Below are 144,179 nucleotides of genomic sequence, written 5' to 3' on the forward strand. Positions count from 1 at the left end.
AAAAAAAGAGCACTCGGGCCAGAGAGAACAAAAAGAGAGAAAAGGGGGAAGGAAAATAGAGAAAGAACAATCACTGCGCAGAAGAAAAACGCAAAGAAATCAAGGGAGGAAATCGGGAAAGAAAAGGAACCGGGAAACAGAAAGGAAAGCAAGGAAACCGAGTAGCTTATTCGCTTTAGGAAGGTAATCTTGCATGGTTCTATTTCTCTGTTGTTCCCTTGGTATTACTTCCACATATTCCCGTTTGCTTGGTTGAAGAATACGTATATTGTGATGTGTTTTTCTGTGATGATTTGCTCCAAACTCTGTATTTCTCTAATTTCATTTCGGTCATACATCCCTGTTTCAAGTCTGATTTTATTCAGACTCTATATCTGTATTACAAGTCTGTTATTACTTGGTATTACTGGGTATTGCTCTGTATTACAAGTCCGGTATTTCATCTTTACTGTTCTACTTCAAATCTGGTATTACAAGTCCGGTATTACTCTGTTTTTGTTTATGAATGGTGTATGTGTATATGTGTATACTATGGTATATATCTGTGTGTTTGTGTACAGGTTTTGGTTCGGATATGTTTATGTCATATGTATGTATAGGTGTATATTGTGGTATATATCTATATGTGTTTGTATACAGGTTTTTGGTTCGGATCGATGTGTATATGTTATATGTATATATAGGTGTATATCGTGGTATGTATATTTATATGTGTTTGTGCACAAGTATTGGTTCGGAGGTGTATATTTTTTATATGTTTATATGCGTATATTTGCGAATGTATACATAATATGATTGTGTATTGTATATATGTTTATACAGGTATGTGAATTTTTAAATATGGATTTAACTTGATATTATGTTTGGACATCCATTTGACCCATTTTGTGTTTGTTTGTTGGGCTTGGACCGGGCTTGGGACCATTTGGGCCGGAGGATATACTTAGAAGATTTGGACCGATTTGAGCAATGGGCCCCATGGGCAATATTTCAATTGTTGTATAATATTTGTATTTCTCATTTTATATTTGTCTTTTGTACATAATTGCAAAGTGTAAGCCTTTGTAATAGGGTAGAAAAATAGTGGATGTAAAATAGAAAATGCATACATGATATTCTAGGATGCTAGAAGCATATAAAAATTAAGAATTAATTTTGTGAATGATGATTGCATTAGAATGCATGCTTAGGACTTTGATTTCTCACACTATGCCATGATGCTTAGATGTATACTAGGATTGTTTGAATGCAATGAAGATAAATGCAACGCGTTAGTCATTAGAATTAATCCAAGCCGTCTCACTTTAATAAACACACCAAGATTAATTTACGGAACCTTTATGTTTTGTTTAAATACCAAGGAGCCTTCAAGATATTGGGGTTCCATTGGCATTCATCCAGAACATTTGGATTTCGTGGACCCGGAAAGCAAATATGTTTTTAGGGATTAGGAGAATTTATTTAAGGACCCAAAGGGGGGTTTAAAGATATTTGGCCCGTCCGATGGGCCTTAAATGGATTCTTTCTTTTCTCATGAAGAGCATAATTGTGAGTAAGACTTGAATTGAATCTTTTTCATTGATTGTGGGCCTTTTTGGTGCATCAACCAAGTTCCCAAAAATCTCTTCTTCAAAACCATCAAAACCCATTCCAATGTTCCTATCTAAATAGCCTGTTTTCCAAATCATCCAAAACATCAAAACCTACTCCGATATGGACTTTTTCACCCAAGACCAAGTAAAACATTTTCGGCCAAGCCGGGAATGGCCGTAGTGATTCCGTGCATCTTTTTATCCAGAACCACTTCAAGTGGAATTTTTTTAAATGTTTTTGGCCAAGCCGGGAATGGCCGTAGTGATCCCGTGCACCCTTTTTCCTTCTTTTTATCAAAACCCATAAAAATAAGATTTTTAAAATCAAATCTTGGTCTAGCATTAATGGAACATTTCCACCCATTTGATAATACATGATTTTCCGGGCATATGGAAAACTCATTAAAACATTTGGGACATACAATCATTTCTCAAAACAAAGTAGAGCCAAATAGGAAAACATTTTTGAAGGTAACCGTTTTCGGGAGTTGTGGGGTGCCTAACACCTTCCCCATGCTCAATAGACCCCCTTACCCATTTTTCTCGTAGACCAAAATGGATGTCCAATTGCATTCTAAAAATCAATTGGTGGCGACTTCATTGTTTTTATGTCGGTTGCTTCAAATATGATTAGCAAACTCAAGGGCCTCACCACTAGGTGGTGGGAAGGTAGGTAGGGCCAGCAAATCCACAGGGGTGCGGGGCTTAAGACCTGCAACAATTTCAAAAGGAGCGCTCCCAGTAGAGCGGTTAACTGAGTTATTAAACACAAATTCAGCTTGTGCAGGAATTAAATCCCAAGAGGAAACATGGTCTACTACCAAGCAACGTAGTAGGTTACCAATACTACGATTCGTAACCTCCGTTTGGCCATCCGTTTGTGGATGGAAAGCGCTAGAGTATTGGAGTTTGGTACCCAATTTCAGCCAAAGAGTCTTCCAAAAATAGGACATGAACTTCACATCCTGATCAGTAGTAATGGATTTAGGCAACCCGTGAAGGCGGACCACTTCTTTGAAGAATAGGGAGGCAATATGCGAAGCATCATACGTCTTTGCACATGGCAAGAAATGTGCCATTTTGGAGAAACGATCAACGACCACCAATATAGAGTCATGGAGTCGCACCGTGCGAGGAAGTCCTAGAATAAAATCCATGGAGATATCATCCCATGGTTGTTGTGGAATAGGTAAGGGAGTGTATAGTCCACTGTTGGCCTTAGTTCCCTTTTGTAATTGACAGACTCGGCATCTTTGTATGAGACGAGAGACGTCACGACGAAGTTGAGGCCAAACGAATCTGCCTGTGACCAGCGCAAGTGTTTTGTCACGGCCTAAGTGACCAGCTAGGCCACCAGCGTGTAGTTCGGTAATTGAAAACTCACGTAGAGAACCCTGTGGCAAATAGAGACGGTTGTGCCGAAACAAATAGCCATCCTATAAAAGAAAAACAGAAGACACATTATCCTGGGATGCCCCGTTAGAAAGAGATGACCATATAGAAGAAAAATCTGGATCAGAAGCGTATTGGTCACGAATTGTCTCAAACCCAGTGGAAGCAATAGCAAAAGTAGCTAATAGGTGGACACGCCTACTCAAGGCATCTGCAATTTTATTTTCTAGACCCGATTTATGCTTCAAAACAAATGAAAATTGTTGAAGGAAATCCACCCACCGTGCTTGCTTAGGACTCAAGGTTTTTTGAGTAGTGATATATTTCAACGAGTCATGGTCAGTGAATAAGATAAATTCCTTGTGCAGTAAGTAGGGTCTCCAATGCCTAAGAGTTTGGACAAGTGCATAAAACTCAAGTTCATAAGTAGAATACTGTTTGCGAGTGTCGGATAATTTTTCACTATAGAAGGCAATGGGATGTCCTTCTTGACTTAGAACGCCACCAATACCCATGATGGAAGCATCACACGCAACTTCAAAGGCTTTGGCGAAGTCAGGTAATCGAAGGACCGGGGCAGTAGTCAACCGATTCTTGATAAAGGTAAAAGCCTTTGCTGCCGCTGGAGTCCAAGGGAAAACTTGCCTTTGAGGCAGTCAGTAATGGGGGCAGTGATAACATTGAAGTCTCGAATGAAATGTCGGTAGAAAGATGCAAGCCCATGGAAGCTTCATGCCTCTGTGAAGGTAGTAGGGGAAGGCCAAGAGAAGTTAGCCTGAGTTTTTGCTAGGTCCACTTCCAGGCCTGCCTGCGAAATAATAAATCCAAGAAAGTCAATTTTAGATTGTAAAAATGAGCATTTTTTTTGTGAACAAAAAAAGAGTGAGTGCGTAGAGTTGAGAAAACCAATCGAAGATGGTGCATATGCTCGTCCTGGTTACGGCTATAGATCAATAAGTCATCAAAATACACCACCAGGAATTTGCCCAAGAAGGGTTTGAAGGTTTGCGTCATGACACGCATGAATGTGCTAGGAGCGTTGGTTAAGCCAAACGGCATAACCATCCATTCGAATAATCCATCCTTCGTGCAAAAGGCTGTTTTCCACTCATCGCCGGGCTTGATATGAATTTGATGATAGCCGCTGCGGAGGTCCATTTTAGAGAAAACCGAGGCACCAGAAAGTTGATCAAGTAGGCCGTCCAAGTGAGGAATAGGAAATCGGTATTTGACGGTAATCCGATTGATAGCCCTGCTATCAACACACAATCGCCACGACCTATCTTTCTTTAGAATAAGTATGGTCGGTACAACACAAGGGGAGAGACTTTCCCGGATAAATCCTTTGGACAGGAGTTGAGACACTTGAGAACACATCTCAGAATGTTCCCCTGGTGTTAAACGATAAGCTGGAAGGTTGGGCAGTGATGAACTCGGTAGTATATCAATGGTATGCTGCACATCACGCAAGGGAGGCAACTGATCTGGAAAATCATCGGGCATCAAATCAGGGAACTCAGACAGGAGATCAATGACTGATGCTACAGGAAGTGTATGTGTGGATGCAGCCGGTTTAAGTAACAACAAGAACATCATTGGTGTATTAGGAGAAACTTCAACCAAGCAAGAAAGAGTAAGGACTTCCGAAAATGCCGTCGGCGTGATAGCAGGACGTGGGATGGGTCTGAAAGGATTGAGGGTGAAACGCCTGCCTTTGTAGATGAAAGAGTAAGAATTACGGAACCCATCATACAAAGCTTTGCGATCATAAAGCCACGGCCGGCCGAATAACATTTGGCACACGGACATGGGAACAATATCACACCAAACTTCATCAACAAAGGTCGGTCCTAAGGAAAAATGAACCCGACACCGAGCTTCTATCGGTTTGGAGGTAGCATCAACCCAGCTGATACGGTAAGGCCGAGGATGAGGTTCTTTGGCAAGGCCCAGGTTATCCACGACAACGCTTGCTATGGCATTCATGCCACTACCATTATCAATCACCGTATCTAAGGCCTTGCTCCCAACTTCAAAACGAGTATGAAAGATGGACGTGCGAAGCCAATAATCTGCATCCGTTGTAGAAGATTCACCCATAAGAATGGGTTGGATGATACAACTAGGCAATTGGGACGCCTCTAAGGTTTCCTCTTCAGGAATTGGTTGTTCCAACTCAGTAGAACTTTTCAGGGAGTAATCGACCGTTGTAGTTGTGTCCCCTTCGCAGATAAGGCCGGGCTTGGTACTCTTACTGGGACAGATGACAGCATAATGGCCCTTGCCTCCACAGTTAAAACAGTTCACAGCAGTATTCTCGCCTCCACGGCGGCGATTGTCGCTAGAGGAAGGCGGGATTGAGGACCCGGATGGTGTTGGGGAACCTGTAAAAGACGCAGTGGAGTTAATGTTAAAATTGGAATGGACATTATTACCTTTGGGATGTGGGATAGAGGCTGATGACGTTGTCAACCATGGGCGCTATTGATGAGCAAGATGGGCTTCCATACGAAGGGCAGCCTGATATGCCGCATCAACGGAGGCCAATGTCATCGCGAGCAATTCATACTGAATATCCTCTCTTAACCCAGCGATGTAGCGAGCAATGGCCTGGCGTTCAGGCTCAATGATTTGACTGCGAATGGTGAGTTCTTGCCAACGACCAGTATATAGAGTCACCGAAAGGGTTCCTTGCTTAAAACCCCATAATTCCCGAAGTAAAGCATCCACATAATCGGTAGGCATATATTTTCCTTTTAGGCGAAATTTCATCTCCACCCAATCAGAAAGGGGAGGTCTACCCAGACGTTGAGCTTGCTCCTCAATACTGAGCCACCAAATACGAGCACTACCCTTCAATTTCATAATTGCATAATCCACCTTGCACTCATGCAGCATTTTGTACCAACGAAAGTAATCATCCACAGAGATTAACCAATCGTGGAAAGAGGTGGGGTTAAGGTCACCCCAAAATTCAGGCACATCAGTCCGAACTAAGCGTTTGACATCATCAACAGGGTCGGTCCGCCGTTGAGGAAGGGCTGGCTCAGGTGGGCCAGTGGTACGTGTCCCATTTCTGTACGACGGAGGAGTGCAGATCTCAGGAGGTACAACACGGCTACTGCTTGCGCCGAAAGTAGGATCTGGCTCCGTGGGTCAAGTAGCACTACTGGCTGGTAAGACCTGTTGGCAAACCAGATCTAGACGTTGAGAAACAGTGTGCACATGATCTCCCAATGCTTTGAGTTGTTGCGTAAGTGCGGGGATATCGTCGTCCCTCGCGGTGGTGGACATCGTAGAGTAGTTAAGACCACTTCGAGTGTACATAAAGGAGACACCAGTGAAGGTGTCGTTCTGGCTTCGATACCACTTGGTGCAGTCCCCGTGGAAACTTGACTTCTGAACACACAAGGAAAGAACAGACGTGAGAGATACCAACAACTAGCTCCACGTGATCATGTGAAGAACATAAACCACTGAGGAAATTCTTTACTAAATAGGCTTCAATACAAGCCACTAAGAACCAAGAACTACAAATACTAAACAGAGCTTTTTCTTCCAAAATAATCTACCTCTGCAGAAACCAGAAAGAGAACTTAAATACAAGGGATATGAAGGCAACAACTATAAACACTAAAGCCAGAAAAGACTAGACTACAGAGAGTACAAAAGGACAAAAGTCTTCAGCTAGAAAACCAGCTTTAAACATGTCAGTTTGGTTGAGTTTTGTCCACGGCACTACTTGGTTGAGTATGGTCCACATCACTTGTAGCTGCATCAACGTCTCTGGCTGTTTCTTGTTGGCCTCGAAGAAATATTGCGATTGCATCGTATAAGCCACACCCATTTTGAGTGATGTTGTTGATGCCATGATGATGATGTGTGTGAGATAATTAGAGAATACTGAAATGGTGGAGAGATATGAGATAGTTATGAGTGATTGTAGTATGGTCTCATATCATCAATCATCATCAATTCAATTTATATATATAAAATGGAGGCCTCAAGGATGTCTCCCCTTGAATTGTGGAGAATAGCTAAAAGAGGGGTAAAAAACTTCCCCTTAATTATAGGAAAATCATCAATACTAATAATAAAGACCCACCAAAAATTAAATAAAAATAATATTAAAGATGTTAAAAAATTAAATAATCATAATATTAAAGATGTTAATTATTGGAAAATCAATGCTATTTCAATGATAACCCATTAAATGTACATAAATACTATTAGGAACAACAAAAAGTGATAAAAGATGCGTAATAATGAAAAGTAACGGTCAAACACTAATTAAATGTGCATAAATACTAATAGGAACAACAAAAAGTGATTAAAAAAGGTAAAATAATGGAAAGTTACGGCTAAGCAATTGAACAATCATAATCATATAATTAAGATAAGTGTATTACAAAATACTAAAGTGCTTTAGAAGCTGCCACATTTGCTTCCGTATGGCTCAAACTCTTGCCACATGTAAAAAAATTAAATTAAATTAAATTGAAGTTGTATTAAGAAACGCTTTCAATCATCATGTCTTTTTCATCTCATGTGATCAACCATATGTTACAATTCAATAATGTCATGTTATATATAGCAGCGTTATTATCTTGCTACTGAATGTACTCGCATTATAATTAAAATCTTTGTTAAGTGAATTGCACTTCAAACTTTATCACTTTTAAAAACCTTTTAAAATCTTTTAAAATATTTTAAAAGGTATTGTAGTTATTTGTTTATCTTACAATTATCTCCATTTTTTATAATTCAAGCTCTGTTGTTTATCATGGCAACAAAGTATCGAAAAATTATCAAAAATATTTATTTTTCAAATTAATTATGGGTCGCACGAAGCGCGAACATGCAAATTAGTTTATAAAGGTAATGAGAGTATTAAGTGTGGACCAAAATGTTCTAAAAACTAGTCGTTTTTGAATGTTGGTAAGAGTATTTTGGTCTTTCTTTTGGTGTTTTGATTTATTATAAAAAACATAAATATCCTTCAAACTAGTCGTTTTCTGTTATAGGGGCATTTCAAACATTTTATCTTTTCAAATTTAAATTTAGACTAGGCCCGATTGGGGGTTCGAATTTTAAGTGTGCAAGTCCCGCTAAGTTCCAACATAAACCAAGCCTGAGTTATAATTTTAAGTGGGGTAACTTTAGTCACACCCCTAAATTTACTAAAAACGCCCAACTTAAGTTGACCATCCCTTATAAAAATCAATTGACGAGATATCTTTAGTAAATATAAGGGTGTGACTAAAGTTTTCCTTTTAAGTATGCAAGTCCACAAAGCTCCGACATAAACCAAGCCTGGGTCTGAATTTTAAGTGTGCAAGTCCACGAAGCTCCAACATAAACCAAGCCCATGTTAAGTGCGCAAGTCCAGTTCAGCGCTCATGGGCCTTTCAAGTTGGGCTCCAAATATCTCTGGGCTCTTTATATCTTCACTTAATTGGATTCAAAATCTCATAGATCATAGATGGGACTATTTTGTAAATAAATTTGTTTTGGTCCAATTATTGTCTGCTTCGAACAACTAATAATAAACAAACATATGGGCTTTATGTATAAAAAAAAAAAAACATACGGACCCCCAATGTTGCATCCAAGCCCGTGGTCCTAGCTGTCCACAGGGTTGTCTTTCCAATTTTTATTACAAACTTGGTTGTCGTTTTATTTTCCATTTGTCATAAAATATCTTCCATAAATCTAACATCATATAATTACAAGATTTACAATTAAAAAAATAAAAATTAACAGTATTCTAACCACATATCGATTATTTTTTTAAAAATATGACTGAGAAATATATTTCACATTGAGATCGAATTTTAAACACATATATGTTTAATTAAATTGATTGTCAATTGAATCACTTCTCGTCAGTCCCTCCGATATTTTTTTATCCTTGAAGTTTTGTATTAAAAAATAAATTTATTTATTTTCTACTGAAAAATAATTTAAAATAATTTAATAGTATAGTTTATTACATTAACCGTTACAGTTTGAGCTTTTACTGACATTTTTAGGTGATCTTCCTCTCTCGAGATCTACCGTTCCCCGATAAAACTTTTCCGAGATAATCCTGATTAATTCACCTACTCCTCAAAATCTCATGGCGGGCCCCACTGCCTCCGTCTTCTCTCCTCTATATTTTTGCAGTTTCAATTTTGATTAAACTCTTTTTCTTTTCCTCTTCCTCTGCCGTCTGTCAAGCACAGATATTGCTGATAAGAAAATAACTACTGTGTTTTTTTTTTAATTCTTCTTTATTTTCCTGTGAACGGGATTCGATTCGATTCCATCTCTGAATTCTGAACTCGCAAACCCGCGAGAAATCATCTGCGGCTACTCTGGTCTCGCCATCGATTATATCGAAACAAACAATTAGGTTGTCACAGAGGACTTGAGCAGGTTAGATTTTATGCTTCTCTACTTTTATTTTGCATATAGAAACCCTAGGTCAGTGGTACTGATGTGGCTGATTGATCGAATTTAGTTGACTAATTGATTTGTAGTTCCAAGACGAAGCTTAATATTTTTGGATGTGATACTCTTTTGCCATCAGATGAATCGGAGAATTTTGGAGTTTTGATTGACAGATTCTGTTCGTTAATTTAGATATTTGGTGGTCTCTATTTGCCATAGCAAATGTGGAATTGTTAAAATTGAGTTTCTCGTGAACTTATTTCAATTTATGTGATAGTTTGGCTAGAAGTCCTGATTTGGGACTTAAGAGCGTTTTGCATTTGTTTCTGTAGCTGGGAGACTGGTTGAAATGCTTTTGCAGGAGTGTCGTTAATGTTTCCGTTACAAGGCAATTTTTGGCTCCGAGGAAGGGGTCATTGAGTAATTCCTGGTAGCACTCATTAAGTAGATTGGGGTGCCTAGTGCTAGCAATTATTTATTTATCAAGAACAAAGACCATGAAGCAATCTTCAGGTAAAAAATTAAAAATTATCTACGAGAAATCTGGTGGTGTTTATAGGAGGTGGTTTTCTTTGCAGTATGATTTGCTCCATATTACCTACATGTATTATATTAATTCATTGAACCTTCAGTCTCAGTTGTATAAAATTTTGATCAGCTGAGGTTTGCAGTTAGATCACAATGCTATAGTTTTTCTGCCCGACTTCAATGTCTGAAATTTTGGTAAAGCGGTGACAAGATGTGAGAGGTTAAGTTCTTTGAAAATTATGAAATTGCTTGCACTCGGTTTATTAACTTTTTAGTTGCATGGATTGTCATATTATTCACATTTAAGTGTATTTGATTCTCCTGGTTTTCCTGTTGAACTCTTTGTGATTACTGATATTTTACTGTCACGTCACTGTTCCATAGGAAAGCATTCTCATTCTTGTTTCGCAAAATTTTCTAAATCATGTGCATTTTTTCCAAATCATGATTACTGTTGTGTTTTTTCCTCCAGGTTTCCCTCTCAGCTACCCTTAATTCAGCCTTGTTGGCTTCACAGCCAATACTTTACTAGGCAGATTTCTATCAACTTTTGTTGTCCTCAGTAGAAAGATCTGGGGATTTTTTTTTTAAAAATTTGGAGTCATATTGGAGTGGTCTTTTCTTTGGTTGAACTTGGTGGAGCTGAGCCTCTAGACCCACTTGTATTTGTGGGCTTGTACCTCATCTAATGGCCCATGGAAATATTGGATAGTTCTAGTAAAATCTACTTGGCATTGAGTTAAATTATTGCTTCCCTTTTAAGATAATAACTCTGCTGTATGCTGAGAATGAAACCACAGTTTCGTTGATTTGTTGCTGTTGAAGAAGGAGAAGATGCTACCATACCAGAAGAAACCTCACATCAATATGATGTTCATGTCTACATGCAGTTTTTATGCTACCACTGTAACATTTAGGAGCAAAGTAGGTGTTAATGCTTTGTAAACGAAAATTATGGATCATATTTTGGAGAAAAAATACCCGGTCTGTGCAGAAGAGTATAAGTTATATGAAGAAGTCGGTGAAGGTGTCAGCGCCATCGTGTACAGGGCTCTTTGCATTCCACTTAATGAGATAGTTGCTATTAAGGCTCTTGATCTGGAAAAGTGCAATAATGATTTGGTAAGTGCCCTGCACTGTGAATTTCACTTTAGAAACTCTTTAATTTATATTGTATGGATATGTGCTAGCATTTTTTTTTATGAATGATATTGATTTTAATATTAGTTATTCTTACCATATGGGAGGATTTAGGATTTGAACCTTCAACTTGTTTGAAATCCTAAGGAGTGGTTACCACTAGGCCAATAGCTCCTTGTTTATGGATAAATGCTAGCTTATTGTTGCTTCATGTTTGTGGTTATTTTTTCGGCATGTACTTGCATTTATTTTCTTCACATTTAGGGATCCCTAGATATGTGTTTTAGCTAGTATTTTTACTACCAATAGCCTGGAAATATGGAAGAAATGATGTTAACAATAAATAATCTGGAAGTGCTTTTAGAATGGAATGCTGTTTTGCATGTGTAGAACTGCCTGAGTACAGCTTTCCCTACTTCCCTTTGTTTTTCTAAGAGCCGGGTTGAAACTTATTAGCATTTTCATTGCAACAACATTGAATATTGCCCTTATTTTTAAGCAGAAATAGGTTTATGAAGTTCAGTCCTCTAGTCCTCTTACATGGTAATGGTTTTTCTTCTTCTTATTATCATTTTAAGTGGAAAGAGAGGTTTATTAAGGTACCTCAGGTGTAGGGGTCACAACAGAAAGTACAAGGAGCATAAGCTAATGGCCTCAATGAGATTGCTACAATGCAGAGATGACCAAAATGTGCTACAAGCAGGCCAATTTTTAATAAAAAATTCAAAAGAGGACTCTTTGGAGTTAAATATCCTGCGATATCTCTCCTTCCAAATTAACCACATGATGGATGCAGCCTTCATCTGGAAAATCTTCATTTTAATCTTATCTCGAGTTAGAGAACTTCAGGAAAGCATTCTGAAGCACCTTGCGAGGGCTCACCCAATTGAAGTCCATGAGATTTATTGCAGAGCTCCAGTAACTCCTTGACCAAGGACAGAGAAGCAAAAGATAGCTTATGGACTTTGGTTTTCTTTACAGAGCATCTGTTAACTAGAAGGAATCCTATATTCTGAAGATTATCCCAAGTCAGAATTTAGACTACACAGCTTCCCAGCAAAAGAAAGCTACTCTAGGAGGAGCTGTTGATTTCTGGATATAGGAATTGAGAATTTCCAAGATGGAAGTTCACCTTAAGGAGCTCCCTGTAGTAAGATTTTACATTAAATACCTTATCTTTTGGAGAGTTGTTTGGCAAATTCTATCCACAAGAGTAGGATTAACACTAGAATTGTAGAAGATGCTCCAGAACTGCAAGAATGAATCAACCTCCGAGTCTTGTTATGTTGAAAGTTTGTGGTTCCAAGAGAACCAGCAGAGGAAGGCCCATACCAGTCACTAGCATGGTTCTTCTTAATCTAATCTTGGTTTTCATTCCACAAAAATATTTTTCTTTGTTTCCATTGGATATAACTTTTTAAGGTTATGTTTCTTTTGTCCCTCAACGTTTGCTTATTTTCTTGCGAATGCTTGGTTTAAAACTTTTGTAAAACCTCTTCGAGTTTTTGTTATGAAATATTGTATGCCAGTATACAGAATGATTTATCTTAGGAATAATGCAGGATGGCATCCGAAGGGAGGTACAAACAATGAACTTGACTGATCATCCAAATCTTTTAAGGGCTTACTGCTCTTTTACTACTGGACACAATCTTTGGGTTGTGATGCCATACATGGCTGGGGGGTCATGCCTTCATATAATGAAATCTTCATATCAAGAAGGTTTTGAAGAGCCTGTTATTGCTACATTGTTGCGCGAGACTCTCAAAGCTCTGGTTTATCTACATGCCCAAGGACATATCCACAGAGATGTTAAGGTCCATCATTTGCTTTTTGTGGTTACTCTTGAGTTCACGGTGATCCATAGTGTTTCTTTTTGTCTAACATTCTAATATGAAAAAGAAAAACGATAGACATTGAAAATGGGTTTATCTTTTTGTTCAACATCTTTAGGATGCACTTTACTTCCTTGTCACTGGTGCTGCAATTTTAGTGAAATGGCTCTAAGAAAATGTATTTATCGTTTTGTTCTACATCTTTAGGATATGCTTTGCTTCCCTGTCACAAGTTCTGCTACTCTAATCCAATATGCTTTTTGTTCTTTCATTTCTTTGGGATCATACAGCTGTTATGCTCATGACTTTTCTTAAATTTTCTGTTACAGGCTGGGAATATTCTACTTGATACTAATGGCGCAGTCAAGTTAGCTGACTTTGGAGTTTCTGCTTGCATGTTTGATACTGGAGAGAGGCAACGCTCCAGAAATACATTTGTGGGAACTCCTTGCTGGTATACTTGAGCTTGGAATTATCTGTAATATTCCATGATTTGAATTTTGAATCTTACTGCGATTGGGATTTTTATCATAATACCTGTATGTGCTAAGAAATTTCATTTTTGTGTAAACTTCCCCCCAGGATGGCACCTGAAGTGATGCAGCAATTGCATGGATATGACTTTAAGTGAGTAGCTTGCCTATCTGATCTGTGTTCCTCTTTTTTATTTTATTCCTACTTTTGCTTCAGTAATCCGAAAATGTTGAAAAAGTCCTCTTGATGTGTTAACAGAGCAGATATTTGGTCATTTGGAATAACTGCCCTTGAACTTGCTCATGGCCATGCTCCTTTTTCTAAGTATCCACCAATGAAAGTAAATTTCTCAATTTTTAGCATTCATTGCATGCCTGATTTACCATATCTGTGCAAATGGGATAATGATTCTGGATTCTCATTTCTATTACCTGTTGTGCTAGTTCAGACTTAATGTTTTGTCCTCTTGTGCTTCAGGTTCTTCTTATGACCTTACAAAATGCACCTCCTGGGCTTGACTATGAACGAGACAAGAGATTTTCAAAGGTTTATGTTGTTCATTTGAAAAAGAGAAATAAAAATCTAGTAATTACCTGATTATTTATCCTTAGTGTTCTTTTTTTTTTTTTTCCCTTTTTTTTTCTTGGGGGTCAGTCATTCAAAGAACTGGTAGCTACTTGCTTAGTGAAGGATCCGAAGAAACGTCCAACCGCAGAAAAGCTGTTGAAGCACCATTTCTTCAAAAATGCACGCTCCAACGAATTTGTAGCTCTTTCCATTCTTGATGGCCTCGCTCCTTTGGGGGAGCGTTTTAGGTTGCTGAAGGTCTCTTGATCATCGTTTGTTTTGCACGTTGTAATCTTGGCTCTGAGGTATGAATTCATGTTTATTTCTTATCCTGTATTTTATGTTTCAGGCAAGAGAGGCTGATCTGCTTGGGCAGAATAAGGCACTCTATGAAGACAAGGAACATTTGTCACAGGTGAGAGTTGCCACTCTTTCAGAAGGCAAATGACACTGCATCTTGCACTTCCTTGTGTCTTGTGATTAAACAACAGTCTTACTTTGTGCTGTGAATTAAGTGATGCAATCCTAGATGTAAAAATTGAGATAAGTGATAAAGAAGTGGAGAACTCAAAGAAATTAAACAAGAACTTCATAACATACATCAACCATAATCCTGACAGAACAAACTCTCTGGTTAGTAGCCAAGTAACTTATCATGTGAACGACAGCAACACTCAAATAGGCCATTAGAAAAGACACTGAGGGAGCAAGGGGAAAGATAAGGAAAGCAAGAGAAAGGAGAAAGATGTGAGAGGGGAAGCAGCACCAGATAGAAGCGCAACAAACTAGCAAGGGCCAGCAGTAGGTGAAAAAAATAGGGAAAGAAGAAATATGAACCAGCTGTAAGGTGGTTTAGGAAGGTTGTGACCAAGAAATAGATCAACACAGCAATAGATGGTGAAAAGATAAGAAATAAGGTAGAGCAAGCAAGAAACTGTAAAGAGAACAAGAAAAGGTGGAGAAAGAGAGGTGATGAAGGCTGCAGAAGAGAAGGCGGCTAGCAGGAAAATATTTCTGGAAAACTCAGCAATTTTCCAGCCCTAAAAATAAAGTTTTGAAGCAGCTTTTATATATGGGGAGGGGTCTAACTTTAGTTCCCCCATCATAGGTGTCACAATCTAAGTGGCTGCACTAAACTTACTTGAAACCAAGACACTTGTCCTAAACAAGATGTAGACAACCCCCACATCATAGGTACAATATAAATCAGTAGCTTGGTCAACAAAGTAAAATACACACATAAAACAAAATGAAGACCAATAATGGAAGCCTATCTAAGCTACATCATTGAGAGTCCAAAGTTAATGCATTTGTGGCATTGTGTTGAGATTTTTAATTTACTGTTAATGAAGTTGGAAGCTAATTAACACATTTGCTCTGCTTAGAGGGCAATCTCTCCCTTTATATGAGGTTAGTTTTGCAATGAGAAATAAGTCTTACCTTTGTTGTGCTTTGGAATAACATTCACGTATCTAAGTATGCCGTCCAATGTTTTTAGGGCCAAAATTGGCATTTTATTTTTGAACAAAATTCGTATGTGAAATAATTACCTCAGTTGACAATTTCTTGACAAAGGAACTTTTGGAGTTTTAATTTGTGAAAATAGTTGTTTCATATATTTTGAACGGTTTTCCAGTTTCAGCCTAAGTTTGTGTGAAGTCGGTGGGAGGCTTTTTATATATTTGAAATTGAATATTTTGGTCTATTATAGAGGCTTTTGGAAGTAAGTTCTGTCCTTTTGGAAAATCCGATGAAAGTCGAAGTAATTTCTAGTAATCTTAAGATATGTTCTTTGTCTTGTATAATTTATGCGCTTCAGGTGGCATCCTTTTTGTGCCTTTTGATTGTTTTTTTTTTTTTTACCATTTAAGAGAGTCATCATCACTACCAATTCAGTTTAGTGGAAATTTATCTTCATTAGTAGAGTAGCTTCTATTTCATTTTCCATTTTTTTATTGGCCTGTTTTTGATGCATTTATAACTTACTGGTTGCCTTGCAGCAAGAGTACATAAGAGGTGTCAGTGCCTGGAATTTTAACCTTGAGGATCTGAAAAGTCAGGCTGCCCTTGTAAGTAGTTTTAGTTTTTTTGCCATTTCAAGCCCTTCTAGTAAAATGTGAAATTACTTAGATATGGATTTTTCATTGGCAACCTTTTACCTTAGGTAAGCAAATTGTTTTGTGCAGATTCAAGATTATGATGAATCGTCAAATGCAGAGAATCCCGGTGTAAGTAGGAAGCAAGAGGACAGCTGTAATGCTGTGTTTCCCACAGAGAGGTTGCCCAAGGAAATGGCTAATTCAAATATTACCTCTAGTGAAGAGGTCATATTATCTGCACTAAATGACTTCCTTAAGATTTGTTTTTCTGTTAGTTCCCAGATCTTCTCTCGAAGCTCTGGAATACATTTGTTTTTCCAGTTTTTTGACATCTATCTTTCAATTGTTTCAGGAAGGTTTCAGTGATCTGCCTGATTTGAAGAGTACACTTGCCTCATTTCCCATTAAACCTCTTCAAGCACTAAAGTATGGCTGTGTGTTTTTTTCCTGTCGGTTCCTTTACTTCCCCTTTTATATGTGGCTTTCATGTTTTCCTTGTGTATGCCTCCATTTGATATTGAGATTAGCTGCCCCTGTGGCATTGTATTTTTGAAATGGCTCCCGAGTGTTGTAAGGTTCAAGGAGATTTATTGCATTTGTTATATGGAAGTTGTTAAGATTAGTTACTTCGGCAATCAACCCAATAACTTAACTTGTTAGGTTGGGAGTTGGGACGTTTCTTTTCATTTATACCATATTCTAACACTCCCATCACATGTGGGCTAGACAATCCGACGGCCCAACACGTGCATAACAAACGAGGCTCAACACTAAGCGCAACAACAAACACGCACAAAGGCCAACACTTGGGGCAACAATAAATGGGGGTTTAAAGTGCAGTAGTTAGGGTTTGAACCCAAGGATCTCCCGACTCCGATACCATGTTAAGATTAGTTACTTTGCCATTCAACCCAATAAGTTAACTTGTTAGGTTGGGACGTTTCACATCATTTATACCATATTCTAACAGAAGTAATAGGTTTAATTTCTGTACTCCATTTATTTTATCTATTGTTATTTACTATTTTATGCAAGTGTATAAAATGTTGAAAATCATGCATCTGTTAAGCTTTTGCAATTTAGATCTTTAGTCAATCGTGAAACACGGTATTTTGATGCAGAGGTTGCTTTGATGTTGGCGAGGATGAAGTTGGTGGAACTAGTCCAAGTTGGAAGGATACTGCCCTCTTGGATTCCGAACTGGTTCAAAAGTTGTCGCCAAATTTCATGGGCCAAGAATGTGAAAGATATGAGGGCAGCCATCCAACACGAATTAACTCCATACCACGTCATGTCGCTTCCGAGCCTAAGAAGTTTTTTAGTGGTTCACTAATACCAGATAATGCCTTTTCTCCAAGAAAGGTCATTCGTGACGGAGACAGGTCAGCTTTGTTTTCAATGAAGTGGCATGCACAAGAACACAACGAGTGTTCACCTTAATTGGCTCTCAGTATTTAAGACGTGCATTGGACTTCCTCTTTCTTGCTTTCAAATTGGAAGAAACTTTATTAAGGCTCTCACCAAGAAAATAAGATTTTATTGTTGATCTTGTAAAACCCTAAATTTCAGCTTTCTATGATTGTAGGTTAGCAGATTTTGATGCAAATCTTGATTTATGGTTGAGTGAAAATTCTCATATAGTTTTATATAGGTTTTTATGTCTTAAATCTGTAGCTGCATAACTCTATGTTTTACTTTTCATCAATTTTTGCCTTTACATGGATGAAGGGTATTTTCACTTTCGTTTGCTCCCATGAAACTTTCTTATTTTGTTTTGTCACTCATCTCCTTTGGGTAATGTCCATTTAAAACTCTCATCTGCTAATCGTATCTCGTAACATATGCTGCTTGAAGTCATGTGATGACTAATAGGGACTTGCTGAGTTTTAGAATATTTACATCAGTAGCCATCCAATGGATTTGCATCTGTATGACAACAAATAGTGGTATCTATGGTTATCTTTTAGGATTGGTTGAGCGATCCTTCTGACAAGAATGTGCTGGGGTTGCTTGCGTCCTCAACATGATACCCCAAGATTATTATTCTTTAATAGAAAGTGTAATTCAAGGCGGCATGCAATTTGAGTATTTATTTAAGATATTTGATATTCCTTGGACTGTTCAATATGAATATGAATGTGTGATAAGACGGTCAGTTAATTCAATTTTTTTTTTAAAAAAAGTAGACAACGAGAATGTCGATGAACTTCTCCTTGATCAAAGCAATTCTGCAAGCATAAATATTTTTGGTTGTTGAATCAGTATAGCTAGAAACTAATTCAAGCTTTGCAGGTTGATGCTTTTGCTTGAAGTAGGATTGCTGATTAGGCGTTGCCAATAGTAATAGATGTTCATCTTGCAATAAACTTCCTATAAATCCTGATGGTTGATATACGAATCCTGAAATGCGAGCATATGAGCTTTAACATTTGATTTTATATATTGATGTCATATGGTGGTGAACTGAAATAGTTTGGGAACTATAGAAAATACTCTTCCTAATGTATATTCATCCTGTATTTCCTCCATCTTTAACTTGCTGGTGTGATGTGCAGCAGCAGTTCTATCTTGTAGCTAAAATGTTGCCAATTGCTTTTGCAATCTCAATGTGTCTGAGTGGGAGACATTCTATGTAATTATCTTTACTAACTTGGGTATTTTTCACATTCTGAAGGGATATTCTACAACCAAAATATCAATCAGAGCGAAACTATAGTGGTCCATTGTTCCGCCAGAAAAGAGAGAGCAATAATCTTTCTTCCGGTATAATTGTAGTAGACTTCTCGCATTTACTCTGTTTATACTATCCAGTTTTATGCTCTGTAAAAGCTTTTTTTACATCTGTATGTGCGGCAGAGGACACATCAGAAGGAGCTGTGGTCCAACACAAGGGACGCTTTAAGGTCACTTCAGCAGATCTCAGCCCCAAGGTACATCTGCATTAATATGATATTCTAAGTTCAACCCAATAAGTTTTAAAGCGTGATGGTAATTTATGCATTTGATGTCATATCTTGGTGAAAATTTTACAGGCACTATGTTTAAGAATTCCCATGTGAGATTGCAGTTGTGCACACGTTTTTAACATCTCAGAATGAAGAGAACGTGCACTAGTGAATTCATTTTTAGTTAGTTTTTTGGTCCTTAATGCACAAGCAGAGTGCTTGCATAAGGCGATATGTAGTCCTTTCTACGTAATTTCCAAGATTTAAAAGGAAAAAATATTTGTAAATTTACAGTTCTTCTAGTAATGGTTATCAGCAAGATCATGCAAATATAAAGACCTTTGTTTAAAATCCTGTTGCTTTAAGTCAAAATGTTGTCGGAATCCACTCTGAGTGAAATTAATTAAGGCAAAAGAAACATCAGGATGAGGCTCATTTGCTGCCATGTTTCAGTGACATGTTAGGCTAGTGTCATAAAGATGACAAAACATAGGTGGTATGCAGTATGCCTATTGAAGTTTTGACCTATATTGAATCAGCTTTAGTTAAATGGTGCTTCCAAATGTTCCTTGTGGTCCAAATTGCTGTTAGTTTCTTTTTCAGACTGGTGTATGCATTTTCAAGATTTAACCTTTGGATATCATGTGGGTTGAAGTTTATGGCTTGAATGACATGGTTTTCATTCTTCAACGAGGTTTCCAGTATATCACTCCCACCCCCCTCCCGGCCGCCACTCAAACCCCTTTTTCCCCCCTCCCTATTTCTAGATTTACTAGCATTTTTATTAGGATGGACGAAGGATGATGTATTGACGTCTCAGTTTATGAATTTTCTGTAAAATACAATTTTTCAGTCTCACAAATTTATTATCTTATTTGTGAATACTTGTTCAAAATTTTGTGCATTTGCTTAATATTTGGCCTTTTGAAGCATATGGATGCAACTTAGAGATTTATCCCTTAGGCAATGGCTTTGTAACCATTGCCTTTATTTTGTACCGTTCAGGGTTCGGCAAACTCTTACTTTAACCCTGTTTGTGGAGGTTTGACTAGCCCAACAAATGTTCCTGCTGCCTCACTTCTTTCATCTCTGCAGAATATTTTGCAGCAAAACAACATGCAGAGGGTATTTTTTCTGTTTACATTTTCAGTCCCATATACAATATTTGTTATGTTTTAAAAACTTTCTCGTTGACAGGAAGAGATTATTAAATTGATCAAGTATGTGGAGCACACTTCCGGTATGGCTTTTTTTATTTGTTTAGTCTATTAGTGTGGTCATTTTGATCATTGCCTTTGAATTTTGTATTGGTGATTTTATGGGATTAAATTGTTTTGTCAAATAGGCAAGCGGGTGGACTCTGCTGAGACAGGGTGTAATGACGTTTTGCAGGTATATGGTTCTTTCTTCTTCTTTTTTGCAACCCTTAATGATTACCTCTTCTCATTTAAGCATAATGGAATTCTTATTAGGTGTTGCTAGCTGTCATCTGTTACTGATGATTGATTCAACATTGTTCGGTTAGAGGCAGCAATAGTCTATCTGCCATTTTTGTACATGTGCAGTGCCATGCTTTGTAGTAACCCAGAGATTTTTTAAAAAAAAATTTATAAATATAAAAAGTAATAAACTCATGATGATGACTCATTACTGGTACGAGATTGCCCAATTTAAGACTATGGGAACTTTTATGTAATGTAATACCAATATGGTCGGTAGATTGTTTTTCTTCTAAAATAATCTGGAAATTTTGTTTGGCCCAAGGTTTAGTGTCTTCTAAACCTTTATTATGAAAGGCAGCAACCTGGGGACTTCCTTTAGAAAAGAGAAACATAGAGTTATGACTTGCAATCTTATCTACAAGGAGAAACTACACATCTCATAATTTGTCACTAAGATTGGTAGGGAAGCTAGATGACTTTATGGCTTTATTCGCTAAAAAATATAGATTAAAAAGAGAACCAGTGGAATATAAGGCTTTGTGTATGCAGGTACTGGCTTTAATCATAGTGAGGCGAGTCTTATCTGCTTTATGATAAATCCTGGTTATCTACTGGGTATATTGATGTGTTAAAATAGGCAAAAAAAACTTTTCTTTCCTCATGATCCATTAAGTTTGATGCTTGAGCAGTGTAGGAGTAATCCTTTTATTTTTGTGATGTTTGTGGGAACTTTCCGTTTGAGCTTACGAGAAGAATATTAGTTGCTTTGTTTTACTTGGTTGCACTTCATACATACCCTTCCACAATACTATTTAATGTAATAATTGTGGCAATTCAAAGCTGGTAGAGTCGCGCTCATACACGCTCAGCACCCAAGGCCCAATCGACACCCACCCATATGGGCCGGCTGTACCCAAGGCCTCCCAGCCCATACTAGAAAACCTTGGGTACTAAGGGAGGCCCATACCTCCCCTTATAATCAACACCTTAGCTCCCACATCTTTCGATGTGGGACAATCCTATTAATACCCTCCCCTTCAAGACCAACGCCCACGTTGGTCGAGCATCATGGCCGGCCCCTCCGCAGGGCCTTTGCCCCCGTGGGTCGAGCACCATGGCCGGCCACTCCGCAGGTGCGGCCCCAAGTTGAAAGCACGACAAGATCGTACGCTTCGATACCATTGATAGAGTAGCGCCCATACACGCTCAGCACCCAAGGCCCAACCGACACCCACCCATATGCGCTTCGATACCATTGATAGAGTAGCGCCCATACACGCTCAGCACCTAAGGCCCAACCGACACCCACCCATATGGGCCGGCTGTACCCAAGGCCTCCCAGCTCATACTAGAAAACCTTGGGTACTAAGGGAGGCCCATACCTCCCCTTATAAACACCACCTTAGCTCCTACATCTTTCGATGTGGGACAATCCTATCAAAAGTCATGAGGGATATGTTTGATCTGGTTTATGTCCGATACATGACTCCCTATGTGAATGTCAGTCATTTCCAATGAAGGCAAAAACCTCAAATTGGAGCATGCAAATCTGCTTGCTAGAAGAAGTAATTTATTTTGGTGTATAGGTAGGAATCCTTATTATCGGTGATCCATGGATGGTAATCTAATGACAAATTTTGGAAGGACTACCTGTCGTAGCCTAGATTTTGATCTGAGTCTTGCCTTATCTTTCTTGGGTTAAATGCCTGAAAATTTTATTTTACTGAGCCCATTGCATTAATGCATGAAATAATATCGACTCAGATAGGTGATTATGTATGCTTCACTCGCATGGTCAAGTTCTTTAGTATCTCCTGTCTACTCTTTTCCGTTTCAAAACCTCGATAAGTCAGCTAAAGAGTAAAGAATTGATATGAGGAATTGTTTGTCGTTTTATTAAATGATTTAGATATTGCAGATGCAGGCATCTCCAAACTCTACCAGAGAGAGAGAGCTGCAGGCACAGGTCATTAATCTCCAACAAAGGTACATAATTGAATCAAATTTCATTAATTGCAGAACTATCACTATCTTAAATTTGTCTCCATCTTCAGTGTTGGAAGCCTAGTTGAGGAATTGCAGAGGCAGAAGATGAAAAATGCTCAGGTGTGCATCCATTTTACTTTGAATGAATTTGTTTACTAAACATTTTCCTTCTTTTTTATCATTCTCAATCTTTTGGACTCTCGGAGATGTGCCTATTTTTAGCATTCAACAATTTGACACCAAGAAGCCTGACTATTCAGATTATTTATACAAGTGACAATCTGATTTCAATGTGTAATCATAACATGGATAGGCTTGTCCATCATTGAAAGCATCGGAACTACTCTTTTGCTTTTGGGGGGGGGGGGGGGGGGATAAGTAATTTATAGGAAGTTAATTGTGAAAGACTCTGGCTTAATAGTTTTTGTTTGTCCCAAAATTCATTTCTTTGAACAGTATATGGGTGTGTCCCATTTGAGTTTTAGCTACAAACTCTCTGGCTTGGCAAATATGGCAATACCAACACGTTTAAGTGTTTATTTGAATTTAGAGGACGTCATTAGTCCAAGTGGTTAGCACTTAGCACTTCATCATCCTGCTCTCAAGCCGGAGGTTCAATTCCCCTTATCCCCAAGAAAAGAATAATCAAACAATAAAGTGTTATTTAAATTTTAAATAACAGAGATGTGTTTGTGTATCTAATAAATTTATTCAATTTAACAGTTCTTCTGTAAGTTCATCTATTTTATGGAGCAATTAGTCTAGAATGAAGTTGAATACTGGAGCAATGTTCGGGGTTAATAATGGTATTAACGTAAAGATCGTCTTATGCACCATCTATGTAGCTTTCTTTATGAGAGAGAACGTCTTGAGATGCTACCCTGAACAAGGTAGCCCATGGTAAGGGAATCTAGAACCAGCCGTAAACTCAAATGTCTCGGGTTTGAATCTCACTTTATGCATCTTAGATTTAAAATGGTACTAGTGGTTTGCAGATGACTGCTAGTATCACAATATCTGGGGCATACATTGTTTAGTTGGGTCCAATCTTGCCCTATCTTGGAAATGCTCATATTTTCCGGGTAAAAAAAACATTTATTTGAGGTGTCCTCATAATGTTGGATTTTCTTTAAATAAATAGTGTCCACAACAATAAAGAATCACAGTAGATCTTTGAAGTCCATGACAATGGACGCATAGTTGACATTTGTGGTGTCTATTATATTGGTTGTTTAATTGAACTTGTATTTTTCAATGCCAGTGTGATCGTATGGTTTTCTTATTTTTAATCTATTACTCTGTCAATTGCCTTAAATTTTTCTGTGGTTTTCGAACAATTATGTAAATTTAGGGTTTAGATATTATTTCAGACATTTTTTTAGTAAAACCAATGGAATAAGATCTTGATTCTTGAGCCATAGATATATCTTAAATTCATTGAAGATAGTGTTCAGCATTTTTTTTGTTGATTTTTACTCTATATGCTTCTCTTTCTGTTTCTTCTCTTGCAACTATTGGAATGATCATAAATGGTAAAATAGGTATAGTTGCAAGTGAATTCCTTCCATTACCTTCCAATGTTGTTCTTGTTTCTTCGGATCTTCTTTTAGGTACATGCTTCATCACTGCACCTTCGTACTCAGTGTTTATTATATGTCACTATGCTATGGCAACCTTTTTTTTTATCGTATGTATCTGCCAATTAAGAAGTCTGCCAAAATTTTCACGCGTTTGTTGTATGAAGAATGGGTATCTTATTGCACCCCTTCTTTGTGTTGCAGTTAGAAAGGCAACTGAATGCTATGCTAGTGAAGGAGTAAAAATGAAAAGATGTCAAGATTACAGGATGAATTTCACCAGTGGCCAGTTTCATGAAGGTCTGCCAGATAATTGTGAGGTTTAGGGGCATATAGCGATTTGTATTCTTAGTTGTACCATATATGGGAACATGGGTGTGGGCGTCCCCAAATTTTGAGATGCTAAGCCCTTAAGCCTCACATCTTTGTGACATGTAATTTATTGACTGGATCATTTATTGTAATTATAGTAACACTCATCTCTCCCCCTCTCTCTGTGATGTGATTGTGTCCACGCACTATCCCTACAATATTGTCAACTCATCAGCTTCTAGCACTTCAGTTTTTGCTTATGTGAATGCCGACACAGGTGGTCTCTTGATGGCTTTAGGTTTATATGGTCAATAAACTAGGGACTCTAGTTGTATTGTAATTTGTAATAGCTCATATGCACAGCAATGCACGTAGGTTGTTGAAGAGCCCGTTTATGTTCATCTACGGCTAATCATGTAATGCAACTCTTTATTTTTTTTGAATTATGGAATATGGAATGCTAACTTCAAGTCCCAAAGTATGGTAAGCGCGGAGCTTATATTGAAGTTAGTTTAAAAGAGAATGAAAGTTACATAAAAAAATTATAGCTGGACACTAACATAAGTTGTGAAAAGCCTAAAAAATTTAAGTTGGTTTAAAAGAGAAATAAAAATTATTAAAAAAAATGAAGACTGTATAAATCATGGTAGTTGGTTATTTTACGATTTGATTTTATTTTTTATATAATTTTATTTTTATTATAAGTATTTTTCTATTAATTTTAAATTTAATTTTAAATTTAAACTTATAATTACAAGATAATTTTATATAAATATATAAATATTTGATATTTAAAAAGTTTAAAATATTATATATAATATTATCTTAATAAAATAAAAAGAAGAAGCGAAAGAAAAAGAAAAAGCAAACAAACAAAACTCTAAGCTTATTTTTTAAAAGTTTATTAGAGGTGACAAAACTTTATCCGGTCCGAATGATCGAATTTGTCCGATCCGAATTAAATCAAGTTTGGACGTAAGTTGTATATCTTGTCCAATTTAAAACCTCCAAACACATCGGTTTACTTGTCTGGACCATAACTCGAATTAGTTTATTGTCCAGACTTAAATCAATCTAAGTTTGGTCAATTATATACGTTCAAAATCCAATCCAGGTTAAGATCTGGACATGTAAATATTTCGTAAACATGTGATGTTATCTAACTTGGAATCAACTTGAATCGATTTTTTTGCCACCCTTAGTAGCAAGATTATTCCTCTAGATGAAAAACCCAAGCCTCTTGGACAACCTCCAAGTTTTCTAACCAAGTTTCGATCACACCTCTCAAGAAATCTCATTCTTGTTGACTCAAGAATTAATCTCACAAAGCTCCTTTTCACTCTATTTTACTCTCTCAGGAAAGTTCAGAGAAAACCTATAACTCACACTAGTACTTTCGAACTTACAACTGATATTAAAAGACCAGACTGCGTCACTTGTCCAAACAACAACTAGTCTTGGCTGGACAATTTTTTTGTTTGTCTGGGGAGGGCCACATATTAGGACCACAGGTGGGCCTATCAGAACATCAATGTCTCTGTCTATAGTGATCAATCGACTATCTACAGTGATCAAGCGGCTAATTTCTATCTTTGTCTGAAGCCTCGCATGTCTTTCCATTGCTTATACTCTTAGCTCCTCCAACATTGTAGTGATTGGCTTTTCTCTTATAGGCAATATCTTTGCATTGAAACTTTCTGACATGGTCACGATATCATCATTCTTGCTAAATGTTGAGAATGCAACCCTAGTCCATAGAAATGACGTAATATTGTCCAAGTACTTCTAGGCATCTAGATCAAGCTCTCCAATTTTTGCATGTTTGCCTGAAAATTTGGAAGTGTGGTAGCCTTTGCGCACTCGTAGACTAGCTTCCTATATTGAGCTCGTGGCCATTTTTTTTACTAAAATTGACATAAATATGCCTCACACAAAATCTATATTCTATCCCTTGTATTTCTTTAGAGAGTACCTCGATTGCATACATAAGACCCTACAAACATATTTTACCTGTCATATATAACAAAATGTGCAAAGATAAAACATAAATCATAAACAACGGAATGAGCAAAGTAATTGACATACCTTTTATCTATCAAATATAAACATCATTTTCTATGCCCAAATGCCCATATATCCAATAGCAACTTCTTGAGAAACCATCCCATGAATCTCCATAGGCTTTCAATGTCAGATTTAGCTTGGCATTTCAGCTTCTCATTCCTAACAAAATAAATTTGGTATCCACCTTCAATTGCACAAGTTCTAACCGCATTATTAAGCTCTTTCAGAGTGGAGAATTTCATGCCAAGTTCAAAATTTCTCTTATCTCCATTCTGATTGTACTTTGGATTTCCCCAGAACGTTTCTAACTTCACCATCACTGTCATCCTCATACAACAGAATGTCTTCGTTGTTAGACCCATATACCAATTTCAAATATTATCAAAAATTCACACCCTTATACATGTCAACAATATTGTCAACTTTGGTTTGTCCGATTCCCATGGATACATCGGGTCCGCACAACTTTGTTTCTCTCAAGCCCAACTACTAAAGACCAAAACCACAAACTCACTGGGTCAAAGCCCAACTCACTAGGCTTGGGAAAAGGCCTTGTTGCAGATGGGAGGTGGGCTTTGGTCTTATAAACCACTTGCTAGGGAATTGCCCCACCGATGTGGTATTCAACTCATAACACTCTCCCGCACTTGTGGGCTGGGTTATGTCAGACCCAACAAGTGGAGTAAAGGCTACATCCAATAGGACCGAATTGCTCCAATACCACGTCAGAAATTCACCCCCCATACATGTCAACAATATTGTCCGCTTTGGGTTGTTCGGTTCTCTTGGATACATCGGGTCTGCACGGCTTTGTTTCTCCCAATCTCAGCTACTGAAGGCCGAAGCCACAAACTCATTGGGTCAAAGCCCAACTACTAATGAGACAAAACCCAATTCACTAGGCTTGAAAAAATGCCTTGTTACATATAGGAGGTGAACTTTGGTCTTATAAACCATTCGGTTGGGCAATGCCCCACCGATATGGTATTCAATTCATAACAAATATGCATCTTCAACATCATTTTCTACACATACATCCTCCTCAAAAGGAACATCCACAAAGTCATCATTAACATCAGTTTCATCATCACCCCTCTTCATCACACCCCACTTGATCAGCCACGTTGTTAGCACATTCTTGATCAGCACCCCCTCCATAGTTCTATCATTTTGTTCAACACCCTCCATAGTTTGCTCCAAACTAGACATATATGAATCTAACATCTCATCATCTAAAGTCACTACACCACTAAAACCATAATTTTTGCCTACCATTTTCAGCTTATTATTTGACGTAGTCAAGGGTCTCCTTGGTACAAATTTCATTTTGTCCGTAAAACCTAATTGAAAAATGGAATGAACAACAACCATTAATACATTTTCAAAGAATCAGAAAGCATAATCGAAGAATCGAAAACTTCAAGAATAGAAAAATAAGCAAAATGGAAAAATTGAGAAGATAATGGAATTTAGGGCTTTCAAAGTTTTTCAATGACTACATTTTCGTCTCATTCAGAACGAATCACTCACAAAAATAAATAAAAAAGTTACAATTCATAACAAAAGGCATCAAATGAGAGCGATTCCACCATAATCAAAAACTTACCTAGAATAGCATAGATGATGCATTGATGGCTCGAATCGCAGAGATGCTCTTCAAGAACTAAGGTTCATTTGCGAGAAAGTATAGATGTTTGTGAGGGTTGTGTTGCATTTGCAGAAAATTATTTTTAGATATTTTAGGTCGTTAGCCACATATGATACACTGTTTTCCACATAAGCAATATTTAACATTAATTTCGAAATTGACAAATTATGTCCAGGTAATCAAATCGGCACAAATTAAACTTTCAGTGATTAAATTGACATAACTTAATGATCAAGGACAAAATTAGTACACGATTTATCTTTCAGTGATCACGAGTTCTATTAAACCCAAAATCAACAAATTTTGATAATGAATTGACTACTAAATTGAGAACATTCCATCTCGTCGCTTCGACAAATTTGTGAAGGGTAGCACAAGCAAATTCCGATAGAAAATTGACTGTAATTGGACTTTATCGAAATCTATTGGTCAAAATTTGGAACTGAATCCGATAATGAATTGACTGGAATTGGACTTGTCCCAAAAACTTATTTGTGGAAATTTGAAACATTTGGTAATGTAATTGAAAAGTTTTTCATTCCATTAATCTGATTGCAAAGCCTCCTAAAAATAACAGTAATTTACACTCTTTTTTTTCCAAAATGGATTGGATTTTAAACACAGTTTGAACTTTGAACGTGTCAGCACGTGAGTCTCACGTGCATGAACATATGATGTTTGCAGAGAAGTGGTGGAAAATTAAAGACCGAGAAGAAAGAGACAATTTCCTTCCTATACTCGCTGTCATTGGGACTCTTGAAAGAATCATGCACGCCCCCCCACCTGATTCCCCTCTCTGGCTGTCTTTTTTTTTATATAACTATTTTAAAAAATAAATACCTATAATATATATATATATATATATATATATATAGAGAGAGAGAGAGAGAGAGAGTATAGAGTATAGAGTCTCCCCTGACTTTATTGCATAAATAATTAAATATAATATTATAGAAATTTGCGATTTGGTTTATATTATTAATTAAGAAAACCCCTAGGTTTACGAGTAACTAGAAAATAAAATAGAATAAAGGGTCAGTGAGTGAGTAGAGAGGGTAGAGTGTGTTGTACTAGCTTCTACATAAACAAGAGTTTCACTATCTGGCACAACCATTTCAGATCTGATCTTAACTCCTCTTTGCTTTCTCTTCATCATTTTGTGCTCATCTCTCAACTATTTCTCTTATACGATTGTCAACAACAATCCCTTCATGATCATCAGGTGACTTTCTTTTTCTTCATCAATTTGAAATCACTATTAGTTCTTGCATTGCATTTGCAGATGTAAATGTTGAAAGTTCTTGCCTTTAATTTCTGGGTTCATTTGCCTAATTTGCATAGGTTACATTATTGTTGTATATATATATATATATACACATTTGCATTTTGGGGCTAAATTTGGTTTTCCCCAATAACTCATGCCAATAATTCAAAATAAACCCACTTGTAACATCAACTTTACCTTGTTTGACATAATCATGGGAATCCTTACAAAGTTAATAAATCAATAACAAAAAAAAAGAAGAAGATTTTAAACATAAAATGTTCCATATCGTTTGGAGAGTGTCAAGTGATGTGGTTTACAAACATGCATGAACCCACTCCAATCACTTGAGGGTTTTTTAAAGAACAAAGTCATGCGGTTCTTGGGTCCGAAACAAACAATATCTCAATTGTATTGGACTGAATCTTTCTTTCATCATCTCCTTCTACTTCTCACTACTTTTATTTGTTTCTTCTCATAACTTTTTTTCTTATTTAGTTTTGAATTGATGCTTTGATTTCTTTACTCAAACTAGTCTCTGCCCCACATGAATTTTATTTAACACCTAGATTCTTAATCTCTTTTATGCTATTTTATTTCACTAACAATAGTTTATTTCTCTTTTTTATCACTTTTTTTTTCTTATTCAATGCGGCCCATATAGTTGGGCCACTACTACTATTCTTGGACCCATGTGGGTCAATATAATATATATGAAAACAAATTGGACCATGATTCCTTTGTCATTAGAATACTATATCTTCATCATTTTCTTTCTCTCTTCAAACTAAAAATGTCTTATGAAAATCTCAGTTGGATTTTGAATCAGTAAAATGTTTCCTAGAAATGCAACAGTAGATATTTTTTTCCATTCCAAATCACAAGATAGATTACAGTCAATGCTGAGGAGATTTTCACTAGTTTAAATTAAGCAAACATTAATTACCAGTACCTGGCACATGCATTGTGTGTGTCCTATTTGATCTAGTAATAGAAAAGCTGGTGTGTTTGTATTCTTTTGACAATCCAATGGCCTTTGAAGGGATTTGAAAGAGGAGGAGTAGGTGCAAGAATTGTATGAAAGCCCAATTAGGTATGAGACATGAAGTGTTTGATTTACTTATGTTTGTGAAAGAAAACATTCAAGGAAACTGTTTCATCAACTTGGTCTCTGTCTTAGGATGGTCTGGTCTCACTCAAATTCCACACTTGGTCACTTGACCTTTTCTTCTCTCTACATCTTTAGCACTGCTGAAATTACCCTCTTGCCCTCCCACTTAGGGGTGGCAAAACTCTGTCCGATCCGGATAATTGAAGTTGTCCGATCCAAATTAAATCAAGTTCGGACATAAGTTATATGTCCAAAATCTGGGTCCAAATACAAAATTTTTGTTCTGTTTAAAACTGGGTTGGGGTCCAAACACATAAATCTTGATTGATTTACTTGTCCGGACCCTAACTCAGATTAGGTTATTGTTCGATTTACTCGTTCGGATTTAAATCAATCCGGGTTTAAATAATTAAGTGCGTTCGAAATCCAATCCGGATTAGAGTCCGAACATGTAAATATTTTATAAACACGTGTTGTTGTTGTTGTTATGTTGTTCGACCCATAACTAATGTTTTTTTTGCGACCCCAACTCCCACCATCAAAGCGAGAAGCCCATTATTGTCTTTTCTCCACTCTCCTTTTTAGTTTTTTCCAACTCATTTACTACAAAGCGAGTCGTGGATGGTTAGTGACAGTTACAAGTACCCAAGCTCACCGAAAAGGAGGAACCAAAGTTGGCTAGTCTCAATTTCATTGGTCATTGTTGGTTTCCAACAACAAGCGTCGCGTGAGGGTTGATTGCATCTCCAAACTCTGTAAATAGACCATTTTGCCCCTTTTGCACTTCCAGTCTTCCACAGATGCATATACATATACATATACATAATGCATGAAAATGAAACCAGAGAGAAAACTTTTACTGTAGACAATCAGAGAGTTTTTTTTTGGTGGGAGTTGAAAATTTTTGATGTTTTTTGTTTGGCAGGTCATAACCGTACGTTTGTATATGATCGGATCTGATGGAGGAGAAAACATCTGGAGCTGGGCCCGAGTCTTCTTCAAGTTCCTCATCAAGGGGTGGTGGTGGTGGTGGGCCCACAGGGAAGAAGAGCAGGTACGCCGTTGATGATATTGATCAAGGAGGGGATCCGATCGAGTGTTCAGGTAAGCATTGCCGATCATGCACTGCAGGGTTTATAGCCGATTGTGTGGCTCTCTGTTGCTGTCCCTGCGCTCTGTGGAACATTCTTGGTCTGGCGTTCGTTAAAGTACCGTTGATGGTCGGGAGGAAGTGTTTGGGGAGAGGGAAAAGGAGGAGGAAAAGAAAATGCAAGAAAAAAGAGAGTGACGATGATGGTGTTGTAGTGGAGAGGGAGTGTAATTTGGCGAGAAATGCAGGGGCAGAATTGGGAATTAGTGAATTCGAATTTTGTGGGTTCGTTGATGGAGGAGGAGGAGCAGAAGAGGAAAAGGGGCGTCTGAGTGCAAAGTCTGAAGCAGAGAGGGTATGGATGGAATTGTATCAGGTTGGTCATTTGGGTTTTGGTAGAGTATCAATTTCAGGATAATTAATTAAATTAATTATCTTGGTTATACAAATTTTAATTTTACACTAAAATGCCCCCAATATGGTATGTGTTGTAACTTGTGTTAATATTAGTCCAAAATTAAATTAAGCTTTGATCAAATCAATTTCATTTTATTTTTTTTTAATTTTCTCTGAAGGTCAAAATTATGTCCTCAATTTCATTTGAATATTTTAATATACTTTTTTAAACCTTATTTAACTTTATTACAAATATTTGTTCGTTAAAGCAAACTTTAATTCACCAGAAACGTCTGCATGGACACAATAATTCGTATCAGAAAAAGAAAGTCTGCATGGACAGCAGGCAACGTGCTGCCAATAAAGCTGGGAAACATAACAATTTCATTCCACTTTCTTTTTTTTTTAAACAGAAAAAAAGATATTCGAATCCTAATCACTAGGTGATAAACCTTATGTTTACCACTATAATTATTGGTTCGGGTGTAATTTTCTTTCATTTTTATCTACTCACATGCCCAGCTAGTGAAATTATAACTGGCATATTAAACGAACTGGGCTAGGATCTGAAGAAGCCCAACTTGGATTGGGTTGTAGGCCATGTTGAATTATTTTTGAACATAAAGCCCACAAGAGAAACCATTGCAAATGCTTATCAAAACAAAAAGAGAAACCATTGTAAAATTCATTTGGATGGTTAGTTATGATGCTTTCAGTTGTCAGGTTGGAAATATGAATAACCACATGTATCAATTTTTCCCTGTTATAGCTATCGAAGCACCCCTTATACGGGCTGTGGTTAGAGTAACTCTCTTTACCAGGACTCTTTTCGGTCTTCTAATACTGTGAATTTGGGACGAAAAATATGATGTTTTAGGTTTGTCACAAGTACAAGGACCAGTAAAACATACTATCCTTCCATCATTATTGACCACAAAAACCAGCATTCTAACAAAAAAAAAAACACAGCATTCTATAAAGACACATCGAGGAACATGTAGTCACCAACAAAAATGTGGCAAAATAGCTGCTGTTAACTGTCGTTAAAAACCAGTAAATGTGGTGTAATGCGCCTGCAGGAAGCTAGAGAGTGAAAGGGTTCAGAAAAAAAGGACTGCCAATGAATCTGACGGAAAAGATCCAGAGTTGAGGCATTTTCCGGCTTGGCTTTCGCTTTCTGCTGCGCTTCCTCGACGTATTCTTTTGACAGTTACAAGTAGAAATGCCACACCCAGATCAAATATAGGTACAAGGAATTAAAAGAAAGGAAATAAAGTAAGAGTTGCTTCCTGCCAAAACAATTCTAAAAAACACAGATTTAAGCTCGATCAATTTACTTACATTGCACCCTCAAACCATGTAAGAAACCATTGTAATTCCTTTTCTTCAACCCCTATGAAACCATTGTAATTCGTTCATATATGTAACTCACTAGTCCAGGAAGAGTATAATTTATCTCTGAGGGATAAGCATATGCAACTTGATATAGAAGCTGCAAGACAAAACTAACCTATTCATATGACAGAAACACCTAAATAATCACATACCCTAACTCAACTCAAGTCCAACAAATCATTTCTTCGACTGCACAAGGATGGATATTTATAATAGGGAAAACTAAATTGACTCTGTAAAATGATCCAAAAGCCCTGATATTAGAATTTCAAATGCCCAAGCTATGATGATGAAGACCCCTCCATTGTGCTCACCTTCTCCACGAGGCCTTTAATCTCACCCTCCAATCTGGATTTGGTCTCCTGATATGATCTTTCATCTGACTTCTCCAGTATTGAGGTCATCAACTGAAGTTTCTGCCTGATATAATTCAACCGCGACCCCTCCTTAACTGATGACTGTGGAGCTGCTGGCTTGTCCTGGGTCTTGACCCCCTTTTTGGGTGGAGGAGAAATTTTTGGACTTGGTATCTCCATGAGTTCCTTGGCCCTAGATGCCGAAGAGAGATAGCGAAGCCGGAAAGTGACCCTTGAAGATCTAAAAGGACTGATCAATTGAGAACTATTGAATGCTGCTTCTCCATCTGAGGTCCTCACAAAAACAATCCTGGCACAGAAATTCTGGTAAAACATATCCGTTTCATTTTCACTCAGAACCCCATACTCGCTATATATGTTGATAAGATCATTCTTGGAAGGTATAGAAGACCCAGGGCCAAATGTCACAAAAAGGGCAGCCCCTGAATCCTCCACACAGGGTTTCTCACCAGTTCTCGTATCTGCTAAATTGGAAGATTGTTTGTCCCCATCAGAATCCTTCTCTTTTGTATTCAACTCTGCTTCATGAGCACCTTCCTCATCCACATCAGGCAAGAGATAGCATAGCTGGAATGTGCTTGTGTCAGCTCCAAAGGGACTGACCAACTGAGAACTTTTGAGGGCGGTTTCAGCATCAGAGGCGTTCACAAAGACAACCCGACAGCAAAAATCATCACGCATCACATCAGTTAACTCTTTATTCAGGGCCCCAAAGTTGCTATATATCCTAATAAGGTCATTTTTTGATGGTAATGAGGATCCTTGGCCAAATGTTACAAACAGAACAACACTGGAAGCTTTCACATCACTTTCCTTCTCATTCCTCTCAACATCTGCTAAGCCGGCTGCTGTTTTGTTCCTAGGCTTAGATTTTGCGTCTTCAATCCTTTTGATCTTCTTATGCTGGGATTCATTTTCAGAGGAACATAGATAATTTGCATTTAGGTATTTTTCAGATATATCAGGCCCACTGTCTTGAGCTGTTCTCTTCATACCTAGTTGAAGATTGTTGTAATCATGGTGGTTGAATCCATCATGATAAACTGAGCTTCTGAACGCATAAAAGAATTGGTAAACCATGTCCAAGTCTTGAGAGTTATTTTCCTTTAGATATTGAAGACAAAGAGCAACGGTTTGGATTCCGGATAGAACTTCGCTAGCAGATATGTTCAAACTCCTTGGATCAATAACATTGCACTGATCATGATTCGATGACTGAGGACTTGTAACATCACTGTCTTTTAACAGTTTTCCCTGATTATCACCAGTACACTTCATAATGGGGGAGAACCCGATAAGATGGCTAGCCGCTCTATTCATTTGTTCACCCACTCGTTCCTCTTCCGAGGCTTTCAAGGAATCTGCTTCTTTGCCTTTCTTTCTTTGCCCCTGATTAAGATTTGTGTAAGGAAAGGATAGATATTTGCTCTTCTTTCTTTCCCTTGGTGAAGATGCCATCTCAATTTCTTCCTTGGCCCTGGCATGATCATTTCCAACACCTAAATAACCACTTGTAGAGATTTGATTGGCATCAGTTTCTTCTTTACTCCCACCACCGTCATTTTTAGATCTGGATTTCTTCTTCCTTCCAGTCGACAAAGAAGGATTTCCAGTTCCCTCATTGCTTACACTACCATCATGATCAACGTTAGACACTTTGCTCTCTGTAGCTAAAAGAGATTCTGAAAGCCTTCTAGCTTTCCTCTTCCTCCTTCGCACAGAAGCTGAATTATTGGCATCATCACCATCAACCCCATCGGTGTCTTTCCTCTTATTCATCTTGGATGTTGATGCCGGTTTGTCGGAGTCTGTTTTCACTTTTGTCAATTCTCTTACTTCATCTTCAGCCTCGACATTCATGCCTATGATTTCAGCTATACTTTTCTGCTTCCTTTTATGATAAAGCCGACCCTCTGTAACCCCTGAGCACTTTTGCAACAAGGATTGGTTGATTTGACCAAATCTAGGGCCTCCAGACAAGGCAAGCCAGTCTTCTTCGACAGGCCCAGGGATGCGCACTTGCAATCCCCTGTCATTAATCATGTCGACTTCTGAATTCTTCGTCTTATCTTCAAGGCCAGAAATTAGCTGCGGTTCACGAAAAACTGGACATTGGCAAAACCCTTTATCACCATAAAAAGCAGAGACCCAACTTTTAAAGACAGTGAACTCAAGCATACTTTTCGCATCACCAATCCGTGCAATTAATTTCAAGTGTGTAAGAAATTCTGCTGGTTCAAGAAAATCAGTTATAAACTTCTCAATGCCACCTTCAGGCACAAAAACTCCTTCTTTGATTCCAGAAGTCACTGCCAACGGTCTATCAAGGGCCCCTGAATACCCTTCTTTCATAAAAGAAGCAAGCTTCAACTCCACAAGCTGGCCAATTTCATCCAGTGCTGCCTCCACAGCATGAATAAAGTTCCTAGAGCTACTATGCCTTGATATCTTCTCAAATCCCTCATCAAAGGGCTTCAACTGAGAGGGCTTACACCATGCAAATGTGCCATCTCCAAAGTACGCCACCAAAATCTTGTTCCTCCGTTTCATCTTCAATGCATAATCCGACGCCTCAGATGGATCATATACCCGCCCAGGCCACCAAGGATGGCTTCTAATTTTTCCCCATACAAAATCACCCACTTTAAATTTGTACCCACCACCATCATCATCATCATCGCTGTTGTCAATCATTTCCTCTCCATCTTCATCATCGCCCTCACTCATCTCCCCAAAATTCTCTTTTGCATTGAAATAATCATCACACTCCTCTCTTTCACCACAATCTTTGCTCTCTTCTACACCAATTTGTGCCCCAGAAGCAACAATCGGAACGCCGCCCTCTCCAGGCAAACCATCACCAGTTACTTTATGCTCATCAATCTTGTCCATAGCACAACCACTTTCACCACCACGTCCAACTTCTTCTTGAGTTTCTCGCATCTTCAACAAAGACGACACTCCATTCATCTCAGAATCTTCCGAATATCCACCAGCTGGAACGTCCTCCTTTCCATTAACAAAAACCCTAACTCCATTTTCTTGAGTAATTTCACGGAAAGTACAAGAGTCAGAAATAGAGGTCCCTGAAGCTTCTTTAAGGGGCTTAGAGTCTGCGTTATGACATTTCGGAGCAACAGAACCACTACGGGTTCCGGTTTTCGGTAGGTTTCCAACTTCCTCCATTTTCTGGGAAAAACTCTCTCGAGAAAATAAACCACTCTGTATATTTCACAAAAAAAAAAAGATCAATAAAGTAAAGACGAATAAACATCAAAACCAACACTATGAAAGAATTCTGTCATAAGCCTAACTAGAAAATCGGTTTACTAGTCATAGGTTAGTCAATCGTATAAAGCACTTTGCCTTCTTCCACTTGGCTTGGGATGTATGACAAATTCTCGCTATCGTGAAGAGCACTCAAGAGGTAAAGATAAAAGAACATAATAAACAAACCAAAAAAGAAATCCAGTATAAGAATTTCATAAAAAGGAAGATCAAGAAATTTGGAGTTACAGAAGAGGCAGAAATTTAAATACACCTTGAACAAGACGAAGCGTGAGGTCTAGGGTTTTCGATCTTCTGCTTCTGCTATGAAAATAATTATGTACGTCGTTTCATTTCTTCCCTTCCCGACAACAGAGAGAAAGAGGAAACGATTTTCGCAAGATCGAATTGAAATATCGAGACAAATATACGAAAATATCGTATTAGGAGCCGCGAGAATTTTGAGGTTCATTTGTTGCTCGACTAATTAGGCGGTGAATCGGATAATTCTCCAAGATTATTTGGACTTTTTTATTTTTCGTTTGTCGTTTCCGATTTTATCTGGCTGTCAGTGTGGCGTCCACGTATTGTTGGCAGAATTGTGTACGCTTTGGATTTTTTTGTATCGAGTACCGTGCACCGGATCAAGGGCTCAGAGAGGGTAAATCGTAAATGCGCTTACATTTCGAAATGCAAAGTGTAGGTTGTGTTTGGTATCACTTCTAAAAATTTTGAAAATGAAAATAAAAAGCAAAAATATAAAATATAAAACATAAAATTGAAACTTGTTTGGGTGAACACTTAAAACTGAAAACAAAAATTGAAAATAGAAAACATAAAACTGAAGAAAAAAAAAAGTGTGTTTATGTTTTTATTTTCATAGTTATGGAATATATCCACACCACTATATTTTTTAAAACTGCAGCCTTTGTCGTATCTCGTCATTGAAAATATCAGTAGAAAAAAAAAAGATAAGAAATAAAACAATAACTCAAAGTATATTTGATCATTGTCTTCATATCTCTATGCAATTTGTAATATGAAATCTTAAAGAAAGTGTAATCTATAATAAATGTAATTAGTTCTGTTTTCAAAACTTTTAAAAACCTTTTTTTTCTTATTTTCAAAAATTTTGAAAACCTGTTTTTGGTTTTCATAAAAACCAAAACAAAAAATACAACCAAATAATATTTTTTTGTTTTTATTTTCTATTTTTTGAAAACTAAAAAAAAAAAACAAAAATGATACCAAACAAATCCGTAACTTTCTTTATAGTATTAACATGTGTGTTTAAACGTTACGATAAGGAAATAAGAAACCACACCGTTAAATGCCGACAAAGATTTTTTTTTTCTTTCTTTTCGTGTAAATTAATTCTTTCGACGTCCACATCCAAAAGCGGTGCTGCTATTAATTAATCATATAGTTATTTTCAGCACATATTATAATTTTTATAGAATCATATGATATATGGGTTTTCAGGTGTCTTTACTTATTATTAATTTATTATCATGTTTGAAAGAAATTCTCAATGTTGTTTGGGATTCGGGGAAGTTCAGAGCCTTGGAAACCCCGACCTTTTGCACTTTTGTTGTATTAAAAAACTTTTGAAAAAAATTTGTAAAGGTATAGTATTTTACAATCCAATTGTATATTTTTTTATTATAAATAAAAATCAAATTATCAAGATCGAAAATCAAAAAAAAATTTTGTTTATAATCCGACAGTTTAAAATTACCATACCATTTTATATTAAATTTTGATTATTGTTGAATTCATCGTTCTAAATACTACATATTTATGATTTTTTTAAAAAATTTGATGCACCAAAATGGTGGGCTATGTTTTTCAACATTGGACCTCCCCAAACCCAATCATGTTGTTTATTTTAAATAGGGGTGTAAAAAATCGATCCAAATTGCAATCCGAACCGAAAATCAAATCAAAAGTTTTTGTTTGGTTTTGTTTTTCGGTTGCCTTTTCAAGATTATAAATAATTTTCGGTTTGTCGTTCGGTTTTGAAAATGAAAATTCGGTGTCAAGAGGAAAACCGAAAATATTATAAATGTGTTATGTATTTGTATTATATATATATATATATTCTGGTCTTTCTTATTTAAAACAAACTTTAGCCTTTAGCTTTGGTTGTTTACAGCTATACATCTTTATCTATACAGAAGTCTAGAATACTCCACCTCTTTTACTCTCTCCATCTAGGCTCTGTTTCGTAGAGCAGAGAGATTGATTTTTAATTCTAACGGAAATACTATAGAAAAAAGCTGAGTTTAAAGTTGTGAGGTGTTTTGTGAACTAAAAACGACACTAGCAGAAAAGCTGTTGAATTAAAGTATTATAATATTATATTTATAAATTTTATATTAAATTTGTTAGTAAATTTAATGAAATAAATATATTTTCTATTTATATTATTTTTAGGTATACATTATTAAATATTTTTATATAAAAATTAAGATATTTATCTGTATTATAATTACTAATTTAGAAGTATAATTATTAATTTAAAAGTATATTTTATTTGTATTTTTAAATTTTAATTATTTTATTTCAATATTAAATTTACTGTTATAATAATTATAAATGCATAAATATAATTAATTTATAATTTTTATTAAAATATAATTATATTTGAATCATTAAACACAATTTTTATATTAAAAATCTATTAGGTATACTATTAAATAATGTTACAACTTTAATTTTAGGTGGGTCCCATGAGTAAAATAATAATACTTTATATAAAAAGTGTGGAACCCACACTTTAAAAAAAACTTAAAAAATAAAAGCTGCAATTTTTTTGCGTGGAACCCATGTCAAAATGCTACAGCAATAAAAATCGCTGCAAAAGAAGCTGCCTAAGGGAGCTTCTTTTGCGACAACAAATCCGCTGGTGAAACTTACATGTTTGACATGACGGAGCCGCCCTACCAAACAGGCGACTAATCTTGACTTGTCTCTCTCCCTAGCTCCTCCTCACTCTCTCTTAGTCTCTCTACCTCTCTCCCTAACCTTCACCTCTCTCTATCTAATCTTGACCTGCCTCTCTCCCTAGCCTCCACGGCTCCACCTCTCTTAGTCTCTCTAATCTGATCATGTTTTACAATTGCAGTGCAACTCTCGAGATTAGCACTCAAGAACTCTGTATCCCAATTTTCGTATTTATGCTTCTGATAAAGCAACCCTTTGAGTTTGTGTTTTTGATATGATGATATTAAATAGAGACATGAGCCCTACCTGCGATTTCCCCTTCTTCATCTGTCGCTGGACACGAGTTTCACTTTCACACGACCCACGATTTGGTTCTAATGATGATGACACATGGATCGACCACTCATTCGATTTGGCTTTGGTTCACATACCTCTTACTCGCATCAGTGAGGCCGTGAGAGGCCAAACCCTGAAGGGGCCTGAGAAAGCATGTCTTGTTTTGCATTATTTGTTGAAAAGTACATGTATTTCAGTGTGAACAGAAAGACCGAAACCGAATTTTTGGGTTCGGTTTGCACATGTAAAACGGTCTGGTCCGATTTGCTTAAATATGAAACCGAAAATATTCGGTTTGACTAAAACCGGACTGAACCCGAATGAAACCATCGAACTTCCATCCCTAATTTCAAATTTGGTTTGAGTTACAAGCTTCTTATTTTTTGAAAAAGGAGACCCAATAGATAGTATTGTTTGGCATCTCGCTTATTAGTGGATCTCATAGCAACATGCACAAAGTTGAAGGCCCAATGAAAACTTCAATTGCGAGAAAAATTTATGGGTTACGGATTATGACAACTATAAGAAAAAGGGTGGGTGAGCAGTGATGTGAATGCCAACTAAGGATCTTGTAGGCCGTAACAGGATAAAAGTTTAACCAAGAGACGATTCAAAATGCAAAGGCGAACCTATAATAGACTATGACTATGGATGTCGTATGAGGATCTAGGGCTTGAGGCTGAAAGGTTTATACTAGAGTAAGGTCTTCGTCATCTTGTAAAATCGAGCCAAGATATTTAGTGTATATGGAAATGTTAAATTCTAAATTCTAAATTCTATCCTATCCTATCGAAGGCCCAAACTCTCATCTTTATTAATCTTAGTGTATATATTTTGTTAGGCTGCAATCCAATTGTCGAAATGGGCCGAACCATAAGGCCCATGTCCAATAACTAACGGATACTGGAATGGATAAGTGTCATTGTCTTCAACCTAATTTATAGCTGATTACAAGCCCAAAATTAAAACTCTTAACACAAATGTACAAGACATCTGCCTCACATGTTTGTCTTCCTATATATGCGACCTTACAAACCCTAATTAGAGTTTTAGACTTATTGGACATTTTTTTAAAAGGATTTCCCCCACTATTTCTTTGAATAACTGCAATCCCTTCGTTCCACATGAACCAAGATGTATTATCATGTTCAAAGATGACCTTTTTTTTTTTTGTTGGAGGTTTAATTACCATAGGCCCTGACTAGTACCCATAAATTGTTTCTTTAAATGAAGTAAAAAAAATGTTGTGGGTTATTTGTGAAATTTTTTTATTTGGATCGTCTTACTCTCGTCACCATATAGAGTAAATTTAAACAAACTTAAAGTTTGAGTGTCGCAACTAAAGATTCATTCACAGCTAACTCATCCAATACACTATTTCAGTTAGCCCAACCTCTCTACTAAGAATCCATGAATAAAAAAAAAAAACTTAATTTCTTTCAAGATATATGATGAATACGCCTATGATTCCATATGTCCTAAGTGAACAAGACACTTGAAAGGCGAAAGTCATCATAAAAACATTCTTTTTTTTAATACCATTATCGTTCATATATCTATATAACATAGTTTATATAGAAACTTGAGAGGGCAAATCTTGGAGGCCAAGAAAGCTTGGATTGATATACAACAAAGCACAAATACATAATATGATATGAATATATGTCATGGTTTTTTTTTCTTAAATGGGATGGGGATTCAAACCTTAGTCAATCAAGATGATACACACTATTCTTACCACTCCAACTAGTGATACAGGTCAATATATGTCATGTTACAATGTAAATAAATATTTATCTCCTAAATATGGATCCGAGTTATCATAAAAGCAATATATGATAATGATCTCTTGCTAGAAGAAAAAAAAAAAAAAGGAGAGTGAGTAGTGTACATATATATATGACAACACTTGGTTAAGGAAACTATTCATCATTCATTTTCCGAGAGTTGCACACAAGTGCACATGCATACACAAAAAAAACAAACACAATCACGAAAAGTAACTAACGAACTCTCATTTACGCGTCAACTTTGCATTTCCTTGCTGTTCAAGATAATGTAGTCCCATGCATACTCCCATCACACAATATTACACAACAACAAAAGTCGTCATTTCATTAATCAATCAAATCCCTTGTCGGCATCGGTCTATGCAATAGCCCACAAACTATGCAGACCAAGTATGCACATTAAAAATTCATATATGAACTCATGTCTCTGGTTGGATTTGGATTTGAACCCTGATGGGAGGGAGAACAAGACTCCTTACCATTAGGTGCTCTTAATATTTATGTAATAATCAATTCTCGCAGAGCAAGTCGAATATAAGCTAAAGTTAGATATATCATAATCGATTTATATACTTGGAAATACTACGATTAAATTATAACCCGTAGAGCTTCAAGCCTTTTTGGTTCACATAGAGCCATAAGTTCTTTGAAAATATCGATTTATAAAATACACATGCACTGGCTGGTTGAGCAAAGATATTTCCACGTTTTATGTGTGCATTCATGGCCTACCCATCACATGTTCTTTCCTTATCTTTCACGTGACAACTATATATCCCTCGTGCTTAGTTTCAAGTTTTATGATATCACACATGAAACACGTGCATAAATAACATGTGGAACAAATTGAATCTCCTATACATAGGGTTTGTGTGAATGACTTGACCACCATTGAAAGGCCGTAATCGATCGACATCCTATATTAATATCTTGCAGAAGGAGCTAGAAAATAATCATCTCTCACACTATTCTTTTGAATAAGACTTTTGAGTTGCTAAAGTTAAAGAGTTGGTACACCATAAATGGTAACTCCAATGACGTCACAATACCTAATTTGTGTTTCTCTAGAAAAATATCAACACTGTCGATGAAACCGAAAAAAAAAAAAAAAAAAAACACCCTACTAGCTTATATATGACGATGACGATGATGATGATGATGGTGGTGGTGTTAAGATGGGGTGGAGAAAAATCATGATGTGATGACATGTTACAAGTGGTTATATATATATATATATGTGTGTGTGTGTGTGTGAGTTTATTAATTGTTATAATTAAATAAATGTTTTCTAGTTTTCTAATTAATGTTGCATGTGAAGGCTTCCATAAGTTGAATGCAAGAGTTAGGCTCAAGTCGGCCTTCAATTTTGCATGAGCATGCACATTTTTGGATACTAAATAGAAAAGCCAGTATGGAATAAGCCAAGAATAGCCATTGTTGCCTTTCTACGTGTTGGCTTTCGATACGGCGAGTTTGGTAATCCATGGATTATTATCAAATAAGGAGTGATAATCATTAATTATATGATCAACTAACTTGTACTATTCACATGCATGTCTTCATGTGCAATATTATCCCAGCATTAAATAAAAGAAGCAGAGAAAATAAAAATCAGCGATGACTTTTCCTTTTTTTCATTTTGGCGTATCGGTGGTTAGAAATGACACACAATCTATGTCCCTTTTCCTTCTCCATTTGAACTTGCTTTAATTTTCTCCTTCATTTGTCATGAAACCTCCTTAAATTAATACTGTCTTAGTCGTTTTATTTTCCATGGTCAATGGAGCCGTAATAAAAAGTTTAAAAAACTCTCACGTATGGTTTATGAGGATTTGAGGGTTCTATAATTCCCTAGACTCTACAATTCAAATCTAATTATGGAGAAAAAGTTATATAAGTTTTTTTTTTTAAAAAACAATAATGTTGTGTAATGTGGCACACCTCCTAAACTATTGGATTCAATTTGCAAATTGTATAATTTTAAATGAATTACGGAGCTCTCAGATCCGGTTTAGGGTTAGTGTTAATTTTACTAGGTTAATTAAGATACATATTTCTGTAAGAAGCATTTTTTTTATTGTAATAATCAAAGACAACAAAACCCAAATTTAAAACTAATTATACATAACCCAAATTATACATAGTATATAAGTAGGTATATATATTATATATATATATATATATATATAAACAAACCTAATTATATAGCAATATCAATCCAGATTATATATAAGTAATAATATATATTTAATCACCATTAAGTAACTGCATTGACCAGAGATCCTCCATGCTCCAGTAGTTGTCATTAACATTGGAGTCATGAAGATGCAAAGTAGTAGTATTAGTATTAGGCCCTTGATGAAAAGCCTCCACCACATGATTAATCTGATGATGATAAGATGGTGGAGAGTAGCAGGTCTCCATTGTATTATCTGCTGTGCTGCCAGAGACTTGGCTTGTGCTTGCTTGATGATTCATCATCTCCATTGCATCTACTCCAACTTGAAAATTCTGATCAGCTTGCTTGATGTGTTTCTGGATCCTAGTCCTCCAGTAATTCTTTATCTCATTATCAGTCCTTCCTGGTAGATGCTTCGCAATCTTCGACCATCTGTATTCAATAATATTATTCAATGCATCATATATATATATCCTTAATAATATATATGCATGCGAAATGAAAAGAAATATATGAAAATCACTATTTATAAATTAATTTAGTTTTACAATGAATTAATACTTAGTAGTGAATTTTTTTTTGTCATCCGCAATCTTATGAATCCCAGTGTTTTTTGTTCCAAGTTTCCCAAATGCTGAGATAGACACACAAGGTTTCATATGGATCATATGGGATGGGGGTCCATGATGTCACATGGATTATGCGTGTTCATCTCATTGTTTAGGATAGTCGAGACAAAAAACACTGAGATCTGAAAAGGCGGAGTCAACATATATGAGAGAGATCAAACAAAAAAAAAAAGGTCATCAAGTTGTCCCAGATGGCATCTGTCGTTTTTCTAAAAGAAGAAAACACTTTCAATCGTGACCGATCGAATTGGTTTTCAACTAAAAATGGAAACTTGTGTTACCCATTTTAATTTGTTTGGATTGTATTTCACAACGTGACTAATTATTAGATATATATAGCTTTCAACGCAGGCTGTGAATTTGACACATGCTAGGAGAAGTGATCTTGTGGTGGTTTTTTAATGAAACTAAAACAAGTTGAAGCTTTGTACCTCGGACAAAAGTACTACATGACAATATGGAGCTTCAAACGAAAAGGCAGAAGAAAAATTAAGAGAGAGAATTCACTTCCAAGACTTTTTGAACTACTTCACTACAAAACAAAAAAAAATAAAATCATCCTACATTTATGGCTTCGGTGCCAACTTATTGGAGGTGATATATATATATGTAAACAAAACTATAAAATGTGAATCAATTTTGTGAACTTACTTTTTAATTGTAGGTGCGGTGAGTCTTACAGTAAATGTGTAATCTCCACTTTTGTGCTGGTTTATTACAATTATTGAATTTCGTGTTCACACTTGATATATATATATATATATATATAAAGGTTTCATATATAACAATTAAAGATTAAAAAATTAACATGAAGTGATGAACTAATCAATGATGCATGAACTTACCTGAGGACTTGCGTGATCTTCAATATATTCATGGAAATTAGGAGCAATTAAAATTAATTATTATCACACATACACTAATCTTTATTAGTATACATAAAAAAAATTAATTGATTAGTTATATCTCCTCTTTCCTACAGAAAATTTGGTTTGGAATTTTTCCCCGTTTAGAACATGGAGGATCGATTGTTCCACATGCATGGAAATGAATTTAATTAAAGGAAGACAAGAAGAAAAGGCATGCTCCTTTTGATATAGATCATACAAAAAAATTGGAACCACATACAAGAGAAAATTCAGGAAAAAAATAATTCGAAAAGCAATCAAATCATATGGATTTTTTCTAGCCATGAAATTTGAAGAACAGATCAAGAAAATTAATTTCTTGATGGAGAATTTACAAGGCCCACAAAATCCCATGTGCACATAAGATTTGTACTTGAGCATGAGTTCTTCATGGTGCTCTCTATATAACTCTCTTTGTACTTCAAAGAAAATTTTCCTTTAGATTTATAGGAAAAAAAAAAAAAGCTTACCTATTCCCCCACTTGGCATGCAATTCCATGATCAAGAGTTGTTCCTCCGGAGTAATATTTCCTCTCCTCACATCGGGGCGTAAATAGTTCAGCCACCGGAGCCGGCAACTTTTCCCGGTACGTTTAAGCCCTAATAACAAGGTATGTACAAAATTAATACACACATAACATTGTAATTAATTAATTTGGTTATGTATATATATATACATGATCACTACTAGGGTTTCATGGGAGAAAAAACAAACAGCTAAAAAATATAAAGAAATTAATAGTACCAGCAGCTTTAGCTAGAGAATTCCAAACACCTTCACCATGGTTAGCTATGTAGTTAATAAGAATCAAGTCTTCTTCCATGGTCCATGGTCCCTTTCTCACTTCTGCATCTTGAGAGTTGCATGGTTTCTTATCCATTTCTTCTAGAGAGAGAGAAAGAGAGAGAAAAGAAGAAGAAGAAGAAGAAGAAGAAGAGAGAGAGAGAGAGAGAGAGAGAGAGAGAGAGAGAGAGGGTGGAGAAGTGTATAATGAAAATAATGAGGTTAGCTCTTGGTTTTATATAGGGTTTTTAAGATAGTTTATGGAGTCTAATTAAGGTATTAATTAATCAATATTAACATGAAACACCTTTTTCTTACCTAATTATTGTCAATTGAATTACAATGACATGCATGTATATATATGATCAACTCTATTGCATGTTACCATGCATGACCACACAGCTTTATTTCATTTTTGTCTTAGTCATATACCATCTTCGTAGCTATACACTTTAGTATTGTTTTCAAAAATAAATTTATATTGTATTTTTCTTTTTATATATGTCTTGGAATACTATATAATAAACACACACATGCACTCGTCACCTTATATTATAAATAATATTAATATTATCATTATTATACACATTTACTTTATTTCCTCAGCTTTTTTTCCCCCTTATCGGAGGGCATATTGAAACAATAATGTGTGTATTTATGTGTGTATTTGTACGATAATATTCTCGTGACTAGAAGCAGCATATACATACATATATATATATATATTTATATATCCCAACGTACAGTTTTTTTTTCCTCAAAAAAAAAAAACGTACAGTTTTTATATAAAAGATTTTAATGATCCTGTGTAGCAGTACTTTTGAACGAAAAGAATTATAGTTGAACAAGCATATATAAAATATCACCAAGTAACAACGATAGTTGCACAAACAAGAAAGCATATGTATTCAATACTTATATGTGTAGCACGAATTAAAGAGATTGACTTGCATGAATTGTTCCTTCTCAGAAGAAAAAAGAAGGGAAACGTCAATTTTGATGATTGATAGACAAATCAAATCAAATCAGTAATATATATAGAGAGAGAGAGAAATTCTCTAGTGAGGACTTAAAATGCAGCCCACTTTTTAAGAGCGTTGAAAAGTGAAATGATAAGTGAGATTCAATGGTTTGGATCCCATTTGCTTACAAAAATAACAGGGATTCTCTAATTCGTATTTAAAGCGCTTACTTTTAAGTCCGCACTAGAGAATAGTACATCTTTGTTTGAGTTTGGTTGAATTGTAGTTTTGATGATATTGCAATTTCAATTTGGTTTCCATATTGAGTACAACGTCTCAAATGCATGATCTCATTACCAAGATAGTTATTAATAGAACTCCTCCATAATGAAGGAATCAGAATATATATGTATTAGTTTAAAATCATAGACACCTCGCATAACGTACGTTTGACATTAATTTGGAAACTCCATTTGTTTAAATATTGTCTTGAGATTAATTACCCGAAGAATTCAGGATCTCCCAATAACTATGGGATGGGAGGGGCTCCAATTCCTTCCCAAAAATCATGTAAATCATGATTTTTCTATTTGAAAATGATGTATTAGAATTTAAGAGTTAGAAATTAGTGTTTAGGGTTTAGGGTTTATAATTTAGAGCTTAATTTTTAGTTTTTAGGGTTTAGAGTTTAAGATTTAAGGTTTATGGTTTAAATTTTAGTATTTAGTATTTTGTTTTCAAAATCTGTTATAATATAACTTTATGAACACCAAAATATTTAATTACACATTTTAATTCATGATTTAACATAATATTAGTAGAGAATTGGAGCTCTCCCTACCCAGTAAGTATTTACTATTTGTTATGCGTATGCATGAGACAAATGCTAATTATCGCCTATGGGTATATATATATATATTCAATGTCTTTTATCTTTTGTTTTGAGTAGTTCGTGGCCCTACGAATTATTGTATTAATAAATATTTACCAAGCTCACCAAAGACGTATGAACCTTAATTTAATTGTAATAAGATGTTTGTACGATTACAAGAGGGATCATATTGCAGTCTTGATTCTCTGCTTTTCATTCATGATCCATCTACATAGGCTCACCTTATTTTGGGGTAAAACTCCTTCATAGGGTATACTTTTATTCTCTTTTTTTTAACGACACTATACAAGTTTGTCATTTAAACATTCGATATGAGTCTAAATTCGGGCCGTCAGACCCGTTCACGGAAAACTTTTTCATCTAACGATAGAGTAAGTTGGGCAAAAGTTCAACGTATGACCATAAGGGTCAAGGGTGAGAATCTAACACATCCGAATCCATACAATTTGACCGCGAAACGATTCACCACTAGGCTAGCTATCACCCAAGCGTTTGTACGTGTATATGTATTCTTCCCTTTCCATATAAATTCCCATTGATGAGGAGTGCTTACAGCTACAACCATATATATATTTAGCTTGGATTTCCCTGTTCATGATTGTCAAGTCTTAAAATAGACATAAACGACAAAACCAATAATGTGGATTTCATAGCAAAAAGGGTGATAAACAAAATACATAGTACTGGAAATAGTAAGACAACACAATTAGCGTTAACAAGTCATATGATTTGATATTAAGTATATTGTTTAAGTTAGGCTTGCAACGTACTTGTGATCCACACAAAATCTAATAATACAAGGACAATAAAAGACAAAATGGCATCTATTGGACCCATGATCCTTGGTTTAGACTTAAAAACCCACCATAATCAATCTCATCTAATCTAATAATGACTAATTCCTAACAGAATCCAATCAAACTCTTTCATAACCACTCATTAATCTTAATTATTCAAATTTTCTTCCTTAATTTTCACATCCACTAATTAAGCTAGAAGCTAGATTGGTCACTTCATTCAAAAGTTGTATTGATTACATTCCCAATCTTGGTAAAACCCATGTTATACTCCCTTTCTTTCAGTGCAGCCTTTTAAACTCCTACTTGCAATCTGATCTTCATTTTTTGGTTATAAAGTGAATTATGTAAAGATAAGTCCAAAGAAAGCTCATTCATACTATATATGTATATATACACAGAAAGTCTCTTATGCGGTGTCGTTGGTCGGAGGTGGTCGTCTTGGGAGGTGATTTAGGAGTTCGATTGAGAGGAGGCCAAGCGATGGAGGTGGGAACTCGATATGCATTTTGCGAGGTTATTAAGTGATAGAATATAAATCGTAGGATTCATCCAACGGTTATTAAATGATACCGTAATTTCATACTGTAATTTGATAGAAATTTTCCATATATATGTATATATGTATTGAACTTTTATGAGAAACAATTGAATTATTGAAATGTTAAGGGGGTTCCAAGAAAGCATTAGCATGTGATCACAAATAATTATTGATAACTTCAAGTCTAAAGAAGATTCAGGCAAGCAATATCAATCACATATAATGTTGTGGCTATTTCATTTTTTGATGTTCTTGTTTAGGCTGTCTTCAACTACACAAAAAGTATCAAGACAACCCCATATTTATGAATTAATTGATGTTTTTGCTTCCTTTGTAATGTGAACTTTATGACAATAATGTCCTGAAAAATGCCGTAATTTCTAAGGATAATCATAGGGCTCCATGATTTGGTACTCTGGCCTTTCTCCAGCAAGTTTTGACTAATTGAGTTATGCACATCACAGAAGTAATCACATGGAAAGCTTCTGATGATAACCAATAGACTAAGCACTTGATTAATGCATTGATTATTGCTGTCTGCTGTCATCTTCTGTGCAGTTGTATATCCATAATCAATGTAGAAAAGCTAAGGAAAGTTAATTCGGAAGAGTCAGGGTATTATTGGCACAACAGCATGGAGGGATTTGCGAAATGGTTGCAGATGTGAGGTTTAGAATTAGTTGGTAAATCTTTTTGGAACCAAACTGTACAGACTTAAGAGGTTCTAAGTTTGATTCTCAAAAAGGACAATACCTTTATGGCTACACGTTGATATCTGATCTAACTTACCATGTCGTTGGATGAAAATAATTGTGTGCACAAACCTAACAACTTGAGTTTAGACGCGTATCAGACGTCCAAATGACGGTACAAGGTATGGTGTCATTCTATTTTATAAAAAAAAAGAGGTGAGAGTTGGGGTTTAATTGATTATTATGTTGATTAAGCTTATGAAGGAGCAAGGGTTGGTCAATTGGCCTACTTTTGACCTGCCTGTGCTCTTTAAGTTGCATGAGGTGCAACTTGCAAGGTTCGATTGGATCAATCAAGCAATCCATCTTCAGAGAAGTCACTACAGAGTAATATTGAGGAGCCTGAGCAAAAATCTCTTCCTTTTGCTTTATATTATAGCCTAATTAGGGTGCCAGATGAGAAAATAGCCTGAGAGAATGATTAATGCTGATCCGGTGCCCGTTCAAACAGGTTTGTACATTTCATTGGAGTTCTGCTCATGGTAAAAGTATTGAGCTATAGCATATAACACTCATATTATGCGTGGAAGTGAATATAAACAACTACTGTGCTATTACAATAGTCGCTGGAGAAGATGAGGAACTACCCTCTAGTCCTCTGTAGTATTGCTGATGCTGCAAAATCTAATGCAAGCACCAGAATCCTCAACTACCTCATGCCTGAAAAGTGGATCAATCGGTGGGTCAATAAAGAGAGAATTCCGTATAAAAACCAAAGAACGCTAAATAATCATAGATTCAGCAGGAAGCACCAATTGCATAACTTGCTATTGTTGAAGAGTTTTTATTTTAATTCATTTTAATGGCATATCCTCATGTACTTGCCTTGCTAGCAATGTTGTTGGAAAGCCAATCCAACCCCTCATAAAGACCCTCCCCAGAAGTAGCACATGCGCTCTGTATGTACCTGAAAGTCCATCACAATATGCATTAGGGAAACTTGAGTGACACTAATTCATTTTCATCTTAATATTTTTTGTTTGAATCAATTTTCCCAAATTAAATATGTTTGTCATCCATACCACTATGTAATCTCAAAACTCTCCATACTGCTCGTAATGTTTCACCTGTAATATTGCTACCCATATGTATGTAAACAAGTAAATGTACTTACCAGTGGCGTTGACGAAGAGAATGGAGACCAAGCTTGTCAGTTATTTCTGCAGCATTCATTGCATTGGGAAGGTCTTGTTTATTGGCAAATACAAGCAAAACAGCCTCCCTCAGTTCATCCTGTAGCCAGATTAACATTGGTTTAATTCATTGGTGTGCCAAAGAAATGGATGATGCGGATGGACAGAGAAGCAGATCTTAGAGCCAGCAGTAAACGTAATGCAAAATGCTTGCAGAGAAAGAAAACAGAACTTCAAAGAAGCTTAGCCGCTTTCAAGGGGTGGTTATCTACTCAGAGTATTAAACTAATATCAAAATATACAGCTTGAAGGCAAAAAGGTGAGCATAAGCTTTTTCTTTGTAATGCAAAGCATAAGAGTTGACCAGAGCTCAAACAAAATCACACCGCATAACCAGGATGTCGGCCAAAATTATAATATAAGCGCAACCTTAGTGAATTGTAACTACTAGTCGTCAAATCCCCAATGAAGTAGATGATTAGAACCGTTAAACATCAAAATCGCTGCTATGAAGGGAACAATGTCATTGAATTACGCACAAGGTCTATTCAAGTAACTGTAAATCAATCAAAGGATAATCAAATATGAGAGCACTGGAATAAAATCAACCAAAGTCAACATTTGGAAAAAGTATGTTTGCAATATGCAGCTGCATTAAAACTTGTCACAGTGCATAAGTGCAACGTAAAAGCATTTGTTGTGAGTAGGCAAAATCAAAGTTAGATTTGGTAGATCCTGCGGAGAAAATCAAAGTGAAACTATAAGATATCATGCAAGAAGTGAGGTACAATGGATTAACACCAGCTAAAGAAAAGCATTGAAGTTCCCAACAACACAATTTTATAATAAACAGACGTAAAACTAGAATCTATAACAGTATAACATATGTAGACATTTCTATGTTAAGCTAGAATGGGATGCATATGTATTGGAGCATAAACATAAAGTTTCTACAAAGAGAAGATAAGAAGAAAGGAAAGGAGACAAATCTAATGGAAGCACACCTCATTCAACATCCTATGTAGTTCATCCCTTGCCTCAATAACGCGATCCCTGTCGTTGCTATCGACCACAAAGATAAGACCCTGAGTGTTCTGGAAATAATGCCTCCACAAAGGACGGATCTGTATTTAAAATAAATCACATAGGTCACTCAACAATACATACAAAACTTCAATTAAAGAAGGAAAAAAGTAACAGGGGAATCAACGACCTTGTCATCAATCCTGACCTAGATAGGTCCATTATTGTATTTTTTTAAAGTAAAACTGACCCAACAAAACGGTGTAACTTATTTTGCAATGCTGTGACCTTCAGTTGGGATGAATATGCATTACACAGAATTTTCTCTCTCATGTCTGGTTTCCTAAAATGTTTCTGACTTGACAAGCATGTCATACACATTCTTACACCAGTTTGCAAATACAGAACACCACTACCAGTCTTCCCGTGAAAGCATGCACCCATACGAACAAGCCAATTGTTGATTCCAACCATTCACTTGCACTTCCATGCAGAATATATCGTCAAGTGATACCTTTAAATTTTACTTCAGCAGTCACCCAATAATTCATAATGCTTGAAAAGCACAAAATTAACGCTTTTTATTTACAATAACTTATTCATTACAATCTTATTCATTAGAACGGTTTTGAGCAAGGTAGTCAAAATCGAGATTTTACCTAAAATCGAAAAAGGGACTGTAAAATCAGAATCGTAAAATTGTATCGTAAAATCAGAATCTTAAATCGTATCGTAAGATCTTACGATTTTACAAAATCTGTAGAATTGAGTATAATTATCAATAATATAATGTAAAAACAAGATGCTACGCTAAGTCGGTGACTCGGTCTGAGCCCTACAATTGGACCCTTAAGTCCTAGAATTGGGCATAAAAGCTAAAAGCACAAGATGCTTAGATATATTGTTATTCAGATGGGCCTACTAAGGCCGAAAGGCCTGAAACCCACAAGACAAACACGTACTCTTCCTTTCCCTCTACTTCACTTAGATCAAACAGATCCTGAGGTCTCACTCTCACTCCTCGATCTGCTTCTCTCTTTTCTCTATTATGTTTGATTGAGATGGTCTCAAGTCTGATACAACAAGCAGATGTATCAATCCCTGAATCTCCCCATCCCTAGCGTCCAATCTCAATTGCGAAAGATGGAGCCAGACTTGAGAAACAAAGACCTGTTCCATGATCCGTGCTGTGGTACTTCCAATTGGGACATCTCGTTCTTCACGAAGCACCAGGAGTCTCCATTCGCGAACTAGCATTGGGCTGCAGGATCGCTCCGCTTCAACTTCTCGTTTGGCAGAGCTCCTCCCTGCCCCTGCGAGGACTTACAGTTCAACTGCAAGATTTTCGCCATCATAGGTATGTGTCACTACCCTAATTTTCAAAATTGTTAAATACGCAGCACAATCGTAGATTTTACGATTTCAAATGATTTTGCTCCATTCCCAATTTCCCTCCAATTTAACTACATTTTGGCAGGTAAAATCATGCGATTTTGCCATTTAAAATGCAATTTTAACTACCTTGGTTGTGAGAGCCATGTGTCCAGGAAAATTTTCCATTTACGACAATATATACATGTAGCTTAGCTGTAGGACAAGCACACTCACATGTGCATAAACTCGCCTGCAACAATGTCCCATATAAGAAAACACTTACTCATCATATAAACAAAACCAAAACGCATCTCATGTGTTTTACATTCATTGCTGACCACGACATCTGTGCTCTTCCTTTAGAGCTAACATACAACATGATTCATGGACTGCAGCCAGCCTAATTTGCTCAGGATTATAGCCCAAGCACAAGAATCTGAAAAATTCTGGGCACGGGTACCATAGGCTAAGTGGAAGCAGAGTTAGTAGCTCTCTTCTTATTTTTTGATGTGGAAAAAGTCTTTTACCACTCTACCTATGGCGTTCCAAAGGAGGAATATGATTTGGAGGGTTTTGAAACACTTTTTCGATGTCATTGGAAGATAATGAACAAATATTTGCTACAAGAGTTTTGTCAAGAAAAAAATTGCAATTAACTTTAAGCCAACAAGAGAATTGAAAAACCATGAACTAAAAACTGTGCATTTTATGAGTCATCAGGTGACACACACAAGAGTTCAAGATCAATCTTCTCATCATCAAAAGAAAATATTGTTCATCATTGATAAATGGTGTGATTTCATTGATAAGCCTCAAAAATAAATATATATGCATCAAAATTTGAAATTCATAGCATCACCGATATTTAATTCCTAAATTTATTCAGTTCAAAAACTATTGAACATTTGTACCTTGTCTTGACCACCAACATCCCAAACAGTGAAGCTGATATTCTTGTATTCAACTGTCTCCACATTAAAACCTGCATAGAACAGCTCATTAAATAAAAGGGAAACTTGTATAGAAGACACGGATTATATGTTTCATTTCCACACAGAAATAAAAGGGAATGATTCTTTATCTCTTCAATATCCATTATCCAGAGAAAAGAAAATCTAAACAATAATTCTGTGAAAATTTGTAGCCAGAACAATATATGTTCACAAAGATGTAAAAACTAAAAACATTTCATTTCCACCAGAAGCTCAAGATGTGATAAGAGCTAGGATAACATTTATGCTTTTACTGACAAAGACACATACACACTCTTAATTAAAGGAATTCAATGCCCATATTATGGACACTACTACTTAGTTAAACCAATCTATAACTCAAAATACAATCCAACCATGTATTTCGCACTCACAGTAGCCATTTTCATATCAATCATATGAAATTTGGCGTTGTATCATACTTAACAAATATTATCCAAAGTAACCTAGAAGACCCAAATAAATCTACAAACAAGTTGATGATAATTAAAGTGAATTTAAGAGGCTAACATGATTCCTTTGATGATAAGATAAGCAAGATTATGTCAACAATTAAATTCGTAATGAGTTAGTAAAACAAAAAATGAGCACCACCCAACTCATGTCCTAATGCCAGCAGATCGTTCACATCCATGGAAAACGAAATGAACAGAATTCCAAATTCTGAGCAAACCTATAGTAGGGATGGTGGTGACGATCTCTCCAAGCTTGAGCTTGTACAATATGGTGGTCTTACCAGCAGCATCGAGACCCACCATCAAAATGCGCATCTCCTTCTTAGCGAAAAGTCGGCTGAAAAGCTTCGTGAAGCTGAGCCCCATTTCTGCTCAGGCCCCTAGGTAGCAGCGTTCGACACTGTTTCCACAAAAACAAAGTTCATTCGTGAAAGAATCAAATTAACAAGCATATTCCATACGATTGCTCCCAAATCAAGGAAAAAATAGACATAATTGCATAAGAATGTCTCCTACAACACAAACTCCAAAGAGGCGTGGAACGGCGATGAATCTAGCACTCTTTTTTCTCCGTAAGGATAATAATAATTAAGGAAAAAAAATCACCAATTGTCAATTGAGGATGGGAGGAGGAGCGATAAGGGCAAGTCGCAAGTCGTGACGACCTTATCTTCCCTGACCTATTAACTTTTTCCAGTAATTATCTTCCTTTTAGTTAAAATTTTTCAAAAAATACGTTGACAAAAATATACATATGGATATGGTTCTCAATTATACCTTTAATTTTATTTTTATCCTTTTACTCTTAAAATTGTCCCTTAATTATTTAAAACTATTCCGTTCATCCCTCAAATGATTTTCGACATCAGAAGAATTATACATGACATCCTAGATGACGTAATGTTTACACTTATCATCTCATTTAACTTAAATTTCATATCTGTCATCTCACAAAACCCAAAAAAAAAAAAACTTTTTAAAATCTCTAAACTATTTTATTGTTTAGTTTAAGTACTAAAAATGTTAGACATTAAGAGTTTAGAGATAATATCATTCAAGTTTGTCAAATTTTGTATACTAAGATTACTCCGATATGCCATCTCACGTTGAATTTTTTTTGACTACTCTATCATTTGAAGGATGAAATGAATACCTTTCAATGGTTGGTTGAATGACAAAATTAAGACAAAAAAAATTCAAGGTAAAAAGTGAAATTAGGGATATAATTGAGGTACCAAATATCATATATTTTGCCAAAATATGTTTTACTTCTTGGGCCTCTTTCATCAATGCCCCAAAACAGTTACTCTTCAAGTGGTCTCTAATCTCTACTCCAGTCATACTCGACAAAGGCGCCACTTCTTCATGGTTGTGGCCATGGCTTGTGCAACTTGTCTCCATTCATTTTCACTATCGTGCGTTCTCTTCCCAGTTCTCTGTCGCCGCACTTTTGGCAGCTTCAATCGTCTGTACTCGAACTTCCCTTCATCCTCCTTGTCGAACCGGCACAAAGCTTATGTGACGGCGGTTCGTGCTCAGCCCAGGGACGGCTTCTCTCCGCGAGAAGACGAAGTAGCTTCTCGTAAGGAAACCATGAACTCGTTACTTGGGATTCGTGTTCCAGGAAACCGGTTTAAATCTATAATTAGCTCTTTATTCAGTTTGATTAACAATTTAAATGAATGATGAAGACCTTACAAGGCTAATTGTTTAGATTATTTGTGTTGAACTGATTAAGGAGAAGAAAATTACTTTCTGAGTATTATTTGACAATTTAACAATTGAACGTTTCTACCCCGGTAGGTGATGATCTCATTTCGCGGCACCTCTCAAGATTGTCGAATATCCGGATCCTATTCTGAGGGCCAAAAACAAGCGAATTGACACATTTGATGACAAATTGAAGAAGTTAGCTGATGAGATGTTCGATGTTATGTACAAGTAACTCTCATGTCTGTGTTTTATAATATGTAGCTTAAATGTTTAGATGTCCCTCAATATTGCAACCTGTAGAGTTGTCCATTAGTGTCTATCTTTTGTCATCATAGTTTATAGATATCAGTATAATTGAGAAGGAAAATGTATTTTACGGGACAAGTTAAATCAACAAAATTCAAAAACATATATTATTGGTTATGGGTGCTACTTCTTTGGACTTCAATTTTGTTCCTTTTCTTTCTTGATCTTTCTCTATAGTCAGAAAATATTTGGAAAACTGAAGTTCAGTATTTTGTATGCTATTTTTTTAAAATGATAATTTTGCATCCCAGTTTATCCTTGGAACTTCACTACCTTGGGATTAATGATTGATGACTAGACTCTTTCCGTAGCTAGAAGCTTATTAAGAATCCTTGCTATCTACCGGAGTGTGAACAATTCTTGATGGCTTCCTTTTTAACAGAACTGACGGTATTGGCCTCGCAGCTCCCCAAGTAGGAATTAATGTTCAACTTATGGTATTCAATCCAGTTGGTGAGCGTGGTGAAGGAGAGGAAATCGTTCTGGTTAATCCAAGAGTTAATAAATATTCGAAGAAAACACTGCTCTACAATGAAGGTTGCCTGTCTTTTCCTGGGATCTATGCTGATGTGGAGGTATTTATAAATTCTGATTCTTGTCTCATTCTCTCTCTTGTTGAGTCTCATTCAAAGCACCCTGCAGAAATGTCACTTTGTGTTTGCACATCTCTTTGTTGTGTGCTAGATGTTGTTCTCTAATCACATCGATGATGCATTATGGACTTTCTATGTATTATAAATGACTTGTGGGCAAATTTAGATGATGAAAAAGAAGAGCTGGGAGGGTTTATACTGACTTGATCTTTTAGAACACATTGATCCCAATCTGGACTTGAATTGAACTCACTGCTGGACCTGTGCCTTCGCCTTCCAGAGTCTTTTTCCAATTTTTCTCATTAGCTTCTTTCCTGTTTCTTATTTACTCTGTATAAAATTGACTTTCTGTCTTGTGGATACATTTATATGCTTTATGTTGAGTGTTGACTCATAAGATTGATCCACATGATCAAACTAAGTGTTGTATTGCTGCTAAGTTTGGTTTGGAACAACATGAGTGGATTTCCAAGGAAGAAAGAGAACCTTATGGTGTGGGAGTGCTGCAAACAATGAGTTAGAGGTGACTAGGCCGACACTCTCTCTTTACTTTTATGGCAGGCAGTTGAAGTTTGGTTTTTGGCACATATCACTAAAGCGGGTCAGCTCCATTTATAGTCCAATTCCCTAAAACAGCTGAGTTGATGAGGAACAGAAAAATCTAGAGTCCATTCAAAAACAACAAAATCAAGAGTGGTTTTAGGTTAAAAAAATTTGGAATGTCTTTTTAACTAGAGAAGCTATGGATGAGGAATTGGAGATTTTCCTAAAGGAAGAATCTTGAAACAAGGATTTCTGAAGTTAAAGCATATTATATCGCACTTTTGATGAAATAGGGGGCTGCAAGTTCGAGTACCATGTAGGGGATTAGGAGGGAATGTAAGATAGGCAGGCCATGGTACCTGTTTTTATTTATCATAATATTCAGAAAATGGAAAGATCTATAGTGAATAGGTTTTTGTTCTTGAAAATCGGCAGGGTAGTGGGTAAGTTAAATCCTTTTTCATTGTACTCAGATTGGTAAGTTAAATGTTATGGGGTGTCAGAGGTGGTGGCTGGTTAAGTTGAAATGAAGCTTGTTGCTTGGACATTCGAACAAATGAATAAGAAAAGGAAATAAGAAATTCTTTTGAACAGCAAGAGAAAGAAAAGGAAGAAGAAATTTGTAGGTTTGATCCTCTTTACCATTGGGTGCATGAGCTGGAAGGAGAGGTGATAGAAGAACTCTTACTATGTGGAGTGGACTCTTTCCCTTGGCCGTTTAGGGATGGCTAAACGCTATTCATTTTGGGAATATAAACCGTGTTGATATAAATGGGGGTATCTTCTGGATGTAATTGACTTGGTGTCCAATAGAAGATTTGTAATTGGTAAGCACCCCCTTGGCGCCCTTTCTAATAAAGTTTACCATTCAAAAGGTGGGAAATATTTGCTGCTTATTGGCTTCGTTAGTGTTAGTTAAAATGTTAAATGGTTGTCCTCAACTCCATTTTTCCTGTGGTGCCCAGAATTGTCCAACTACTATTGACAGCGAAGTAATGATTGTATATAACAAATGCAGCAGAAGACAAGTTCTTTTCTCTTAGTTTTGTATTTGTATTTGGGTTTCGCAGTTTTATCTTGGTTGCTGCAGTGTGATCTTTACACCACTCTAGAATTTATCTCATTTTTCATTTGCAGAGACCAGAAACTGTTAAGATTGATGCATGGGACATTAATGGGGATAGATTTACAGTCAATTTGTCAGGCCTTCCTGCACGTGTCTTTCAGCATGAATATGACCATTTGCAGGTGCTTTCTCCAACATAAAAGTGGTCACTATTTTTTCCTGCTTTAATGATAGGGGATCTAACTATTAATATGTTTATGAAAGGATTATATATATATAGCTTGAAAGTTGGATTTCAAGCAGCAAAATTTGTTCCGTTTTGAATAAAATCTATATTATGTCTTGGATTATTGGATTGAGTGGAATAGGAAGTTATGAAGAATAGGTTATAATAAGCTCTTATAAATTTTGAATTTTAGTATACTTTTGTAAAATAAGATGTAGGTGCAATATCAATAATCATCACTTGTGTGCGAATGATTCCAACAATGCAAGCCAAATGTTTGATTTTCCACCCTACCTTCAGAGGTGTATCCTCTAGAAATAAGCAAAGTATGGCACTTCATTTCTCCGTGCAATCTTTCTTAGTCTCTTTTATATATAATACTTAAAAGCTAAATCTTTTAGAGCTTATATATCGCGCCACGTGGTGGTAGCCGATAATACAATTTTTTACTGAAAAAAATAAAAATATATATAGTTTGTATGATAATTGTATTTTGACTCTATAAACATAATATGGTAAGACTAACTTGATTATAATTTATTACTATAATATATGTATTAAAAAAATTAATCTTGTATACAGTATTTATTAAAACTCAAATTTTGTATTTTTGTTGGCATTTGCTGCACATTTCACAGCCTCCAGACTAATGAAATTTAATAGCCGTACACTTTCTGCACAATAAATTATGCATAAGTCTGTCACCTATCAGAAACTTAGTTTGGTTTTGCTTATCAAATAGAGCAATGTGTTAGTTATATTGTGTCTAATGCTAGAAAAATCAAAAGTTGTGCCTGGCCATGGGCTTTGAGTTCAGTTGGCGAGGCCTGAAGGTATAGCCTATGATCCCATCCCGCTTATCTTATGAAATTGATAGTTAGTGTTGAGGAGCACTGGCTGCCCAAGGAGTTTTGAATCTCCCATCTCTGTTAAACAACCAAAAAGAAAATTTGTAATTGTCAATGCTATGGTGGAAAAAGATCGGATTAAAGCTTCCAACTAACATTAAACTAAGTCGTCATTTTCTATAAGTGCTCAAGTAGCTGATGTTTTATTATTGTTATTATAAATCATGGATATTCGCCTTGCTAAGTTGTCTACTTACCTTATGGATTTCAGGGGATTCTGTTCTTCGATAGAATGTCAGAACAAGTGCTTGACAGTATTCGGACAGAGCTACAGGTGGGTACATGCATAGTTAATGGTTTAAAATGATACTAGTGGTTTGTGGGTGCTTGCTAGTATCCAGGGTATACTCTGCAGGGGTGGGTCCAATGTGGCTCTTCCTTTGGGAGGTTCCAGTCCACGGTTATCATGCTCAATAGTCCCACAAAGAAAATACTCCTTCCTTTCTTAAATAAAAATTTGGCCTTGTGCCCAAGAACAACCAAATTAAACTTCTGCATTGTACAGCAAACCAGTGCTAAGCTATTGGGTGCTTGCATTCAGCAGCTTAATAGGCTGTAAAAGATACTCTCCAAGTGTCACAACCTTAAATTATATGTGAACTATTGCCTTAGCACTCTATGCTCCAATGGCAGCTACTATATGCTTATAGTTATCCTCGCACACACTCTCTGGTACCATTTGAGTGCTTAATTGAACTTTGAAACCGGATAATAAATGTGCATCACATTTCAAATAATTTTATCCCGTGACTGAAGATTAAACTGACAACAAACCAATCTTTAGTAACTTTTGTTGCCATAGTTAAAGTGCACTTGCAATTTGCTTTATACAACATCAAATTTTTTTAGAGAATTTGGCTCTGCCATTATTCTTATGGGTGTATATTCTTAGGAAATGTCCTGTGCAAAGAGAATGATGCCTTATGCATTGCATTCACAACGAAATATATTAGCCTATTCTTATTGCTGACCTTGTTGACAGGCTTTAGAAATGAAGTATGAAGAAAAAACTGGTTTGCCAAGCCCTGAAAAGATCGAAACACAAAAACAGAAGAAGGTTGCTACTGGGTTTGGAAAACCAAAAGCACCTGTGCAACTTTCGACTTAGTGATAAGGTTTCACTTAAAAAGTAATATAGTTAGCCATTGCAATGGGATTAAGTTTTGGTGTTAATTTATTTTTATGATTCCGAGCATTAGACACAATGCTGAATTAATTTCTTGAAGAAGCTTTATTTCCGCATTTTGAATATGTAATCAATTGAACATTGTAGTATGTATCAATTCATATCTATTCTACTATCCCCTAATCTGGCAGTGAATTTTCTGTATTAAACTTTCATGTTATTTAATGTTTTATCTTCACAATTTTGTAAAGGAGACTATACTTTGGAATGATTCATGCACCTTGGATAAGAAATACTCTTTGATTGTTTTGTTCACAAATATTCTCGTTTTCTTTGATTGTTTCGTTCTCCACATTTTAAAAATGAAAGGATAAGAAATAATGAAGAAAAGATGAGGAGAGAGAAGGGATAAGAAATACAGAATCTAACGTTTTATGCATAAGTCGATTGTGTCTCTTTGAGTTTGAATATTAAATAATATTTCTAAGAAGTGGAATAAAAGTAGAAGTAATTGGATATGCCTGACTTTTCTGTATGTCTTACTAATGAACTGTTGGCATGAACTTCATGCATTTTACACATCTTTAGGAGATCTTTGCATAATTCAACTCTTCATCATTCTGTGCTTGTCAAAATGCATTGACATTCACTTACATATCATCTGTCAGTGATAGTTTACAGTTTTAAAAATTTGGGTTATAAGAAGTTGTCCCTGAGGTCATTCCGAAACATTAGCTATGCAGGATGGCTTGCTGTTTAATGCTTTTACAAAGGTACATTTTCTTGACATGATCTTGTAACTGACTCATTCTGGACATATCACATGTCTTGTTGATAACTTAGATGCTTTGCCAGATTTTTTTTTTTGAGAAGAATGGTTTATCAAATATTTACTTGTTCATATTATATCTTCTCATCAGCAATCAAATGAAAATATTCACGCTTCAGAGAACTACTTGGATTTTATATATATAGCTTGAAAGTTGGATTTCAGGGAGCAAATTTTGTTTCGTTTTGAATAAAATCTATATCATATCTTGGATTATTGGATTGAGTGAAATAGGATGTTATGAAGAATAGGTTATAATAAGCTCTTATGAATTTTGAATTTTAGTATACTTTTGTAAAATAAGATGTAGGTGCAATATCAATAATCTTCACTTGTGTGCGAATGATTCCAACAATGCAAGCCGAATGTTTGATTTTCCACCCTATTTTCAGAGGTGTATCCTCTAGAAATCAGCAAAGTATGGCACTTCATTTCTCCGTTCAATCTTTCTTAGTCTCTTTTATGTACAATACTTAAAAGCTAAATCTTTTAGAGGTTATATATCGCGCCAAGTGGTGGTAGCCGATAATACAAGTTTTTACTGAAAAAATTAAAGTCTATATAGTTTGTATGATAATTGTATTTTGACTCTATAAATATAATGTGGGTGGAAAAAATATCAAGGTGTTTTAATTTGGAAGACTCAGAATCCTTGGACGGGTCTTAGGGGTCAGTTTTATGATCATCTTCTCGACCAAACAGCATGCTTTTATGCTGTTCGCTGTGCTGCAGAGCCCATCCACATCCAGCTTAATCTTGCTTTATATTTTATTGAGGTAAATTGTTCGTGCTATCATATTTAAATTTTAGACTATGAAGGCTTTGATGATGATGATGAAGCATCATATATATACCTGTACAACAGAGCCTCTCTGGATGCATATGTACCTTATTAAAATTTCATTCTGAAAATGGATTGGTTGCATAACAATAACTTGGTGCTTCATATATACCTTAATTTTGGTAGTTTCCAGGTGGATATTTTCTATAGCCATAGTATTTTCGATGAGAGCATATTTGAAAATGTAACTGAAATAGTTTTTCTTTTCACTGTATTGTTACAAATGGTGCATTCAGTTCAATGGATGGAATTTTGCAGATAACTTAAAACTAGAATTTGTCTGTGGTCTAACCAGGTGGTTAATACTACGTCCGAGGAATTATCTAACGTAGCAGTGGAACTGTAGAAGTCTCTGTTTGGGAGCTGGAAGGATCATGTCCATATTACAAAGTCCACGAAAAGATCTCTATCCCACAAAAGATAACAGTACCTATTGTTGAGATGAGGTATCTGAAGTCCAAGAATCCCAAGCCAGTCTACTTTCTTCTCCCCAAACTGTACCATATGTCAGATTATTGTATCTTATCGAGGAACTTTTACTGGTTGCATCTGCCAGGTGGAGATTACAAGCTTTTAGAGCCATTCAGGAAAAGGAGAATACCCCTCAAGATAGCATCAAAGATTCTTATTAGAGGATCCACTTACGAAATTGGAATGTGCGTGCAGAATACATCCAAGAAACCGGATTCACAGGGTTCAAGTGCAACCTATGAGAATAATTACATGCTAGACCCGGAGATGGAGATTTTGATATGACCACGGTAGAACCTGTACATAGTGGAAATGAGGAAAAAAGTGTAGCTGGTTTATTTCAGAGGATCTTCAGACATTTTTCAAAGGAAACTTCCAGATTGGGAGTTGCTGAAATAAATGGAGCAGATGTAGGAGTTGCTTTCTTCCTTCATTTTTCTCTGTGCATGCTGCTAAGACAGACTACAAGCAAGGAGAAGACCCAAGAATTCCCCCTGTTCGTTATTCTGACAACTATTTTTCTCTTGTCCCGGGTGAGGTTATGCCTATCAAAATCTCTTTTGATGTTTCCCTAGGTGTCGCCCCACGCAAAACGCTGAAGAACTGGAATTACAACGGCGTGCATGCAGTCATTTGAGCACCATATATGGATACTCCAGTTTTTGTTTCTTGACCATGCGCCTCTCCGATTCATGATCAAAAGTTTCAGGTTAATTCTCCACACTAGAGGTGGATTGAAACTTCCAGCAGCAGCGAGATGGAAAGTCGGTTTCTATGTGCCTATCTATATTTATTTATTTCTGGCAAATGTGCCTATCATAACGTTGTTAGGTTGTGCATAGCCCCTTATAGGAAAGTACCATCTCTTGTTTTAAGATTGACTGGGTGTCTATGTGATCATACTATATTTTACTTATTTTTATACCTCACTTTACATTTACTTTTGTATCTTTTAATTGAATTAGTCATGGATATTACACATATTTCCTTTCTTTTGATTTTCAGGACATTATGAATAAATGGGTGATAAAGGTCTTATTTTGTATCAAGACATGGACACTTAAAAAGCTATCAAGCCATAAATTCAAGCAAGCCCATAATGGCCGGAGAATGACCGGATGTTGTTAGGGAAGCTTGACCATGAGAGGAGGTAATATTGGACTTAAAAAGATGCCGCATGTGATCAAACAAATATAGAGAAATAAATCAGTGAAGATCGCCAAATGAAGATATACACGGGTCAATGAAGTACAAAAATGGGTTTTTGTGAAAAATAACCCTTGTTAATAAACATTTTTTAAATTTAACCCTTATTTTTAAAACACTTAAATATAACCCTTTTAATAGAGGAAAAGATATTCATATCCTTTCACATCTTTTTATGCATAACCTCTCTCTTGAAACCCTAAAAATGGTTTTCCCTCCTAAAAGCACTCCTCTCCATCTACGAAACCACTCTCTCTCTCTCCCCTTCAAACCCAGTAAAACCGCCCATCTATACATCTTTCATTCAAAATTTGTCACAGATCTAATGAAATCCATATGCCAAAGCTCAAATCTTCAAGGTTGAAGTATCGGGACGTCTAAGCTCCATAAGCTGCCATAGCGATGTCGTCGAAGATGCAAACAAGCCTAAAGTCGGCAACGCAAGCTCTGTATTCGTTCTCGTAGAACATAAAAGTGCTCACCGTCGTCACTAAGTGTCCAACCCTTCGTCTCCTACTTCACCGAGTCTGCATTTTACCGTACAACATTTTGTACTCAAAAATCTTGTCATTTAAGTCGAGAAGGAAGATAACACTAAACTAAGGTTAGTGTAGTGCATTTTATGAGTTACTATACCAGTACAAATATTTCGTTGATAAATGCCTGTTGTTTTCGTTGACGTGAGACAAATTTTTCGTTAGTTACTTCGTTTGTTTTCATTTAACTCAGACAATTTTTCATTGATAAAACATTTATAGGATTGATAATATCACGATTTCAATGAAGGGGGTTTCTCACCCAACATCTTTAACCATGGCTAGATGCATGACGCAGAAGATGGTTCGACCAGTCAAAAAATATAAGGTTGAAGACATAATGAATAGGATGGTTAGACCAGTCGTAAATGGCAGAAAGTTTACACTTATACTTCACCATTCTGGGATTCTTCAATTCTTTCCAGGAAGATCAACTCGTGTAAAGTACGTTGGAGGATTCATAGACGAATTTAATTGTGACCCTTCTTTGATGTCCATGTTTGACATTGAATTGTATCTTGAGGGTTTAGGGTATGAAACATATGATGAGTGCTACTACCAGGTACCAGGTATCAAAGATCTAGAACCTGGACTTTGGATATTGAAGAACAACTGCGATATAAGAATATGATTGCAGCGGTTAATGGATACAAATGTATCAACATCTTTGTTTCCCACAAATATTCAAATGATGAGGAGCCCAAAGCAGATATGGCAGAGGATGTCATATAAACTGTTCAAAAGGCAGCCAATCTCGATGAATAATAGCAACTTTATGGTTATCATATTAGTTCGTTGTTCGGTTTGTAGTTTCGGTATTAGGTTCTGTTAGTGTAGTAAAAACACCAGATAACCCTGTTACTTTTCGTTGAACTTTTTGGTTGAATACTCATTTATTTTGTGATTCAGAAATGGAAGAGGTTAGCATATTGGTTCGTTATTGTGGGTCTTGGGAAAAGGTTGGTCTCAGTTGTGCATATAAAGGTGGGAAGAGTAAGGGCATGATCATTCCAAATGACATTTCCTACAACCAATTATTGGATATGGTGTACGAATTGACCACTATCGATCGTCGGACACATAACATCCAATTGAAGTATATTATCAATGTTCATGGTCCAACTGACCTGTTGAGATTGAAGGTGACAGGGATGTTCATTTTTTTGTATGATGCAACAGCGACAGGAACATACCAGGGATATCTCTATGCATTTCAAACACTGATAGAGAGGTATATGATGATGATACTGAGGTAAATTTTAAGTTAAATGATGATCGATATGATATTGTAGATACAAAATTGTTTTATGAACTCGACATAGTTGGATTCAACCAGAACATTGATGACCGTAACGAACCTGAGATAAATTTATCAAAAGTTAATGCCAATGATCATACAACTGCCCAAAAAAAAATTTCTTATGAGGATAATGTTGGATTTGTCGGTTCTAATTCAATTGGTGCGTCACAAAGCAGTGGTAATATGATCTCACCTGTTGTACATGATGATTCATATGCTGTTTTTGAAAGTCGGAGAAATATTTCCAGACATAAAAGAGCTTGTTTGAAAAGCTATACATGCATGCGCTTCATTTGCACTTCGAATTCAAAGTGGCAAAATTGACAAAAACTATTTTTGTTGTTAGATGCAAAGTAAGTGAATGAAAGTGGTGGTTTCGAGCAACAAGAGTTGAGGACACTTGTTTTTTCGTGATAAAGGTATATTGTGACAAACATTTGTCTTCTTCTTGTTTTGAATTTAATGAAACTCGACAAGCAACAGGTTGGGTTGTGGGGGAATGCATTAAGTCTAAACTATCTATCTTTAGGCCCATAATTTCGTTCTCAATAGAACTGAGCCTCACTGAGATATCATCTATCTTTCCATCCAGTTTATTTTCTAATTCAGCAAGAGTATCCTTGACTATTCCCCTTATCAACGAACTCACAAGCAATCTCATTCAAATGTATCATCTAACTTTTTAACTGAACTGACATCAGAGTCAGCTCTTGGGCTCTGCATGGGTTGCTTCGCTTTCTTTGCCTTCTTTAATACTACTCCAACATTCCCTTCACAATTACATGTGTACTCTTGCTCACTTTCTGAGTGTGTGTTCACCATTTCAATGACTGTAACCTGAAGATGAAAAAAATAATATAAATTAAAACATCTACATTATATTATCAACGTAAATATATACAATACCAACGTAAAAATATACAATACCAATGGAAATACATACAATATCAACGTAAAAATATACAATAGCAACGTAAATATATACAATAACAACATAAAAATATACAATACCAACGTAAATACATATAACACCAACGTAAAAATATACAATACTAACGTAAATACATACAACACAACGTAAAACTATACAATACCAACTTAAAATTCTCAGTAAGAACTAAAACATCTACATTATCAATTATCAACCTAAATGTTGTCATTATATACCAGAAAAATATAATTACCTCCTCTGCCTCCAGTATATCATTGATAGTCTTCGACTTTGGTGCCTTAGTTGATGACCACTTCAACATTCTAGGCAGCAAATTCAGATCAACACAGTTTGTAAAATTGTCTGCAATACTGGGAATAACCTCATATACTCACAGTTGGAAAGCCCAAGGAAAACCTAGTAGATTGTACAACTCATAATCATTCTTCTTAGCCTTAAATTTCTCGGACCTTCCAACAAGACAATTAGTCAGGGACTGTATTGTCTTCTTGTATGACAAAGTTCCCCATGGATACTTGTTGAACAGATCCAGATAATCGAATAGATTCAACAAATCAACATCAATCAACAGCTTAACATCTCTACCTAATAGCACAGACTCAACAAAATATACAAGTGTCAACTTAAAGACATCTTCTGGATCTTGGCACTGCATAAAAGTCCTTTGTAACTCTTGGCATGAAATATGATAACTTCCTTTGAAATACTTATATTGCAAACCCACCCTAGGTTTGCCAAAATTCTCCATCTCTTGCAAATATAATGAGATGTCGGGTAGGGAGTGACACCTCAGTCCCGTTACGAGGTTAAATTCCCTTATTGAAAAAATAGCTTCTTTTCCACCAATAAAAAACACCAACCTCCTTTTTTTTTCAATCCTCTTTTGATTGTATTTGCTTAAAGAGGAGTTGGTGTGCAATCTGTAGAGCCTATTTCATGTTTTTGAGTTGTAAGAACGCCCCAAAACAGGATCCCCTAAACAAAGTAAGCTGATCTTCGTTCAGCTTACTTTTGATATCGCTTTTGGTTTCATACAACTTTGAAAAAGAGAAACCTTCGCACCAAATCTCTCATTCATGGGAATCTTGTAAGCCATTTAATGTCAATTCTGCATGTATATGAAAAGTGTAAAATAAGTTTATCAAACATAAACACAAAACCAAAACAGTTATCAACCTAAAAGTAATACAATTATCAACTAAAAAATAATACAGTTATCAACGAAAAAGTAATACAATTATCAACCTAAATAAAAGCAGTTCTCAACGTAAAAGTAATACAATTATCAACGATAAAAGTACAAACTTTCATGAACAGTACAACACCTTTCTACATGTAATGGAAAACTGATAACAATCAACATGCATACCTTTACCAACGAAACCCAACACCCTATAACATATATGTTACACGCATGACTGTTCCACTAACATCTTCCAAAAATCTCATACATATAAACGAAGGTGTAACACCAACCCATATTTCAGAAACTTATGGAGTACACGGCAATATCAATGAATATTCAAACAAAAATAACTTAAAGAAGCACCGTCAAGCCATGAAATGAGACTAACCTTAGTCTCGTTCGTTGTTGTTGTTCGTTGGTAAAAAACCAGAAGAAATTCCAACAAAGTGGTATGTCTCGGAAGAACGAAGAAGATGAAGATGTGAGAGAAAAATTGTTAACTCACCCGTGTGTGAAGACGAAGAAGATGGAAGGACAAGTAAAACACAAATCGAGACGGTTACTGTTTGTTTTGCAGAGTTTTTGACCGTACAAAGGTAACATTGTCTTTTCACGCGTTAAAAGGGTTAGCTTTTAAAGTTTTAAAAAGAAGGGTTATATTTCAAAATTATTTATTACCGGGATCATTTTTCAATAAAACCCTACAAAAATCAAGGGGAGCTTAGTTGACTTTTAAAGCAAAGATTCAAGTGAAGGAAATATTCGCATGAAGCCGTTGGCAATTAAAAGAGCAAAAACGATAATGAGATTTGCACGGCAAGTAAAGGAAATCGAATCAAATTAATTGAAGGAAACCGAGCTTGACAAGGAGATCAATTGAAGGAAGCTTTTGTCACTATAAAAGGGAGTCCTCTAGCACAATAGAATAAAAGAGGACGAGTTGGAGAGCCACATTCTCTAGTTTTTGTTCTTGTTTTTGTCTCTGGCTTTTCTTTTGTTATTGTTCTTGGTTCATTGTGTTCCCATATTTAGTTTCATTGTGTTCTTATAACATGAGTAGCTAAACCTCTTTGCTAGGGCTGGATGAAGCCTAGTATGATTATTGCAAGTACTTCAATTAATTGAATGCATAATTTTGGTTCATGATTCTTGTTTTTAATTTCTATGCTTATAATCTATTGTTTGTTTGGTTGATTGACCACCAATTGAATGCTCAATTAGATTCATCTAGCTAGGACTAAGGACTAAGGAACGAACTGAATTCACGTGTTTTAGTGGAACTGAAATTAAGGAAATCAATTGTTGACTACCATGAACAATGTTTAAGGGATTGATTGGTTGTTATAGTTCTTTAGATCGTAATGAGTTGTTAGCATTGGGTTAAAAACTGTGAACCAAACAGGATTAATCCATTGTTAATAATATTTGTTGGCACCACGAACGAACGAACGAACCAACATATTTAAGAAAGAATTAACACTTGAATCAGAACTATAATTGTGTATTTGTTAATTGAATGCTTGTGATAGGATTACTAGGTGAAATCATTGTCCTAGTGTTTTTCTCTTATTGGATACAAAATCTTAATTCTATTTCTTTGTTTTTATTTTATTTACATCAATCATTCTTCCTTTTTCCCCAAATCTCAATCATTCATCAAGTTAGGTACATTAATTAGATTAACTAGTCTCCGTGGGATCGACCTCTTGTTTGCCACACTGTACTATTCGTAGACTCTTGTGCACTTACGAGAATTTATTATATCATTATGCTGCCAAACAAAACTTCAGGGGTTTGATTGCATATTGCTATTCATATTTTTGTTTGTTTGTTCACTGTAACATTAGGTAATAAAATGTTCTTAGATGTACCGGAATGGAAATAAATCCTGCATTTCCGACTGCCGATTGCAATAACAATTTTTTTGTTCTCCCCGATGTCCATGAAAGGATTGTAACTTGTAAGTCTCCCAAACCTGACCTGAATTTTTTTTTAATTGTGAATGACATCATATAAGTTTGCTGTTTAACCCTTTGATTTTTGAATATCCGATATGAGCTTAAACTCGGATCGTTATATCCGCGTGCAAAGTTCGGATCGTTACATTCGTACGCGGAAGTTAAGAGAAACTCCTCAAATGTGCAATGTGGGAATATTGAAACCGTCATGAAACTCAACTGTCCAATCCAACCATTTCACTCCCTAACTGGGTTTTTATCAGAATTCCTACATTTTTACACGCAACATTCGGGTCAAACTCGGGTCAAAAATTTGGTTCGAAGGACCAATATCTGTCTGCTACATCATCAAAAAATAACATCGTTTTTAAGTGGGCTGAACCTTTTTTTCATTTTTGCTTTGTAATCAACCAAAGCCAGCCCAGTCCAACCCTAGATCCAAAAGGCCCAAAAGGAGCTACGAATAACTTTATTTCACTCTATCTCATCATTTATTGTTCAAAAATTATTATTTTAATATAGATGATTTTATTATTTTTAAAGCACAATTTAAAATATATTATTTTAGTTCTGAATCTATTGTTTTTGGAATCCAATTGACAAAAACAATGAAATTAAGATCCACTTGAAAAAACTAATAAACAAATAAATCTTGTTAGAAAGAGATTTATGTGTTGATTATGAATATATAATTTTTTTAAAATTATAATATATATTTTGAAAATTAAAATATTTTAAAATTTCGTTTAAGAAATTTAATTCTCAGATCACTCCATGACAACCTAACACAGCGTAGGAATAAAGATTGCAATTATATAGCCAGAAGCAGCAAGTAGCTCTCCCCAACCAATCGACGGCTCTTGAACGCAAAACAAAAATCCTCTCTTTCTATCCAAAAAAATACAGCCTCTCTCTCTGTCTTCCGCTTTGAAACACATTCTCTCTCTGTCACGCTCTCATCACTCTTTCTTTCTCTTCCTCTACGAAATTCAGAAACTGTTAGATTCATGCCCTTCTCCATCGCCTCCTGTTGGTGTGTTGTTCTCCAGAAGCTTCACAAGCTTCTCCGAAGCACGATTCTTCTATTGGGCTAAGTGTTTTTCTTTGGGTTTTTTTCTTGGTCTCTTTGTTCATGGGCCAACTTTTCTTTACATATTGACCCGGTTTGGCAGTGCGTATTAACATTGCGTTTGTGTCACGGTTACACCCGTTGGGCCAAGATAAGTGTTTGGTTGTGCAGCCCATTGCGTTTCAGCCAACAGAGTTCATGACCACGTTCCAGCCCACGTTCTAGCCCACAACGTCGATCTCTTTCACTCGTGAATCTCTATTCTCGTGACTCGACGAAGACGATCTCCCCTCACGACCTCCACGGCATCCGCTGCTACGACTGAGCACCACTACGGGATTCGCGACCAACTCAGCTAAAATCAGGTATGGCTTACTCTCCGTCACACTCTGTTCCTCACTCTACTCACATATCCGGGTTACGGTCCGTTCCTTCTTCAGTCTCCGCCATTAGGCTGGAACAGGAGAAGTAACTTCTCTTTCCCTTTGTGCTCTTATAGTTATACTCATTTATTGTAACTGATAAGAGATCTAGTCACTCTTAGGTTTTACTTCGATCTATGCCTTTTTTATGATTTCCTTGGTATGTTCTTGTTTAATCTGTGATGCTTGATTCGTCGATGATCGGCAAGGATCCTTTTACCTTTGAAGTTATTATTCAGTGGTGGATATTTGAATTCAGTATACAAGTGTTTGATTAGTTTGATTATTGCAAGTATTTAAGTGATCATTGTCATAATTAAATTTATTGAATAATCCAGCATGCTTGCAGCTGAGATTCACTTGTATTTTCACTATGAACTCTATATTGTCATCTTAGTTTATGAAATTAAGTGAATCCATTGAGCTTTTTTTTTCTTTTATTGTACTTAGGCAACTTTCCACACTGATGCAGTTAAAGACCTTGACTTGTTTACTTGTTTGGCAAAAAGTAGATGTTTCCACCTTCTGTGAACTATCCTTTATATGGATTCCCACAAATTTTTCAATGGTTATAATTATTTGCCAAATATCTTCCAATGGGGCTGGGAACAAGTGAGGTTTTGCCCGACCCATTTGCAAATATAATAAGATGAAGCACAAGCACATGAGCTTATGCATATCCCAAACAAAAGTACAAATGATAATAAATAAAACCTAAGAAGCAAATGTATTTAGCAACCTACAGTGCAAACCTTATGCCATATCCATAATAGAAGCCTGAAGAATCCTAGTAGCTTGTTAGGAGGGAGGACTGATGCCTTGGACAAATGGGTATTTATACTTCATTGTGCCTAGATTTTCCTGACCTGGATGTTGTGAGTGGATTGAAACCTCTAGATAGGTTGTTTGCCACTCTGAACAAGGGCCACCTCCTCTCCTTCCTTCACCATCCCCTGTTTCTGTACATGAAAACAAAGAATATGCATCATGTATTCTAAAAGCTACAAGACTTTGATGACTTCGTTAAGGCATCTTTTTTGCTGCTTTAACATTCAGAAACAGATGTGTGAAGAAATTTATGATTTTTTTAATGCAACTTGGTGCTAATATTATTTTGTATCCGAGTGAAATTCAGACTTTATCTAGTATCACTTGCTGTTCCGTGTGAAATAAGTTCTGAATACAATGTCTTCTTGTTTGTTGTGATGTTCCTTGTCTGAGTTTAAAAGACCTTCTGTCTTTCTTTCCTTGGGTGTGTGTGTTTTTTCTACTTCTTTTCTCCCCCTCTCCTTTGTTTCAGTGTGCGTGCTATTTTTTGAGGTGCAGTGGTGATCGTTGGTTGGTTTCAAAGACTTAGTTGTTTTTCTGTGTGGATTTGGGACTAGAGAGTTTTTACTAGTGTTTGGTGGGTGGGGGGTTCTTACTGTATATGGTGATGGACTCATTTTGTTACATGAGTTAAATAGGGAAGGTGTTTTTTGTTGGTGTGAGAAATCTAGTCATTGGTGACAGTTTTGTTAGTTCTAATGTTTACTTTTAACAGCTTGTTGCATAGAATTGATTGCAAATTGTTTGTTTCGTTGCAATCTAGTTTGAGAATAAGATATGGGCTAAGTTAAATGAGTTGACATTTATATTTATCATTTGATATGTTTTTATATTCCTTGTTGCCTTTGTTAGCTTGAGTGTATGGTTTGTGTTAGCTTGATATGTATCTCTTTTAATTGTTCTGTTTGTTCTTAAAGATTATATTTAGGAACCTTTGTGTGTCAATATAATTAGTGTTTTTATGGTTCGATTATTATACATTTGTGTGCCTTAGCATATAAATTTATGTCTAAGTTTAAAAAATGGGTCTTGCCAAGTAGTATGAGTCATACCACACCTCCTGCACCATCAACCCCTATACCAGACAAGGCCAATTGGGACTCTGCCCAAACCAAAGTGTTTGTTGATCTTTGTGCCGAACAAGTAAATGAAGGACGTAGACCTGGTTCACACTTCACCAAAGAAGGTTGGCAGAAGATAGCTGTTGGATTTTTTAACAAAACAGGGAAGCGATATGATCAGCCACAATTCAAGAACAAATGGGACAATCTGAAGAAGGATTACAAGTTGTGGAAGAAATTACGTCTTCATGACACTGGGACTGGATGAGACAATGTCCGTAACACCATTCTTGCTGACAATGACTAGTGGGAGAGAAGAATTAAGGTAAATCTATCAATTTTGTCAATTTCTTGCTATATGTTAATTTTAATGCCACTATCTCAAAAATAGGTCAATTATCTTAAAGTTTTATCATTGTTTAGGACGCTTTGAATGTATATAGGTTGCTGTGTGAAGTTGTAGTCAATTTATACAATCTGTTAAGCATATGAAAGGTACATTGTCTGATGTTTATGTATCCGGACTATACCTTATGTTCTTATAATCAAACTGATATGCATTAACTGGACCTTTTAGTAGGACACTTTATGACTTTTATTTCAATGTTTGTGCTTATGCATACACATATGTATATCAATACTTGATTCAACACCTGTACTTTAGTAAGCATTATAATAAATAATATCATTCTAATACATTTCAGGAAGACAAGAAGGTTGCAAAGTTTCAAATCCAGGGACCAGAAAACCTTGAGCAATTGGAGGCACTATTTGATGGTCAATTTGCCACTGGTGAATTTGTAATGTTTGCAGGTGCATCACACCAAAATCCAGTCCAAACTAATGAAGAATTTCTAAGGAGCAGCACTGGTGAAAATGTGCATTCTATCCATCTCGGCTCTGATTCTTCCAGTGATCAAGAGTTTGACGTAAACATTGAGCAGAGTAATGAAGTGACTAGCTCCCCCACATTGACACCTCATCAAGTTAAGAGAAGGTCAGGCAAATCAGGGACACGTGGGAAGAAGAAGCGTAGGGCATCCGCGTCTGATTATCGCGAAGACATTAGCAAGTCCTTAGGCAATCTTGTGTCAGCAGTGAGCAGCCGGACAAATGCAATTGCCAGTCCCCCTATTTCATCTGCAAAAGCTGAAATAGCTGAGTGTATGAGAATTTTGGAGGAAATTCCAGAGACTGCCGAGATGGGAGATTTGCTATTGTTTGCTCTCAAGTTGTTTGAACAAAGATCATCGTGAGTACTTCACTGCAATGTTACGCAGGGACTGGCAGCTTGCGTGGTTGAAGATGATGTACGCGGATGCAACGGGGGGTGGGGCAGGAGGCAGCACCTACAGAATTTTAAAATTTTTTTTATCATTTTCACTTAGTATATGTTTAGACTGTTATATGATTTAAATTCGGGACATTATTGATAACAAGGATGATTTTGACATTTGTTTTTAATTTCAATTCAATAATTGTAGTTGTTATGTATATTTGGGATTGTACTTAAGTTTTTTAATGTTTGGCCTTACCTATAATGGTTTGGGCAAGCTTCTGCTATAATATCTATATTGTCAATATATTATGAGTAGTTTTTAACAACAATTTAATGTAATTTGCTTTAACAGGATATGGATATCTATGTCGATGAAAATGATGAGTTTATTATGGAAGAACTAGCAGCTATTACGGGGGTGGCAATTGTTGCGGCTGGTGAGGCAATGTTGCATATTTCACGTACACTTTGTTGGACATCATGTTACACAGGCCATATGTACATGACAGACTTGTTACGTGGTAATAGAAAAAAATGTTTGTCTGTGTTGAGGATGGATAGGAGGGTGTTCAGGGAATTGTGCAGTGAATTGAGCACGAGGTATGGCCTCGAACCATCTCTTCAACTAAGTGTAAAAGAGATAGTCGGGATGTTTGTTTACACTGTAGGAAATGGTGTCGGTAATCGGAATGTACAGGATAGATTCCAACATTCTGGGGAAACAGTTCATCGCCAGTTTCATAATGTATTAAGCAGTTTGATTCGGATGTCAGACGATATTATCAGACCAAGGGATCCAACATATTCGACAGTCCCGAAGTACATAGAAGAAAACGACATATATTTTCCCTACTTTAGGGATTGCATCGGGGAAATTGATGGTACTCATATTCATGCATCAGTCCCGAATGATGATCGAACAAGATTCATTGGGCGAAAAGGTATGACCACGCAGAATGTGATGGCGGCATGTGACTTCGATATGATATTCACGTATGTGTGTGTGGGTTGGGAGGGATCGGCGCATGATTCGAGAATTTTTAATACGGTTCTCTCTAATGGAAACTCAAAGTTTCCCCACCCTCCACTAGGTAACGCATATGCAAATATTTATCGTAAACTACTTTGTTAATTCAACTTTCGTTAGTAAGTAACATTAATTGTCTCAATAAGTATAGGAAAATATTACTTGGTTGATTCAGGATATCCGAATCAAAGTGGATATCTAGCACCGTATAGGGGATAGAGATATCATCTAGAGGTATTCCGAAATGGTCCCGATGTATCGACGCCACGGGAAGCCTTCAATCATGCTCACTCATCTCTCCGCTCGGTTATTGAGCGCACATTTGGTGTGCGAAAAAATAAGTGACACATTTTATCAACAATGCCTCCTTACTCATTTCGCACTCAAGTGAAGATCGTGGTTGCCTGCGCAGTTTTACATAATTTCATACGATTGCGCGTATTGGATGACCCGGACTTCACTGCATATAGTGAGGATGACGACATTGTTCATGTCTCAGGCATGGAAGCCAGTACCAGCGGAGTTGGAGCGAGTACTTCGGAGTACCAACCATTTATCGGTGAGGACCTACAGATGTCAGTTATCCGTGATATGATTGCGGCTGAAGTTTTTGCATCGTATTAGATTACATTTTTTCCTTAATTGTCCAATGTCATCAAATGATGTAAAGTACTTTGTGTTAAACTACTATGCAATGTAAACATTTGTTAATTTATATCAATATTATTAATTATCTAGTGAAACATTTATATTAATATTATTAATTATCTACTGAAACATTTAAATTAATATTATTAATTATCTCATATTATTAATTTATATTAATATTATTAATGAATTATATACACAAAACGTGAAACTACGGTTGACAGCACCTCACCATAGTTTTGAAAGTGATGCGCCAAACAGTTTTTGCGTTTCAACTCACCACATAGCACGACAATTTAATAACTCACAGCACCGCACCACACCTTACAGCACTCCTAAACAGCACCATTGTTTTGGGGCTTTTTTTGTTTCTATGGACTTCTTAGTTTCTAAGCCCAATTGTATTTCTTTTATACTTTGTTTTTATTTCTTTAATTGCCTTGTCCAAGTCAGTAGCCGTTAGGGCTCACCATTTGGCCTGCGGGCCAAAGCCCGGCCCAGCCCGATCCCTTGGGCGGGCCTGGGCTCCATTTTTTGGGCCGGGCCCGGCCCGAAGCCCGACCCTTCTGACCAATTTTGGCCCGGCCCGAGCCCGACCCAAACCCGACAATATTTATTTTTATACGTATATAATATGTATATATTTACATATATATATATACATACACACATACATACATATATACATACACAGACAATGTACACTGTCTGTGTATTTGTATATATATACACATATGCAGATATGTATATATATATATATATTACATACACTGTATGCATATGTATACATACATATATATATGTAATATATATACATACATACATACATACATACATACGTACATATATATATATATGTACGTATATATAATATATATATAATAGATAATATATATGTGTATATATATATATTATTGCAATGTATGTGTATATATATATACACATAATAGGTATATATTTCACCATCTATAAATATATTATTCAATTGTATAAAAATTAAAGTACAATTATGACATTAATCAATTGTAAGCAGGGATGACAATTTGTCCCCACCCTGATCCGACCCGATCTGTCCCGCGGAATTTAATCTCCAAAACCCTAAACCCCAAAACCCTAAACTCCAAAACCCTAAACCCTTAACCCTAAAGACCCTAAACCCTAAATGCCCTAAACCTAAAGATCTTAAATCCTAAACCCTAAACCTATGCACTAACCCTAAAGCCATAATATGACCATTTACTCATAAATGTTGGTAAAATCTTAAGATCCTAAGATTTCATAAAATAAATATAAAATTAAACTATTTAAAACTATAGATGTGTATAATATAAAATTGAAAATCAATACTCATTAAGTAAAACTAAAATTATTTAATTGTGTTAAAAATATAACAGGTGGTATGTAAAGATAATAATTTAATTAGTTGACAAGTATAACATGAAAGTAGTTTTGGCTTGTTGGTTAGATCGTTATTCTTCTGTCTAAACTTCCCAAGTTCAAATCCTATGATAAACAATTTAATTTTATAATTCTCAAAGAGGATGAATAGTGACGGGTAGTGGGAGCCCGACCCGAGCCCGAGCTTTATGGGCCCGGGCCGGGCCTGAGCCTAATATTCTCAGTTTGGCCCGGCCCGGACCAGGCTCGAGCCGTTTCATTAGCCATATGTACTTCACTTTTGAACTTTGAATTGAATGAATTCCCCCTCTACAGTGTCTTCTTCTTCCTCCTTTCTTTCCTCTGTAATTGTCCGATACTAATTCTGCAAGTTACCAATTCTAAGTTACGCATAAACATCATTTTATATTAGAAACTTGAATTCTCTGATTTTAGAGCCATGGACGGTAATTCTCTCGTAGTGTATGTTTGTGTTCATCTGAGAGTATGAGTTTTTCCCCAATTATATAAAACACTTTCTTTGTTGATCAATCATTCGATTGTTCTGTAACAAAATGTGCTGTTTTGCCGACAGATCAAACGATGGATGCATTAACGGAGAAAGGCGAGCATGCCGTTTCTCGTTTCGACCCACAGCCCTATCCGTCCTCACTTTCGGGTTCTTCTCCTTCTTCTTTCATGCACTACTTAATGCAAAAATACCTAATTTTAAATGACTAGATATTGTAAATTTCTCTGATTCGTATTTTTATTTTCTTTACTTCTTTTCTTGACCTAAATTTCCTATGAATTACGGCGAGGTTTGATGCCTAGAAGATGAAACGTGAAAGGTTTGGATATTTTGTTTGAGTTATATTATAAATTTCTAATCCCTTTTTCAAGTTAGGGTTTGAGTTATTGAGGTTTTTGATGATTATTTTTTCACTTTGGTTCAAGAAAAAAAAATCGAATCAAATATTGGCTGTTGAGAGAGTTTCATTTCCTTTCCTTATTTTTCTTTAATTTTTTATTTTTCAACTGAATTTTAAATTTTAATTGAAATGATTAATTATCCATTCTCTTATCACCAACTTCTTCTAGGGCTTTGGTTCCTGAGAAAAAAAGTTTCCTTCTAATTTTTATAATGTTATTAGGTTCAACAACCAGATGTGTATGCCTTTACTTGTGCCCCAAAAGCAAGGAAAAAAAAGAAAAAGAAAAAGAAAAGCGCACAATTGAAGTTTATGGACTTTCAAGTGTCATGTCCCTTTCCAACATAAATCAGTGATTAATGCAAAATGTATAGTTCCTTGTATCCTCTGTCTTCAAAAGTTCCTCTTTGTTCATATGATGATTTCAGTGTTTGCATCATAATTGGTTGATGAGAGTAGCCATTCCATGAATGAAGATAATGGATGGAACAGAAATGAAGTTGAAGAAGCTACTCATTTGATGAATTAGGATAATATATTGAATATAAATTCGCTAGCTCAGGGGCCAACACTTCCTAGATCGCAGAAGATTATTAACTTGAGCGGTAAAATTCTAATTATTGTCCTAGACTATAATCGCTGATAAAGATATATTAGTTTTGTCTCCTGTTTGTTTGGCTGTTAGAATTAAATGCATTTCCAAGAACCTGAAAATCATCATTTTGTGAGGGGTGAAGGGAATCAAATTCTTTTTGGAGTTCAACTTATCATTAAGAAATGTCTTTCTTGTTGTTGACTCTTGTTGTTTCAGAACCTAAAGAAAGAACATGTTATTCTATCTGATCAAGCGAAGGGTATGGCAACAGATTCCTTTCCTGGCCCAGAGGCTATAAACATGCTTTGGCATCTCAGTGAGTATCTGACTATCTGGAAATGCTAGTCTATTTATCAGAGGTTCGTTTTTTTGGCTCTCAAGGCATTATTCTTGCTATGTTTGATGTTAGGTCGTGAACATGAACTTCTGAAGAAGAAGTACCTAGAGGAGTCTTGTGAACGGAAGCGGCTTTACAGCTTTACAATGAAGTTATAGAACTTAAAAGGAAATATTAGGGTCTTCTGCAGATGTAGACCATTGAAAGAAATTATAATTGTCAATGGGTTGAAAAAAGTCGTGGAATTTGACTCATTGCCGGATGATGAGCTACAGATCATCTCCTCTGATTCTTCAAAAAAAAATTCAAGTTCAATCATGTGTTTAAGCCTGAGGACGACCAAGGTAATTTGAGATCTCCTGGCTGTATTCGAATTTTGTGAAGACCTGTACTGTTTAGTTTTTAATTCCATTAGTTTCATATATGCAGATGCTGTTCTTTCTATCAAAAAAAAAAAAAAAAGATCGGAATCTGTTCTGCATTTTAACATAGAGTTAGAACCAAAGATAATGAACCTGATATGTTATACCTGTGTACACGTTTTAGTATTTTACCAAAGATGTGAATAGCATAGTTTAAGATAAGGGAGTTTCTCTTATAAATAAAGTATGATTTATTGCAATATCTCCAGTAGAGTTGTTCTCTATTGCAATATCTCCATGAGATTCATGAAGAACAAACAGAGAAGGGTCGGCACGTGAGTTAGTAAAACCCAGATTTTGGAGACAAGAGGCCAGAGCTTGGTACCAAGCTCGCGGGACTTGCTTTAAGCCATAAATCGATTTCTGAAGTTTGCAGAGGTAATTAGGATGCTGAGCATCTTCGAACCCATGGGGTGGTTTCATGTATACAGTTTCGTGGAGAATGCTGTTGAGGAAGGTATTGTTAACATCAAGATGTTTGATAGTCCAGTTGTGTGAGACAGCAAGAGTAACCACGGTCCAGATAGTCACTGTTTGATTACCGGGCTGAAGGTGTTGGTGTAATCAATGCCAGGGCGTTGGGTGAAATCCTGTGTGACAAGGCGAGCCTTGTACCTTTCAATAGAACCATCAGGATTCTGTTTTATGCGGAAGATCCACTTGGATCCAATAGGTTGAATAGCAGCTGATGGAGGATCTAGTTGCCATGTCTAATGCTTATTTAAGGCATCAAACTCTGATTGCATGGCTGCCTTCCAGTGAGGGTGAGAGAGTGCAGCCTTGACTATGCGGGGTTCAGTAGATGAGGAAATAGGGTGGAGAGTGGAGAGGTGGATGGTTTTAGGTTTATGGATATTGTTCATGGCACGCGTAATGGTTTTAGGTTTATGGTTTTAGCTTCTCTCTCAGTGAGTTTTTATTGGGAATGATCAGATCGGCCTGTTTAATTGAGCTTTAGCATTGCATGAGTTTTTTTTTTTTTTCCTCTTTTCTTTTGCATATGTTAACCATCATTTGATTGTTCCTTGACAATTTTTCTAATTAGGTTTAGTGTATGCTTTATTTCTTATATGATAGATATATTGTTAAACAAAGTTTTGGTTAATTTTGGAGCATTTACACTTTAGCTGATTGAATTATTGTAAAAGTTGTTCGTTTGGTAATTCCAACAGGGATTAAGGATATTGGGCCCTCAATCTGCTTTTCTTTCTGCAAAAGTTTCCTTCAAGTAATTTCAGTAGGGTATTGAGGATATTTATGGTCTGAATTGATTATTATGTGACTTTATCTACTTTATTGTTCTGATTTACGAATTTGGACATGTCTAGACCGAAACTAGAATGAGCCAGGCTGAAGTATCAAGTATGAAGCCTCCTCTTGTTCCGCTTGCGACCTTGATCGGTCATGAGATGAGGAATGAGAAGGTTGAAAAACCTTTCATTAAATTTGGGCATGCTGGTTAGGCAAAGAAAGAAGAGGATTACTTTTTGATCAAAGTTGACTGTCAGAGGATTCCAGGCAACCCTTCCACTTCATTTTCTGCCTTTGCGGTACTGTTTCTTGTATAAACTTCTTGACGAGCTCCTTTTAAATACCTATCTTCATATTATCACAAAGAAAAATAAAATTTGATCGTTCTCCTAGAGTAAATTTATACTCAATGTCTTTCTTTTGTAAGAGAGTTCTGCGATCTATTTTCCTTTGAATTTTATTCTTTTTAATGCTCATCAGGATTCTTATTGCAGATTCTTGATTGTCATAATGGTATATCGGCTGCTATCTTTGTGAAAGAGAATTTACTGAGCAATGTCTTGAGTGCCAGTCCCCAGGGCATTAGCAGGGAAAAATGGCTTCAAGCTCTACCTTGGGCACTAGTTGCAGGTTTTGTCAAAACTGATATAGAGTTTCCGCAAAAAGGCATGTCACATACAAGACAATGTTATGCTTGGAATCTTTTTCACATTTCTTTTACTGGCTTTTATATTAGTTTAATGCAAATTTCTGGAGAAACTTCTGGGACAACAGTGACTTTTGTTGTGATTGATGAGTGGACTGTGACTGTTGCGTCCGTGGGGGCTTCTTGATGCATATTGGACACACAGGGTGGTGTGGTTTCTCTTGACTGTTGATCACAGACTAGAAGAGAATGCAGAAGAGGGGAACATGTCGCTGCAAGTGGGGGTGAAGTAGGAAGGCTCAATGTTTTTGGGGGCAGTGAGGTTTGTCAATGTTTTGTTGTTCGTTTATGCTACTACTGTTGAAAGATGTTGTTTCATCTATATGTGTGTATGAATTCAATTTATGAATGTTCTTTTAACACTACTGTGGGCGTGGTTTTTTTTTACGTTGGCCCTCTCCGGTACTGCCCTGGAGGATTATGCCTTTCAAGGTCAATTGGTGACCCAAACGTGGGAGCGTTCATTGTCCCAATACCACATGTTAAACAAGTAGAAGTGAGATTGTAGCTCGAATAGATGATGCTTTTACTTATTTTTCTGCCAACCACATTCTCATGCAAGATAGTTCCTTTCGTTTAGCTTTCAACTGCTGGAGGAAGGCTTATTGGCATCTGGGATACTCTATCCTCTGATGTGGCTGCTGACCAAGTCTTGTCGGGGTTTACCTGCTGAGCTTGCTGCAAAGCTGGTAGTTAAGGTGGTGTCTAGTTTGGCTTCCCTGTAAAATTCATAGACTAATGCATACATTTCTAATTGTTTTATCATATTAATACTGGTTATCTTTCTATGTTTTAGGAGGCTCTAAGATCAAGGGGCCTGAAGGATGATACAACCTGCCTGGTTGTTGACATAGTACCATCTGATTATCTTGTTTCACCTGCAACACTGAGGAAAAAACAGAATGTGCTTTAGTTCACTTATCTTTGGGAAGAGGCCTCAGAAATCTTTAAATAAAACAAATGAGATGTCTGATGTTGGTGTCGTGGAGGAGCTGTTTGAGGAGGGCTCTGCCATGCTTGTGGAAAGGTTTGTTTTTCATACATATCTTTGATATCAAATGGCTTGAGAAATGGTTGGTTGACACCAGATGTTTACTTGTACACAATTTTTTGAGCAGGAAAAAAGAAAATGTTTATAATGTACAATCAGTCACCCTTTCGATTAATTGTTGAACCTAATTGGCCAACTAAGGTCATAAAATGGATGGTTTCTTTGGATGTTGACATGAATAATTATTTATACTAGGTGACTCTCGCGCTTTGTAGCGGTGTGCTGTATGTTATTTGTATAAATATTCCCCGACAAAGAATGTATTTGAATCCTTCTATACATGTCAGAAAATGCACAATTTGTTTTATGAAAATAGTGATGAAATGAAATGGCTAAACAAATCAGCGGGACAAAATGAAATGGCTAAATATCAGAAAAATCAGCACTCTAGTCAACAAAAATAGTTCATCAAGGGCAATTACATATATGGAAGTAACTGTCATGTGAGCGTTTCCTTCCAAAATCCCACCACAAAAAAATGGGATGGGATCCCACCCTTTTTTTTGTTTTGTTTTGTTTTTTTTTTTTTTGACTCTTCAAGAGATAATAATGTATTAACACCTTGATAATCTGTGTTAAAATCAACAATTGTGGAAGGAGTGGGATGAGGGTGGGACGGAATTGGGGTGAGTTACTCCAAGAAACCAAGAGCATAAACAGCAATACCAACAGAACAGTTCAATAACATGACAGTGTTATGACTGGAAATGTTGAAAGGCAAGTTATCATCAAGACTTAATCCCCCGACGATTAGATCAGAAGAGCAACACGTGTTTTGTGGTACTTGTGGAGGACTAATAACAAGCAGCTTATAAGTGCTTGGAGTAATGCTTAGGATCTGATAGTAAAGACGATCGGCTGACAGGAATATGGGGTTTAACAATTGCAAAGGGACAGAAGTTTGGCTTTCACCGATCATCACACTCTTCTTGTTTGAAAACTAAAAAATAGGTATTAACTGTAGCATTCCCTTCATTTCCATAGCATATATTCACATGTCCAGCGACATAGAAGAAACAAAAAGTTTTCAGTCCAATCTCTGTGAAATGAAGTTGGTGGAACTTTTTATTATTTGAAACAATCACAGACTGACTCAAAGTAGCTTTGGCTTTGCCTTATTATTCACTGAAAAATAGCAAATACTAATTCAATATTCAATCATCACAAGCATGTGTTTAATTAATTAATAATAGTTACTTAAGTCATGAGCATACGTCTTAAACATCGAATTTGAATACATGCCTTAACCACCTCAGCAGAGGATTATTGGAAATAGTTACTAAAATATATAAAAACTAAAAGCTAATTCAAGTTTTGTGACAATAAAGGTGAATTGGAAGTCCTTTGACTGGCCTTGGCATTGGATCAACAACAGTCTTTTCATCATGAACCAATTTCTCCCATCGGAACCTTTTCACAAGGTTGTGCATGAACACTAGTATTTCCAGTCGAGCATACTCTTTTCCTGGGCACATTCTTGGACCTCCTCCAAATGGAGCATATGTGTAAGGAGCCGGTCCAACTCCTTCGAATATGCTCGGGTCAAATTTATCGGGTTCCGGGAAGTATTCGGGGTGTTTATGGGTTGTGTGTACACTCCAATACAACTACAAAAGATAATTAAAACTCTCGTTGATAAATCAAGATTTGAAAATTAAATGGGTTTGAGCCTACCATAACATTGATATTCTTAAAAAAAATATGGGACTCCAAGTATTCGGGGGTCCTGAGCGGTTGATATGTTAATGAAGTATCAATAAAGAATTATGTACCTTCCAGCCTTTGGGGATGAAGAAGCCGTTGAAAACAAAGTCATTAATGGCTTCCCTGAATGTACCTTGGAGAGGTGGTGTGAGTCGTAGTACTTCACACGCTACGTTCCATGAATACTTCATTCTTTGAAGATCCTTCCAATTCAATAACTCTCCGGGTGCTTTGCTTTTGGCAACCTCCATTTGCTCTATTTGAAGGGAAAATCAAGAAAAACCAAGCAATTAGCAATCATAAGAATATTGTTGTTTCTGTGATTGCTTAAATTCTAGGTTGAGACATACCTTTATACACTCTGTCGTAAATATCAGGCAGCTCCGCGAGATACTTGACAATGAAAGAAGAAGGGAATATTTGGTTAAAATGGCGGGGTCACCATACGTTAACAAGTTTGTTTTCATTGGAAAACAAAAATTTGTTCCCCTCATGGCCACATAACACTGCGGTAGGCTCAAAGTTAAGGCTAGTTTTGAATATTAAGGAGGAAAACTTAGTCACCCTATCATGGATGAACTTTTCCGGATGACCACGCCATCCGCAAGAGAGGAATTGGATGGTCTCGCCAAGGAATGGGAGGCCGGTCTTGCCCGGAGGAAGATTAGGGTGAGAGAAATGGGATTTGTGTTTGTAGAAGAGGATGATGAGGGAGAGGGTAGCCAAGGAGACAAAAAGAATGAGATATATGCACACCATTCTGTTTATGTTTGTTTTATGATATATGGGATTGTATGTTTTATCAAACTATCAAAGCAAGAACCAGAGGAGAGAATTAATTACCTCTGGCCGAAATACTCACCTATTTGTAGTCAGTGGAGAGAATTGCCTCTGCTGCTTCCTTCCAACTAGACTCCTAGGCCCCGTTTGGTAGGGCGTGTGCTCAGCGGTACCGTTAGCGTGAACCGCTATGCCACGCCCTGCCACCAAACGGGCAGAAAACGGCAGCGGATAAGCCGCCGTTCCCGCTCAAAAAAAATACTCTCACCCAAAGAGAGTATTTTTGAGACGCTACCCTATTTTCCATTAATACCCTCGTGATCTGCACACTGCACGTGCGATTGAAGCAATTCGTTGAAGAATGGAAACCTGATAAGGTCGAGGTAAGATGAATGAAAAAGAAGAACATCGCTGGTGACTGGTGATGATGGTGGTGGTGATAGCATCTCTCAGATCAACTTTTGCTCCTCCGATTGACTTCAGGTGGCATACTTGGCGATCTTCAGTCATTGTACTTCTTCATAATCGCACCTCCAGAACAACTTTGGAGAATACGTCTGACGTTCGAGAATGTTCTCTAGCCTGACCGTGCGGCTGTGCCCTAGGCTCAAATATTATTCTTCTTAGAGTGCTGGGCCTTGGTTTGGTTGGGCTACTTTACTCAATTGGGCTGACTATGTTGTTTGATCAATTTTTAGTTAGAAGCCCAGATACGAGATTGTATCTCAATCAGATACACACATTTGTTTATTTACTCAATTTGGATGGTCTGAAATTGATATTGGATTGGTTTAATTAAATATTTGTAAATATGTAAATAATAATATTGGTAAATATAAGTAATTCTTAAAATTCTAGTACCCTTATTGATAAATTAACAATTTATAGGGATGCGTTTGGTATGGGGGTAAGAATTTAGGGGTATAATTTGTTAACTATGTAAATGTTACAAGGATAATAACAATTATAGAGAATAAGTGTTACCTTTGTTTGGTACAGAAGGGTAAAATTTACCCAAGTATTCGTTATTCTTGTTTGTTACGACTATACATTACTGGTGTAATATCATTACCATTGATTGTTATTATTGTAATGAACCAAACTAGAAAAAAGTGAGATTATGTTTTTTTTTTTATTGTTACGACTATCATGTACCAAAATTTTAAAAATATAGATACATATGCATATATACACACACAGTCAGACATATATATATATATATATATATATCAACAATTGTTAACAATTTCAACAAAATAATCTGATAACATTCAAATCCATGACAAAGACGTAACACAATAGTAGGGGTCACTATTTGATCCACGGACCTAGGTCCGAGCCCGGCCCTACCCGACCCGACCCCTTGGGTGGGCATGAGCTCCATTTTTTGGGTCAGGCCCGACCCGAAGGTCCAAACCCGACCCAAACCCGACATTATTTATATATATATACACCTGTCGCACTGTCTACATGTATATATATATATATATATATATATATATATATAATACACACACATGCACTGTCGCACTGTCTGCACATATATATATATATGCAGACAGTGCGTGTGTATATATATAATACACACACATAGACAAACTGTCTATATATATATATCACATAGACAAACTGTCTATATATATATATATATATATATATATATATATATATATATATATACACACGCACTGTCTGCATATATATATATATATGTGCAGACAGTGCCACAGTGCACTGTCTGCATATATCTATATATGTGCGTGTGTATATATATATATATATACACACACACGCACTGTCTGCATGTATATATATATGTGCAGACAGTGCCACAGTGCATGTGAGTGTATTATATATATCTATACATATGCATGTGTGTATATATATATATATATATATATACAGATATATATATGCAGACAGTGCGACAGTGCATGTGTGTCTATATAGAGTACTCTCACGACTGTGGAGGATTTTGACTAACCAGATATATATATATACGGGCGCTGCAGGAGAATTAAATGTACAACAAAAAACACTTAGCGATTGTAGAGGATTTTGAGTAACCAGCTGTATTCTTTTTAGTGACTACTACCAGATGTAATAGTCATTCTCTATTCACAGAGAAGACCAAGCATCTCTATTCACTGAGAAGGACCAAGCAGACAAACAGAAGAAGAGGGAGATGGAAGCAATGATGGGAGGCATGAAAACAATAGTGGAAGAAATGAAATCAGGTATGGATGTTTTGTTTTTTCTTTCTTCGGTTTGAAAACCCCATTGTGATGTGTGATGCTTTACGTTTTTTTATGGGCATTGTAGACATTTTGAGAGACCTGAAGGCAGAGCTTACTGTAATGGTTCGTAAATCCACAGAAAAGGAGCCACTACCAGCAGGTATTAAATTAAGGTTTTGTTTTTTGACGTAGTTTTGTTTCTTCCTTTGCACTTGCTCAAGAAATAAATATCAAATGCAGTCCTCCTCTAATAGAACCCACTCTTACTTTTAAAAGCGTTCTTTCAAGACCAGAAACACAATTTTGAGAGCCCCGAGTTCCATTTCCAGTTTCAGTTTGAATCATGTTTTCCACCAAAGAAATGCCTTCACCATCTTCATTGTTCTCTGCTTATGCCTCTATGACTGCTTCAATTGTTCTGTTTCGATCAATGGCCATTGAACTCATACCACGCAGTCAGACTAGATTTTTTTTCCTTTAAGCTAATAAGATATATCATGTCATGCTATAATTGGTTATAGATTGTGAAAATTTTGTATTTTACTACGTTCCATGGTCTACTAATAAGTATGACTTATGTTAAATAACAGAAATTATGCTATTAATTTTTCTAGTATTGTGGTAATTTTATGTGGAACTAGATTATATTGACTTCACAAAAGTTATGTTTGTTTCTTCTTGAAATTGGAATTGAACTTGTATGTATTGAAAGTGGTTAATGGTTTTCGGCCTAGCCGACGAGTTTACAAATTATTAAGTGTACATGATTTCTAATCCCATAGTGGATTTACTTAATTATTTATTTCTCTATACTTGATAGATTATGAGAATAACTCGTATTGGCATTGGATCTTTTGAGTAGGATTCATGGTAGAATTTCTCTTGTAACATTTTTTCTTGAGGTTGAAGTTTGTGACAGCATGGACGCATGTCTAGTGTTTCGTGGTAAATTAGAAATAACTAATACTATGGGTAAACTAGTAGTTTCTTAGTAAAATTTCATTGATTTTTTGTTGTTGTGGTGATGATTTGTCAGATTTCTTTGATGATTTGGGAGTTCAACTATCTGAATTTGTCAGAGAAGTTAGGAAAATTAATATTCATACAAAAAAGGTATGGAAGCAACTCCATAAGTTAGAGAAGCAGGGAGATGAAGCAATGGTAGAGGCAAGAGCCTCCATGCCGACCAATTGGATTATTGCAGCTGCTTTAGCTGCAATTTTACATGGATTGGGATGTCCGCTATCAGTTTCTGTAATATTACTAGGTTTTTTATTCACTATGTCAATGGCAGCTCCGGCTTGGGAGTGCTTACAAAGGTTGAAAAGGGTTGGACTCCAAATACGAGAGTTATTACTGGAGTTTAATGCTCATGAGCTTGCTGTCAGAGGGCAACTGAGAGTATGGAGAGCCCTACATCGTCCTGGTATCCCAAATCTGAATGAAAGACAAGAATTGGTTTGTCAAGAGTACATAGCAAAATCTGTGAGGCTGCTTTCAGAGATCTCACTGATAAAGACTGCTCGCAATCGTACCTGTAATTTACAGTGGTATCTTGGGATGTTGGTCTTCCTCAATGCCATATTTACAATGGCTCTACCAATGGTTGTCCATTTTTTGCGTCATGGTGGTATGGTTTTCCTCAATGTTATTTTTTTGTATTTTACATAGTTTTGTTTCTTCCTCTTGTTCGTGTTCTGAAATTGTGGGTTTGATTTGTTTCTCTTGTAGGGTTTCACTAGATGGAGATGAATGAGGATGGGGACGAGGTGATGCAAAAGCACGTGACTTTTATATATATATATAGCATGGGGTCGGTAATGTTTATATAGTTTGGTTATGACATTGGTGTTTTTAATGTAATCCATTTTAGTTTTGGAGTTCATGCCTCGTAGTCATAAACTAGTTTGAAATTGTGGGTTTGTATTACTTGCAAATTGATTGAAACTAGTTACGTGCCCCAGCTTCGCGCGACATTTATTTGTATGTTTATCATATAAAATTTTGTCATTTATGTAGCACCACGTAAGACCTAAACTCCTTGGATTTCTATTGTTGAAATCCTCATTCGGGTCGAGGTGCATTTTATTGTCAAAAAGAGTGCTTAACCGATGAACTCCGAAACCTCTATCTAATTAAAAAAATAGAAACCCAAATTTTAAAAAATAATAACAGAATTTTCAATGCTGTCCCTCAAATGAGAACAAAAGAAATTAATGTAGAAGACAAACGAAGGAAAAAAAGAGAGAAAATAATGACAACAGGGAAGCATGGAAAATAAGTTAAGAGTTATCATTATAAACTCACATTCTATCCAAACAAAAATAAACTGGGATTCATCAATTTCTTTATTCAAAACCTAGAAACATTAAAGCAAATGCCAAGTAGAATAATTAACCAAAACAAAATTGCAATCTAATTAGTCTACATTAACCTCAGGTCTATCATGTTGAACATCCTTGGAAAAAAAAATTTCAGTCTTGATGCAAGCTTCATATTTAATAACAAACACTTCAAAGCAAAGAGGGCTTGCACATCATCCTGAATTCCTGAGCCAAATCTCTGCAGCATCTTCAGCTCATTGTTTATATGGTGTGAATGCACCTTTGCATGAGGGCTTGAGGGGCTAAAACTTGAAAATGAGATTGGAACAATAAATCACCAAGACTAAATATCGATATCGCTTCAGCAAACAATGTGTAGAATATCAAAGACATAAATTATTGCAAGGAATGCATTGTTCACATAACTACACAATTGCAAGTGTAGGGGCACTCACCTTGTACAACCACAGTGTAGTCTGAGGGCATTACCCTTTTGTATTCCTAATAGGATTTCAACAGTTAGTAATTAGCATTTTAACTTGTATTTTCCAACTCTTTGAATTTGTCTTGCATCAACATTGTGTCCAACTGATCTATGAAATCTGAAATTTTTCCACAAACCAAAATATGGGCTTACCTTAGTTTTGATAGTAGTTCCATCTTCCATGTTAATTGAAGCGATCAAAGAACTTGTTTTGAATTAGTCTCAATCCCAGTGATCTTCCATGAGAACAGGATTGTGTCGAAGTGTCGAAAGGCAATTCTTCTGCTAATGCCTCCAATAAGGCACTGTGATGCACCGTTCAAGGCCCCAAATCATTTCTGCGTCAATTCAAATGAAATAGAACCAAACCCATTAATGAATACAACGTTATATCTACTCAGATTAAACACATATCCTACAACGCACTATTTGAGGTCCCAAATCTAGAGCGTACTTGGTAATATTTAGGTAGTTAATGTGTGCCCTTGGTTTGCCTGTAACAACAGGTTTCTCTTAGGCAGATTAACTCATCAGAACCTCTCATATTGATTTATTGAGGCGAGCCCAAGAATTCAGTCCCATCCTTCCTTCAATGAGTTTTTAAAAAACTTATCAATAGCAATTCCTTAAACCATTCTACATACCTTTAAACCATATTTGTGTCAATAAATATATAGTTTACTTGTCTGAACATAGTTTCATTCTTGAGCATAGCGTGTTGTTCCTGTAAATAGAGGTATTACAAAAGGCTATTATTGACAAAGACCAAGTTTTAGCTTTCCAATATTTTGGAAGAAATAGATTGTTCGCTTAAAGAAAAGTCGCACTAAAACAGATAATGGGATGCCATAGCTAATTAGCTTATTTCTGTCAAAATCAAATTTACAGCATCCCTTTCATAACATTCCTTTGGTAGTAATTTACAACCAAAACTATTGTGTCGCAAACACTTGACAAAATGACACCTCACATAGCCACTCTTCATTTTCAGTAGACTGTGTGAGGATTGTGTTCAGGTATGTTTTGATACAAAATATGCTTGTTATGTTTGTTGTGCTTAGTATGTATCTATGATACAATTTCTAGGGTTGTTAATGCTATATGATTTAAGTTTATTATGTCTTCATAATGCCAAATGCTTCCCTGCATACTCCATTCATAGTTTTGACTAACTTTTATCAAAGACATGAAGCTTATTTATAAGCTTACAAGCTGTCCAGTTTCAGGACTATATAAATCTACTATGACAGCACATGATGTGGAAGATCTTTGCTGACTTCAACACTTACTGACTAGGCTCAAGTAATAGGCCACGAAATTGGTGTAGATTTTAGAAGTGTGAAAGCTGGAAAAATTGATTATGGCAATAAGAATCACAGTAAAGCTGGAAACACTGATTATGGCAATATCAAAGCAAATTGGAAGATATGAGCTGATTGAGCAATCAAAAGAAATATTTTCTGGAAGTCAAAGAAGAAATTGTAAATCAAAGATGATTTCCTAGAAGAAAAGGAAAGAAGATTCTTGGAAGACAAGTAAAGAAAGAAAATCTGATTCCTTGAAGAAAAGAAAGGAAAGAAGATGATAGGAAGGGAATGGAGATAAATTAGGATGATTCAACTCCAACAATCAAGGACATGATTCAAACGGTCAAGAGAGAAACCCTAGTCCTATATAATCTTCTCAAAGGCTGCCTAAAAGAATACAGAGAAACTTCATACGAGCCTCCAAGCAATTCTTGTTATACATATCTCTAGCCTACTATTTCCTACTCTTTGTTAGAGGTTCTTTATACTCAAAATTTAGTTTCTAAACCTCTAGCCATATCAAAAATACATATTTGTAAAAGTGTGGCTGGTACTTGAGCCAAAACCAGCTGTGTAAAGAGGTGGGCTTGTCTCTGCATCAACAAGTTGTCATAGTGGATTTTCAAATCTCAAGGAGGAGCCTTGAGTAGTGGAGTAGGTCCATTTCTGGCTGAACCACTCTAAAATCGTTTGCACTCTCTCTACCCTTACTTTTACGGTCTTTACATTGTTTGATTGTGTTTTATTATCTGTCCTTGCTCTCCTCTTCCTATGCTTACTTGTTTGATCAAATTGTGTGAACATTATTTGAATATTCTCTGTTAGAATAATTTTAGTATCTTGTTTGTTGAATTCTATTCTAATTCTAGACTTAATCAATTAGTTTCCAAAAGAAAACCTGGTCTAGCAATCACAGGAACCAAAAAGAGTTTTAAAAAGACTTACTTTATACAATTCACCCCCTCTTGTATTAAGCCCAAGGTCCTAACAGATTGGTGTCTACAAAATCCATAGAATTCAACTTTTAACTTCTAAAATTAAGAGTGACAGAAGTTAAGTTGCAAAAGTGTTGCATGTGTATCTCAAAATGTATAGTGAGAGTTACACATTGACCAAAGCAGAAGCAGGGATAAAGTTCAGCAATTGAAAATATACCTTCTGCATCAAAGCTACCACTATTTCAAAAGTCTCAGGTACCCCATGCTCCTAAATTGTCTAACATCGTGATAATTGAGTAATGTATTGTAAGTCTGTTGCTCTTGTGTTTCCACACAATAAAATGACCAAGGGAGATGCATAATTTCTAAGCTACAAAAACCAGGGAATTGTAGAAAGAGAAATTCCAAGACCTCACAATAAAATGTTTTCTGTGTGTGAGTAAGCATTATTCATATTTGTTTCAACACATAAAACCCCTTATATACATCCATGTCGGAGATGAATCTTACGTTCTCCATGCAGGAATTATAGGCATTTATCCAGAAAGACTTTTGACCCATGGTGTCCTAGCATGTGTAATAATTTTTTGGAGGCCATCTCTATAGCCATATCGTGCAGCTTCTTGGTGTTAATTAAAGGACATGGTCATAAACATGCAACAACAAAACAAAAGAGCAAATGCATTTTACTTAACCAAAAGAAAAAAAAAAGAGCAAATGCGTTTACCTGGCCAAGCATTGTAGCTTCTGCTTCCACGCAACAACTCCCCAGCCAGCTACACCTAAACCATCTATCATGGTTGTGTCTGAATCTGTTCCAATAACTATCAGGCTAAAACAAACCATTTGTGTTAAGAACAACTTGTCCAAGGCATTCTAAATTGACCTGACAAAAAACACACACAAAATTTAACAGTATCATGCAGGTGGAACCATGTATAAGAATAATAAATGAATTAAAGCATTAAAGAATTGATAGAGGACATTGTATATACGCCACAACGTATGAATATAAACAGTTTTCATTGGGCTACATAGATGAACATTCAACAATTACCACTTGATACATTTATAATTAATCTAATGCAATTTGACATTCACCTGGTGAACAATCCTTGTCATGAAAAGCATTTGAACCCAATTAAGAAAAGCAAGCTTTTTTTTTTCCTAGGAACTCCGGTTTCATATCTGCATTTATAACTTTTTCTGATCTTGCCACATCAACCTGTGCTGAATGTTCAATGTCAAGATATATTGGAACCTGCATTCACAAATTCTACCCATTAATCCAACGCAGAAGATGAGAAGTTCAAATAAATTTGCACCTAACACGATCCGCGTAATGGAGAAGTAGTAAATAACCACACCACCCCCACAATGTGTAAAAGCATGAACTCCACAACCTCAGAAATCAGAATCCAAGACTCAAAAATCCAACTATGATAATTGATAAGATTAACATCCAACTACAAGAGTTTGAAAACAACTTTATTCAAAATTGGATCAGAGAATCAGAAGAATGTTATGCGCATATTTTAGTTCAGGCCATCACTGTCACCCCTTGAGGGTACATATCCTGCAAAAGCTTGACAGCTCCTTCCAACTAAAGCAACTCCTGCACAAACCATAAACCACTAAGCACATAGAAATAAGTGCGTCAAACTAATCCTCAAACATTGACGACGAAATTATCGCTTAAACCACACAATTCAAACATGTTCATTTGTTTTATACAATCAAACTCCATCCTCAATACGGCAAAAATCACATCAGAAACATATTAATTTTTAAAAATAATAAATATGAAATTATTACCTGAAAGTTCAAGCTCAAAAGGTATTTGTGATTCTTTTTAGATTTCAGAGCGGCGGATATGGCACTTTTGTTCGAAGTTCGGCTGGGAAACGATGGCGAGTGAAGACAGAGAGTCGGCAAAAGAGAGATAAGAGAACTTGAAGAAAGATCATTGAAAAAGTAAGAAGAAGAATTCCGCAGATATATTTGCGTGGGGAAGAGCACAATCCCTCTGCAAATTCGTGCACCGGATTCAAGAAAACTACAATTCCGAAGCGTCGAGAAATCTGCTATTCAATGACTATTCAGGTTCATCAATCAAACAATTCTCAACAGCTGTTGTCAACGGTAGGGATAAGAAGAGGTGCTAAGCGATAAACAGGAGGAATGAATCTCACGAAAAGTCGAAAACAATAATTCCAGACGAGCTTGATTTTATTTTCAATTTTTGATCAGTAAATTTCATCTTCGCTTGTTGTTTTCCGTAATTAACGGGTTAACATTTTTTACTATTTATTTGTTGGTCTTCTCCGTAATTCACGGGGAAGACATCTTCAAACCTCTGTTTTATATAATAGAATATGATATGATGTGATAGTTAAATTTATTATTTTATTAGCTAGAGAAGGACTACCTTATGTCTATATGTTTACATTCAAACGTTTCCAGCAGTGGGGATTGGAGGATTGGCAGGTTGAGAGTTGAGACATCTGTTTCTCGATTGTGATTTTGTTTCTTGCTCACCATAAAAGGATGAAACAAATCCCAAAACAGAAAGTCCAAGAGCAACAATACACTTTTCAGCTTGAAATTTCACGTGTTTTTCTGAAGTTGCATACAAATTGTATTACTGGTGTAGAGTGACCATAATGGGTATTGAACACGGCACGCCATAGCTTAAAATTTTGTTCCACGTTTTCTTAGCCACTTGTGGATCTTAAAGAAGTAACAATATGTGTATTTGTTGTTTTATTGGAATGGGTCTCTTCTGCAATTATCTAACCTCTCCCCTCTTCTCAACTATCTCTTCTCAAAGGGCACCAGTTAAACGCTTCCATGATTGTGTGTGTTCATGTTGCATAGAATGCCTTACCTGTATCGATTATCTAAACTCTTTGTTTAAATAACTGTACTATCTGTATAGATCTTAAGGGATAAGTACCCGTCAAATTGAAAGGGTGACCAAATTGAAAGGGAATATCTTTTTTTACTCAAACAAATCAGATTTGAGAACATCACTGCATAACGAAGTTTCAATTGAAATCCCTTCTAAAAGCAGCAGCTAAAATTTGGAACAAATATGCACCAAATGGTTGGGGCAAGAAAATATGAAATTGGTGATTCTTCGCAATGCCATTCTCAATTTTGAAGGGCCCCGGAGTGACGGTTTCTACTCTGATTTGGTCTTTACTGGTGCTTGTCTAGAACAAGGAGCTTTTTTGAAGACTGTATAGAAGCTCAGCAGCAAAAGCTGTGTTTTCTAGCTTCAATCTGGTCTCCCGCTCTTCTGCCAACTTATTCTTCAGGTCATGGTCCTGTCAGCGAATCAATTAAATTGCCAGTTTAGCTGGATCATAATTCACCAAATGATGAAACGCAAACTCAAAAGCCTCAAAAGAGCTATAATGCAAGAAATGCAAGCTGCTCTAAATAATAAGAACAGATGATCCCTCATCTAGAGAACTGCAGACATCATAATTACCTTTTCTCGAAGACTTTTGCACTTTTTTTCGCTCTCAGCAAGTCTCAACAGCAAGGACTCGATATTATCCTGCAACTTCTTTGTTTCTTTCTCGTCATGCCTTAGCTTATCTGCCTGTTAGTTTATAGAAACCTGAGTTGCAGCTTCTCAAAGAAATAGAAAGAAATAAGGAAGATAATTAACAGAAGTTACAGAATGAAAATTGTGAAATACCATTTGCTTGTAGTTGAAAAGCTCAGTGGGGTCTTGCACTTCCAATCCCACGAACTTGACTGGCAAAATTCAGTGAGCAAAGGGTTTCCTCAAGGTCTCTGGAGCTTGGGCTGATATGAACAAACATCAGGGTTTTGCAATCTCCTCCTGCATTTAATCCAGTAAAGATCAGCCTTTGCAGATGAAGACCTTCAGGTTTGTTGAAGGAAAATTTATTTTGATCCAGTCCTAAGGATATAAACTTACGAAACCAAATCTTACCTAATGAACTCTGCAGCAGGAGGGTGAGCTTGGAGTTCCTAGTGCACTCAGCAAACAATGAAAACTCCAGTAAGATAATTACTGGTGAGTATAAGATGAAAAACAAATGTCTGTGCGAGCGAGAGAGGAGAGAATAGGGAGATAGACCCGTAAGGAATGTCACCTCTTTTAGACGCAAGGGCAGAAATAGCAACCTCGAGTGCAGAAAGAGACTTGTTTATAAACTGAGATTCCTCTAGCCTTTCACCTTCAACATCAATTTTTCCAACACGCTCACGACTAGCCAAATCCACCAACCAAAGGTGACTCTTAGTTGTTTTCTCATTGACTAAATCATACCTCATTACAATTACCCGCAACAGGCTGCATAAAAAAAAATTTTTGAGGTCATTTCTGTGGTAAAGAGATGTCTTCAACTTGACTCTATATTTGACCAATTATGTATCTGCTGTAACTCATATCTAATTGAGGCCCTGACCTCACTCATCAAGTTTGTAAGGAACAGAAAGCTGGGCATAGTTTATACTTAGTTCTCTAAAAGAAATGAAAAGGAAACAGAGAACTGAGGTACCAGTGAGAACGGCTGCTAAGCTCATTGGCACTGGTGGAGCCAACCGATCCTACTCGGATTCCAGACTTCAGAAGCTCCCAGAGTTCCTCTGTACTATGAACACGAGCTTCAAAAAGCCCAGGGAAGTCCAGAATTCCGTCGGCTGCTTGCTTTATCTCCAACCTTAATAAAACAAAATAAGAAATTTGCATTCCCTTTATCTTCTCATATCTCCAAATAAATATAACATAGCCAAAAGCATAGAAAATAGATGCATTAGACTAAATGGCAGAAAAGGATACATGTTTTGGACAATGTTATAGAGACCAATGATCTTCCCGTTTCCCCAAAATCATGTGAGGTACATTGAACCATCAACTAAATTATCCACAAGTTGCTTTGTTATTCAAATGATCAGACTTCCAGACCAGAATGTAAAGCAAAAAAATGAAGGCAGGCTAAAAGAAACTCACTTTTTGCTAGTTTGGTTTGAATGTTCCACTAAGAGATCCTTAATCTTTTCATTGCAGACCTCCAACATGCTAACAGATAGCTCATATCTAATAATGTCGTTTCTCTCCCAAGATATCCGAAACAACTCCTCCAAAGTCTTGTAGTTGACTCCCCTGTTTTCAGGGGATCCCTCCATGGTAAATGTTTTCCCACTTCCAGTTTGCCCATAGGCAAATATGCAGACAATATAACCATCCAGCACTGAAGTCACAAAGGGCTTTGCCTGTGCAAAGACAGCATCTGCATATATGATACTAATAGAATTAAGAACTTAACAGTACAGGTCTTCAAAAAATTCGAATACAGCCAGGAGATCTCAAATTACCTTGGTTGTCCTCAGGCTTAAACACATGATCGAACTTGAATTGTTTTTTAGAAGAATCAGAGGAGATGATCTGTAGCTCAGTATCCTGTGACGAGTCAAATTCCACGACTTTTTTCAACCCAATGCCATTTTCAACTTCATTCAATGGTCTACATCTGCAGAAGACCCTAATATTTCCTTTAAGTTCTGTAACTTCATTGTAAAGCCGCTTCCATTCAAAAGACTCCTCTAGGTTCTTCTTCTTCAGAAGTTCATGTTCACGACCTAACATCAAACATAGCAAGAATAATGCCATAAGAGCAAAGAAACTAACATCTGATAAATAGACTACCATTTCCAGATACTCACTGAGATGTGAAAGCATGTTTATAGCCTCTGGGCCAGGAAAGGAATCTGTTGCCATACCCTTCGCTTGATCAGATAGAATAGCATGTTCTTTCTTTAGGCTCTGAAACAGCAAGAGTCAACAACAAGAAAGACATTTCTAAACGGCTAATTGAACTCCAAAAAGAATTTGATTCCCTTCACTCTCACAAAAATGATGATTTTCAGGTTTTTAAGAAACCAATAAAATGCACTTAATTTTAACAGCCAAACAAACAGGAGACAACTTTTTTTATCTGCAATTACAGTCTAGAACAATAATTAGAACTTTACCTGAATTATACTGCTCAAATTAAATTTCTATTCGATATACTATCCTCATCCACTGATAGAGTAGTTTCTTTAACTTCATTTCTGTTACATACATTATCTCCGTCCATGGAATAGCTACTCTCATCAACCAATTCCGTGGCAAACACCAAACTCATCACATCAACAAAGAGGAATCTGAAGCCAGACAATACAAGGGAACTATATATTTTGCATTAATCACTGACCAATGTTGGAAATGGACATGACACTTGACAGTAAAAAAAAATTTGAATTGTGCGCCTTTTCTTTTTCTTTTTTTCCCCATACTTTTAGGACACAAGTAAAGGCATACGCATCTGGACTGCTGAAGATAATAACATAATAAAAATAGAAGAAAATTTTATTTCTCAGGAAATAAAATCACCAGCCACAATTTGATTCGATATTTTTTTCTTCAAACAAAGTGAAAACATAATCATCAAAAACCTCAAATTTCTCATCCCTACCTTGAACAAAGGATTAAGAAATTCATAACATAACTCAAATAAAACATCCAAAGGTTTCACGTTTAATCTTCAAGGTATCAAACCTCTCTGTAATTCATAGAAAATTTAGGTCAAGAAGTAAAGAAACGAAAAGACGAATCAGAGAAAAGTACGAGATCTACTCATCTAAAATTAGGTATTTGTGCATTAGAGGAAAAGAAAATTCCAAAAAAGAGCGAAAGTAATGCAGGAAAGGAGAAGGAAAAGAACCTGAACTTGAGGACGGAAAGGGTTGTGGGTCGCAACAAGAAACGGCATGCTTGCCTTTGTTGGTATCTATAATATGAAATTAGGTATTTGTGCGTTAGAGGGGGAAAAAAAGATTCCGAGAAAGAGCGAAAGTAATGCAGGAAAGGAGACGGAGAAGAACCTGAACTTGAGGACAGAGAGGGTTGTGGGTCTGCACTTTCAATCCCACGGACTCGACTGGCAAAATTCAACGAGCAAAGGATTTCCCCAAGGTCTCTGGAGCTTGGGCCGATCTGAACAAACATCAGGGTTTTGCAATCTCCTCCTGCATTTAATAATCCAGCAAAGATCAGCCTTTGCAGATGAAGACCTTCAGGTTTGTTGAAGGAAAATTAATTTTGATCCGGTCGTTAGGATATAAACTTACGAAATCAAATCTTACCTAATGAACTCTGCAGCAAGAGGGTGAGATTGGAGTTCCTAGTGCACTCAGCAAACAATGAAAACTCCAGTCCGATAATTACTGGCGAGTATAAGATGAAAAACAATGTGTATGCGAGTGAGAGAGGAGAGAATAGGGAGATAGACCTGTAAGGAATGGGGCCTGTTTTAGACACAAGGGCGGAGATAACATCCCCGAGTGCAGAAAGAGACTTGTTTATAAACTGAGATTCCTCTAGCCTTTCACCTTCAACATCAACTTTTTCAACACGCTCACTACTAGCCAAATCCACCAACCAAAGGTGACTCTTAGTTTTTAGCCTGTTGACTAAATCATGGCCCAATACAGTTATCCGCAACTGGCTGCATAAAAACAATTTTGAGGTCATTTCTGTGGTAAAGAGATGTCTTCAACTTGACTCTATATTTGACCAATTATGTATCTGCTGTAACTAGTATCTAATTCAGGCCCTGACCTCACTCATCAAGTTTGTAACGAACAGAAAGCTGGGCATAATTTATAATTAGTTCTCTAAAAGAAATGAAACAAAGATCTGAGGTACCAGTGAGAACGGCTGCTAAGCTCATTGGCACAGGTGGAGCCAACTGATCCTTCTCGGCTTCCAGAGTTCAGAAGCTCCCAGACTTCCTCTGTACTACGAACATGAGCTTCAACAAGCCCAGGGACTTCCAGAATTCCGTCGGCTGCTTGCTTTATCTCCAACCTTAATCCAACAAAATAAGAAATTTGCATTCCCTTTATCTTCTCATATCTCTGAATCAATATAACATAGCAAAAAGCATAGAAAATTGATGGATTCGACAGGCAGCAAAAGGATACATGATTTGGGCAATGTTATAGAGACCAACGATCTTCCCATTTCCCCAAAATCATGGCAATTACATTTGTCTCCACGATCAAAACTTTTTGATTGAGAGGATATGATCAAGTAAGGTACATTGAACCACCAACCAAATTATCCACAAGTTGCTTCGTGATTCAAATGATTTGACTTCCTGAACAGAATGTAGAGTAAAAAAATGAAGGCACGGTAAAAGAAACTCACTTTGTGCTAGTTTTGCTCAAATTTTCCACTAAGAGATCCTTAATCTCTTCATTGTAGACCTCCAACATGCTAACAGATAGCTCATATCTAATAATGGCGTTTCTCTCCCCAGAGATGCGAAACAACTCCTCTAAAGTCTTGTAGTTGACTCCCCTATTCTCAGGGGTTCCCTCCATCGTAAATGTTTTCCCAGTTCCAGTTTGCCCATAAGCAAATATGCAGACATTATAACCATCCAGCAGTGAAGTCACAATGGGCTTTGTCTGTACAAAGACAGCATCTGCATATATGACACTTACGGAATTAAGAACTTCACAGCACAGATCTTCACAAAAAAAAACAAAAAAGAAAACAGCCAGAGATCTCAAATTACCTTGGTCGTCATCAGGCTTAAACACATGATCGAACTTAAATTGTTTTTTGGAAGAATCAGAGGAGATGATCTGTAGCTCATTATCCTGTGACGAGTCAAATTCCACAACTTCTTCCAACCCATTGGAAATTTCAACTTCATTAACTGGTCTACATCTGCAGAAGACCCTAATATTTCCTTTAAGTTCGATAATTTCATTGTAAAGCCGCTTCCGTTCAAAAGACTCCTCTAGGTACCTCTTCTTTAGAAGTTCATGTTCCCCACCTAACATCAAACATAGCAAGAATAATGCCATAAGAGCCAAGAAAACTAACATCTGATAAATAGACTGCCACTTCTAGATACTCACTGAGATGCAACAGCATGCTTATAGCATCTACCTCTGGGCCAGGAAAGATATATGTAGCTTGATCAGATAGAATAGCATGTTCTTTCTTTAGGTTCTGAGGCAGCAATAGTCAAAAAGAAAAAAAGACATTTCTAAACAGTTAGTTGAACTCCAAAAAGAATTTGATTTCCTTCACCATCACAAAATGATGATTTCCAGGTTTTTAAGAAACCAATGAAATGCACTTAATTCCAACAGCCAAACAAACAGGAGACAAAACATATTTTCATATGCAATTACAATATAGAACAGTAACTAGAATGTTACCTGAATTTTACTGCTCAAACTAATAATCTTCTGCAGTTCCGGAAGTGTTGGCCCCTGAGCTAACGAATTTCGATTCAATATACTATCATCATCCATTGAATGAGTAGTTTCTTCAACTTCATTTCTATTCCATACATTATCTCCATCCATGGAATGCCCACCCTCATCAACAAATTCTGTCGCAAATACCAAAATCATCATATCAACAAAGAGGAATATGAAGACAGCTGATACAAGGGAACCATATATTTTGCATTAGTCACGGACCGATGTTGGAAAAGGACATACACTTGACAGTACAAAAAACTTGAATTGTGCGCTTTTTGTTTTTCTTTCCCCCCACACCCGAAAAACTTTTTAGGACAAAAGTAAAGGCATACGCATCTCGATTGCTGAATCTAGTAACATCATAAAAATAGAACAAAAACTATATTTCTCAGGAATCAAAAGCCCTAGAAGAAGTAGGAGTATAAGAGAATGGATAATTGAGTTGAAAAAATAAATTAAAGAAAAAATAAAGAAAGGAAACGAAACTCTCTCACCACCCACAATTTGATTCGATATTTTTTCCCTTCAAACAGAGCGGAAAAGAATCATCAAAAACCTCAAATCACTCAAACTCTACCTTGATCAAGGGATTAAGAAAATCATAACATAACTCAAATAAAACACCCAAAGGTTTCACGTTTCATCTTCAAGGTATCAAACCTCGTCGTAATTCATAGAAAATTTAGATCAAGAAGTAAAGAAAAGAAAAGACAAATCAGAGAAATGTACGAGATCTACTCATATAAATTAGGTATTTGTGCATTAGAGAGGGAAAAAAGATTCCTACAAAGAGCGAAAGTAATGCAGGAAAGGAGAAGGAGAAGAACTGAACTCGAGGGCGGAGAGGGTTTTGGCCTTTTGGGTCGCAACGAGAAACGGCATGCTCGCTTTTGTCGGTTGATACTTCCATCGTTTGATCTGTCAGCAAAATAACACGGTGTTTTAAAGATTGATCGAATGATTGATTAAGAAAAGAAAGAAAGAATTGTATATAATCGGGGGGGAAAATCACACTCACAGATGAACAAAAACGTATACTACGAGAGAATTACCTTCCGTTCTAAAATCAGAGAATTCAAGTTTGATATGATCAGTGGCTTAGTGGTAATTAGGCGCTTACTTGTGGATTGTTTGGTTTAGAGTCTGTTAAAGTCGGTTAACTAAGTTTGTTAATCTCTATTAGTTTTCCGTTACTTTTTGCTGACGTGGCTTAGTCTGTTTCTAACGCACGTTAGGGTTGGCCAGCTAGGAAGAGTAGTGCGCTGGTATTGGTTGTATAAATACATAAGACTCTTGTATTTCGACAATTATGAAATATACAAGTTGTTTCTGGTAGTTTTCTTTGCAACAATTCCATCGCCATTCTTGTGTGCTTGGTCTAGGTTGAACGAGGCTATCAAAGTTGCAGAATTTCACAGAGATAGAGGAAGAGAGATGATTTTGATTTGCGTTGAAGTTTGAATTGATATTAACAAGACATGAGCTGTCGATTGGGGAGCTGCTTTTAACGGCTATAATATACTTGTATCTATATTCTATCGAAACTGCAAAATGACCCAACTATTTTGGTCCCAACTTGGCCCAAGTCGATGCGGCAAATCCAATCAGCATGCCAACAATGCAATTTTGAAATATTCAATTTGAAATTGAGCTCGGTAATCGGAGAGAGCATTTAATGCCCACAAGCACTTTCTTGCATAGGAAATGTCACGCCCGATCTACGGAGCGTGCAGAAAAAGGATAAATACACAAAAACTCTCACACCAAACACAATCACATGCATCACACGTGTTACGTCCTAACCTAATAAAAATTTTACCAAAAATTTCGACAGCATCTTCTCATAAATTGAGAAAACCCCCTTGTGAATCAGATCACATACAAGAAAAAAAACACTTCTAATATCATCAACATCAACTGACGCGTAGGTCCACCATCAAACACATACCCCATCATCATCATCAAACACACACTAGTCACGACCACCACTCCCGGCCAACAAAAACAACACCATACATCAATCCAACCATAACCATACTACATCCATGAACTTAAACTACTAAAACGTACCAACATCACACCATACATATGTATAAATCCACACATACGTGTCACACAACCACAAAAGTCCAGGCCACCTCCGTCACGCGTCCTCCTGCTGATCCGCTGCCTATGCACTAGATCCTGTCTCACTTGTGGGAAGGGAAAGTAGATAGGGTGAGCAGAAGGCTCAGTAGGGATAAATACTAGAAGACAAGTAAAGAATAATAAGGTTGGGGAAGAAACATCGTTTAATTAATGCAACAAAATGCAATGCAAACTAATGCACCCGATCAACCCAACCGAACCTCCATATCCTCCACCAACGACACCAAAGCCGGCGAATCCGATTCTCGCCCTGCAAAGATAAGCCGACTAGAATCCACCGCACTACCTCTCTGTCTAGCATCCAACACAATCGCATATTGATCAATCTCAAACGCTAGAGAGAAGGTTGGCACACATGTGGTCTCAACCACTCACCGCTGGCCCCACGGTGATATCTCAGCCCGCCACGCCTGGCCTAGCATCAAATAACTAACCAGCGTGCAGTAACAAATACCGCTACGGGAATCTTATGGACTAGGACCATCACAAGGCTCCTATCCATCATCCACGCACGTTCCCAAATAACATCCAACACCTAACGTGAGCCCAGGACCACCCTCGGAACCCACCATGCATCTAATGTAAATTCTTATAATTTATGTCATTCGTGCAACACATATAGATAAAAACATTCATTCGTCGTGATGCATGAAGATTTACAAATGCCCAATTTATGACCAAGCATTCCAAGGTTATATATCCATCAAATTAAATCACCAATAAATTGACAATAATGCAAAGGAACAATGGTAAGCATGCAAGGGTTTGTTTCCCCTCGGGAAAGATCGAGACGGAAACCAAACTTACCATTCAAGCAATTTGGTGGCCTGAAAGTGTTTTGAAATAAAAATAGTAAGAAATCCCTACCTCGAAGTAAACACGCAATCCTCACCAAGAAGCAACGTATACTTCATGTCAATTCGCTAACCTATTCATTAAGGTAAGCTCCATTAATTTTCCATATTCACCAACCTTTCAAGTCTCACATTCCATACTACGCAATATCCCCAATTTCACTAAATTCATTTCCTACCTTAATTCTCTAAGGTTAAACAATTAAATTCATATCACAATATTATTTCCATCTTACCCCCAACCTTAATTAAAACAATTTCAGTCACTAACCCTTACCTTGAACTTTGTTAGTTCCACTAACTCAAAAATTTTAAGCTTTCCCTTGAATTGATTCAAGAATCACACTTGTACCTAACAATATAAGAAAATTAGAGTCTAATCTCGAGTTAGTGAACAAAGAAAACTTCATTTGAATTAACATCTCCAAAACCCATTTAAGCCCACAAACACTAAGTTCAAAATTACCTTAATCCTTCTCTTTCTTAGTGTGGTTGTAGGTTTCAAAGTTGGGGCACCTTTACTGACCGGAAAAGTCGCCGGAATGCCGCCGGAGGTGGCTAACCGGAGGTGGTGTGAAGTGAGGAAAAGGGGCTACCCTTCTTCTCTGTTTTTTTTTTTTTTTTAACTTACGGGTGAAGGTCTGCGACCTTCACCCACTTAAAATTTTTTTTTTTATTACTTTTAGTTGTTTATATATATATATGGAAAAGTCACCGGAATGCCGCCGGAGGTGGCTAACCGGAGGTGGTGAAGTGAGGAAAAGGGGCTACCCTTCTTCTCTGTTTTTTTTTTTTTTTTTTTTTTAACTTACGGGTGAAGGTCTGCGACCTTCACCCACTTTAAATCTTTTTTTTATTACTTTTAGTTGTTTATATATATATATACCAAGACGACAGCGATCGAAGGCAAGCGGAGAGGAGACTAAGGGAGAAAACTAAGACAGACAATTGAGGCCTGTGATATGTCTTTGAGTAGACATATAAAAAGACATCACAAAAAGTATATAAAAGAAAACTAAAATTAAATCAATAATTTAAACAGTCTATCGACGGATTATTTAAACAAATAATTTAATTAAAATTATTTCTAATAATAAACAGAAAATTAATAAAATAAATTGAATAAATAAAAATTGTATAAAACCATCCATTGGTGGTTAAACCATCCGGTGGAGGTGGTAGCAGTTTGATATTGGAAGCATAAATTAATTTAAATGAATGAGGCGGTAGAACCAGCCAAGCATTTGATAATTTAAAGCAATAAATTGGAAATGAATTGATAAAAGAAGGCGGTTAAACCAGCCAACTAATTGTATTGATAATCAGATATCAAATGATATCTGTATTGATTGATAAACAGATATCTGTATGGATATCTGTGTATTGAAAACAAAAATTAACTTACAGACGTTTTGGGATATCTATGATATCTGTCTGTAAGGATCTATTTAAAGCATATAACTTATGCTAAACATATATGTATGCGAGCATATATGAAGCTTATTGAAATCTAACCTACTGCAAAGGAACTTCGAGAGACTATCAACTTGAGAGTTTAAGAGAGAGTTTTTTATCTAAGGTTTGAACCCCCCCTAAACTAAGATGTCTTCCCGTTATATAGGTGGAGAGAGCATCACAATTGAATTGAAAAGTGAAAAGCTTTTGGAATGTTTTGGCCTACTTTAACTTTTGCGCCGAATCCCTGTAGCTTTCACTTTTTCCACTGTTGATTTCGCTTGTCCTGTAGCATTGCCAAGTTCCTGTAGTTTTGACGACTTGAGTGACTTTAATGATTTCGTCGTCCTTTGTTTTGACAGGAACATGCAGACTCTGCAGGTGCGTTGTGCCAGTATGCTTTGAGGCTGGTCTTTGAGACTTTTACCCAGTGGGATTTTTGGATTTTTGAGCAAAATCTCCAGCTATCAACGGATTTGATGATTTCTTTACCACCAACCGTTTGAGGTGGAATAGCCAAATCTTTAACCTAGATTTGAAGAGGCACCACATGGGATTTTTGGACTTTTTAGTAAAGTCTCCAACTTTCAACGGGTTTGATTATTTCTTTACCACCGACCGTTTGCAGTGGAATAGTCAAGTCAATGACACCTAGACTTGATTAGGTAGAGGATTAAATGTCTTAATCCTCAGTACCCCAATATTGAGGTTTGTTGTTAATTTCCTCCCATTGATCCCATAAAACGTGATCATCAATATGATCAGTTATTAAATCAAATAATATTTGGTCCCTTAGTTGGGAAAAGAGTGCTCTTTCGAGTATATTTTTTGGTAAATCATAGGTAAGATAAAACTTTTGAAGAGCCCGTAAGACTTCTTTTTTAATATTGTCAACATTTAATATTGGATAGCCCCATGTATCCTCCCAACCATCATTGTAAGAAAAGATAACATTAATTTGATTTGTTTGGAGTTCAAACTGAACTTTGGTATGTCTGGATTGATGGTCAAAAATAGGGTTTGAAAATCCTTTTAAAAGATAATGTATTTGAGTAGCCATGAAAACTTATTTAAAGGGAAAACAAGTTTTACCTGTCTTGTATGAATTCCCTGGTTAAGAAAGCAGGCAGATTTATTGGCTTTTCCTGCAATATACTCAAAATCAGTGGTTAGGGAGTATTGAGATAGCCTGTTGCTTGAATAACCTGATATTTGAAATAACTGGTTGGTTAATAAATGGAAAATGAATTAATTTTCCCATGACCAATGTATGAATGCCATTATAATCAACCTGAAAAGGTTTAATAAGATCAAAGAATGGCGTTCCCAAAATAACATTTTTTATAATGTTTTTTGATACCAAGGAAATCTGTTGTAAAACCGATTCCAGAATTTTGGATGATGACATTAGATAATTTAAATTTGATTTTTAAATCATTACCATTGGCAGATTTTATTCCTTCCATAGTGGTTTCCCAGTATCTAGGAGGAAACACAGTTTAATTCTGCTCCGGAATCAACCAAAGCAATTGCATCAATAAAATAAGAATTTTTGATTTTGAGTTTAATTTTAATAAACCATTTTTGACTAATAATAATACGAGATAGAGAACCAAGAAATGGTTTCTCATCTTGGTGGGAACTATCAGCGATAATCCCTTCTGTTTCAATCCTGTTGGGTTTTTCAATATCCTCAAACTCACTAGGAGTTTCAGATACGAGTAACTCTTTTCCTTTGTTCATGATGGTAATCAACTCATTGATTTGCCACCGATCTTTAATTTGTTTATTTTTGAGAATGTTTATTTCATTTTTTATTTCAAAAATCTCGAATTGAAATTCTGAAATACTACTATCACTTGTGATAGGTTTTTTGTCATGTTTGGACAAAATGTCTCTTAAATTATATGAGGTTACTGGTGTTTTGGTTTGTTTGTCTGGCTTATCTAAATTTTGTTTTAGTTTTTCTAAGTAAGCCAATTTGATTTCAGGGTCGTCAATGTGATTGACTACTTCTAAGAAGAAGCCCTGGTATTGTGAAAGCATATTGCATTCAGGAGAAGAAGAACTTATCTCATCAATTTGAATCTCACTATCACTAAAATCAGAAGCTGTATCAGAATCAGTATCTAAAAGAATTGATTCTAATTTTGCTAGAATTGGTGCTTCTAATTCAAGCTCGTGAAGACGTTTGTTCAAATGACAATAATTTGCCGTGTGGCCTTTTTTGTTACATTTGAAGCAGACAACATTTGTTTTATCAATTTGTAGTGGTTTCTTATCTAAATCTTTTTTCCTAAAATTAGGTTTTTTATAATAGTCAGGTTGCCTATTTCTAGTGAACCGAGACTTATAGTTAGGATGAATTTCTTTTTTAATTCCTTTGGGTTTTGAACAGTTGTCTTCGAACCCAAATTGTTTACAAAAAGATCCTAATTCATTTTTAAATTTTTGTTGTTCAAATTTTAATTGTTTTTGTAACTTAATGTCAGAACATAATTGTAATCCTACTTTTTGTATGTGACTGACTAAATCACCATATGTCAACTAATCATACGGTATCTGATCATTGTGGAGTGTCTTAATTTTATTTCTAACCAATCCCAAAGTCCATTAAATGGAACGAGGTTACATTACCCAAAACATGGGAATTACAGGATGCTGTACTTCATACAAAAATACAAAATACAAACATTGAGTACATTACTCAATCAACCGACGGGAAAGTTGAAATCACTTTCGGCTCTCGAGGTCATTCAATCGATCTCCAAAATCTTCACATAGGATCTTCTTCAAGTTCCTTTAAACCACTTCTTAGTCAACAAAGTAGAAAATCCTTTTCTACATCAAGCGTCACGTCAAATACTAGACCTCCACCAAGTACCTCTTATCGTTCCGATATACGAGGCGTGGATACCTCTAGTACAATACCAAAACCCTTTTACAATGTCCAAAACCCCGAATCCTCATTAGATTCCCAAACTGAACAAAAAGATTCACCTCCAATGTCACCAACTTATTCTCAAATTGTAGATGACTCTGCCATTCCTGAGTTAAATGTCTTAGACAGCTCTGTTGAGTTCGTCATAGACAAGAAATTCGTCCAAAAAGAGTTTTACTCAAAAGAAAACACTTTAAAACGTGATTGGTTTCTTTCCAATTACAAAGGCCAAAAACGAGATACAATCCAAAATCAATATTATACCTTCATGATAGACATGAGGTTTCAATTATTATTCTTTAACTGGTTTGAATTAACTTTCCCAGACAAAGGTAATGATTATCCTCAAACCTTACCCTCGGTAAAAAACACCGAAAAATCCCAAAACCAACAGAGTAATAGTATTACTCTGACCCCAATAACATCATTTAACCAAAAACCAGAGAGTAATAGTATTACTCCCCGACAAACTCCGGATATTCCAAATCTCCCTGTACAAAAAGAAGAAAATCCTCCTTTGGATGAGGATGATCCTTCTTTGAACTTAGAGTGGCGGGATTCCCTACTTCTAGACACTGCAACAAAAACAAATAGTGTTCTAGATAGCAAGGATTGCCCTTTATCTTTACCTTCAGATGATATTACCGAAAAAACCCAAGAATGGCAGGATATGACTTACGATATTATTATCGAGTCTGAACATCCTCCGTTAACCCAACTCAAGTTAGAAAACAAAAACACCCCTACCATTGCTATCCCATGCAAGTTAGGGGAAAACTGAAAATTTGGAGACAACTAAAAATCAATTGACTGACATTACTACTCAAATCCTTTCTCCACAAATTCCAGATATATCAAAATTACTTCCAAACAACGAGGTAAAACCCCACAATAATCCCTCTTTCGAAATAGAATGGTGGGAATCCTTACTTCTAGACACTCACACCACAACCAATAGAGCTTTCCAAAACAAACAACAAAATAAATTAACCTTCGAATGCAACATGCTTTCTAAACAAATCCTTACAAATCCTTCTGTTAAAATCACCAGTCAACCGAATAATATAGGCCCTACAAATAACATCCTTTCACAAATCCATTCATACATCAAAATTGCTAAAACAGAAATCAAAAACTTTAAAACCAAAAGAGAAATCAATTTTGATGATGAAGGGACATCCCTCCTTGGGATCTTATCTCATATTACCACCCAAAAATGGTTTATCCCAATAAAAATCAAAATCAAAATCAAAAATTTCTCCTTCAACACTATCGCTCTAGTAGATTCTGGTGCTGACCTCAACTGTCTCCGTGCAGATTTAATTCCTCGATATTTTTGGGAAGCGACAACTGAAGAAATAAAAACTGTCAATGGAGAACCCTTAAACATTATTTACAAATTATCTGAGGTTACCATACAAAATTCCCATACCAAGTTTATTACTAGTTTCCTTGGGATTCAAAATATTACTAGATATGCCATTCTAGGCACACCATTTTTACAACTTCTCAAACCCTTCAAAGTCAAGGATGATGGGATACATACCAAAATATTAGGAAATAAATTATCCTTTCCTTTTATTAAACATCCCGTTACAAAAAATATTAATTTATTACAAAATACAATACATTGTATAATCACCAATAAAGAAAAACAAATAAAATACCTTACAGATAATGCTGATATTACTTTACTAGAAAAACAATTAGCAACACCAATTACCCAAACAAAAATCATGTCTCTTCAACAACTTTTTGAAAAAGAAGTTTGTTCGGATCTCCCTACAACTTTCTGGAATAGGAAAAAACATGAAGTACAATTACCATACGAAAAAGAATTTAAAGATATTCATATTCCTACAAAAGCTAGGAGTATTCAGATGAACAAAGACCTAGAAGAACACTGCAAAAAAGAAATACAAGAACTTCTAGATAAAAATTTGATCCGTCACAGCCAATCTCCATGGAGCTGTGCTGTCTTTTATGTCAATAAAAATGCCGAAATAGAACGAGGAGTTCCCAGATTAGTTATTAACTAGTTATTGGACTCGTGCGATGCACGAATAATAAAAAATTTATAATCTATCTATATATATATAAAAGTAGGATACACTTGAGCTTTTTTTCCCTCCCAAACTTGCAAGATTTTTAGTCTTAATTAATTAAATAATTTATTCTTCCTAAACCAACAATAAAATATTTTTAAATCAAAGATATAATGGATAATAGGATATCTCCTAAACTTTCAAGATTTTTTTCAAATATTTTAAAGATATTGAAAAAAGATTTTGATAACCAATATTTCAAAGATTTTTCAAATATTTCTAACTATATTTAAAAATTACATCCCAATTTCTCTCTCTCTCCTCTCCCACCCACTAATATTTATTTACTTAGCTCCCTCATGAGGAGCTTTAATTTGTTTAACTCAATTATTTTTTCGATTTGATTATTGTTTTACACCTTATTCATATGGTTTGCCCTCTCACAATTCAGTGTGCATCAATCTCTTTTAATATTCATAGATATTCTAATTACGATGAGTCTAAACATAATTTTATTGATTTTTTTTTCAGAAATATCCTTTAAGGGCAGCTATGGATTCAGTCAATTTCACTTACGAAATTGTAGGTTAGGATTGTACACTATTTCTTTTTCTTTTTTGTAATTGCGTTTTCAATAGGCTCAAAATCAACATGTTTTTTTTTTCTTTTATCAAGGTTTGACAAGTGACAACATTCTTGGAACTGAAAATCAAATGGAAGTTTTATGTTGAAACTAGAAAATAAATCAAAAAATTGATAGAGAAGAAGAGTCGAAACCCGATTCCTTATGTTCCACCAGTGACTAGAGTAGTCATTCCACGATAAGGTGTTATAATTTCCATTATTTTTCATTGTTGTTGGAGAGAGTAATAATTTGCGGTCATATAATTTTAATATTCACGAAGTGAAATAGACTATGTTAACTTAATTAGAAACAATGAATTCGTTAGCAAAGTAGTATGTATTATGATAATTCTAACCATGAATGAATATGTAAATTATAAAAAATACATATAAATATTAAATATTACGAAATAAGCAATATTGCTCACTTGGATTTGATTAATTCTCAGAATTAGAAAATTAAGCTATTAATTTATTAGAGAATTAATCTATTAATTTATTCTCTCAACCAAAAATAATAAGTTATTATCCTTATTACTTTACCCATATTTCTTAATTATATTTTTAGTTGTTATCCTTATCACTTTACCATGTTTGATTGAATATAATTTCAATTAATATGAAAATTTTGAAAATTTCACAATATTATTTTTTATCCTTATAACTGTACCCATGATTTTAATCCGTAATAATTTTCTCAGGATTTTAAACATATTTGAATTTGTTATCATTTTATTCTTCTAACAACATTTATAAATACCCTTTATGATCATATAAATTATAATTTAATTATTTAACTATTATCTTTTATCACTACTTAATTATAAATATGATCATTATCTTTTATCACTAGGTAAATTATTAATTGATAATTTTTATTATTTAAATATTTGTTCACAAAGATGTTAAATACTATAACTACTTCATGTGTCACCTCTATGATTACACCGTGACATTGATGAATAAAAATATTTATAAGTTGTATTATAAGAATTTCATTGAATATTTTTATTCATCAATGTCACGGTGTAATCATAGAGGTGACACATGAATTAGTTATAGTATTTAACATCCTTGTGAACAAATATTTAAATAATAAAAATTATCAATTAATACTTTACCTAGTGATAAAAGATAATGATCATATTTATAATTAAGTAGTGATAAAAGATAATAGTTAAATAATTAAATTATAATTTATATGATCATAAAGGGTATTTATAAATGTTGTTAGAAGAATAAAATGATAACAAATTCAAGTATGTTTAAAATCCTGAGAAAATTATTACGGATTAAAATCATGGGTACAGTTATAAGGATAAAAAATAATATTGTGAAATTTTCAAAATTTTCATATTAATTGAAATTATATTCAATCAAACATGGTAAAGTGATAAGGATAACAACTAAAAATATAATTAAGAAATATGGGTAAAGTAATAAGGATAATAACTTATTATTTTTGGTTGAGAGAATAAATTAATAGATTAATTCTCTAATAAATTAATAGCTTAATTTTCTAATTCTGAGAATTAATCAAATCCAAGTGAGCAATATTGCTTATTTTGTAATATTTAATATTTATGTGTATTTTTTATAATTTACATATTCATTCATGGTTAGAATTATCATAATAAATACTACTTTGCTAACGAATTCATTGTTTCTAATTAAGTTAACATAGTCTATTTCACTTCGTGAATATTAAAATTATATGACCGCAAATTATTACTCTCTCCAACAACAATGAAAAATAATGGAAATTATAACACCTTATCGTGGAATGACTACTCTAGTCACTGGTGGAACATAAGGAATCGGGTTTCGACTCTTCTTCTCTATCAATTTTTTGATTTATTTTCTAGTTTCAACATAAAATTTCCATTTGATTTTCAGTTCCAAGAATGTTGTCACTTGTCAAACCTTGATAAAAGAAAAAAAAAACATGTTGATTTTGAGCCTATTGAAAACGCAATTACAAAAAAGAAAAAGAAATAGTGTACAATCCTAACCTACAATTTCGTAAGTGAAATTGACTGAATCCATAGCTGCCCTTAAAGGATATTTCTGAAAAAAAAATCAATAAAATTATGTTTAGACTCATCGTAATTAGAATATCTATGAATATTAAAAGAGATTGATGCACACTGAATTGTGAGAGGGCAAACCATATGAATAAGGTGTAAAACAATAATCAAATCGAAAAAATAATTGAGTTAAACAAATTAAAGCTCCTCATGAGGGAGCTAAGTAAATAAATATTAGTGGGTGGGAGAGGAGAGAGAGAGAAATTGGGATGTAATTTTTAAATATAGTTAGAAATATTTGAAAAATCTTTTGAAATATTGGTTATCAAAATCTTTTTTCAATATCTTTAAAATATTTGAAAAAAATCTTGAAAGTTTAGGAGATATCCTATTATCCATTATATCTTTGATTTAAAAATATTTTATTGTTGGTTTAGGAAGAATAAATTATTTAATTAATTAAGACTAAAAATCTTGCAAGTTTGGGAGGGAAAAAAAGCTCAAGTGTATCCTACTTTTATATATATATAGATTATAAACCATTAAATAAAGCTTTACAATGGATAAGATATCCAATTCCAAACAAAAAAGATTTATTATCCAAACTACATGATGCAAAAATATTTTCAAAATTTGATATGAAATTAGGTTTTTGGCAAATACAGATGCATGAGAAAGATCGATACAAAACAGCTTTTACAGTTCCTTTCGGACAATACGAATGGAATGTAATGCCTTTTGGATTAAAGAATGCACCTTCTGAATTCCAACGAATTATGAATGACATTTTTAATCCCCATTCTCAATTCATTATTGTTTATATTGATGATGTGTTAATTTTCTCTAATAGCATTAAACAACATTTTTTTCATTTATCAAAATTTTTAAACATTGTCAAAGAAAGTGGGTTAGTTGTTTCAAAAACAAAAATCAAATTGTTTCAAACCCATATTAGATTTCTTGGTCATAATATTCATCCTGGTACTATTATACCAATAGAAAGATCTATCCAGTTCGCTGATAAATTTCCCGACAAAATCTTAGACAAAACCCAACTACAACGTTTTCTTGGGAGTCTAAATTATGTGGCTGATTTTTATCCCAATTTACAAAATTTGTGTAAACCATTATATGACAGGTTAAAGAAAAATCCACCGCCCTGGACAAATGTCCACACTGCTGTCATACAAAGAATTAAAACACATCTCCCAACCTTACCCTGTCTTAGTATTGTGGACCCAGATACTCCAAAAATTGTTGAAACAGATGCTTCAGAGTTGGGATACGGCGGTATCCTCAAACAAATCAAAAATGGAAAGGAGGAAGTAATACAATTTACTTCCAAAAAATGGAATCCTACTCAACAAAATTATTCTACCATCAAAAAGGAGATATTATCAATTGTTTTTTGTGTATCAAAATTCCAAAGTGATTTACTTAACCAAAAATTCCTTATTAGAGTTGATTGTCAATCTGCAAAAAATGTCCTCCAAAAAGATGTCCAAAATATTGCATCAAAACAAATTTTTGCTAGATGGCAAGCCATTCTTAGTATTTTTGATTTTGACATTGATTATATTGCAGGAAAAGACAACAATCTACCTAACTTCCTCACAAGGGAATTTCTCCAAGATAGGTAAAACATTATCCTCCCATTAAAAAGTTTTCATGGCTAATCCAAACCTGCATTACATTCTTAACAGATTTGGCACCCCAATTTTTGACCATCAGTTTAGTTTAGCCCAAAATGACAAAATCTTTCTTGAAATGGAAACCAATCAAATCAATATTATTTTGGCTTACAGTGATGGTTGGGAAGATGCTTGGGCATACCCAATTTTAAATGCTGACATTATCAAAATAGAGATTTTACGAGGACTTCAAAAATTTTATCTTCCTTATGACTTACGAAAAGATATTTTGGAAATAGCTCTTTTTTCCCAAATAAGGGACCAAATTTTATTTGATCTAATATCTGATCACATTAATGATCACCTTTTAGATTTAACTGAACAAGAAGAACTGTTAGAGCATCTCCAATGGAAAACATCAAAATGGAGCATCAAATTTATCATTTGATGCCCAATTTGTACTTTGATGTCCCATTTCATGTTTCAATAAAGTGATGCATTCCAACCCAAATAATCAAAAGAGTCATCAAAAAGTCAAGAACCACATATAACACCAAAACCCAGATAGCTCACCGATCCAAAACCCATACAAAGAAGAAGATAAATACCATATCCAGAATAACAAAGCAGATCTGTTTAATGGAGACACAAAGAAGAAGATAAAGACATACAAGATCAAAATCAAGAATTAAAAAGCCTTGGAGAAAGAAACAAATAGTCGTTGGAGACAAATACTAGATCCAGATCTTCAGAGCCTTGGAGAAAGAAACAAATGTGTATTCTCAAAGGAAGAGATAAAGAGAGGATGAACTGACATATTTTTCAAGTTTGGAAAACTATTTAAAGATTTGAATAGAGTCGTTGAAAGAAAAAATAACCGTTGATGAGAGCCGTTGGTGACCCGCCACAAATTTGATGTCTCTGATTTTCTCTCTCCTTTGGAGGTATATTTGCATCCAGAAGCTTGAAGCATCAAATTGATGTCTCAATTTGATGTTTGCGTTGGAGATCTTAAAAAGCATATTAAGGCATCAAATTGGCAGTTAGTCAATTTGATGTCTCATTTGATGCTCCGGTTGGAGCTGCTCTTAGAAGTTGAGGCTAATGACAGTGATTATTATGATTATTTTAACTGGGATCAATGGGAAGAAGATGAAAATGACATTCAAGATGAACCTCAATATTGGGGTCATGAGGATTAAAAACCCTCTCAAAACCATTTCAAATCTGGGAATTAATGGCTTGGCTATTCCACCGCAAACGGTCGGTGGTAAAGAAACAATCAAATCCGTTGATAGTTGGAGACTTTACTAAAAAGTCCAAAAACCCCAAGTGGTGCCTCTTCAAATCTAGGTTAAAGATTTGGCTATTCCACCGCAAATGGTCGGTGGTAAAGAATTTATCAAATCCGTTTAAAGCTGGAGATTTTGCTCAAAAATCCAAAAATCCCACTGGGTAAAAGTCTCAAAGACCAGTTTCAAAGCATGCTGGCACAAAGCACCTGCAGCGTCTGCATGTCCCTGTCAAAACAAAGGACGACGAAATCATTAAAGTCACTCAAGTCGTCAAAACTACAGGAACTAGACAATGCTACAGGACAAGCAAAATCAACAGTGGAAAAGTGAAAGCTACAGGGATTCGACGCAAAAGTTAAAGTAGGCCAAAATATTCCAAAGGCTTTTCACTTTCAATTCAAATGTGATGATCTCTCCCTCTATATAAGGAGAAGACATCTTAGTTTAAAGGGAGGTTCAAACCTTAGATCAAAATCTCTCTCAAAAACTCTCAAGTTGATAGTCTCTTGGAGTTCCTCCGCAGTAGGTTAGTTTTCAATAAGCTTCATATATGCTCGCATACATATATGTTTAGCATAAGTTATATGCTTTAAATAGATCCTTACAGACAGATATCATAGATATCCCAAAACATCTGTAAGTTAATTTTTGTTTTCAATACACAGATATCCATACAGATATCTGTTTATCAATCAATACAGATATCATTTGATATCTGATTATCAATACAATTAGTTGGCTGGTTTAACCGCCTTCTTTTATCAATTCATTTCCAATTTATTGCTTTAAATTATCAAATGCTTGGCTGGTTCTACCGCCTCAATCATTTAAATTAATTTATGCTTCCAATATCAAACTGCTGCCACCTCCACCGGATGGTTTAACCACCAATGGATGGTTTTATCCAATTTTTATTTATTCAATTTATTTTATTAATTTTCTGTTTACTATTAAAATTAATTTTAATTAAATTATTTGTTTAATTATTTGTTTAAATAATCTGTCGATAAACTGTTTAAATTATTGATTTAATTTTAGTTTTCTTTTATATACTTTTTGTTGTATGTCTACTCAAAGACATATCACAGGCCTCAATTGCCTGTCTTAGTTTTCTCCCTTAGTCTCCTCTCCGCTTGCCTCGATCGCTGTCGTCTTGGTATCGGAGCCAGAGGCAAGCGCATTATCTAAAATAGTGAGTCTGTGTCGACTACAGTCTGGGTTGGTGTCTGGTCGATAGTTGTGAAATATAGGGCCGGTCATGCTGGCGTTTGTGGGTGAGGACAGGCAGTAAGGGCCGACGGACAGGCCAGTAAGTCCCGAGTGGCCTCTTCCCACCATGGTAGGCATGTATCAAACCCAATAGGAAGCAACTCGTAGGTCATCGTACCTGAGTTCAGACATGAGCTCACTCTTTAGATCAATGTCTACCTCCAGCTCAGTTGCTGGCGATGGTATCGTCAACACTGAGGAGATTAATCTTGAAAACTTAGATAGATCAATTGATACTTGGGATATTCTCCGAGTAGAAATTAACAAAATTTATAAAAAAGAATCTAAATTATCAATTTTAAATAGGACAGATTATACAATTAAAACAGAAGAGCGTGATGTGCCTCTATTCAAAAGTCACGAAACAATTAAATTGTTTACTTCAAAATCAATTTTAAAACATCAGTCAAAATACAGTTATCTTCATATTGGCTTAATCCAAATAGGAGTCAAACCCTTAACCAGAGAAGGTTTAGATACCTCAATCTTATTATGTCTACGTGATTGTAGACTATTAGACTTTAATGATTCTCTCTTAGGAACGGTAGAGACAAGTCTCTGCAGTGGTCCAATCTATTTTGATTGTTACCCAAACTTCACCGTCTCCTTAAGTGATCAAAATTTATTAGACACTTTAACATTAAACATTAAAACTCATAATTATAAGATGGCAAGTGGTTCACTCCCACTTTCTCTTATATATCGAATTCATTACAAAGCAATGTCCTCTGCTTTTGGTTCAAAAGCGTTGCGACAATCCCCGAGAGGTGAAACTCTCTTAATCCAAACTGATATTGGTAAATCCAATATGACAATCCCAAAGTCCATTAAATGGAACGAGGTTACATTACCCAAAACATGGGAATTACAGGATACTGTACTTCCTACGAAAATACAAAATACAAACATTGAGTACATTACTCAATCAACCGACGGGAAAGTTAAAATCACTTTCGGCTCTCGACGTCATTCAATCGATCTCCAAAATCTTCACATATGATCTTCTTCAAGTTCCTTCAAACCACCTCTTAGTCAACAAAGTAGAAAATCCTTGTCTACATGAAGTGTTTCGTCAAATACTAGACCTCCACCAAGTACCTCTTATCGTTCTGATATACGAGGCGTGGATACCTCTAGTACAATACCAAAACCCTTTTACGATATTCAAAATCCCGAATCCTCATTGGATTCCCAAACTGGACAAAAGGAGTCACCTCCAATGTCACCAACTTATTCTCAAATGGTAGATGACTCTGCCATTCCTGAGTTAAATGTCTTAAACAGCTCTGTTGAGTTCGTCATAGACAAGAAATTCGTCCAAAAAGAGTTTTACTCAAAAGAAAACACTTTAAAACGTGATTGGTTTCTTTCCAATTACAAAGGCCAAAAACGAGATACAATCCAAAATCAATATTATACCTTCATGACAGACATGAGGTTTCAATTATTATTCTTTGACTGGTTTGAATTAACTTTCCCAGACAGAGGTAATGATTATCCTCAAACCTTACCCTCGGTAAAAAACACCGAAAAATCCCAAAACCAACAGAGTAATAGTATTACTCTGACCCCAATAACCTCATTTAACCAAAAACTAGAGAGTAATAGTATTACTCCCCAACAAACTCCGGATATTCCGGAACAATCTCCAATTATTCCAATTTCTCCTTTACAGAATAAATTAACAAACACTCAAAATCTTCCCTTAGATGAAGACGATCCCTCTTTAAACATAGAGTGGTGAGATTCACTACTTCTTGACACTGCTACAAAAACCAGTAGTGCTCTAGAAAGTAAGAGCAATCCTTTATCCCCTTTACCTTTACCTTCGGTTAATATTACCGAAAGGACCCAAACATGGCATGACATGACTCAAGACACAGTTGTCGAGTCTGAGCATCCGCCTTTAACCCAACTCAAACTTGAGTACAAAAATGTCCCTATCATAGCTACACCTTTTAAGATAGCTAAGACCGATAAGGAATTCAAAAACTTAGTTGAACAAAACAATTTTACAAATCAACATTTATCCACAATAGGACAACAATTGAATCGGATTGAGGACTATGTCCAAAAACCAATTCTTCATCCTACTTTGGATAAACCAGTATTTAAACCCTATGAAATCCCTCAAAAATTAGTCAAAACCTTAAAACCAGAAAAGAGTAATTTCATAGATGCCTTAGATAACAAATTAAACCAATTAAGGAGTGAAATTGTACATTTCCCTTCCTTACAAATCCCGGACACTCCGGAACCATCTTCAAAGCCTGCACTTCATAATCTTGAGAAGACTGATTGTCACATTGACAGCTCAGATCTCGAGATAAACAAAATGACGTGGCAGTCGCCATAAAAACTTTATTATTCAAAAACAACTGCACCTGATCTTCTTTTAGAAAAAAAACAGACTAATCAGATGAAATACAATGCCGATACAATCTATGAATGGAACATAGATGGCATGTCTGATTACAATATCCTCAATCTCTTACAACAAATGACCATGGTAAGCAATGCTTACAAAACCAAAATGGATACCACTGATCAAGCGATTGCTAATTTGTTAGTACCATCTTACTTCATCCCAACAAAATGAAATTCTTAGTGCTGTCAAAACCACTTCTGATGGTTTAGTCATCAAAAGTGAATTTGGTGAAGATATACAGGATGCGGTTGCAACCTTAATCTTCTCCATCTCAAAACATTTCTTAGGAGATCCCTCTAGTATTAGAGATAGGTCTTCTGAGCTCTTAGCAAACCTAAGGTGCAAAAAACTCCATGATTTTAAACAATACAAAGATACTTTCCTAACCCGTGTCATGATGCGTCCTGACAACAATCAACCCTTCTGGAAAGAAAAGTTCTTGGCAGGACTTCCAATTCTTTTAGGAGATAAGGTTAGAGACAAAATTAAATCCTTAAACAATGACCAAATACCGTATGATCAATTGACATATGGTGATTTAGTTAGTCATATCCAAAAGGTAGGACTACAATTATGTTATAATATTAAGTTACAAAAACAATTAAAAATTGAACAGAACAAATACCAAAATAATTAGGATCCTTTTGTAAACAATTCGGATTCGAGGACAACTGTCCGAAAAGAAAAGAAATTAAAAAAGATAATTATAGGTCAAATTATCAATCTAGGCTTTCTAGATTTAAGCGACCTAATTATTACAATAAACCAAGCTTTCAGAAAAATCAAACATCTAGGACAGAAAAGCCAAATTTAGATACAAAGTCTGTAGTTTGTTTTAAATGTAACAAACCAGGACACAAGGCACCATACTGTCATTTAAACAAAAGAATTCATGAGCTCGATCTCGATGCTCCAATCTTAGCCAAATTAGAATTACTACTTTTAAACACTGATGCTGAAACATCGTCAGTTAGTAGTGATCCTGATAGTGAACTTCAATGAGAAGATTTAAGTTCCTCTTCTCCTGAATGCAACATGCTTTCTCGAGACCAGGGTTTCTTCCTTGATGTGGTAAACCACATTGAGGATCCTGAAATCAAATTAGCCTATTTAGAAAAATTAAAACAAAATTTAGATAGGCCAGACAAAAACGTAAAACCACCAGTAGCCACATATAACTTAAAAGACATTTTGTCTAAACATGACAAAAACCCCATAAAAAATGATGATGGTCTTTCTGAATTACAATTTGAGATTTTTGAAATACAAAATGAAATCAAGATTCTTAAAAATAAACAAATTAAGGATCGTTGGCAAATCAACAAATTAGTCCAAATGATTGACAAAGGCAAAAGCCTACTTAAATCGGAAACTCCTAGTGAGTTGGAAGAAGTTGAAAGAACAAATCAAATTGAGACTGAAGGAATTATGGTTGAAAGTTCCTACCAAGAAGAGAAACCATTTCTTGGTTTTCTATCTTGTCTCATTATTAGTCAAAAATGGTTCATCAGAATTACAATCAAAATAAAAAATTCTTATTCTTTTGATACCATTGCTTTGGTTGATTTCGGAGCAGAATTAAATTGTATTCATGCAGGTTTAGTTCCTCATAAATTCTGAGAAACCACTATCGAAGGAATGAAATCTGCCAATGGCAATGATTTAAAAATTAAATTTAAATTATCAGATGTCTCTATTCAAAATTATGGACTCAGTTTTACCACTGATTTCCTTGGTATCAAAAATATCACAAAAAATATTATTTTGGGAACACCATTTCTTGATCTCATTAAACCTTTTCAAGTTGACTATGATGGCATCCATACAATGGTGATGGGTCATTTAATTCATTTTCCGTTTATTAATCAAACTGCTATCGCCAATGTCAATTTGTTAAAGCAAAGAGCTATACATCGTTATAGTCTCAATATACTAACCGCTTATGCAGAAACATACAGGAACAATGAGTGGTTGGGTTGACAGAGGCAGCGGCAACGGAAGGGCTTCTATGCCATCAACAGATCCTCAGAATCTAAAAGAATTTCACATTATTCTCATAAAACGAGAATACCATTGTGCAAATCCACAAAAAGTTGTTTCAAAATTTTCCCTACATATTGGCAGTATATGCCACAAGATTTGCGAAAAACTCAAAGATTCTATTTCAATTTCTATTTAGAAAAACCATTCTTTGGATCAGGAAATAGTTGCACATTGCACTATTCAAATAGTTTTTCTCAAAATAAAATTTTAGAAAAAGAACACATACGAGTCAATCCTCGGTAAGATCATCGACACAAAAAAAAAAAAATTGACAAAAACTCTTTAACAGGTTTTCATTCTGATGATCTTCTGAGTGATTAAAACTGTTCAAACCTAGTTATGGTTTGGCTATTCCGCTGTAAACGGTCGGTGGTAAAGAAAGGACGACAAAATCATTAAAGTCACTCCAGTCGTCAAAACTACAGGAACTCAACAATGCTACAGGACAAAAGCAAAAGCAACAGTAACAAGAGTGAAAGCTACAGGGATTCAGCGCAAAAGCAAAAATAGGCCACAAAAATCCAAAAGCTTTTACTTTCAATTCAAATGTGATGATCTCTCCCTCTATATAAGGAGAAGACATCTTAGTTTAGGGGGGGTTCAAACCTTAGATAAAAAACTCTCTCTTAAACTCTCAAGTTGATAGTCTCTCGGAGTTCCGCCGCAGTAGGTTAGTTTTCAATAAGCTTCATATATGCTCGCATACATATATGTTTAGCATAAGTTATATGCTTTAAATAGATCCTTACAGACAGATATCATAGATATCCCAAAAGGTCTGTAAGTTAATTTCTGTTTTCATTACACAGATATCCATACAGATATCTGTTTATCAATCAATACAGATATCATTTGATATCTGATTATCAATACAATTAGTTGGCTGGTTTAACCGCCTTCTTTTATCAATTCATTTCCAATTTATTGCTTTAAATTATCAAATGTTTGGCTGGTTCTACTGCCTCAATCATTTAAATTAATTTATGCTTCCAACACCAAACTGCTGCCACCTCCACCGGATGGTTTAATCACCAATGGATGGTTTTATTCAATTTTTATTTATTCAATTTATTTTATTAATTTTCTGTTTATTATTAGAATTAATTTTAATTAAATTATTTGTTTAAATAATCTGTCGATAAACTGTTTAAATTATTGATTTAATTTTAGTTTTCTTTTATATACTTTTTGTTGTATGTCTACTCAAAGACATATCACAGGCCTCAATTGCCTGTCTTAGTTTTCTCCCTTAGTCTCCTCTCCACTTGCCTTTGATCGCTGTCGTCTTGGTATCGGAGACAGAGGCAAGCGCATTATCTAAAATAGTGAGTCTGTGTCGATTATGGTCTGGGTTGGTGTCTGGCCGGTAGTTGTGGAATAAAGGGCCGGTCATGCTGGCGTTTGTGGGTGAGGACAGGCAGTAAGGGCCGACGGACAGGCCAGTAAGTCCCGAGTGGCCTCTTCCCACCATGGTAGGCATGTATCAAACCCTATAGGAAGCAACTCGTAGGTCACCGTACCTGAGTTCAGACATGAGCTCACTCTTTAGATCAATGTCTACCTCTAGCTCAGTTGCTGGCGATGGCATCGTCAACACTGAGGAGATTAATCTTGAAAACTTAGATAGATCAATTGATACTTGGGATATTCCCCGAGTAGAAATTAACAAAATTTATAAAAAAGAATCTAAATTATCAATTTTAAATAGGACAGATTATACAATCAAAACCGAGGAGCGTGATGTGCCTCTATTCAAAAGTCACGAAAAAATTAAATTATTAGCAAAACAAAAGTCTAAATGGCATGAGCCTACATTACCAAAACCATGGGAATTACAGAATGCTGTACCTCCCAAGAAAATAGAAAATACAAACATTGAGTACATTACTCAATCCTCTGACGGAAAGGTCGAAATCACTTTCGACTCTCGACGTCGTTCAATTGATTTCCAAAATCTTCACGTAGGATCTTCTTCAAGTTCCTTTAAACCACCTCTTAGTCAACAAAGTAGGAATTCCTTTTCTACATCAAGTGTCACGTCAAATACTAGACCTCCACCAAGTACCTCTTATCGTTCCGATATACGAGGCGTGGATACCTCTAGTACAATACCAAAACCCTTTTACAATGTCCAAACCCCAAATCCTCATTAGATTCTCAAAATGAACAAAAAGATTCACCTCCAATGTCACCAACTTAAATCCAAAACATGGGACGTCATTCACAATGATCATTGTGACTTTGGGATTGGTTAAAGATTCACCTCCAATGTCACCTCCAATCCCAAGACGACAGCGATCGAAGGCAAGCGAAGAGGAGACTAAGGGAGAAGACTAAGACAGGCAATTGAGGCCTGTGATATGTCTTTGAGTAGACATACAACAAAAAGTATATAAAAGAAAACTAAAATTAAATCAATAATTTAAACAGTTTATCGACAGATTATTTACACAAATAATTTAATTAAAATTAATTCTAATAATAGACAGAAAATTAATAAAATAAATTGAATAAATAAAAATTGGATAAAACCATCCATTGGTGGTTAAACCATCCGGTGGAGGTGGCAGCAGTTTGATATTGGAAGCATAAATTAATTTAAATGATTGAGGCGGTAGAACCAGCCAAGCATTTGATAATTTAAAGCAATAAATTGGAAATGAATTGATAAAAGAAGGCGGTTAAACCAGCCAACTAATTGTATTGATAATCAGATATCAAATGATATCTGTATTGATTGATAAACAGATATCTGTATGGATATCTGTGTATTGAAAACATAAATTAACTTACATACGTTTTGGGATATCTATGATATCTGTCTGTAAGGATCTATTTAAAGCATATAACTTATGCTAAACATATATGTATGCGAGCATATATGAAGCTTATTGAAAACTAACCTACTGCGGAGGAACTCTGAGAGACTATAAACTTGAGAGTTTAAGAGAGAGTTTTTTATCTAAGGTTTGAACCCCCCTCTAAACTAAGATGTCTTCTCCTTATATAGAGGGAGAGATCATCACATTTGAATTGAAAGTAAAAGCTTTTGGATTTTTGTGGCCTATTTTTGCTTTTGCGCCGAATCCATGTAGCTTTCACTTTTGTTACTGTTGCTTTTGCTTTTGTCCTGTAGCATTGTTGAGTTCCTGTAGTTTTGACGACTGGAGTGACTTTAATGATTTCGTCGTCCTTTGTTTTGATAGGAACATGCAGACACTGCAGGTGCTTTGTGCCAGCATGGTTTGAGACTGGCCTTTGAGATTTTTACCCAGTGGGATTTTTGGATTTTTGAGCAAAATCTCCAGCTTTGAACGGATTTGATAATTTCTTTACCACTGACCGTTTGAGGTGGAATAGCCAAATCATTGACCTAGATTTGAGTAGGTACCTCATGGGATTTTTGGACTTTTTAGTAAAGTCTCAAACTATCAACGGATTTGATTGTTTCTTTACCACCGACCGTTTACTGTGGAATAGCCAAACCATAACTAGGTTTGAACAGTTTTAATCACTCAGAAGATCATCAGAATGAAAACCAGTTAAAGAGTTTTTGTCAATTTTTTTTTTTGTGTCGATGATCTTACCGAGGATTGACTCGTATGTGTTCTTTTTCTAAAATTTTATTTTGAGAAAAACATTTTGAATAGTGCAATGTGCAACTATTTCCTAATCCAAAGAATGGTTTTTCTAAATAGAAATTGAAATAGAATCATTGAGTTTTTCGCAAATCTTGTGGCATATACTGCCAATATGTAGGGAAAATTTTGAAACAACTTTTTGTGGATTTGCACAATGGTATTCTCGTTTTATGAGAATAATGTGAAATTCTTTTAGATTCTGAGGATCTGTTGATGGCATAGAAGCCCTTCCGTTGCCGCTGCCTCTATCAACGCAACCAGTCATTGTTCCTGTATGTTTCTGCATAAGCGGTTAGAATATTGAGACTATAACGATGTATAGCTCTTTGCTTTAACAAATTGACATTGGCAATAGCAGTTTGATTAATAAATGGAAAATGAATTAAATGACCCATCACCATTGTATGGATGCCATCATAGTCAACTTGAAAAGGTTTAATGAGATCAAGAAATGGTGTTCCCAAAATAATATTTTTTGTGATATTTTTGATACCAAGGAAATCAGTGGTAAAATTGAGTCCAGAATTTTGAATAGAGACATCTAATAATTTAAATTTAATTTTTAAATCATCGCCATTGGCAGATTTCATTCCTTCGATAGTGGTTTTCCAGAATTTATGAGGAACTAAACCTGCATGAATACAATTTAATTCTGCTCTGGAATCAACCAAAGCAATGGTATCAAAAGAATAAGAATTTTTGATTTTGATTGTAATTCTGATGAACCATTTTTGACTAATAATGAGACAAGATAGAGAACCAAGAAATGGTTTCTCTTCTTGGTAGGAACTTTCAACCATAATTCCTTCAGTCTCAATTTGATTTGTTCTTTCAATTTCTTCCAACTCACTAGGAGTTTCCGATTTAAGTTGGCTTTTGCCTTTGTCAATCATTTGGACTAATTTGTTGATTTGCCAACGATCCTTAATTTGTTTATTTTTAAGAATCTTGATTTCATTTTTTATTTTTAAAATCTCAAATTGTAATTCAGAAAGACCATCATCATTTTTTATGGGGTTTTTGTCATGTTTAGACAAAATGTCTTTTAAGTTATATGTGGCTACTGGTGGTTTTACGTTTTTGTCTGGCCTATCTAAATTTTATTTTAATTTTTCTAAATATATATATATATTTTAAATAATTTCCTTTTATTTTTTTACTCATTTCACCCTAACTTTAATTCTAATATTCTTTTAACCCTTTCAATCATTCTTTTTACCCTACAATTTATTCTTTTTATAACTAAATCCAATTTATTCATTTTATTTTTATTAATGTATATTTTATTCATTTTTATTTTGGGACGGGATATTACATCCTCCCCTCCTTATAAAAATTTCGCCCTCAAAATTTATGTACGTACCCGTGGATATAAATAAATCGGGATACTTTTCCCGCATCTTGGACTCCAACTCCCACGTCGCTCCCTCCGTCCCGTGATGCAACCATAGCACCTTTACTAATGGAATTACACTCGATCTTGTAACCTTTTCCCGTCTATCCAAGATTCGCAACGGTTGTAAAATATACGTTCCATCTTCTTCCACCTCTAAAGCGGACCAATCCAACACATGTGATGGATCCGGTTCATATTTTCTCAACACTGACACATGAAACACGTTATGAACCTTGGACAATCGTGGCGGAAGAGCCAACCGATATGCCTACGCAGGCTTACCTTCAAGAATACCTTATCACCCACCACAAACTCCAATGGTCTTCTTCTTCGGTCAACGTAGGACTTTTACCTACTTTGAGCCGTAATTAAACGCTTTCGTATTCCTTCCACCTTCTCTTACATCTCTTTCACCAAATCTGGACCCGATAATGTCGTTTCTCCTACCCCCGCCCAACATAATGGTGATCTACAAGGTCTCCCATACAAAGCTTTATACGGCGTCATTTCAGTGCTACTTTGGTAGGAGTTGTTGTATACAAACTCCACCAAAGGCATATAATTTTCCCAACTACCCCCAAAATCCATAATGCATGCCCGAAGCATGTCCTCCAATATTTGAATAGTCCGCTCACTTTGATCGTCACTCTCCGGGTGAAACGCAGTAGAGAAACACAGTTTTGTTCCCAAAGCCTCCTGCAAACTCTCCCAAAACCTACTAGTAAATCACGGATCTCTATCTGATACTATAGAAAGTGGCACTCCATGCAACCTCACAATCTCCTGAATGTATAATCGGCTCAAGGACTCCAACGTGTTCGTCTTGCTAACCGGAAGAAAATGTGCTGATTTCGTCAATCTATCCACAATCACCTACATCGCATCATGCCCATGTAGAGATCTCGGCAATGCTGTCAAAAAATCCATCGTGACATGTTCCCATTTCCACTCTGCCACCGGAAGTGGTTGTAGTAACCCTGTCGGTCTCTGGTGCTCTGCCTTCACCTGCTGACAGGTAAGGCACTTTGCTATATACCTCGCCACATCGGCATTCACACCTCTCCACCAAAACTGTCTCTGCAAATCCCTATACATCTTGGTACCCCTTGGATGCATAACAAATCTAGAATGATGCGCCTCACTCAATATCTCCTTATGTAACTCCTTATCCTCGGGTACTATCAATCTCCTACACATCGTACTCCTCCATCCATGCCTCTAAGCCAACCACTCTCCTCTTCAAAAGTATCAAATGTAGCATCTATCACTCTCTGTATCAATACAGGACAAGTAACAATGCTCCCCAAGTACATCTGGCTACCCTGCTCCTGTAGCTCCAACCCAAAACTATCAACCGTCTCTAACATCTCCCACTCTCGCACCGCTAACCTCGCAACTCGGTTCTTCCTACTCAAGGCATCCGCAACTACATTCGCCTTCCCTGGATGGTAATTCAATGAAAAATCATAATCCTCCAAGTACTCCATCCATATTCATTGCCTCTGATTCAACTCCTTTTGCGACAAGAGATACTTGAGGCTCTTGTGATATGAGAACACCTCAAATCTCTCTCCATACAAGTAATATCTCCACTGCTTCAATGCAAATACTACCGCTGCCAACTCTAGGTCATGCACTAGGTAATTATGTTCGTGTGTCTTCAACAATCGCGAACCATACTCTACAACTCTTCCTTGCTGCATCAATACACATCCTAGTCCAACTTTGGACGCATCGCAATACACCTGATATCCCACATCTCTCTCCGGAACAATCAACCCCGGTGAAGAAGTGAGTTTTTGTTTCAACTCCTGAAAAGCCACCTCACACTCCTCCGACCACACAAATGGACTTCCCTTTCGCGTAAGGCGAGTCAATGATGAAGCAACCTATGAGAAATCCTGAATAAATCTTCTACAATAACCAGCTAGCCCCAAGAAACTCCGTATCTCCGTAACATTCTTAGGTCGCTCCCACTTCACTACCGCCTCCACTTTCGATGCATCAACTGTCACTCCCTCCTGAGTAATCACATGGCCCAAAAACTTCACCTCTGTCACCCAGAATTCACATTTACTCACAACTGATGTTCTCTCAAGGTCTGCAATACTATTCTTAAATGCTGCTCATGCTCCTCTAAGGTAGGTGAATAAATCAGGATATCATCTATGAATACAATTACAAAACAATCCAGAAATGGGTGAAGAACCCGCTGCATCAAGTCCATGAACGCTGCCGAGGCATTTGTGAGCCCAAATGGCATCACCAAAAACTCATAGTGTCCATATCGAGTTCTAAAGACTATTTTTGAAACATCCCCCTCCCGAATCCTCAACTGATGATAGCCCGATCGCAAATCAATCTTTGAAAAGTGTCGTGCTCCTCTCAACTGATCAAACAAGTCATTGATTCTCGGCAACGAATACTTGTTCTTCATGGTCACCCGATTCAACTGTCGATAATCAATGTGTTGGACCTATGGTCCTATATGTCTAATTTTGATGATATTAAATCATTTATAAATGATAATGAAACATTAAAGCAATATTTGATTCATATGAATTTAATTTAAATGACTATATTTTTGAGATAGTGCTGGAAATTAAGTTTTGAAAACAAATATACATGTACTAAGTTAGAGCATCAATTTTCCAATTATCATATCTTAACCAACTTAGGTCCAAATGACTTGAAACTTGAACCACATGCACATGAAGGTTTAATATATGTTCTAGGACTATAATCATGAGAAATTAAGTGCATCACATATATTTGGTCATATGCTTAAATTCCGCCAAAACTAGGTTTTACCTAATTTTGTGCATATGTGTTCTTTGTGAACGTGGTGAACCAAATGAACTCCGATTTAAATGAAATTTCGTGTGCATCTTAGTTTCATCACTATGAACATATTTGATTTAGTAAAGTTCAAGAGAAAAGGTCATTTACACTGAGTTTGCAAAATAACTTTGAATTTACACTTAGAATTTATCGGTTTCACTATTAGTGATCTAATTGCTTGGTTGAGTGACCAAACGATTTCCGATTGTTATGAAATTTTACATGAACATTCTAATACATATAAAATGATTTATCATGCAGTAATATGAATTTTCTGGGTTGTTTTTTCTAATGTGATTAACCTATGCGCTCTATATGAAGCTCTTTGAGCTTACATGCAATTGGGGAGTTCTACCTCCTATTTCCTTGTAGGTTAATCATCATTGTGGTCTCATATGGCTCAGAATTCAGTATGTTCAAGAGTGGTCGAAGTCCTGTTTCTAAGAATGAGCTTGGAGCTCTAGGAAACAATGAAAAATCCTATATTTGCCAACTTTCCACTAAGGCATTTAATCAAGTTGAATGAATCAAACATTGAGGCTATTGGTTGTGGTCTTCATGGAGATACAACTCTTTTCAAACATGTGGGACAAACCTTGTCCTCTCTATCATTAGTGATATATTCTTGTTTGACATTTTCACTCAAGACATGTGCTACCAAGAAAGTTAGGATTGGTGCAATCAAACAAGATCCTTGACATTTTCACTCAAGACATGTGCTACCAAGAAAGTTAGGATTGGTGCAATCAAACAAGATCCTTGACATTTTCACTCAAGACATGTGCTACCAAGAAAGTTAGGTTGGTGCAATCAAACAAGATCCTTGACTAAGGGATCACTTTTGAAGTCTTTGATTCAAAATGAAGGGACAAGATGGCATAGTACAATTTACATCCATGGTTGAGAATTAAAGAGAGTTTGAATGGTCAAGATTTGAAGACGTACATTGATCAAAGGGTTGTGCTTGTGACAACACTTATGGAAGAAAGGTACAACTTGACTTCTCTCAAGCTTCCAACGTCTATATGCTCTATGGTGGAGATTTGTTTGCTCAAATCATCAATGACCAAGATTAGGAGCTGCAATGGATGGTAGAGATCAACTCTTGAAGTTTGATCCAATGGCTGCAAGCATAGGAGAGAATTGCCTTTAAAAGAGGATCTTCCCTTTCATACAACTTGGAGAAGCAAATTGAAAATTATCCTTGAGAGAAACCTCTTGCTATCAAGTTCATCAATCATCAAGCTTTCTTGCTATTTGCTACAACAATCTTCTCCAATACAAGCCTCTACAATCAAGGACTTCTCACTACTCTTGCTTTTGCAAAAGGGAAGTTCCTATATCCTTTAGGCTTTGTTTACTTACAATCTAAACCTCTCTTGTTCTTAAAATCCTATCTTTGAGAGTGTTGCTGTAATCTTGAGAGTTCCACACCAAATACCTTTGAGGTAACCTGTGAGAACCTTGGCTGAAAATCCCATTGAGAAATTCCCTTTGTTAGGGGAAATTGTAAACATTGAAGTTTGAGGGAGTTCTTAGAAACCCTTGGTGTAAGGAGTTTTGTGGGTCTCTTAAAACCACACCTTAGTGGAGTTGGGAAAATCCTAGGTTGGTGAATCTAGGTAGTAGACGTAGGAGAAGGGTCTCCGAACTACTATAAATCGCTGTGTTGATTTCTTTGTTTACTTGTTTATATTTACTACTTGTTTCAAACTGCAGGATTTTCAAAACCCTAATCTGTCCGAGATTAGCAGACTGCCTTAAACTTTGAATTTTGATCTGAAATTTTGATAGAGTGTTTATTAAGGTGTTGTGACATTGCATATAAAATTTCGTTGCATTTCGACATCATTTGATAGGTAAAATCTGAGTTGAAAAATCTGTGTGCAGTGTGTTGCTTGAAAATCTGTTTTGTGCAATTCTTGATTATTTGATATTTGGTCATTCACTATATTGTATCACATCTTGCATTGGATTGAATATTGATTAGGAAAATCATTAGAGTCCAAATTTGTGTGCTACTTGTTAATTGCCATTAATTTGTTTGAATTGAAAAAGGGATTCCAATTGGAATTTGGGGACACAATTCACCCCCCCTCTTGTGTTAAACTCGATCCGTCACAATGCACATATGCAACGTGCCATATTTCTTCTTCACAAATAACACCGGTGCTCCCCACGGTGAAACACTCGGTCTAATAAATTTCTTTTTCTCTAAATCCTCTAACTGTACCTTCAACTCCCTCAACTCTACTAGAGCCATCCGATACGGAGCAATCGAAATTGGCTTCGTATCTGGATGCAAATCTATGACAAAATCTACCTCCCTCTGTGAAGGTAGACCTGGCAAATCGTCTGGAAACACATCCATAAACTCCTCCACTACAAGTGTCGGGGCAATCACATCGGCACTGGGTGTAGAAGTAGTCAAACTCACTACTGAACAATCGACGTAGGAGGGGTTGTCCAAAAAATATGGACAAGGAACACCCCTCGATCCCCTTAATTGAATCACTACCCCACCAGGAGCATTTAAAGTAATCCTCATCTCCCAAAAGTCTAAAACTGTTTTTTGCTCCGTCAACCAATCTACTCCCAAGATTACATCAAAATCTTGGAAGTCAAGAACGTACAAATTAGCGGTCAACTCGATATCACCAAACCGACACATGCAAATGCAATAGCCCTGAATACGAGTGAACTGTCCGAATGGCGAGTCTACCACTATCATTCGCCTCATCAGTCTCACCTCTAACCCCAAAGCCAATGCAAATGAAGATGTGATAAAGGAACTAGTGGCACCCGAATCAAACAACACTCTAGCCCAACAATTTGAAACAAGAAATGTACCCCCAACAAAGTTTGGATGCTCTGGTGTTGTCTGGTGAGTAAGAGCAAATGCTCGTCCCTGAGTCAAAATCTGCTGCTGCTGCTGCCTAGCCGGTTGTCGTCTCCTCCCTGATGGTGTAGATGTAGTAGGTGGTGTAGGGAGGGCTGGACGAGCTGGTGGTGCTGGCAAATACTGACCCTGCTGTCCTCCTCGCTCAAGCTGAGGACAATCTGTCATCCGGTGGCCAACCCTACGACACCAAAAACACTCCACCCCCTGAACTGTACACTGTGCTCTCAAATGTCCAGGACATCCACATTGATGACAAATCCTCTGCCCCTGATGTGTACCTCTGCCACCTCGTGGCCTCTGATCTCTACCTCGACCTCCACTCTGTCCCTCTTGTCTCTGCCCATAGGTCCTCTGTCTCTTCTGACCTCCTCTAGAAGAAGAACCTACCACAGATGCTGTTCGGCCTTTATGCGTATCGCAGTACGTCCGAGACTCCCTGAAACTCATCTCATACTATAAGACCGTCTCCACCATATCAGTATAAGTTTACAACCTCAATCCCACTAAATGTGTAGCTATAGTAGGAAGCAATCCCTGTCTGAACTGCTCTGTCTTGCTCACCTCATCTGGCGCATACCTCCTACCAAAGTTGTATAGCTCCTCAAACTTCCTCTCATACTGACTCACAGTCATATCCGGAGTCTGCTGACATGTCAAGAACTCACGAGCTCTATCCATACGATAAGACTGCGACACAAAATGCTACATGAATAACTCATCAAATGATATTCATGTCATAGTCTCTCTCCTCTGATCCAATGAATCCCACCACTCATAAGCTACCTCCCTCAGATAATATAAGGCCAGCAATGCTCGCCTCTCATCCGGAATCTCCAGAGTCTCAAACCGACGTGACATCTGCCGAATCCACTCATATGCACGTGCCATATCCGTATCACCTGTAAAAGTGGGTGGATCAGTCTTGCGTAGCTGATCCAACTCTGTCAACTCTCGTCTATGTCTCTGCACACCCTCCTCATCTCCCCGTACCCCTGAAGTTTGTCCCTCACTGCGGACCTGTGGTGCTCGTGCAGTCTGAGTCTGCACTAGTCGAGTAACATCCCCTATCATTCTCTGACATTCTCCTCATGGACTGTTCCCGTGCTGCTAATAAAGGAACAAGCTGCGCTGATATTGCAGGCTGGGTTGGTGCAGGGATCTCCTCACCTATCTCATGCACAAGTGTCGGCTCATCTCCAAGCTCCTGGCCTAAATCCTTCTCCTGCACTGGAGGACTCATCACACTCAACTCTGGAAATAAATGTGTGTCCAGCCTAATCGACTCGGCTGTTTCGATCCCTGATAATCCCCTGACTATTGGGTCCTCGGAAGACACGCGTCCCTGCTCTCCCCCACGTCCCCCATTGAGGGAACGAATAGTTCTACGCGTGTCCATCTGTAGCACAGAAGACACAACTTTCCATCAATACAAATACGATTCTAGGATTTACGAGATTAAAGAAAACATACCGGATCAGCAGAGGTTGTGACGTGACCAGGAGAACCATATATAATCACAACACAACAAACACACTCACACATGCATATTGACCCACTCCCTAGGTCCCAAAAAGAGCCAACCTGGCTTCGATACCAAATTGTCACACCCGATCCGTGGAGCGTGCAAAAAAATGACAAATACACAAAAACCCTCACACCAAACACAATCACATGCATCACACGTGTTACGTCCTAACCCAATATAAACTTTACCAAAAATTTCGGCAGCATCTCCCCATAAATTGAGGAAACCCACCTGTAATCAGATCACATACAAGAAAAAAAAAACACTTCTAGTATCATTAACATCAACCGACCCGTAGGTCCACTATCAAACACATACCCCATCATCATCATCATCATCAAACACACACTAGTCACGGGCACCACTCCCGGCCAACAAAAACAACACCATACATCAATCCAACCATAACCATACTACATCCATGAACTTAAACTACTAAAACGTACCAACATCACACCATACATATGTATAAATCCACACACACGTGTCACACAACCACAAAAGTTCAGGCCACCTCCGTCACGCGTCCTCCTACTGATCCGCTTCCTGTGCACTAGATTCTGTCTCACCTATGGGAAGGGAAAGTAGATGGGGTGAGCAGAAGGCTCAGTCGGGATAAATACTATAAGACAAGTAAAGAATAAAAAGGTTGGGGAAGAAACATCGTTTAATTAATACAATGCAAACTAATGCACCCGATTAACCCAACCGAACCTCCATATCCTCCACCAATGACACCAAAGCCGACGAATCAGATTCCCACCCTGCGACGATAAGCCGACGAGAATCCACCGCACTACCTCTCTCTCTAGCATCCAATCAATACCACAATCGCATATTCATCAATCTCAAACCGCTAGAGAGAAGGTTGGCACACATGTGGTCGCAACCACTCACCGCTGGTCCCACGGTGATATCTCAGTCTGCCACGCTTGACCTAGCATCAAATAACTAAGCAGCGTGCAGTAACAAATACCGCTACGGGAATCCTATGGACTAGGACCATCACAAGGTTCCTATCCATTATCCACGCACGTGCCCAAATAACATCAAACACCTAACATGAGTGCGGGACCACCCTTGGAGCCCACCATGCATCTAATGTAAATTCTTATAATTTATGTCATTCGTGCAACACATATAGATAAAAACATTCATTCATCGTGATGAATGAGATTTACATAATGCCCGATTTATGACCAAGCATTCCAAGGTTATATATCCATCAAATTAAATCACCAATAAATTGACAATAATGCAAAGGAACAATGGTAAGCATGCAAGGGCTTGTTTCCCCTTGGGAAAGATCGATACGGAAACCAAACTTACCATTCAAGCAATTTGGTGGTCTGAAAGTGTTTTGAAATAAAAATAGTAAGAAATCCCTACCTCGAAGTAAACACGCAATCCTCACCAAGAAGCAACATATACTTCACGCCAATTCGCTAACCTATTCATTAAGGTAAGCTCCATTAATTTTCCATATTCACCAATCCTTTCAAGTCTCACATTCCATACTACGCAATATCCCCAATTTCACTAAATTCATTTCCTACCTTAATTCTATAAGGTTAAACAATTAAATTCATATCACAATATTATTTCCATCTTACCCCAACCTTAATTAAAGCAATTTGAGTCACTAACCCTTACCTTGAACTTTGTTAGTTCCACTAATTCAAGAATTTCAAGCTTTCCCTTGAATTGATTCAAGAACCACACTTGTACCTAACAATATAAGAAAATTAGAGTCTAATTTCGAGTTAGTAAACAAAGAAAACTCCACTTGAATTAACATCCCCAAAACCCATTTAAACCCACAAACTCTAAGTTCAAAATTAACTTAATCATTCTCTTTCTTAGTGTGGTTGTAGGTTTCAAAGTTGGGGCACCTTTACTAGCCGGAAAAGTCACCGAAATGCCGCCGGAGGTGGTTGACTGGAGGTGGTGAAGTGAGGAAAAGGGGCTGCCATTCTTCTCTGTTTTTTTTTTTTTTTTAACTTACGCAGACCTTCACCCCCTTTAAATTTTTTTTATTACTTTTAGTTGTTTATATATATATATATATATATATTAAATCATTTCCTTTTATTCTTTTACTCATTTCACCCTAACCTTAACTCTCATTTTTATTTTGGGACGGGATATTACAGGAAATGTAACCTCAAAACCCCATTTGATTTCTTCCGTTGCTTTGTATGAAGGTGGCGCTGCAATTGAAAATCACTAAAAGGAAAATAAATATTTCAAGGTAATGTGTTATGTTCAATGATTACATCAATATTTTGGTTGTGATGCATCTTGGATAACCTTGATGGAGATTAACGACTGGTTTTTCTTGCAAGCAGTTGCAATTTGAGCTCAAAATAGGGATAAGGAATGAGGAAGGAAAATATTTTAAGGTTATATGTTCTACTCAGTCAATAAGTCAAAATTTTATTGGCTTGTTTCCTTATTTTAGACCACCAAATCCCACACAACCCATGTTTTTGTCCATTGCTTTATTTTATTCAGAAGCAAGAGTATTTTTTTGTCTGGTTTGATGATAGATTTATGTGCCTTGCATGGTTTATTTGGGTATGGTTAATTTATGGAATGCATACACATATGTTTTGTGTCCATTGCATTGCTTTGCTATTTTGATAGGGGATTTTTGAGGGAACCCAAACCCATTTGATTTTGTCCAAACAGTGTGTTGCATTGTTTTGTTAGTGCTTATGGTCATATCAACTTGTCCAACAAATTATGGTTATTTGCATTGTTGATTGCATTCTCCCCTTTATTGTCATTTGCATTGTTTTTTTAGGAGGTTAGTTCTCCGATTCCAGTGATATTAGTGTCATGTTTTGATTTCATAGGCAGAAAGTGCATTGCATTGTTCAGTGATTTGTGAGCTTGTGCTTGTGCTTGTGCTTGTGCTTGTGCAGTGACTTTTGTTGTCTTTTGTTCCATGCATTATTTATTTGGGTAGGGTTATTTTTAGAAATCCACACTGATGTGAGCATGTCCATCAATTTTATATGGAGGTTTGATGACTGCAAATCATTGGACAATTTTTGATTGCATTGTTCCCTGTATTGTCAATTGCATTGTAAATTTGAGGAGGTTAGTTGACTGATTCCACAGACATTTGTGCTTGGCCGGCCCCCATTTTGATCCATTGCATTGCTTGTTTAGTACATTGAATTGTTTTCAATGGCATGCATTGCATTGATCCTTTGTTTAGGGATTTACGAGCTTGTGCAGTGACTTTTGTTATCTTTTGTGTCATGCATTGTTTGTTTGAGTAGGTTTATTTTAAGGAATTCATACTGATATGAGCCTGGCCACCAATTTTTAGTGCATTTAATTTATTTTTTTAGGTTTGATGACCCACTTCACACACAATTGTTGCTTGCATTTTTCATTTTGGTTCATTGCATTGCATTGTTGATTGCATTGTTCCCTTCATGGTCATTTGCATTGTAAATTTTAGTTGTTGGTTCACTAAGTAGAGGTTCAATACATAGCACACCTTCATAATGCATAATGGTCCTCTCTGCTCGGGTATATTCTCTTTTCTCTTCTTTTAAAATAGGTGGGGGAATGTTGGTGTATTTTAAAATATAATTAATAATAAATCATATTTTTAATTTAGTTCAACTCATTGCGCGTTCCTAAGGATCCGGGTCGTTCGTGTGCATTACACATGCAGGTGGGTAATTAATGGCATGACCCGTTATGACTGTTCTGTTACTAGTCATTAAGTGAGATTGTCCATTATGCGTAACTAATGTACATTTATTAGGCGTAATTGATGTGCATTTATTGGGACGTTACGACTGTTACTACGTATAGGTTCAAGTTGAAAAACACATTTACTTATGCATGATTCTTGACTGTCTTTCTCATAGATGTCCTATATGTTCTTTTAAATATAAGTGAGGGATTGTTGATGTTTTACATATATTTAAAAGAATTTTAATGCATATATTAAATAAGAATTGAGGGGTATGGTAGTGGTTAAAGTTTTGGGAATTGTGTCTTACACCTAAGTTCAAATCTCACTATATTTTATATATATATCAAAAGATGGGCATTGTGCCTTTGATTTCTTAAATACTTATTATTTTTATTTTATTAAAATTATAAAACGTATTTAATGTATTTTTGTTAAATAACAGCTTTTATTTTATTAAAACTATAAAACGTATTTAACGTATTTTTGTTAAAACCAAATGTTATGTCGATTTGAGAAGTCACCTCGTTTTGATTTTGTTGAACAGACACTCTTTTGAGTGTTAAAAAAGTGATGAATCTCTATGAGAGATACAATTTTGAGAAAGGCATAAATAAGTATAACAATTCTTGGTGTTCTTGTGTGTAAAGAATACTTACAGAGGTTCTGGGCTGTTTTATCTTGGGGACGACGTTACTGTATACTAGTAGCACAAAATTCAAAGGCAAAGTCACAAAATTATCACACAGAGAGCGAACTAGTTCATGACTCAACCACATCTCAAACTTGGTTCGATTTTTTTTATTTGCATATTTTCGAGGTAATATCAATATGTTTATTGTTACTGCTTCAACAGTTTTCACCTGTAGATTTTTGGTTTTCAATGGAGATCGTGTTGCACCATTCAGGAGAAAATGAAAAATGAAGAATGGAAGTGTGGCTATGCTTTCCTTGAATGACCATGAAATGAAAGGTATAACTTAGCAATTAGTGGTGACATCTTTGTTCAATCAGCCTCTCTTCCTTGCTTTTTTTTAAGCTTAAACCTAAACTTGCTAAATAATAATCAATATTAAAGTCTTCACTAACAAGTTCTGAAAGGAGCTGGGAATAAGTTTCCAATTTTCACCTGTAGATTTTTAGTTTTCAATGGAGATCGTGTTGCACCATTGAGGAGAGAGAATGAAAAATGAAGAATGGAAAGTGTGGCTATGCTTTCCTTGAATGGCCATGAAATGAAAGGTGTTACTTAGCAATTAGTGGTGTCATCTTTGTTCAATCAGCCTCTCTTCCTTGCTTTTTTTTTTTAAGCTTAAAGCTAAACTTGCTAAATAATAACCAATAATAAAGTCTTCACTAACAAGTTCTTTATTTCATTTCTCCTATATGAAGCACAAATTAGACCAAATTCTTCTCCATATCCTTTTTTTTATTAAATCAATTAATGATACTTTCTATTAATGAATGAACCACACGGCCACCATGGCATGTCGTGAACTACTTCCTCTGTACATGGTATAGAGTTACAAAAAATTTAAAGTACAGTCATGCAAACTGCATCCCGTTATTTTCGATCCTCAATTTTAGTGTAGATCCCTTAATTTCCAGTCCTCAATTTCATTGTATATTGATTATATATATAATGAATGTCTCACCTCACAATAACCAAGACCTACCTTCGACATATATAAATATATATATATATATATCAAAAATCAAAAGTGTAAACCAACTTTGTGAACCTATTTTTCAACCATAAATGTGATGGGTTCCATAGAAAATTTATGATCCCCACTTTTGTTTTTTTTTTATTACAACCATTGAATTTGAAGTTCACAAAGTTGGTTCACACTTTTGATTCACATAGGAGAATTATTCTATATATATATATATATAATAATTTTCTTATGTGAACCAAAAGTGTGAATTATATATATATATATATATTCAGCCTCACATCAATCGGGTTAAGTCAACTTTTGGTCATCCAAAGATACTCCAAGTTTCACTTTGGCCATCCAAAAATCAAACGTTCCAAGTTGGTTACTCAAATATTTTTTTTGATACAAATTGGACACTCGGACAGATTTGTTGTATTCTGGGCAATCAAAAGTCTTACATGGCACGTTGACCGTCAATTAACAGTGTGATTTTGCTTATGTGGACCAACGGCGTCAAAAGCCGCTGACGTGGGTGAAATTGGCGGGATTCTAACCCTAGAATCCCTGATAATATCGAGAAACCCATAATTCTCTCTATTCTTACACACGAAACCCTCTCTTCTATCTTGGGGTTCAGAGACGTTTGATCTTCGAGTTGGTTGTGCCAGAGCCTTGCATGTCCATTTGCCGTGTGTTTCTCGCATTAGTGAACGGTGCAGTAACTATACCCTGTATCTTCCTCTTCGAGCAACGATTGTAATGTATGTTAATCCAAGATTTTGCAGTAATGGTCCTCTAGTGCCATGCAAGGTCTCGTCTTTGCTTGATAATGGTAGATCATGCAAAATCATAGTCGATTTAACTGTTTTAGGGTTCGGAATTGTGGGATTGAGGGGTTGCTTGTATGGGGTTTTTGGTCTATAAGGTTTAGGAATATGGGTTACATTATTTTGACTTGTGATTTGTGATGTTACATGCAGTTACTATTGTGAAGATGAAGCCCGCACCTAGATTGTCAAGGACTAGGGTTAACTACAAATAGGGGAGGGGTGGGAAAAAGATATCTCAGAAGACTGTGATTGAAATTGACAGTGGTGGTGAAGATGCTGGGAATTCTGAAGTGCCTGTTCAAGGTGTTGATGAATCTTTTGATGATGTGGATGATGACTTACTGGATGCATACATGACTAGTTTGGAACAAACTGACGTGGGTGGGGCTGGCACTTTTGATGGTGATGGACTAGAGGGCAATGTAGATATTGATGAGAGTGATGCTACAGAGAGTGATGAAAGTGATGCTACAGAGAGTGATGAAGGTGCTGATGCAAATGGTGATATAGTTACCGAACCTGATCAGGATGATGAAGGTGATAATGCAGGTGATCATGAGATGGATGAAGATGTGGGTGCAGAAGAAGATAGTGACAGTGATGATCTTGATTTTAAAGTTGTATATGAGTCCGATAATGAAGATATATTGTTGTATGAGGAGGATAGTGATGATGAAGTAAGGAAGCGTAATGTAGTTAATCCTAAGTATGATCCTAAAGTGTCTACCGAGAAATATATGTTTCAGCTTGGGATGGAATTTCCAAATCTGAAGGATTTTAAACATGTAGCAAGGAGTTATTCAGTAGATGGTGGTTATCCTATTCAATTTGTGGTTAATGAGAAAGAAAGGTGTCAAGCAAAGTGCCCTGGTGGATGCCCCTGGAAAATTTGGTGCTCCAAAATCAAAGGGGAAATCACTTTTCAGGTCAAAACTTATGTGCAGAAGCATAGGTGTAATCGTAGTTTACCAAACAAACAAGCCAATACTTCTTGGCTTACTGTGAGGTTACTCGACAAAATCAAGAATGATCCTAAGGTGAGTGTTGGTAAATTGGTTGTTTATGTCAAAGAGAACATGTCATTATCTATATCCAAAACACATGCCTTCAGATCTAAGAAGAAGGCTTTAGAGATAATTGATGGTAAGCATCAAGAACAATATGGTAAATTGAGGAGCTATTTAGCTGAGGTTATGAGGACCAACCCAGGCAGCACCTGTAACATTACAGTGGACAAAGTTAATCTTGAAGAACCTGCAGTATTCAAGCGAGTTTACATGTGTCTGACTGCTTTAAGAGATGGATTTTTGGCAGGTTATAGGCCTTTAATAGGACTTGATGGTTGTTTGTTGAAGACTGCTTATGGAGGACAGCTTCTAACTGCTGTTTCACAAGATGGCAATAATAGTATGTTCCTAATAGCATGGGTTGTTGATGAGAGGGAGAATGGAGACTCTTGGGATTGGTTTATTAGGAAGCTCCTGCATGATATTGGTGGGTTGCAGTCCAAGAGATGGTGCTTCATCTCAGATAGACAGAAGGTAAAAAAATGATTTTGTGTTGATTGTAATTAGCAATTGTTATGTGGCTTTAAATTGTATAATGTAATGCAGGGATTGGTGCAAGCA

At 36.1% G+C, this 144,179-nt stretch overlaps 8 protein-coding genes, 2 long non-coding RNA genes and 3 pseudogenes across 33 annotated transcripts in view; 5 read left to right on the forward strand and 8 right to left on the reverse strand.

Annotated features, from left to right (window-relative positions):
* Positions 1 to 3,714: 3,714 nt before the first annotated feature.
* On the reverse strand, positions 3,715 to 6,831 carry LOC120008681. The gene is made up of 5 exons (XM_038859066.1): positions 6,751 to 6,831; positions 6,180 to 6,383; positions 5,495 to 6,131; positions 3,891 to 5,368; positions 3,715 to 3,792 (listed from the first exon to the last, which is right to left on the reverse strand). Exons 1-5 carry the CDS (start codon positions 6,829 to 6,831, stop codon positions 3,715 to 3,717), a joined length of 2,478 nt encoding a protein of 825 aa, XP_038714994.1.
* Positions 6,832 to 9,164: 2,333 nt separating this feature from the next.
* On the forward strand, positions 9,165 to 24,618 carry LOC120009282 (serine/threonine-protein kinase BLUS1). 7 transcript variants are annotated; one of them, XM_038859806.1, is made up of 22 exons: positions 9,165 to 9,401; positions 9,749 to 9,929; positions 10,417 to 11,066; positions 12,647 to 12,901; positions 13,249 to 13,373; positions 13,502 to 13,546; positions 13,652 to 13,733; positions 13,871 to 13,939; positions 14,048 to 14,218; positions 14,310 to 14,375; positions 15,961 to 16,029; positions 16,147 to 16,284; positions 16,412 to 16,485; positions 17,181 to 17,441; positions 18,734 to 18,822; positions 18,916 to 18,989; positions 20,010 to 20,129; positions 20,202 to 20,244; positions 20,350 to 20,396; positions 22,365 to 22,432; positions 22,501 to 22,552; positions 24,214 to 24,618. In XM_038859806.1, the coding sequence occupies exons 3-22, from the start codon at positions 10,899 to 10,901 to the stop codon at positions 24,250 to 24,252; spliced, it is 2,055 nt and encodes a 684-aa protein (XP_038715734.1). In that variant the 5' UTR covers positions 9,165 to 9,401; positions 9,749 to 9,929; positions 10,417 to 10,898; the 3' UTR covers positions 24,253 to 24,618. The 7 variants fall into 7 exon arrangements, with proteins under 7 accessions (XP_038715734.1, XP_038715736.1, XP_038715735.1 ...); XM_038859808.1 differs by having other exon boundaries at positions 10,745 to 11,066; XM_038859807.1 differs by having other exon boundaries at positions 9,778 to 9,929.
* Positions 24,619 to 31,354: 6,736 nt separating this feature from the next.
* Positions 31,355 to 32,003, forward strand: LOC120009288. The gene has a single exon (XM_038859826.1). The coding sequence runs from the start codon at positions 31,368 to 31,370 to the stop codon at positions 31,914 to 31,916; it is 549 nt and encodes a 182-aa protein (XP_038715754.1). The 5' UTR covers positions 31,355 to 31,367; the 3' UTR covers positions 31,917 to 32,003.
* A 1,208-nt stretch (positions 32,004 to 33,211) lies between these two features.
* LOC120009281 (serine/threonine-protein kinase ATM-like) lies at positions 33,212 to 37,394 on the reverse strand. The gene is made up of 2 exons (XM_038859804.1): positions 37,208 to 37,394; positions 33,212 to 36,888 (listed from the first exon to the last, which is right to left on the reverse strand). Exon 2 carries the CDS (start codon positions 36,850 to 36,852, stop codon positions 33,571 to 33,573), a length of 3,282 nt encoding a protein of 1,093 aa, XP_038715732.1. The 5' UTR covers positions 36,853 to 36,888; positions 37,208 to 37,394; the 3' UTR covers positions 33,212 to 33,570.
* A 6,773-nt stretch (positions 37,395 to 44,167) lies between these two features.
* Positions 44,168 to 46,683, reverse strand: LOC120009286 (MYB-like transcription factor EOBII). Its single transcript, XM_038859825.1, has 3 exons — positions 46,467 to 46,683; positions 46,192 to 46,321; positions 44,168 to 44,616 (listed from the first exon to the last, which is right to left on the reverse strand). Exons 1-3 carry the CDS (start codon positions 46,600 to 46,602, stop codon positions 44,253 to 44,255), a joined length of 630 nt encoding a protein of 209 aa, XP_038715753.1. The 5' UTR covers positions 46,603 to 46,683; the 3' UTR covers positions 44,168 to 44,252.
* A 4,189-nt stretch (positions 46,684 to 50,872) lies between these two features.
* On the reverse strand, positions 50,873 to 56,120 carry LOC120009287 (annotated as a pseudogene).
* LOC120009292 lies at positions 53,567 to 54,884 on the reverse strand. The gene is made up of 2 exons (XR_005470677.1): positions 54,127 to 54,884; positions 53,567 to 53,939 (listed from the first exon to the last, which is right to left on the reverse strand). It is a non-coding gene; the product is annotated as an uncharacterized LOC120009292 (long non-coding RNA).
* Positions 56,121 to 56,686: 566 nt separating the features above from the next.
* Positions 56,687 to 62,102, forward strand: LOC120008682 (annotated as a pseudogene).
* Positions 62,103 to 79,226: 17,124 nt separating this feature from the next.
* LOC120009290 lies at positions 79,227 to 84,434 on the forward strand (annotated as a pseudogene).
* Positions 84,435 to 85,395: 961 nt separating this feature from the next.
* Positions 85,396 to 87,388, reverse strand: LOC120009289 (beta-amyrin 28-monooxygenase). The gene is made up of 4 exons (XM_038859827.1): positions 86,758 to 87,388; positions 86,246 to 86,288; positions 85,964 to 86,151; positions 85,396 to 85,798 (listed from the first exon to the last, which is right to left on the reverse strand). The coding sequence occupies exons 3-4, from the start codon at positions 86,144 to 86,146 to the stop codon at positions 85,499 to 85,501; spliced, it is 483 nt and encodes a 160-aa protein (XP_038715755.1). The 5' UTR covers positions 86,147 to 86,151; positions 86,246 to 86,288; positions 86,758 to 87,388; the 3' UTR covers positions 85,396 to 85,498.
* A 3,795-nt stretch (positions 87,389 to 91,183) lies between these two features.
* Positions 91,184 to 96,196, reverse strand: LOC120009291. Of its 7 annotated transcripts, XR_005470673.1 has the most exons (9): positions 95,781 to 96,196; positions 95,067 to 95,580; positions 94,693 to 94,851; positions 93,973 to 94,026; positions 92,403 to 92,444; positions 92,175 to 92,307; positions 91,874 to 92,058; positions 91,692 to 91,737; positions 91,184 to 91,544 (listed from the first exon to the last, which is right to left on the reverse strand). It is a non-coding gene; the product is annotated as an uncharacterized LOC120009291 (long non-coding RNA). The 7 variants fall into 7 exon arrangements; XR_005470675.1 differs by lacking the exon at positions 93,973 to 94,026; XR_005470674.1 differs by lacking the exon at positions 92,403 to 92,444.
* Positions 96,197 to 96,906: 710 nt separating this feature from the next.
* The window catches only part of LOC120009285 (kinesin-like protein KIN-14S), a 53,784-nt gene continuing 6,511 nt past the window's right edge, over positions 96,907 to 144,179 (reverse strand). The window contains exons 2-15 of one of the 10 annotated variants that reach the window (XM_038859818.1): positions 137,996 to 138,070; positions 137,732 to 137,792; positions 104,104 to 104,195; positions 103,230 to 103,405; positions 102,924 to 103,017; positions 102,575 to 102,838; positions 102,202 to 102,481; positions 101,698 to 101,859; positions 101,282 to 101,497; positions 101,136 to 101,173; positions 100,875 to 101,018; positions 100,715 to 100,780; positions 99,672 to 99,771; positions 99,446 to 99,587 (exon numbers count right to left, since the gene is read on the reverse strand). In XM_038859818.1, the coding sequence (XP_038715746.1) occupies positions 99,740 to 99,771; positions 100,715 to 100,780; positions 100,875 to 101,018; positions 101,136 to 101,173; positions 101,282 to 101,497; positions 101,698 to 101,859; positions 102,202 to 102,481; positions 102,575 to 102,838; positions 102,924 to 103,017; positions 103,230 to 103,405; positions 104,104 to 104,195; positions 137,732 to 137,769 (1,602 nt within the window). In that variant the 5' untranslated portion in view covers positions 137,770 to 137,792; positions 137,996 to 138,070 and the 3' untranslated portion in view covers positions 99,446 to 99,587; positions 99,672 to 99,739. Of the gene's footprint in view, positions 97,295 to 97,461; positions 97,576 to 97,674; positions 97,822 to 97,935; positions 98,299 to 99,445; positions 99,588 to 99,671; positions 99,772 to 100,714; positions 100,781 to 100,874; positions 101,019 to 101,135; positions 101,498 to 101,697; positions 101,860 to 102,201; positions 102,482 to 102,574; positions 102,839 to 102,923; positions 103,018 to 103,229; positions 103,406 to 104,103; positions 104,196 to 104,295; positions 104,318 to 137,731; positions 137,793 to 137,995; positions 138,071 to 144,179 lie in introns of those variants that run through there. The other 9 variants (XM_038859821.1, XM_038859822.1, XM_038859817.1 and 6 more) reach the window with 9 other exon arrangements.
* Positions 142,290 to 144,179, forward strand: part of LOC120009283 — a 3,418-nt gene continuing 1,528 nt past the window's right edge. For all 3 annotated transcript variants that reach the window (XM_038859812.1, XM_038859813.1, XM_038859814.1), the window contains exons 1-2: positions 142,290 to 144,092; positions 144,165 to 144,179. The exon at positions 144,165 to 144,179 is cut by the window's right edge. In XM_038859812.1, the coding sequence (XP_038715740.1) occupies positions 142,905 to 144,092; positions 144,165 to 144,179 (1,203 nt within the window). In that variant the 5' untranslated portion in view covers positions 142,290 to 142,904. The remainder of the gene's footprint in view (positions 144,093 to 144,164) is intronic.

The sequence above is a fragment of the Tripterygium wilfordii genome, chromosome 11, assembly GCF_013401445.1.
Source record: "Tripterygium wilfordii isolate XIE 37 chromosome 11, ASM1340144v1, whole genome shotgun sequence".
NCBI lineage: Eukaryota > Viridiplantae > Streptophyta > Magnoliopsida > Celastrales > Celastraceae > Tripterygium > Tripterygium wilfordii.

Coding starts and splice junctions, on each gene's coding strand:
- LOC120009288 (XM_038859826.1), top strand. CDS start 31,368: ATGGAGGAGAAAACATCTGGAGCTGGGCCCGAGTCTTCTTCAAGTTCC.
- LOC120009281 (XM_038859804.1), bottom strand. CDS start 36,852: ATGGAGGAAGTTGGAAACCTACCGAAAACCGGAACCCGTAGTGGTTCT.
- LOC120009286 (XM_038859825.1), bottom strand. CDS start 46,602: ATGGATAAGAAACCATGCAACTCTCAAGATGCAGAAGTGAGAAAGGGA. Junction 46,322..46,466: donor TTCTCTAGCTAAAGCTGCTG/GTACTATTAATT, acceptor CCTTGTTATTAG/GGCTTAAACGTACCGGGAAA. Junction 44,617..46,191: donor CATGCCAAGTGGGGGAATAG/GTAAGCTTTTTT, acceptor TATTGAATACAG/ATGGTCGAAGATTGCGAAGC.
- LOC120008681 (XM_038859066.1), bottom strand. CDS start 6,831: ATGGGTGTGGCTTATACGATGCAATCGCAATATTTCTTCGAGGCCAAC. Junction 6,384..6,750: donor AGACGTTGATGCAGCTACAA/GTGATGTGGACC, acceptor TTGTGTGTTCAG/AAGTCAAGTTTCCACGGGGA. Junction 6,132..6,179: donor TTTCTCAACGTCTAGATCTG/GTTTGCCAACAG, acceptor TGACCCACGGAG/CCAGATCCTACTTTCGGCGC.
- LOC120009282 (XM_038859806.1), top strand. CDS start 10,899: ATGGATCATATTTTGGAGAAAAAATACCCGGTCTGTGCAGAAGAGTAT. Junction 16,285..16,411: donor ATATTACCTCTAGTGAAGAG/GTCATATTATCT, acceptor CAATTGTTTCAG/GAAGGTTTCAGTGATCTGCC. Junction 18,823..18,915: donor GAGCAATAATCTTTCTTCCG/GTATAATTGTAG, acceptor TATGTGCGGCAG/AGGACACATCAGAAGGAGCT.
- LOC120009289 (XM_038859827.1), bottom strand. CDS start 86,146: ATGGAGGTTGCCAAAAGCAAAGCACCCGGAGAGTTATTGAATTGGAAG. Junction 85,799..85,963: donor TCATCCCCAAAGGCTGGAAG/GTACATAATTCT, acceptor TATCTTTTGTAG/TTGTATTGGAGTGTACACAC.